This window comes from Macaca thibetana, chromosome 14 (assembly GCF_024542745.1).
Source record: "Macaca thibetana thibetana isolate TM-01 chromosome 14, ASM2454274v1, whole genome shotgun sequence".
Taxonomy (NCBI): Eukaryota; Metazoa; Chordata; class Mammalia; order Primates; family Cercopithecidae; genus Macaca; species Macaca thibetana.
This window is the reverse complement of record NC_065591.1, coordinates 110,368,102-110,502,286: the sequence shown is the minus strand read 5'-3', so window position 1 is coordinate 110,502,286 and position 134,185 is coordinate 110,368,102. Positions and strand designations below refer to the sequence as shown.

The 134,185-nt window shown below is 50.6% G+C and overlaps 3 protein-coding genes and 1 long non-coding RNA gene across 33 annotated transcripts in view; 1 reads left to right on the top strand and 3 right to left on the bottom strand.

Moving 5' to 3' along the window:
• Positions 1-44,407: 44,407 nt before the first annotated feature.
• Positions 44,408-69,954, bottom strand: LOC126936078 (uncharacterized). Its single transcript, XR_007719378.1, has 3 exons — positions 69,429-69,954; positions 54,063-54,191; positions 44,408-48,472 (listed from the first exon to the last, which is right to left on the bottom strand). It is a non-coding gene; the product is annotated as an uncharacterized LOC126936078 (long non-coding RNA).
• On the top strand, positions 50,976-86,169 carry TREH (trehalase). Of its 3 annotated transcripts, none has more exons than XM_050758407.1 (15): positions 50,976-51,149; positions 67,124-67,224; positions 67,367-67,511; positions 67,595-67,682; positions 68,560-68,660; positions 68,821-68,913; positions 69,042-69,158; positions 69,270-69,392; positions 69,638-69,687; positions 69,820-70,014; positions 70,603-70,820; positions 71,084-71,195; positions 71,549-71,661; positions 71,900-71,953; positions 85,898-86,017. In XM_050758407.1, the coding sequence occupies exons 1-15, from the start codon at positions 51,061-51,063 to the stop codon at positions 85,931-85,933; spliced, it is 1,635 nt and encodes a 544-aa protein (XP_050614364.1). In that variant the 5' UTR covers positions 50,976-51,060; the 3' UTR covers positions 85,934-86,017. The 3 variants fall into 3 exon arrangements, with proteins under 3 accessions (XP_050614364.1, XP_050614362.1, XP_050614363.1); XM_050758405.1 differs by lacking the exon at positions 85,898-86,017 and adding an exon at positions 72,195-72,404; XM_050758406.1 differs by lacking the exons at positions 71,549-71,661; positions 71,900-71,953 and having other exon boundaries at positions 85,898-86,169.
• Positions 72,622-126,248, bottom strand: PHLDB1 (pleckstrin homology like domain family B member 1). 26 transcript variants are annotated; one of them, XM_050758366.1, is made up of 28 exons: positions 126,132-126,248; positions 119,961-120,116; positions 119,504-119,584; positions 118,718-118,841; positions 117,221-117,391; positions 109,084-109,209; positions 104,860-106,205; positions 101,409-101,681; positions 100,834-100,974; positions 100,591-100,728; positions 97,830-97,958; positions 97,332-97,487; positions 93,254-93,364; positions 93,002-93,091; positions 92,258-92,401; positions 90,494-90,664; positions 89,885-90,025; positions 88,351-88,491; positions 88,104-88,206; positions 87,585-87,629; positions 86,626-86,920; positions 86,451-86,541; positions 84,138-84,284; positions 82,056-82,172; positions 81,702-81,804; positions 74,972-75,057; positions 74,770-74,802; positions 72,622-73,963 (listed from the first exon to the last, which is right to left on the bottom strand). In XM_050758366.1, exons 3-28 carry the CDS (start codon positions 119,561-119,563, stop codon positions 73,823-73,825), a joined length of 4,623 nt encoding a protein of 1,540 aa, XP_050614323.1. In that variant the 5' UTR covers positions 119,564-119,584; positions 119,961-120,116; positions 126,132-126,248; the 3' UTR covers positions 72,622-73,822. The 26 variants fall into 26 exon arrangements, with proteins under 26 accessions (XP_050614323.1, XP_050614322.1, XP_050614316.1 ...); XM_050758365.1 differs by lacking the exon at positions 119,961-120,116; XM_050758359.1 differs by lacking the exons at positions 119,961-120,116; positions 126,132-126,248 and adding an exon at positions 123,134-123,240.
• A 4,420-nt stretch (positions 126,249-130,668) lies between these two features.
• Positions 130,669-134,185, bottom strand: part of ARCN1 (archain 1) — a 34,884-nt gene continuing 31,367 nt past the window's right edge. For all 3 annotated transcript variants that reach the window (XM_050758410.1, XM_050758412.1, XM_050758411.1), the window contains one exon: positions 130,669-132,975. In XM_050758410.1, the coding sequence (XP_050614367.1) occupies positions 132,886-132,975 (90 nt within the window). In that variant the 3' untranslated portion in view covers positions 130,669-132,885. The remainder of the gene's footprint in view (positions 132,976-134,185) is intronic.

Below are 134,185 nucleotides of genomic sequence, written 5' to 3'. Positions count from 1 at the left end.
ATGTGCGAACAGAATAGCCCAAAAATATACCTACACAAATCTAATTGATTTTTGACAGTGCAAGGCCATTCAATGAAGAAAAGATAGTCTTCAATAAGTGATACTGAATATGTTGCAAAAACAAAAATCTTTCATCCATTCCTTGTGCCTTCTATAAAAATTAACTCAAAATGGATCATACTGCCAGGCACGGTGGCTCACGCCTGTAATCCCAATACTTTGGGAGGCCAAGGCGAGCAGATCACTTGAGGCCAGGAGTTCAAGACCAACCTGCCGAACATTGCAAAACCCACCTCTACTGAAAATATAAAAATTAGCTGGGTGTGGTGGTGCGTGCCTGTAGTCCCAGGTACTTAGGAGGCTGAGGCACAAGAATCGCTTGAACCCGGGAGAGGGCGGTTGCAGCGAGCCAAGATTGCGCCACTACACTCCAGCCTGAGTGACAGAGCAAGACACTGTATCAAGAAAAAGAAATGGATCGTAGACCTAAAAGTAGAACATGAAACCAAAATTTCTAGAAGGAGAAGAATCTGTGACCTGGTTGGGTTTGGCAGAAAGCTGAACATGCTGTTATGGAGAAGATTGATGAGCAGTTGTTAAAACCTTCTTATCAATTACGTGAGCTGTGGAGGATATAGAAAAAGTAGTAACTTAGAATAATAGAAATTAGAATTTAATTCAAGTAAATTCAGAAGTTAAGGAGAAAGCTGGGCCCAGTGGCACACACCTGTAGTCCCAGCTACTCGGGACGTTAAGTCTGGGGGATCACTTGAGTCCCTGGAGTTCAAATCCAGTTTGGGCAACGTAGTGAGACCCTGTATGTGTCTGTCTCTCTCTCTCTCTCCTCTCTGTCTCTCCTCTCTCTCTCTCTCAAAAAAAAAAAAAAAAAAAAATTGTTAAGGAGACTTCAAAGATTTACAGATTGTACATTAGAAAAGTACATTGGCCAGTTGCAGTGGCTCACACCTGTAATCCCAACATTTTGGGAGGCCAAGGTGGGGTATTACTTGAGGTCAGGGGTTTGAGACCAGCCTGGCCAACATGGTGACACCCTGTCTCTACAAAAATGCAAAAATTGGCCGGATGCAGTGGCTCACACCTATAATCCCAGCACTTTGGAAGTCCAAGGCAGGCAGATCACGAGGTCAGGAGTTCGAGATGAGCCTGGCCAACATAGTGAAACCCCATCTCTACTAAAAATACAAAAATTAGCCGGGCATGGTGGCACATGCCTGTAGTCCCAGCTGCTCAGGAGGCTGAGGAAGGAGAATCACTTGAACCCAGGAGGCGGAGGTTGTGGTGAGCCGAGATGGCGCCACTGCACTCCAGCCTGGGCAACAGGATGAGACTGTCTCAAAAAAAAAAAATAATAATAATAAGCCGGGCATGGTGGTGGGCACCTGTAATCCCAGCTACTCGGGAGACTGAGGCAGAGAATTGCTTGAACCCGGGAGGCGGAGGTTACAGTGAGCCAAGATCACACCACTGCACTCCAGCCTAGGTGACAGAGCGAGACTCCATCTCAAAAAAAAAAAAGAAAAAAGAAAAAATTAGCCAGGTGTGGTGGCGTGCACCTGTAATTTCAGCTGTTCAGGAGGCTGAGGCAGGAGAATCATTTGAACCCAGGAGGCGGAGGTTGTATTGAGCCAAGATTGTGCCACTGCACTCCAGCCTGGGCAGAGTGAGACGCTGTCTCAAGAAAAAAAATCAGGTAACCTGTCTCCATATTCAGTTCTTTCAATGCACTACCCCGTCTATAAAGGAATGTGGGGGGACATGTCTTCAATCAGAGGAGCAAAGAGAACGGATATGAAAATCACTTAACAGGCCGGGCGCGGTTGCTCAAGCCTGTAATCCCAGCACTTTGGGAGGCCGAGATGGGCGGATCACGAGGTCAGGAGATCGAGACCATCCTGGCTAACATGGTGAAACCCCGTCTCTACTAAGAAATACAAAAAATAGCCGGGCGAGGTGGCAGCGCCTGTAGTCCCAGCTACTCGGGAGGCTGAGGCCGGAGAATGGCGTGAACCCGGGAGGCGGAGCTTGCAGTGAGCTGAGATCCGGCCACTGCACTCCAGCCTGGGCAACAGAGCGAGACTCCGTCTCAAAAAAAAAAAAAAAGAAAAAGAAAATCACTTAACAGTACTGTACAGTCTGGTCTAAGGTCAGACTTCTTTGTAGACTCTGTGGGAAAGTATTGATTCTTAGATCCCCGGTTGCCTTTCCATTATCTCATTAATCTAATTATGGAATAGAGAGTGTAGCAGGTGCCTACATCTTCAGGTCTGTTCTCCACAGATTGGCCTGCATGAACCACACTAACATTCCCTCTGGTCCCTGGCTTCCCTTTGGGTTTGCTCACCAGGGATCCCCCCCAGGAAATCAGTGAGAGGGAAGACAGTAAGGTCCTCTGATTCCCTAGTTAGAGTTTGTCTGCCTCTAATTCCCTCCCTGCAAGATTGTTTCTAGCTGCTTTGTCCCTCCACCTGAGGTCTCTTACTGAATCTGAATCTACGTGGCTCTGTCCTCATTTTCTGGTAACTGTTTCCTCCCTTTGTTAAGTTATGCTACATAAGTCCTCTTTAAATTATGCTATTACGAGTGCACCATCTGTTCCTTTTTGGGATCCAGACTGATAGAGTAATTGGTACCAGAAGTGGCCCTGGGAAACAGACTCTTAAAATTAGATTCTGGGATTGGGTTGGTCATACTTGAAGAGCTCAATCACCACCTTAAGGGAGGTGGTGGAGGAGAGGCTGGGAGTGGGACGTGAGTGACCCATGGCATGCCATGATGTCACAATTCAAATTTTTACTGGTAGTACCATGGGATGAAGTGAGGTAAAGGGCAAGGCATGGGCCGGGCGCGGTGGCTCAAGCCTGTAATCCCAGCACTTTGGGAGGCCGAAACGGGCGGATCACGAGGTCAGGAGATCGAGGCCATCCTGGCTAACACGGTGAAACCCCGTCTCTACTAAAAAATACAAAAAACTAGCCGGGCGAGGTAGCGGGCGCCTGTAGTCCCAGCTACTCGGGAGGCTGAGGCAGGAGAATGGCGTAAACCTGGGAGGCGGAGCTTGCAGTGAGCTGAGATCCAGCCACTGCACTCCAGCCTGGGCGACAGAGCGAGACTCCATCTCAAAAAAAAAAAAAAAAAAAAGGGCAAGGCATGAGGAAAGGAACCTGTGACAATTATAGCAACAATAGGCCCTCGAGTGCATACAGAAGAATAAGAGAAATAAAAATTAGGGACATGCCAGCTGGGTGTGGTGGCTCACGCCTGTAATCCCAACATTTTGGGAGGCCGAGGCAGGTGGATCACCTGAGGTCAGGAGTTCAAGAGCAACCTGGCCAACATGGTGAAACCCCTGTCTCTACTAAAAAGACAAAAATTAGCTGGGTGTGGTGATGGGTGCCTGTAATCCCAGCTACTCTGGAGGCTGAGGCAGGAGAATTGCCTGAACCCAGGAGATGGAGGTTACAGTAAGCCAAAATCGCACCATTGCACTCTAGCCTGGGCAACAAGAGCAAGACTCTGTCATAAAAAAATAATAAAATTTTTTTAAAAAGAACATGCAATTAACATTCAAAGAGAAAGAGAAGGCCTCCTTGGAAGTTTTGGTGAAAGGCCCTTATCTGTAGATATTTTTGGTGTTAGCTAATTGATTCCAGTGTCCCTAGAACTGAAATAGATGGCAGCCTTTGAAAGTTTTACTTGATTTGTATAAACAGAAAAGCTCTAGATCTGGTGAACAGAATTCTGACTTGAGCTAGTCTGTTGAACTCCCCTCAATAAGGCTTGAGCCAGTTCCTTGACACAGAGCTCCTTGAATAAAAGGGAATCTGAATCTGGGTCCCCCTTTTAGCCTTTCTTTTTTTAGACGGAGTCTTGCTCTGTCGCCAGGCTGGAGTGCAATGGTGCCATCTGGGCTCACTGCAATCTCCGCCTCCTGGGTTCAAGGGATTCTCCTGCTGGGCTCACAGCAATCTCCGCCTCCTGGGGCTCAAGGGATTTTCTTTTTTTTTTTTTTTTTTTTTTTTTTTTTTTTTTTTTTTTTTTTTGAGACGGGGTCTCGCTCTGTCGCCCGGGCTGGAGTGCAGTGGCCGGATCTCAGCTCACTGCAAGCTCCGCCTCCCGGGTTCCCGCCATTCTCCTGCCTCAGCCTAGCTGGGACTGGCGCCCGCCACCACATTTTTTAGGCGTGTTAGCGGATGCCACCTGACCTTGTGACCGCCCTGGCTCATTTTTTTTTTTGTATTTTCAGTAGAGACGGGGTTTCACCACTTTGGCCAGGATGGTCTCGAACTCCAGACCTCGTGATCCACCCTCCTCGGCCTCTCAAAGTGCTGGGATTACAGGCATGAGCCACCGCGCCCGGCCTTCTAGCCTTTCTCAAAAGGGCTTGTGACTATTTACCAGGGTGACAAGGGAAGAGGAAATAAATAGACGTTTGAGGACTACTGTAGACCCAAAATAATATGACTCAGAGTAAAGACTATGCTGGTCAAGTGATCCATGGAGTTTTGGCTTGGGTCCATCTCACGGTTGGCCTAGTGGGTCCCTGAACCCAGGTCCACACAGCATTGTGGGAATTGACAGCCTCAGCAACTAACAGAATCCCCAATTATTTCCCTGACCCATGAAATAAGGAATACTATGATAGAAAAGGTTAAATGGAAGACAGCAGAACTGCCTCTATCAAAATAGTAAACCAAAAACAATACCACGTTCCTGAAAAGACTGAAGCGCTTAGTACCATCAACAAAGATTTAGAAAGTGCCGGCTGGTGGTTCCTACCATTGCTCCATTCAACGCACATATTTTGTTTGTTCAGAAGATAAAGGGATCATCGAGAATGACAGTGGATTATTGTAAACTTAATCATGTGGTGACTTCAATGCAATCTGCTGTCCCAGATACTGTGTTTTGTTTGTCTTTTTACTGAAGCAAATCAACACCCCCTGCCACCTGGTATGTAGCTATCGATGTAGTGAACATGCTTTTTTTTTTTTTTTTTCCGGACCTGATAGTAAACACTGCCAAAAGCCATTGTCCTTCAGCTAGCAGGACCAGCAATACAACTTCGTTGTCCTATGTCGGGGCTCTATTATCCCTCTACGTAGTGTGCAGAGACCTTCATCACCTCTAAATTCTATGGGGTATCATGCTGATCCACAATATCATGGACGTGGTGAGCAGGACGTAGCATCTACCCTGGATACTTTAGTGAAACTCAAGCCTGCCAGAGGATAGAAAATAAATCCAACAAAAAATCATGGACCTGCCTCCTCAGTGAAATCTCTGGCGATCCAATGGGCTGGGTCATGTTGCAATAATTCCTTTCTAGGTAAAGGACAAATTGCTGAATTGGCCCCTCCTGCCACTCAGAAAGAGGCACAATGCTTAGTAGGCCCCTTTGGATTCTGGAGGCAATATGTACTTTATTTGGCTGTGGTACTTCAACCTATCTATTGAGAAATCTGAATTGCTGCCATTTTTAAGGGTGGCCCAGAACAAGAGAAGGCTCTGAAACAGGTCCAGGCTGCATTACAGGGGGCTCTGCCACTTGTGTCTTATGGTCTGGCCGAAGTGTCTATGGAGATAGAAATGCTTATATGGAGCCTTTGAAAGGCTTTTTTAGATGCATGGTAGCACAGACCTTTAGGAATTTAAAGAAAAGCTATGCCACCTTCTTTTTTTTTTTTTTTTGAGACGGAGTCTCGCTCTGTCGCCCAGGCTGGAGTGCAGTGGCCGGATCTCAGCTCACTGCAAGCTCCGCCTCCCGGGTTCACGCCATTCTCCCGCCTCAGCCTCCCAAGTAGCTGAGACTACAGGCGCCCGCCACCTCGCCCGGCTAGTTTTTTGTATTTTTTTTGTAGAGACGGGGTTTCACCGTGTTAGCCAGGATGGTCTCGATCTCCCGACCTCGTGATCCGCCCGTCTCGGCCTCCCAAAGTGCTGGGATTACAGGCTTGAGCCACCGCGCCCGGCCAAGAAAAGCTATGCCGGCCGGGCGCGGTGGCTCAAGCCTATAATCCCAGCACTTTGGGAGGCCGAGACGGGCAGATCACAAGGTCAGGAGATCGAGACTATCCTGGCTAACACGGTGAAACCCCGTCTCTACTAAAAATACAAAAAACTAGCCGGGCGTGGTGGCGGGCGCCTGTAGTCTCAGCTACTTGGGAGGCTGAGGCGGGAGAATGGCGTGAACCCGGGAGGCGGAGCTTGCAGTGAGCCGAGATCACGCCACTGCACTCCAGCCTGGGAGACACAGCGAGACTCCGTCTCAAAAAAAAAAAAAAAAAGAAAAGAAAAGCTATGCCACCTTCTACAGGTAACATTCTCCTTTTTTCCCCCCTTTTAAATATATAATTATTCTTTAACAGTGATGGGGGCTTGCTATGTTGCTCAGGTTGGTCTTGAACTCCTGGGCTCAAGCGATCCTCCCGTCTCAGCCTCCCAAAGTGCTGGGATTACAGGCATGGGCCACTGCACCCAGCCTTTTGAGAAGCAACTTCTGGTTGGCTATCAGGCCTTATTAGAGCCTGGACTCTTGACTGAGAGTTACCAAGTTACCATATAACTGGAGCTGCCCATCATGAACTGGATGTTGCTTGGCCCATCAGGTTATAGGGCAACTTTGGGTTCTGCTGATCCAGAGGTCTGAGCTCCTAAAGGAGGAATACCTTTGTCAGGGAACTCAACAGTGGTTCCATTACACTGAAAATTGAGACAGCCATGTGCCTATTTTGGGCTTTTGATGCTAATGAACCAACAAGCAAAGCACTGTTATGATGATTGATGCTGATTTGGAAGGTGAAATTGTGTCATGACCACATAAAGAAAATAAGGAAGAATATATCTGGAATGCAGTAGATCCCTCAGGGCTACCATAAATGTGATAAATGTTGATGGAAAATGACAACAACTAGGTAGGCTGTACTACTAACAGATCCTTCAGGAATGAAGTTTCGGATCTTATCACCAGGCAAGGAATCAGGACTAGCCAAGATATTTGCAGAAAGCAAAGGAAATGCAGAATGGGTGGTGGAAGAAGGCAGTTATAAATACCATTTATGGCCACATGACCACTTGCAGAAATGAGGATTATTATACTTATGAGTATTTCTTCCTTATTTTATTATAAATCTTGTAAGTGTATATGAACCAATTCTTTCCTTTACCTCCCCTCCAATTCTCCTACTATTTAAGATAAGATGTATTAGCAAAGTTTAACTGCGGCCAGGCACAGTGGCTCACACCTGAAATCCCAGCATTTTGGGAGGCCAAGGCGGGTGCATCACTTGAGGTCAGGAGTTCGAGACCAGCCTGGCCAACATGACAAAACCCCATCTCTACTAAAAATACAAAAATTAGGCAGGTGTAGTGGCGTGCACCTGCAGTCCCAGCTATTTGGGAGGCTGAGGCAAGAGAATTGCTTGAACCTGGAAGGTGGAGGTTGCAGTGAGCCAAGATTGCACCACTGCACTCCAGCCTGGGTGACAGAGTAAGACTCTGTCTCAAAAAAGAAAAAAAAAGAAAAAGAAAAAGGATTATCTTAAGCTGGAGGCAAATGGGAATGAAAAGGGGCAGGAAAAAAAAAAAGCCTTCCCCTGGAGCTTCCCTCTTCAACTTAAAGCAGAAACTTCTGGGAAATTCCCTCACCCATGGAAGTTTCATAATCATGAAGAAGAGGGAAAGTCGGTTGAGTTGGACCTGTATAAATAATCCTTATCTTCCATTAGTTTCCCCCATACATTTATCTTCCCATAGTTTTCTGCCCGTTCAAGCCTAAAGCCCTTTTTCTTTGTCTTAACTCTTATCTATAAATGTATTGTTCTTTGCTAAGATGTGATACAAGTCCAAGTTCTAACCATCCCTTTGGGTTGTTCACCACTGAGTTTTCTGCCTTGCGACGTGTGCTGCATGCATTGACAAACTGTTTTTCTCTTGTTAATCTGTTTTTGTCAGTCTAATTTGCTACGCCCTAGCCAATGAACCTAAGACAGGTAAAGGAAAAAGAAGATTTTGTCTCCCCTACGAAGTGAAGCAGCAGGCACCACAATCGGAAGCTCATCATCGTTAGTGGTGATGAGCGACAGATGTAGATGTGGCAGAAGGTTCTGGTTTCTCCTTGCTCTTTTCCCTGCTCCATGTCCTCATACTTGCTTTGTGTCCAGCTCTTGCCCCTTTTTGCAACACCAGACCTACTGCCAGACATTTGGCTGTGAATTCACAGAGACTGTAGATATAAGAGACAAGCTCTCATGGTCTTCTGCCCCAGTACCCTGTGTGATCCCAACACAGCAGCTGGATGTGTCCCACTTGCAGATTTCCCTGAAAGCATTAACTTGTGCACCCAAGCCACTGTTTCACGAGAGCCAGTTCGTGATTTTCCCTTGGCTTCCTAGCATCCTCATTGGGCCATGACTTCTCCAGGCTGTCTTCCATTAGTTATTTCATCTTGGCAGGAAGTGGAAGGCAGAAGTCTTTCTCTCCACTCCCCCCCACAACTGGATAATCTTTTTTTTTTTTTTTTTTTTTTTTTTTTTGAGAGACGGAGTCTTTCTCTGTCACCCAGGCTGGAGTGCAGTGGTGCAATCTTGGCTCACTGCAACTTCTACCTCCTGGGTTCAAGGGATTCTCCTGCCTCAGCTTCCCAAGTAGCCAGGACTACAGGCGTGTGCCACAATTCCCAGCTAATCTTTGTATTTTTTTAGTAGAGATGGGGTTTCACTATGTGTTGGCCAGGCTTGTCTCGAACTCCTGATTGTAGGTGATCCACCTGCCTCAGCCTCCTAAAGTGCTGGGACTAACTACAGACGTGAGCTACCTTGCCCAGCCTTTACGGGTATTTTGTTTTGTTTTGTTTTGTTTGAGACAGGGTTCTCGCTCTGTCACTCAGGCCAGAGTACAGTGGTAAGATCTCAACCCACTGCAACCTCCACCTCCCAGGTTCAAATGATTCTCTTGCCTCAGCCTCCCAAGTAGCTGGGACTACAGGTGCGCACCACCACGCCCGGCTAATTTCTCTGTATTTTTAGTAGAGATGAGGTTTCACCATGTTGGCCAGGCTGGTCTAGAACTCCTGACCTCAGGTGATCTGCCCACCTCAGCCTCCCAAAGTGCTGGGATTACAGGCATGAGCCACTGCAACCCGCCTCAACTCAATGCTTTTTTTTTTTTTTTTTTTTTTTTTTTTGAGATGGAGTCTCACTCTGTCACCAGGCGGGAGTGCAGTGGTTCTACCTTGGCTCACTGCAACCTCCACCTCCCAGGTTCAAGCAATTCTCCTGCCTCAGCCTCCCGAGTAGCTGGGATTACAGGTGTGCACCACCAGGCGGGAGTGCAGTGGTTCTACCTTGGCTCACTGCAACCTCCACCTCCCAGGTTCAAGCAATTCTCCTGCCTCAGCCTCCCAAGTAGCTGGGATTACAGGTGTGCACCACCACGCCCAGCTAATTTTTGCATTTTTAGTAGAGATGGAGTTTCACCATGTTGCCCAGGATGGTCTCGATCCTCACCGCACCCAGCCTAACTGAATGCTTTTAAGAGCACACATGTCACCTCTTCAACACTCTGCTGCTTAGAAATTTCTTCCACCAGATACCCTAAATCATCTCTCTCAAGTTCAAAGTTCCACAGATGTCTAGGGCAGGGACAGAATGCCATCAGTCTCTTTGCTAAAGGAAAGTAAGAGTCACCTTTATTCTACTTCCCAACAAGTTCCTCATCTCCATCTGAGACCATCTCAGCCTGGACTTCATTGTCCACATCACTATTAGCATTTTGGTCAAAGCCATTCAACAAGTCTCTAGGAAGTTCCAAACTTTCCCACATCTTCCTGCCTTCTTCTGACCCCTCCAAACTGTTCCAACCTCTGCCTGATACCCAGTTCCAAAGTTGCTTCCATATTTTTGGGTATCTTTATAGCAGCACCCACTCCCAGTACCAATTTATTGTATTAGTCTGTTCTCATGCTGCTTTGAAGAATTACCTGAGACTGGGTAATTTATAAAGAAAAGAGGTTTAATTGACTTACAGTTCCACATGGCTGGGGAGGCCTCAGGAAACCTACAATCATGGCAGAAGGCACCTCTTCACAGGGCAGCAGGAGAGAGAATAAGTGCCAAGTGAACGGGAAAGCCCCTTATAAAACTATCAGACCTCTTGAGAACTCACTCACTATTACGAGAACAGCATGAGGGAAACCAGCCCATGATTCAATTATCTCCACCTGGTCTCGGCCCTGACACGTGGGGATTATTACAATTCAAGCTGAGATTTGGATGGGAACACACAGCCAAACCATATCACCAATCAAGCAAGAAGAGCGCTAAGTGAAATATTCAATGTGTTCAGAGAGAAAAAGCACCAAACTAGAATTCTGTACCTTGTGCAATTACCCTTCAAAAGTAGACTTTTTCAGACAAAGAGAACTTGAGGGAATTTATTGCCAATAGACCTGACTTGAAAGAAGTGTTTTAAAAAGTTCTTTAGAGAGAAGGAAAATAATATAGGTCAAAAATTTGTATCTACATAAAGAAATGGGCTGGGCGTGCTGGTTCACGCTTGTAATCCCAGCACTTTGGGAGGCCGAGGTGGGCAGATCACTAGGTCAGAAGTTCAAGACCAGCCTGAGCAACATGGTAAAACCCCGTCTCTACTAAAAATACAAAAATTAGCTGGGTGTGGTGGTGTGCGCCTGTAATCCCAGCTACTCGGGAGGCTGAGGCAGGAGAATCGCTCAAAACCAGGAGGCAGAGTCTGCAGTGGGCCAAGACTGTGCCACTGTACTCCAGCCTAGGTGACAGAGCGAGACTCAGTCTCAAAAAAAAAAAAAAAAAAAAAAAGGAAGAGTATTGAAGAAGGAATAAGTGAAGGTAAATTTTATTTTATTTTTTAATTAATTAATTAATTTTTTTAGATGGAGTCACTCTGTCACCCAGGCTGGAGTGCAATGGTGCGATCTCGGCTCACTGCAACCTCCGCCTCCCGGGTTCAAGCGATTCTCCTGCCTCAGCCTCCTGAGTAGCTACCATTACAGGCATGCACCACCACACCTGGCTAATTTTGTATTTTCAGGTGATGTTATGCACACTAGAATTTGAGAACCAGTGGCCTACAATTGACACAGTCGAAATGCCAGATCCGGCTGGGCACAGTGGCTCACGCCTGTGATCCCATTACTTTGGGAGGCCGAATAGTGGCTCACGCCTGTGATCCCATTACTTTGGGAGGCCGAATCGGACAGATCTCCTGAGGCCAGGAGTTTGAGACCAGCCTGAGCAACATGGCGAAACCCCATCTCTACTAAAAATACAAAAATCAGGCCTGACACGGTGGCTCACGCCTGTAATCCCAACACTTTGGGAGGCAGAGGCGGGCGGATCATGAGGTCAGGAGATCGAGACCATCCTGGCTAACATAGGGAAACCCTGTCTCTACTAAAAATACAAAAAATTAGCTGAGCCTGGTGGCAGGCACCTGTAATCCCAGCTACTCAGGAGGCTGAGGCCGGAGAATCGCTTGAACCCAGGAGGTAGAGGTTGGAGTAAGGCAAGATTGAACCAGTGCACTCCAGCATGGGTGAAAGAGTAAGACTCCATCTTAAAATAATAATAATAAAATAACATAAAATAAAAAGAGATCAGCCTCGGGTGCTTCAGTCAAAACATTAAATTCCGGCCAGGCGCGGTGGCTCACACCTGTAATCCCAGCACTTTGGGAGGCTGAGGCAGGTGGATCACCTGAGGTCAGGAGTTCAAGACCAGCTGGCCAACACAGTGAAACCCTGTCTCTACTAAAAATACAAAAGTTAGCCAGGTGTGGTGGTGGGCGCCTGTAATCCCAGCTACTCGTGAGGCTGAGGCAGGAGAATCGCTTAAACCCAGGAGGCAGAGGTTGCAGTGAGCCCTGATCACACCATTGCACTCCAGCCTGGACGACAAGAGTGAAACTTTGTCTCAACAACAACAACAACAACAAAAACAAGCAAAAAACAAAACATTAAATTCTGAATCGCAGGCGACTGCACTCATGTTATTGAATTTGGCCCCATCAAGTCTTATATTCCATCACCTTTCATCTAACACACTGAGAATTCACTCCCACATGTTTCACTCCCAGATTAGCAAAACCTTCTACCTCTTTGGTGTATAAACCATACAAAAAAGAAAGAAAGAAAAAAAAAAAAAGGGGCCGGGCGCGGTGGCTCAAGCCTGTAATCCCAGCACTTTGGGAGGCCGAGGCGGGCGGATCACAAGGTCAGGAGATCGAGACCACAGTGAAACCCCGTCTCTACTAAAAATACAAAAAATTAGCCGGGCGCGGTGGCGGGCGCCTGTAGTCCCAGCTACTCAGGAGGCTGAGGCAGGAGAATGGCGTGAACCCAGGAGGCGGAGCTTGCAGTGAGCCGAGATCGCACCACTGCACTCCAGCCTGGGCAACAGCGTGAGACTCCGTCTCAAAAAAAAAAAAAAAAAGGGTCAGGCGTGGTGGCTCACGCCTGTAATCCCAGCACGTTGGGAGGCCAAGGTGGGTGGATCACTAGGTCAGGAGTTCGAGACCAGCCTGGCCAACATGCTGAAAACCCGTCTCTACTAAAAATACAAAAATTAGCCAGGCGTGGTGGTGTGTGCCTGGGCTACTCAGGAGGCTGAGGGAAGAGAATTGCTTGAACCCAGGAGGCGGAGGTTGCATTGAGTCGAGATCGCGTCACTGCACTCCAGCCTAGGCGACAGAGCAAGACTTCATCTCAAAATAAAAGGCCAGGCATGGTGGCTCACGCCTGTAATCCCAGCACTTTGGGAGGGCGAGGTGGGTGGATCATGAGGTCAAGAGATCGAGACCATACTGCCCAACATGGTGAAACCGTGTCTCTACTGAAAACACAAAAACTTAGCCAGGCGTGGTGGCAGGCACCTGTAGTCCCAGCTACTCGGGAGGCTGAGGCAAGAGAATCACTTGAAACCTGGGAGGTGGAGGGAGGTTTTGGTGAGCCGCGATTTTTTATTCAAAAAAAAAAAAAAAAAGAATTAACTGGGCATGGTGGTGCATGCCTGTAGTCCTAGCTACTCAGGAGGCTGAGGTGAGACAATTGCTTGAGCCTGGAAGTCAAGACTACAGTGAGCCATGATTGCGCCACTGCACTCCAGCCTGGGTGACAGAGCAAAAGCCTGGCTCAAAAAGAAATGCCAGATCTTCCCTGGTATAAGATTGTCAGGAAAGGATTCCTAAGGCCCCAGAAAATGGGTTTGGTGAGATGGCTTCATTATACTCTACCTGCTGTTACTGGAAAGGGGTCCCAATCCAGGCCCCAAGAGAAGGTCCTCTGATTTTGCACAAGAAAGAATTAAAGGTTTTCCGGGCGCAGTGGCTCGCACCTGCAATCCCAGCACTCTGGGAGGCCGAGGCAGGCGGATCACAAGGTCAGGAGTTCGAGACTAGCCTGGCCAATATGGTGAAACCCCGTCCCTACTAAAAATACAAAAAAATTAGCCGGGCGTGGTGGCACACGCTTGTAATCCCAGCTACTCAGGAGGCTGAGGCAGGAGAATTGCTTCAACCTGCGAGGCGGAGGTTGTGGTGAGCCAAGATCATGGCACTGCACTCCAGCCTGGGTGACACAGCGAGACTCCATCTCAAAAAAAAAAAAAAAAAAGAAAAGAATTCAAGGTGAATTCATAAAGTGAAAGCAAGTTTATTAAGAAAGTAAAGGAATAAATGAATAGCTACGCCACAGGCAGATCAGTGGCATGGGCTGCTCAGCTCTTTATACTTATTGTTACTTCTTCATTATATGCTAAACAAGGAGTCCATTATTCATGAGTTTTCTGGGAAAGGGGTGGGCAATTCCCAAAACTGAGGATTTTTCCCCTTTTAGACCATATAGGGTAACTTCCTGATGTTGCCATGGCGTTTGTAAACTGTCAAGGTGCTAGTGAGAGTGTCTTTTAGAACACTAATTATAATGCTAATGCATTATAATTAGCATATAATTAGCAGTGAGGACGACCAGAGGTCACGTTCATCACCTTCTTGGTTTGGGTGGGTTTTGGCCAGCTTCTTTTTTTTTTTTTTTTTTTGAGATGGAGTCTCGCTCTGTCGCCCAGACTGGAGTGCAGTGGCGCAATCTCGGCTCACTGCAAGCTCCGCCTCCCGGGTTCACGCCATTCTCCTGCCTCAGCCTCCGGAGTAGCTGGGACTACAGGCGCCCGCCACCACGCCCGGCTAATTTCTTTTTGTATTTTTAGTAGAGACGGGGTTTCACCGTGTTAGCCAGGATGGTCTCGATCTCCTGACCTCGTGATCCGCCCGCCTCAGCCTCCCAAAGTGCTGGGATTACAGGCTTGAGCCACCGCGCCCGGCCTTGGCCAGCTTCTTTACTGAAACCTGTTTCTGATGGCGAAGCTCCTGGCCTTTGCCACTCAGCATCTCCATGATTCCTGCTGAAATTAGAGAACCCAGTTCCGACATCCCTGTTGTCATCTCCAACGACTACCCTGGCTATCACAGATCTCTTTTAGGATGCTGGTGCTGGCCTCACCAGTGGCTTCTTAGTGCCTCAGGGAAGGGTTTTTCATTTTTATTTTTTTTAGCCCTCCAGAAAGTACAGGTGTCAGAGGCATTTGAACCAGAGTGACCCCATCTTGAATGGGTCTGGGTAAAATGAGGCTGAGACCTACTGGGCTGCATTCCCAGGAAGTTCAGGCATTCTAAATCACAGGATGGGATGGGAGGTGGGCACAAGATGCAGGTCACAAAGACCTTGCTGATAAAACAGGTTGCAGTAAAGAAGGATTACAGGCGTAAGCCACCATACCCAGCCCATCATTTTTCTTATACACATCTTGCAAATGTGTTTTTTGTTTGTTTGTTTTTTGTTCTTTTTTGTTTGTTTGTTTTTGTTTTTTTGCTTTGAGACGGAATCTTGCTCTGTTGCCTAGGCTGGAGTGCAGTGGTGCGATCTCGGCTCACTGCAACCTCTGCCTCCCATGTTCAAGCAATTCTCTTGCCTCAGCCTCCCAAGTAGCTGGGACTACAGGTGCACGTCACCACGCCCGAAATTCCCAGGAATGCAGCCCAGTAGGTCTCAGCCTCATTTTACCCAGAGTAAACAAGGTGAATGCAATGATCACAACAAGCACAGTGCTTCAGTTTTAAGTGTTTTGAACCACATGGATCTATGATTGAGGCAGTTGATCATGTTCTTGAACCAAACTGTGTTCTGCTCACCCACAGTAGCGGAGCCAAACAGTGGCATTGGGATAACAGTGAGAGAAAGTGAGGCATTTGTTGCAGGGCACCAAGCAAGGAGAATCCGGCAGCTCATGCTAAAGATCCAAACTCCTGGATGGCTTACAGGTAAGGGTTTTTGTTTGTTTCTTTGTTTGTTTTTGAGATAGAGTATTGCTCTTGTTGCCCAGGCTGGAGTGCAGTGGCATGGTCTCAGCTCCCTGCAACCTCTGCCTCCCGGGTTCAAGCAATTCTCCTGCCTCAGCCTCCCTAGTAGCTGAGATTATAGGTGTGTACCACCACGCCTGGCTAATTTTGTATGTTTAGTAGAGACGGGGTTTCTCCATGTTGGTCAGGCTGGTCTCGAACTCCCGACCTCAGGTGATCCACCCGCCTTGGCCTCCCAAACTGCTGGAATTACAGGCCTGAACCATCACGCACGGCCCAGACAAGGGTTTTCAAAGACAGAGAGGCAGAGGTTGCAGGCAAAGCCATAAACCAATGTATGACGGCTATACATTGGTGTTCATTGTGAGACCCCATCTCTACAAAAAAAAAAAAAATTAATTAGTAGGGTATGGTGGCTTGTGCCTGTGGTTCCAGCTACTTGGAAGCCTGAGGTAGGAAGATCACCTGAGCCTAGAAGGTCGAGCCTGCAGTGAGCTGAGATTGTGCCACTGTACTCCAGCCTGGGCTACAGAGCAAGACTCTGTCTCAAAAAAAAAAAAAAAAAGGAAAGTTAGCCCTGGCATGTGGGAATGACCTCCTCCAGGCCCCTCAGGAAGAAATGTAGAACGAAGAACTGTGGTCAGAGTTCAGCCCTTAGTTTCCCCTTATATGAGGCTTACAAGCCAGTGGGATCTGCTTGGTGGGTTTCTGTTTGGTCCGGGTTTCTAAAAAACAACTCAGAGACGTACGTTAAGATATTATCTTTAGTTTCTGTAGGGAACAAAACATTTCCTGACCATAATTTCCTTAGCTATTATTTTAAGTTACTATTACTTTTATAAAACCAAAGAAAATGGTCCAGGCGCAGTGGCTCATGCCTACAGTCCCAGCACTTTGGGAGGCCGAGGCGGGCAGATCACCTGAGGTTGGGAGTTCAAGACCAACCTGACAAATATGGAGAAACCCCGTCTCTATTAAAAACACAAAATTAGCCAGGTGTGGTGGCGCATGCCTGTAATCCCTGCTACTCGGGAGGCTGAGGCAGGAGAATAGTTTGAACCAGAGAGGCAGAGGTTGTGGTGAGCTGAGATCGTGCACTCCAGCCTGGGCAACAAGAACAAAACTCCGTCTCAAAAAAAAAAACAAAAAAACAAACAAACAAAGAAAATGACTGAGGCAATTCTCAATCAATTTAGAGGTTTATTTTGCCAAGGTTGAGGATGCACATGGGAAAAAAAGACACAAGCCACAGTAGAATCTGTGGCTCCTACTTTTTCCAGAAAGAACTTTGAGGGCTTTAGTATTTAAAGCGGAAAAAGCAGCCGGGCACTGTGACTCAGGCCTGTAATCCTAGCACCTTGGGAGGCCGAGGCAGGTGGATCACAAGGTCAGGAGTTTGAGACCAGCCTGACCAACATGGTGAAACTCCATCTCTATTAAAAATACGAAAATTAGCTGGGTGTGGTGGTGGGCACCTGTAATCCCAGCTACTCAGGAGGCTGAGGCAGGCGAATTGCTTGAACCTGGGAGGCGGAGGTTGCAGTAAGCTGAGATCACGCTATTGCATTCCAGCCTGGGCGACATAGCGAGACTCCATATCAAAAAATAAAAATAAAAAATAAAGGGGAAAAAGCAGGCAGGAGGGGAAAGGGAAAACTTGAAAAAAAAAGAGGGAGGATATGGTCACTTTCTTTTGCGGCTTTGATTAGGCTCACTGAATCCACATGTTGCGCAGGATAAAAAGGGGGTAGAAGGCGGGCCGTGGTGGCTCATGCCTGTAATACTAGCACTTTGGAAGGCCGAGGCAGAAGGATCACCTGAGGTCAGGAGTTTGAAACCAGCCTGGCCAACAAGGCGAAACCCCATCTATACTAAAAATACAAAAATTATCTGGGCGTGGTGACGAATGCCTGTAATCCCAGCTACTGGGGAGGCTAAGGCAGTAGAATTGCTTGAACCTGGGAGGCAGAGGTTGCAGTGAGCCAAGATCGTACCACTGCACCCCAGCCTGGGTGACAGAGCAAGACTCTGTCTCAAAAAAAAAAAAAAAAAAGGGTGGGTGGGTAGAAGGAACAGTCAATTCTGTATTCATCTCATGTGGTAAATTGGCGCTTTACATAAGACAAAATAAACAGAGTACAGGAAACAGTCAAGTATGCATTTACCTTGGAGTGGGTGGGGACGATGACTTCTAGTCTCCTCTTGTCCCTTACCCACCCTCATCCCCCGCCTGCAAAGACAAGCAGTTAATTTACGTTGTCAGGGTGAGGGAGGCCACCTGTGGCCTTCTAGCTGCAGCTATCAGTTTAGAAACAAGAAGAAAAGCACTTGTTCCCGCCCCCTCCCGTGACTCAGCTTCCAAACTTAACTTTTCCCTTTTGGCATAGTGAATTTGGGTGCCCAAGATTTTATTTTTCCTTTCACACTTTCTTGCTTATCAAGTTGCTCATTTACTTCTCAAGGTCAGCTAAGTGCCTGGAATTTCCCTTGAAGGAAGGAACTCAAGGCTTTTTTTTATTTCCATGCTGGGGTGGTCAGGGGAGTGGCCACAGGCCTCTAAGGAGAAATTCTGCTCTGTCTCAACCACAGGGTCTCTGCTAAGATAATGCAGCCTTCTAACATGCTGCTAGACATAGGCAGGATGAAACACTCCAGTCTGATGGAGCAAAACCTAAATCAAGCGTGTCCAACCCACAGCCCGCAGGGCGCATGTGGCCCGAGAAGGCCTTGAATGCGGCCCACCGCAAATTCTCAAACTTTCTTAACACATTATGAGATTTTTTTGAGATTTCTTTTTTTTTTTTTTTAGCTCATCAGCTATCATTAGTGTTTCACGTGTCCGTGTGAAGAGACCACCAAACAGGCTTTGTGTGAGCAACAAGGCTGTTTATTTCAGCTGGGTGCAGACGGGCTAAGTCCGAAAAGAGAGTCAGCAAAGGGTGGTGGATTATCATTAGTTCTTACAGATTTTGGGATAGGCGGTGGAGTTAAGAGCAATGTTTTGGGGGCAGGGGGTGGATCTCACAAAGTACATTCTCAAGGCTGGGGAGAATAAAGAACCTTCTTTAGGGTGGGGGAGATTACAAAATGCGTTGATCAGTTAGGATGGGGCAGAAACAAATCACAATGGTGGAAATGGCATCAGTTAAGGCTGTTTTCACTTCTGTGATTTTCAGTGCTTCAGGCCGTCTGGATGTGTCCCTGCAGGTCACTGGGGATATGACAGCTTAGCTTGGGCTCAGAGGCCTGGCAATGAGTGTTAGTGTATTTTATGTGTAGCCCAAGACAATTCTTCTTCCAATGCAGCCCAGGGAAGCCAAAAGATTGGGCAACTCTGAAAATCAAGTCACTGCAGTGGGTTTCACATCCTTTTACCCAGGCCTCGGAGCTAAACCAGTGCAGGGCCCAGGGCCTGTGGACTGAGATAGGCCAGGCCCTTAGGGAAGGACCCTGCAATGTGCCACAGGTAACCTGTGACTCTTCCCCACGCCCTCACCCTCCCGCCCCATGTGCACAGAGGGATCTGCAGCCATTCCCCAGGGTGACGGGGACAGTCACTGTGTGCAGGGGAAGATGCGGGTTTGGGGGCTGTAAATAAAAAATAAAATTCTGCCGGGTGCGGTGGCTCAAGCCTGTAATCCCAGCACTTTGGGAGGCCGAGACGGGCGGATCACAAGGTCAGGAGATCGAGACCATCCTGGCTAACACGGTGAAACCCCGTCTCTACTAAAAAATACAAAAAACTAGCCGGGCGTGGTGGCGGGCGCCTGTAGTCCCAGCTACTAGGGAGGCTGAGGCAGGAGAATGGCGTAAACCCGGGAGGCGGAGCTTGCAGTGAGCTGAGATCCGGCCACTGCACTCCAGGTTGGGCTGAGCAAGACTCCGTCTCAAAAATAAAATAAAATAAAATAAAATAATGAAAATAAAAATAAAATTCTAAGGCCCCCCCCAATCATCTGAATGGACCCCTCCTCCTGGTCAAGGGCATTCCAAAGTTAACCAGAAAAACTAGTTCAGGCTATGATAGAAAAGGAGGTTGGACATGCCTCATTATCCCTCCAGCATCAACATCAATATAGACCTTACCTCTGATAAGAAATATTTACAATCTATTCTCTCTGAAGCCTGCTACATGGAGGCTTCATTTACATGATAAAACCTTGGTCTCTACATCCACTATTCATAACCCAGACATTCCTTTTTACTGATAACTTTTTTTCTTTTTTTCTTCTTTTTTTCTTTTTTTTGAGACGGAGTTTTGCTCTTGTTGCCCAGGCTGGAGTGCAATGGCATGATCTTGACTCACCGCAACCTCCACCTCCCAGGTTCAAGCGATTCTCCTGCCTCAGCCCCCCGAGTAGCTGGGATTACAGGCATGCATCACCACGCCTGGCTAATATTGTATTTTTAGTAGAGACAGGATTTCTCCATGTTGGTCAGGCTGGTCTTGAACTCCTGACCTCAGGTGATCCGCCCACCTCGGCCTCCCAAAGTGCTGGGATTACAGGCGTGAGCTACTGCGCCTGGCAACTAATAACTCTTTCAACCAATTGCCAATCAGAAAAATTTTATATCTACCTATGACTTGGAAGCAGCTCTCCAAACCCCCAATTTTGAGTTGTCCCACCCTTCCAAATCAAACTAATGTAAATCCTGCATGTATTGATTGATGTATTATGTCTCCCTAAAATCTATAAAAGCAAGCTGTATTCTGACCACCCTGGGCACATGTCATCAGGACCTCCTGAGACTGTGCCATGGGCCCTGTTTAACCTTTGCAAAATAAACTCTTTTTTTGTTTTAGACGGAGTCTTGCTCTGTCACCAGGCTGAAGTGCAGTGGTGTGATCTCAGCTCATTGCAACCTCTGCCTCCTGGGTTCAAGCAATTCTCCTGCCTCAGCCTCCTGAGAAACTGGGACTACAGGCGCGTGCCACCACACCCAGTTAATTTTTGTATTTTTAGTAGAGACGGGGTCTCACCATGTTAGCCAGGATGGTCTCGATCTCTTGACCTCACGATCTGCCCACCTCAGCCTCCCAAAATACTGGGATTACAGGCATGAGCCACCACGCCCAGCAGCAAAATAAACTTTCAAAATCGACTGAGACGGATCTCAGATGCTTTTGAGTTCACAAGGCCCGGAGATTAATACAATTTGATATATAATTTTTAAATAAAATAACCCAAAATGACAAATAAACAGTTGTAAATAAAACAAATAATATTTATTTATTTTATCTTTTTTAGAGAGATGAGGTCTTGCTCTGTCACCCAGGCTAGAGTGCAGTGGTGCAGTCATAGCTCACTGCAGCCTCAACCTGCTGGGATCAAGTGGTCTTCCCACCTCAGCCTGCTGAGTAGCTGGGATTACCAGTGTGCAACACCACGTCTGGCCAGTTTTAAGTTTTTTGTAGAGACAGAGTCTCACTATGTTGCCCAGGCTTTTCTCAAATAACTCCTGGGCTCAAGTGATCCTCCTGCTTCAGCTTCCTAAGGTGTCAGAGGCATTTGAACTTTAGACTCCATTTGGGTTTTTTTGTGGCTGTTATTTTGTTTTTGAGACAGAGTCTCACTCTGTCGCCCAGGCTGGAGTCCAGTGGTGTGATCTCAGCTCACTGCAACCTCTGCCTCCTGGGTTCCAGCGATTCTCCTGCCTCAGCCTCCTGAGTAGCTGGGAATACAGGCATGCGCCACCACGCCCGGCTAATTTTTGTATTTTTTAGTAGAGACAGGGTTTCACCATATAGGCCAGGCTGGTCTCGAACTCCTTACCTCATGATCTGCCCATCTCAGACTCCCAAAGTGCTGGCATTACAGGCGTGAGCCACCGTGCCTGGCCTAGACTCCATTTTGAATAGGGGCTGGGTAAAATGAGGCTGAAACCTACTGGGCTTCGTTCTCAGGAGGTTCAGGCATTCTTTTTTTTTTTTTTTTTTTTGAGACAGTCTTGCCCTTGTTGCCCAGGCTGGAGTGCAGTGGCATGATCTCGGCTCACTGCAGCCTCCACCTCCCAGGTTCAAGTGATTCTCCTGCCTCAGCCTTCTGAGTAGCTGGGATTACAGGTGCTTGCCACCACACCTGGCTAATTTTTGTATTTTTAGTAGAGATGGAGTTTCATCATGTTGACCAGGCTGGTCTTGAACTCCTGACCTCGTGATCCACCTGCCTCAACCTCCCAGAGTACTGGGATTACAGGCATGAGCCACCGCATCCGGCCCCAGGCATTCTTAGTTACAGGATAAAATAGGAGGTCAGACAACATACAGACCACAAAGACCTTGCTAATAAAACAGTTGGCAGTAAAGAAGCCAGCCAAAACCCACCAAAACCAAGATGCCGATGGAACTGACCTTTGGTCATCCTCATGCTCATTATATGCTGATTATATTAGCATGCCAAAAGACACTCCCACCAGCGCCATGGCAGTTTACAAACGCCATAGCAATGTGAGGAATTTACCCTATATGGTTTAAAAAGAGGGAGGAACCCTCAGTTCCGGGAATTGCCCACCTCTTTCCCAGAAAACTCATGAATAATCCATTCCTTGTCTAGCATATAATCAAGAAGTAATAAGTTCATGCTGCTTGCTGCTCTGCCTATGGAATAGCCGTTTTTTATTCCTTTACTTTCTTAATAAACTTGCTCTCAATTTACTCTATGGATTTGCCTTGAATTCTTTCTTGCTCATGATCCAAGGACCCTCTCTTGGGGTCTGGATCAGGACCCCTTTTTGGTAACAGGATCACTTGAGCCTGGGAGTTGGAGGTTGCAGTGAGCCGAGATCACACCACTACATTCTAGCCTGCGAAACAGAGAGAGATCCTGTCTCAAAAAAAAAAAAAAAAAAAAGAAAAGAAAAGAAAGAAAGAAAAATTTCTGGGCTTAGTGGCTCACTTTGGGTGGCTGAGGCAGGAAGATTGCTCAGGAGTTGGAGACCAGCCTGAGCAACATTGTGAAACCCCGTCTCTATTGGCTGGGTGTGGTGGTGTACACCTGCTGGGGAGGCTGAGGTGGGAGGATCCCTTGAGCCAGGGAGGGCTAGGCTGCAGTGAGGTGTAATCGCACCATTGCACTCCAGCCTGGGTGACAGAGTGAGGCCTTGTTTCAAAAAAATTTTTTTTATTAAAAAAAATTGCTGTTGTTTTAAACTTACAGTTTAAAAAAGTTTCAGCTTGTAACACATTATTGGAAAAGTGCAATTTTAGGGTTGTTGTCAATGTTGGGGAAATCTTGATCAGGTTTTTTTCACATATGAGCTGTAAGATTTTTGTTTTGTTTTGTTTTAATTTTTAAATTTATTTATTTATTTAATTAGAGATGGAGTTTCGCTCTTATTGCCCAGGCTGGAGTGCAACGGTGCAATCTTGGCTCACAGCAACCTCTGCCTCCTGGGTTCAAGTGATTCTCCTGCCTCAGCCTCCCAAGTAGCTGGGATTACAGGCATACAGCACCACGCCTGGCTAATTGTGTATTTTTAGTAGAGACAAGGTTTCTCCATGCTGGTCAGGCTGGTCTGAAACTCCTGACCTCAGGCGATCCACCCGCCTTGACCTCCCAAAGTGCTGGGATTATGGGCATAAGCCACCATGCCCAGCTTTAAATGTATTTTTTTTTTTTTTTTTTTTTTTTTTTTTTTTTTTGAGACGGAGTCTCACGCTGTTGCCCAGGCTGGAGTGCAGTGGCGCGATCTCGGCTCACTGCAAGCTCCGCCTCCTGGGTTCACGCCATTCTCCTGCCTCAGCCTCCTGAGTAGCTAGGACTACAGGCGCCCGCCACCGCGCCCGGCTAATTTTTTTTTGGTATTTTTAGTAGAGACGGGGTTTCACTGTGGTCTCGATCTCCTGACCTTGTGATCCGCCCGCCTCGGCCTCCCAAAGTGCTGGGATTACAGGCTTGAGCCACCGCGCCCGGCCTAAATGTATTTTTTTAATATAGAGACAGGTTCTTGCCATGTTGCTCAAGCTGGCATTGAACCCTGGGCTCAAGTGATCCTCCTGTCTCAGCCTCCCAAAGTGCTGGGATTACAGGTGTGAACCCCATAATATTCGGAAGCATCTTCTATAGTTTAATTTATGGCTCCATACGTTTCAAAGCTTGATTCCTTTCCATTACCTGTACTTCCAGTGCCGGGGACTGTAAGCCAGGTTCACATTTGAAGACTACTTAAAACCTGCATTCATGCTGCAGTACTGGATGAGAGGCACAGTAGGTGGTAGAGTATTTTTGGAAGCCATTTCTATACCAGAATTGTTACCAATTACTTAACTACACACAGCAGTGACTGTGAACTTCTTTTTTTTTTTTTTTTTTTGAGACGGAGTCTTGCTCTGTAGCCCGGGCTGGAGTGCAGTGGCCGGATCTCAGCTCACTGCAAGCTCCGCCTCCTGGGTTTAGGCCATTCTCCTGCCTCAGCCTCCCGAGTAGCTGGGACTACAGGCGCCCGCCACCTCGTCCGGCTAGTTTTTTGTATTTTTAGTAGAGACGGGGTTTCACCGTGTTAGCCAGGATGGTCTCGATCTCCTGACCTCGTGATCCGCCCATCTCGGCCTCCCAAAGTGCTGGGATTACAGGCTTGAGCCACCGCGCCAATGACTGTGAACTTCATACAAGTATCTACATAAAAATATCTCGGCCGGGTGCAGTGGCTCAAGCCTGTAATCCTAGCACTTTGGGAGGCTGAGGTGGGCGAATTGCCTGAGGTCAGAGTTCGAGACAAGCCTAGGCAACATGGTGAAACCCCGTCTCTACTGAAATATGAAAAATGTACTACATGGGACACTGAGGCAGGAGAATTGCTTGAATCCAGGAGGCAGACGTTGCAGTGAGCCGAGATCGCACCATTGCACTCCAGCCTGGGCGATTCCATCTCCAAACAAAGAAACAAACAAACAAAACTCAATAAACCCAAACAGATGTATCTCCACCTCAGTTTTCCTTTAGATGGTCCCCCAAAACAACTACAACCATTCTAGTGCCTTAAGGGAAGATGAGAGAGAAGGTAATAGAGAGTGGAAAGAGGCAGGGATTGCCATTAATATACCTCAATCGGCCGGGCGTGGTGGCTCACGCCTGTAATCCCAGCACTTTGGGAGGCCGAGGTGGGCGGATCACAAGGTCAGGAGATCGAGACCATGGTGAAACCCCGTCTCTACTAAAAATAGAAAAAATTAGCCGGGCGCAGGGGCGGGCGCCTGTAGTCCCAGCTACTCGGGAGGCTGAGGCAGGAGAATGGCGTGAACCCGGGAGGCGGAGCTTGCAGTGAGCCGAGATTGCGCCACTGCACTCCAGCCTGGGCGACAGAGCGAGACTCTGTCTCAAAAAAAAAAAAAAAAAAAAAATATACCTCAATCTTGTGCAATTTATTTTGTGTAACATTATATTTAAATAAAGTCCAACTAACCCAGCATAGTAGTTCATGCCTATGATCCCAGCAACATGGGAGGCTGAAGCAGAAGGATCACTTGAGGCCAGGAGTTGGAGACCAGCCTGCCTGAGCAACATAGTGAGACTCTGTTGCTAAAAAAAAAGATTTCTTTTTAATTAGCAGGATATGGTGGTGTGCATCTGTACCCCCGGCTACTCAGGAGGCTGAGATGAAAGAATCACGTGAGCCCAGGAAGTCGAGGCCGCAGTGAACTACGATCATGCCACTGCATTCTAGCCTGGACAACTAGGTGAGACACCATCTCTAAAAAAAAAAAATTGAAAAATAAAGTCTGGTCAGACGCTGTGTCTCACACCTATAATCCCAGCACTTTGGGAGGCTGAGACAAGTGGATCACTTGAGGCCAGGAGTTTGAGGCCAACCTAGCCAACACAGGGAAACCCTGTCTCTGCCAAAAAATACCAAAAAATTAGCCCGGCATGGTAGTCCCAGCTACTCGGGAGGCTGAGGCAGAAGAATTGCTTGAAATGGGAGGTGGAGGTTGTAGTGAGCCAAGATCACACCACTGCACTCCAGCCTGGGCTACAGAGTGAGACCCTGTCTCAAAAATAAATAAAGTCAGGGGGCTGGGTCCGGTGGTTTACACCTGTAATCCCAGCACTTTGGGAGGCCAAGGTGGGCAGATCACCTGAGGTTAGGAGTCCAAGACCAGCCTGACCAACACGGAGAAACCCCATCTCTACTAAAAATACAAAATTAGCCAGGCATGGTGGTGCATGCCTCTAATCTCAGCTACTTGGGAGGCTGAGGCAGGAGAATCACTTGAACCCAGGAGGCAGAGGTTGTAGTGAGCCAAGATCACGCCACTGCATTCCAGCCTGGGCAACGAGAGCAAAACTCCATCTTGAAAAATAAAAAATAAAAAAGTCCAACTAAAAAAATTATAATGTTTGTGAATTTTATAAAAGCATATAACCATGTTAACACCAGGACCTTAGTAAATGAGCAGCCTTGAAGCTTAAGCATCATTAGCTTTATGGTAAATATGCTTCTGACCCTGGGGAAATAGAAATATTCATACCTTCCAGGAGTTATTCAATCTTGCTCTAAGCTTGACTGATCCTCAGAGACCTAAACTACCCACAAGGTTCCCAGTCAGAGCAGGGACATGTGGAGGTCAGGCAATGGATGGAGTTTTGGCTATAGGATGTCTACCACTGGGACTGGAGAGACATCTTGTACATTAAACCAGTGGCCAATATATATATGGTTCCGTCTTCCCCACAGGCGAGATGTGTGGGTCCAAGAAGAAAGGCCTGGAGAATAGAAGTATGCTTTTCACTATTATTCCTAATAACCCACTAAAAAAGTTTGCTTCATCGTAAGAGTTAAAGAAAGAGGGAAGAAACACGAACTGTGGCTCAACTTAATGACAGATTTTAGAGAAAATAAGCCTGAGAGGGGCTTCTGGCCAATTTTGGTAAGGAGCACTTTCTCTTACAGACTAAGAGTACATATTGGTTTTAGGAGAGGGGGCTTATTACAAGCTCGGAATGTTTCTGTGTCGGGGAGAAGTTTATGGCGGGGTTGGGATGTCTCTGGTTGGAGGGGAAGTTATCTCGGGGCTGGCATCTTTCCGGCTGGTGGGGAAGTTAACTCTGGGCTGGCATGTCTCTCGTCGGGGAGGGGTTTGGAATGTTCCTGGTCAGAGATGTTATTTGTGGTTTATGGTCATGCTGACCTTAACCATCAGGCTAATACCCTTTGGGTTTAGACAGTTTTTGATCAAGGGGAACTTGAGGATGACAGCGCTTGTCCAAGATGGTGATGCTCCGGCTCTGTCACCCATCATCCCACAACATTGACACTGGAGGTCCTGGGGCTTAGAAAAGAAATGCTGTTACAGGAAACAGTCATGTTTCTGATGAATCGGAAGTTGAAGCTACTCCCTGCTCATTTGGGGTTCTGCATGCCATAGACCAAGAAGCAAAGGAGGGGTTATGGTAGTGGGTAGAGGATGGATCCTGATCACAGGATGAAACTGGATTGCTGCTGTTGAAAAGGTGCGAGGAAGACAGTGTCTGAAATCAGAGACATCACTGGAGCACTCCTAGTCCAACAATCCTAGTCAATGGAAAACTGTGGTGACCCCCAAACACAATGCACCTGTCTTAGTCTATTTCCCATTGCTATAACAAAACACCTGTCTTAGTCTAACTGGGTAAATTATAAAGGAAAGAGGCTTATTTAGCCCATGGTTCTGGAGGCTGAGGAGTCCAAAATGGATGGTCACATTTGGTGAGGGCCTTGTGCTGCTTCAAGCATGGCAGAAAAGAGGAAGGAGAAGAGGGCACGAGGCCAGAGGCAGCCTTGCTTTGTAACAACTGGCGCCTGCAGTAATTAATCAAGTCCCACAAGAAGAACTCCCATACTCCTGCGCTAATGAAGCTGGATCCCTTACGATTCAAACACCCCTTAAATGTCCCACCACCTCTCAACATTACACTGGGGACCAAGCCTCAAGATGAGTTTCGGTGGGGACAAACAATGTTCAAACAATTGCAGCAGCCGAGGACTCAGAGCCTGCAGGAATGAAGATTTGGGTCACCTCACCAGGTAGAGGACCCTGTCCAAAAAGGTGCCAGCAGAGCTAAGGTGAGCACAGAATGGAAGTTATGATTAGCTGCTTAGGTTTGGGGGCCAGCTAAGGAGGTGGGGACTGTAGCAGCTACTTTTCATGAACTTGGGGCTTTTTTCTTTCCCATCTCAATTGATTCCCCATCTTAATCCATTTGGGCTGCTGTAACAGAATACTATAGACTGAGTGTAGTATAAATCACAGAGATTTATTTCCCACAGATCTGGAGGCTGGGAAGCCTCAGATCGAGGGGCCAGCGGATTTGGTGTCTGGTGAAGGCTTGCTTCGTGGCTTATAAACTTAATCCCACTCATGAGGGCCCCATCCTTGTGCCCTAATCACCTACCAAAGGTCCCATCTCACAACATCCCCTTGAGGGTCAGGATTTCAATGCAGGGATTGCAAGGAGACGTAAACATTCACTCTGTTGGGCCGGGCACAGTGGCTCACACTTGTAATCCCAATACTTTCAGAGGCCAAGGTGGGCAGATCACTTGAGATCAGGAGTTCAAGACTAGCCTGGCCAACATGGCAAAACACCGTCTCTGCTAAAAATACAAACATTAGCCAGGTGTGGTGGTGTGCACCTGTAATCACAGATACTTGGGAGGCTGAGGCAGGAGAGTCACTTGAGCTTGAGAGGCAGAGGTTGCAGTGAGCAGAGATCATGCCAATGCACTCCAGCCTAGGGGACAAAGCAAGACTCCATCTCAAAAAAAAAAAAAAAGAAAGAAAAGAAAAGAAAAAAAGAAAAAAAACTCACTCTGTTTCACTCCCTTTTACTCATTACCTTAACTGAGGAATACCGGCAATTTCAGCTGGGAGTATGACCGGTTGACATCAGTCCACAATGATATGGTAGTTACTATGACTTATAGATCCCCTGTGTTAGGCGAACAAGCTCTTCACCTGGAAAAAAGTCTAGAGTGGGTGCTGAGGGGCCAAAGGCCTGGGCTGGGCTATTTACCTTTTGTTTGCCCCTCTGTATGCACCCCCTCGCCGTCTCCACCCCGCCCTCTGAGGCTGACGTGTGTGGTCCACATCCACAAACTCCCGTGGGAGGTGGCCACAGGGAGAGAAGAGACGGAGGTCAGGGTGTTTATTTCCCTGGCTGGCTGTATCCCTCAAGGGACAATGACATCTTCTCTTCCTGGGGCCTCGCAGCTCAACTCTCTCCCTGTGGATGCCAGGAACTGTTCTCCCCTTTCTCCCTTCAAGCTTCGTGGGGGCACCACCTGGCTGCTGCTAAACTCTGGGTTACTGCACCATCCTTTGTGGTTCCCCGACACCCACACTTTGCAAATAAACTCTCCTCCAATGATCCTATTTTGAATGTGCCATCTGGTTCCTGGTGGGAGACCAACTAATACAGTGGGTTTAATGCCAAAATGACTCTGCTAACAGTTTCGTATTTGAACTGCAACTTGTGTCCTGGCATTTCCTCTTAAAATCAGAGCTGTTTTGAGGAGAGCCTGGGAGTGCCTGCCCGTAACACTGACAAAAGGCAAAAGGGCTAAGGAACACAATGTAATCACCTAACATGGTGCCTGGGGCAGATTCAACTGCTGGACTATTCCTTCCAACTCCCCATTTCCCTGTTACCCCGTTTAGGGCCCCAGGCTCCGTACTGCAAAGGAAGCTGCTGGAGGGAGTAGGCATCCTTTGTGTGCCTATAATGTAAGTTTGGGTTCTGAAGTAGGGAGGGGTTAGAGTAATTTTGGCAAAAAAAAAAAAAAAAAAAAAAAAAAGAGAGAGAGAGAGAGAGACAAGCTATGTTATTGAAGGCCTGCTCAATTCTTAAATGTTAATACACTTGCAAAAGGAAAGAAGAAAAGACATCTAATTTAGTAAGTTTGGAAACAAACAAAACCAGCCTCCAAGCAGGACAAACCCAGTCCACTGGCAAGCAGGCGCAGACTGACTACGAAGTTAATGAAGCTGAAGTCCCAGGCACTGCACTTGCCTGAGGCCCTTCAAACACTCTCATCCTAATTTTGTATTCATAATTTGATTCTTTTTCTTAAAGAGGCCCCGGCAAATTATTTAAGCTTCAGGCCTCACAAAACCAAGCTCCGCCCTCTGGCAAGTGATTATTTTGCCTCCTCTCCAAGACACAATGAGATTCTGTTTGGGAGACATCAGCGACCTTTTTGTCTGCCAACTTACCCATCAGAATTTACATGCATTCTGGATTAATACAAACAAAATAACGGCTGGGAGGAGATGTGTGCTGTGCTCCGTGACAGCAGCAAGGCTGCAGCCTTGGCCACAAGGAGAGCTCTCACTCTCTGGGCTTCCCCTGTAATGAGGACACGTGAATGGGTGGGACGATAGACAGGAAACACTTCCCCAGCTTCCACCGGGGCAGGGCATGCAACCACAGCAACCACAGGGCATTTGGCGATCATTTGACTTCCAAATCCAAATTAGAACATCACAACTGGCTGGGCATGGTGTCTCACGCCTGTAATCCCAGCACTTTGGGAGGCCAAGGCAGGTGGATCACCTGAGGTCAGAAGTTCGAGACAAGTCTGGCCAACATGGTGAAACCTCGTCTCTACTAAAAATACAAAAATTAGCCAGGCGTGGTGGCGGGCGCCTGTCCCAGCTACTCGGGAGGCTGAGGCAGGAGAATCGCTTGAACCTGGGAGGCAGAGGTTGCGGTGAGCCAAGATTGTGCCACTGCACTCCCAGCCTGGGTGACAGAGATTCCTTCTCAAAAACACTACCTCGAAACCCTGTGGCTTCACATCGTGGAGTGGGAGTTGTCCTCAGCTCCTCATGCCAGGGGTAAAGACTCTTAATTAGTCAAAAAAAAGGTGCCATCTGATTTGCATCAGAAGTCCAACATTTTGCGAATCCTTTGACCCTGTCGTTCCATGTCTAGGAGTCTGTTGTAAGGAAATAATACTACAGTGCATAAAGACGTGAGTACTCAGGCGTTTATTCTCCCCAGTACTGTTTGTAAGAAAAAAAGGAATAAACTGAAATATTTATGTTTATTCAGTGTTTAGTGATAAATAATTAATTAAATAAATGTTGGCACATCCACATAGTAGAATGTTGTGAGGCCATTAACATTAGAAGGTGGTAGAAAACATAATGATGGCTGCGCACAGTGGCTCGTGCCTGTAATCCCAGCACTTTGGGAGGCCTAGGTGGGCGGATCACCTGAGGTCAGGAGTTCAAGACCAGCCTAGCCAACGTGGCGAAACTCCATCTCTATTAAAAATACAAAAAGTAGGCCGGGCGCGGTGGCTCAAGCCTGTAATCCCAGCACTCTGGGAGGCCGAGGCGAGCGGATCACGAGGTCAGGAGATCGAGACCATCCTGGCTAACACGGTGAAACCCCGTCTCTACTAAAAAAAATACAAAAAACTAGCCGGGCGAGGTGGCGGGCGCCTGTAGTCCCAGCTATTCAGGAGGCTGAGGCAGGAGAATGGCGTAAACCCGGGAGGCGGAGCTTGCAGTGAGCTGAGATCCGGCCACTGCACTCCAGCCCGGGCGACAGAGCGAGACTCCGTCTCAAAAAAAAAAAAAAAAAAAAAAATACAAAAAGTAGCCAGGTGTGGTGGCACGTGCCTGTAGTCCCAGCTACTCAGGAGGCTGAGGTAGGAAAATCACTTGAACCTGGGAGGCAGAGGTTGCAGTGAGCCAAGGTCAGGCCACGACACTCCAGCCTGGCCAGCAGAGCGAGATCCATCTGAAAAAAAAAGAAAGAAAAGAAAAGATAATGACATGGAAAGATAAACATGGTATGAACAGACCTGGGGGTGGGCCCTGTGGTCTCACTCCCTGGTGTTCACACCCAGTGTAACTTCCTCCTCTGGAGTGCCGGTAGGACCTGCAACTTCCTTCCAGCTAATAGACTGAAAAAGGTGAGGGAGTTTTGCAGACTTAATTAAGGTCCTAAGTCAAGGGGGCATTTTCATGGGTGGGCCTGACTAAATCAGGTGGAAGTCTTTGAAAGAGTATCTGGGCCCTCTCAGAGGGTCCCTCAGAGACTCTCCGTCTATTGCTGGCTTTGAAGAAGGAAGCTTCTATGTGGTGATAGGGTCACTTGGCAAGGAACTACTGTAGTCTCTAGTTGCTAAGGACTATCCCTGGCTGACAGCCAACAAGAAAACAGGAACCACAGTTCTAGTCCTACAACCACGAGGGGAAGAATTCTGCCAACAGTCTGAGGAGCTTGCGGGCCAATGTTAAGCCTTAGATGAGACCAGTTGAGCCTCCGATGAGACCACAGCCCCAGCCGACACCTGGACAGCAGCCTGGTAAAGCTCTGAAGCAGAGAACCTAGGTGAGCTGGGCCCAAATTTCTGTCCTCAGAAAAAGATGTGTGTTGTTTTAAGTTCCTTATTTTGTGGGGGGAAAAAAAAGAAAGGCAGGTTATGAAATAATGTGCAGGCCAGGCACGGTGGCTCAAGCCTGTAATCCCAGCACTTTGGGAGGCCAAGGCGGGTGGATCGTGAGGTCAGGAGCTCAGGACCATCCTGGCTAACACGGTGAAACCCTGTCTCTACTAAAAATACAAAAAATTAGCCAGGCGTGGTGGTGGACGCCTGTAGTTCCAGCTATTCGGTAGGCTGAGGCAGGAGAATGGCATGAACCCAGGAGGCGGAGCTTGCAGTGAGCCGAGATCATGTCACTGCACTCCAGCCTGGGCTACGGAGCAAGACTCTGTCTTAAAAAAAAAAAGATAAAAGAAAGAGACACATGTTGAGACTTTTTCAGAATTAATTTCTGCTGCCTTGGCCTCCCAAAGGGCTGGGATTACAGGTGTGAGCCACCACGCCCGGCCAAGTGAACGTTCTTAATGTCCCTGAAATGTACACTTAAAAGTGGTTAAGGGCCGGGCGCGGTGGCTCAAGCCTGTAATCCCAGCACTTTGGGAGGCCGAGATGGGCGGATCGCGAGGTCAGGAGATCGAGACCATCCTGGCTAACACGGTGAAACCCCGTCTCTACTGAAAAATACGAAAAACTAGCCGGGCAAGGTGGCGGGCGCCTGTAGTCCCAGCTACTCGGGAGGCTGAGGCAGGAGAATGGCGTGAACCCGGGAGGCGGAGCTTGCAGTGAGCTGAGATCCAGTCACTGCACTCCAGCCTGGGCGGCAGAGCGAGACTCCGTCTCAAAAAAAAAAAAAAAAAAAAAAAAAAAAAAAGTGGTTAAGATAGAAAATTTTATGCCATGTATATTTTACCTCAACAAAAAACATGCCAAGCAACCCTAGCAGATCCACGCATGAACAGCAGAGGTATAAAAGCATGCAGGGGACTGATACACCATACATGACAGGAGAGCAGTCATGCCTGGGTGGGTGAGGAACCCAGGTAGGAAAGAGAACACAAAACACAGGATGCTTTTGGTGGATCTGTTTTGCTTCCGTTCTAAAAACAGAATCTAACACCCTTACATTTCTTACCGTTATATTCTAAACTTTTCTTTTTTTTCTTTACTTTTTCTTTTTTTTTTTGAGATGGAGTTTCGCTCTTGTTCCCCAGGCTGGAGTGCAATGGCGCAACCTCTGCTCACCGCAAGCTCCACCTCCTGGGTTCAAGCAATTCTCCTGCCTCAGCCTCCCGAGTAGCTGGGATTACAGGCATGCGCCACCATGCCCAGCTAATTTTGTATTTTTAGTAGAGACAGGGTTTCTCCATGTTGGTCAGGCTGGTCTTGAACTCCCGACCTCAGATAATCTGCCCGTGTTGGCCTCCCAAAGTGCTGGGATTACAGGCGTGAGCCATGGTGCCTGGCTCTTTTTTCTTTTCTTTCTTTTTTTTTTTTTTTTTTGAGACGGAGTTTCACTCTCATTGCCCAGGCTGGAGTGCAGTGGCACCATATCGGGTCACTGCAACCTCCACCTCCTGGATTCAAGTGATTCTCCTGCCTCAGCCTCCTGAGTAGCTGGGATTACAGGCGCCTGCCACTATGCCCAGCTAATTTTTTGTATTTTTAGTAGAGATGGGATTTCTCCATGTTGGGCAGGCTGGTCTCAAACTCCCGACCTTAGGTGATTTGCCCACCTCAGCCTCCCAAAGTGCTGGGATTACAGGCGTGAGCCACTGTACCTGGCCGGCTGACCCCCTCTTTATCCTGGGAACAAACTCCTCTGTTCCCTGGGTCCCTGCAGCCGCCTCAGCGTATTTGGCATCATCCTTGCCAAGTCTGGAGCAGGGGCTCGTGTGTGGTGTTGTCTCCCCTGGTAGTCTCCAAGTCAGAAGATCCTTCCTGACCCACCCTCTCCAGGCCGACCCACCACATCGTCATTGCAAGAATCCCAGCAGTGGAGGGTGGAGAAACTGCCTGGGGAATCTGAGCTATTAAACAAGCTGTCATCCACAGGGGCTGCAGCAGCGAAGGCTGCCTTTTCTGGGGAAACCTGGAAGGGTCTTTTTGAGTCTACAGTAGGTGCCCTGCTGGCCTTGCTGCACTTGCTGGAAGTTGTCTGCAGAGGTCTGGGTGTCTGGAATTCACTTCCAAGACTGTGAGGAAGGTGGTCGGCATTCCAGCACAGCGTCACCTGCCACAGCCTCCTCCTTCCCCAGCAGGTGACCCCTTCCCCCTTGAACCTGAGATGAAGGTGTTTGCTATGATCTCACCTCCATGTTATTGACAAGGTCTCCATTCCCCTGGCTGTGCTGAGCCTCTGTGGCCATGGGTGTCCTCTGAGCTCTCATGCAAATGGTGAAGCCAAGCCTGGACTGCACGTGGACCATGGTAAGGCCCCAGAGGACACAGTCCTATTTGCTGCTTTGAGGCTGATCTTTGCTTATTTGACCACCAGGGTTACCCTGAGGCTGCAAGTGTGGAAGTAATGTCCAGGTGGGTCCGTGCCACCCTCCCTCCAGCCACAGACTTGTGTTATGTGAGGCTCAGAGTGAGAAGGGTCCTGAAGGAGCAGCTTTGTGGTGATTGGCTGACAATACTCTCAACATGCCTCCTCTGAGCCTTCTGGAATATTTGCCAGCAACATGACTGAGGCCTACACAGTGCGGCGGAGGGCACGGTCCTCTGGACCCCTCAGCTGCTGAAATGGAGTCAACTGTGGTGTTTCTACCCATAAGCGAAACAGGTGCATGGCTGACTATCTGCGCGGCTAAAATACATCATTTCCAACTTTTTTTTTTTGAGATGGAGTTTCCCTCTTATTCCCCAGACTGGAGTGCAATGGCACAGTCTCAGCTCACTACAACCTCTGCCTCCCAGGTCCAAGCAATTCTCCTGCCTCAGCCTCCCAAATAGCTGGGATTACAAGCACGCACCACCACGCCCAGCTAATTTTGTATTTTTAGTAGAGACGGGGTTTCACCATGCTGGTCAGGCTGGTCTCGAAACTCCTGAGGTCAGGTGATCCACCCGCCTCGGCCTCCCAAACTGCTGGGATTACAGGTATTAGGCACCCCACCCGGCTTATCATTTCCAACTCTTACAATGGCTTTTGAAGAGAGCTGTTATTATCCCCACTTTGCCAAGGAAGAAACTGAGGCTCAGAGAAGTCATATGACTTGCCTGCATGCAAGCTAAATGTGGTTTCAGAACTCAAAGGCAGGTGGTCCCGGGGGGTGGGGGTGGGGGTGGGCAGGCCCGAGCTCTGTGCTAGGGCAGGTGCTCTTTTGGCCCCAAGTTCTTGCCGTTGCAGGCAGCACTGATTGAGGAAAGTGAGTGGGAGGTAATAGACCATAGTAGTTTCACAGCAGCAAATGACTGTCACGGTAAGGAAAAGCTTGTTCCTTGCCTGCTTATTTATTTATTTATTTAACTACCACTCACCACAACAGAAACTGGTTATCTGCAGGTGCACAGCTATTCTAAGAGAGTGAACGGGTGTGCAGCTTCCTATTAGAGCTCCGAGGATCAGTCAGAGCCCTCCCGGCCTGGCCCGCCCTGCCCTGCCCTGCCAGCTCTGCTACCCCAGGAGGCCACCTTACGTGCCGGCTGCTTCACTGCTGGCCTGACCCCAAGGCCAACCTACGGCCTTCCAGGGCCCTTTCCCTTCCTGTCCAAATGGGGCCAAACCAAGCAGGTGGTGCACTTTTTTTTTTTTTAAAAGACAGAGTCTCGCTCTGTTGCCTCAACCTCCCCAGTAGCTGAGACTACAGGCACCCACCACCACACCCGGCTAATTTTTGTATTTTTAGTAGAGATGGGGTTTCACCATGTTGGCCAAGCTGGTCTCAAACTCCTGACCTCAGATGATCCACCCACCTGGGCCTCCCAAAGTGCTGGGATTAAAGGTATGAGCCATCTAGCCCGGCTCTGATAGACTCTTTTTTAAAATTCTCAAAAATGTCTGGGCATGGTGGCTCACACCCGTAATCCCAGCACTTTGGGAGGCCGAGGTGGGTGAATCACCTGTGGTCAGGAGTTCAAGACCAGCCAGGCCAACATGGTGAAACCCCGTCTTTACTAAAAATACAGAAATTAGCTGGGTGTCATGGCACATGCCTATAGTCCCAGCTACTTGGGAGGCTGAGGCAGGAGAATCGCTTGAACCAGGGAGGCAGAGGTTGCAGTGAGCCAAGATCACGCCACTGCACTCTAGCCTGGGCAACAGGGGAAGACTCTGCTTCAAAAAACAACAAAAAAAATTAGCAAATGAATTTATTATCAGCTGTAGCACAACCCAGGAAGGGGCATACAACACATATGGCAGTTTAACAGATCACTGTGAAGCAGACACCTGGAAATCGAGTGGTGACAGGGCCTTGCCAACATCCCAGAAGCCAGAAGTGTGCAGTTCCACACCATCCCGGCCTCGCTGCCCACCACTGAGGATGTCAGGGAGCATTTGCCCCAGAGCTCAGGTGAGAGGTCTGGGGATCCAGAGCTGGTGTCTACAAGACAAGGCAGGTGTGAGAAGCTGTGGGTGCACATGCTCAGTGTCACCTGATATTTGGGTCCATATATATGGATATTAGTCCTTGGTTCCTTATGCATTAACCGACACCCTTCCTTCACCCTCTTCCTACAGTGAGGTCTACCTCTCACATCCGGAGGGAGGTTGAAGTTAGGCCAGGCAGAGGCGTGCTACAATATACCTTGTAAGGACATTAGAACCTGGATGGAAATGTAATGGGAATGAAGGAAAGTGTGTGACCGGAAGGTCCCTGGAGAAGAGAGCAGATGCTCAGAGGAAGGATCTGCTTGAGTTTCCCTTCAGCTGTGACAGAAATCTGAAAACCAGTGCCTTCAACAACTAAGAGGGTTGTTTTTTCATGTCACAGAAGTCTACGCCTGTTGTGACTAAAAGTTGCCATCGAGAACCCAGTCTCTTTCTGCCTTCCTGGGCTGCTGTCTGAAGCAGGTGGCTGTCGGCCGAGGTTTACTGCCTTGTGGATGCAAGGTGGTTGCTGCAGTGCCAGCCTTTCATCTGCATCAAGGCAGGAAGAGGGAGGGCAAAGGACTCAACGCAGAGCCGGTTGGGTTGAGTCTCTCCCTTTTTAGGAGCCTGCCTTGGATCCTCTTGCAGTGATGTCCACTTATGTCTCATTTGCCAGAACTCGGTCCCTGGCCACCCTGCACTGTAGGGGAGCCTGGAAAATCACCTTAAACAAAGCTGGTCACACCAATACCCTGAGAACAGACATTGAGAAGGAAACTAGTAGCTTTTCCTCAAAGAAATAATTTGCAGTGGGGACAATGAGACATCCCTCCCCCAAGCTGCTTTCTAAGGATGGTGGGCCCAGGAGGGTTCAGAGCCCTTGCTGCATGGGGTGAAACTTGGGGTCAGAGCTGAGTTGCTGAGGACTAAGAAGAGGCTGAGCTGCGTCTCCTGTGGTGCCCTTCCCAGCCCTTCACACAGCTTGCAGCTTCTCCTTGAAATCAAAGCTGAACCCATATTTTAAAGTGTTCTGTTTTTCCCACCAATGATGTATCTGCTTGTAAATATGTTAAGAAAGGCTGGGCAGACAAGCTAAGTGGTGAGATGTTGGTGGGGACTCAGGTGCACACAACCCTGAGGGCAGCCCAGAGCTGTGTCCTTATGGGCTAGGGCTTCACCGTATTGGTCAGGCTGGTCTTAAATTGCTGACCTCAGGTGATCCGCCTGCCTTGGCCTCCCAAAGTGCTGGGATTGCAGGCGTGAGCCAGTGCGCCTGGCCCTATCTTCCTTTTAGACTTGTAAGAGATCTCTACATATTACAGATATCAATATGTACCTAGTATAGCAACTGAAAGGGGCACCAAATGATTGTGTCAACATTCCAGGTTGAGGTTTCATTCAGGGGTGGGGTCCTGTGCTCTGCAGGAGGACGAAGTCCCAGCCCAAAAGCCCCTCTGGTGGAGGCCAGACTCCTCCTAACCACACACACATAGGAATCACTCTTAGATTTACAGTCAGAATTAGAGACGTTGAGACATTTTAAAAACAGGAGCGTGTGAGTTGAAATATAAATTTCCACCTTCCTTCAACAAATCAGGATCCCCCAGTCCCACAGCAGCTGCCCTGTGCAGCAACAGCCTCCCTTACACAGGAATACGCTTCCAGTTCAGCCCAGTTCCCATCACCCCAAGACTAGGTCCCCAACACTCACTTCCCCCTTGCACTGTTGGCTCTCTTATCCCCAACATATTTTGCACGTTCCTGTTCCTGGAATTTGAGTTTGCAACACTGATCTAGAGCAAAGCCTTCCATTTATATACAGGCAACGGGGAATGGTAGAGGTTCTTGCCCAAGGGCACACAGCCTATGATGGTACAGCCAGGCCTTTAGTGGGTCTCCTCGGACCTAGTCTCTCCTGGAGATGAACTAACACTGCAGATCCCAGGGACTGCAGAGCCTGGGGGAGAAAGGGGATGTAACTTGAGTTGGGGTCACTTGGTTGCATCTGAATTTGCTGGTATTGGGCTGTAGCAGTGGAACTCCTGGCCTGGCAGGGAGATGCCTAGTTGTCTCGGCATGGTGGCCCCCTCACCCCATGCCCTGTTCCCACGGGGAGAGAGGAAGCCACAGTGGTTGAGGTGAAAACCAGAGGTTGTGCAGCCCTGGCAGACAGAAGCAACCACGGGCAGCTGCAGCAGGCTGGTGCCTGGCCCACAGGCACCCTCCACACCCTTTCTGCAAACATTGCTGCCATGTGCAGAATTTCGGAAACGTGCAAAGCCTGAGAGTGGGTGCTCAGGAGCCCTCCCTGGTGTGTGCAGGCGGCCCTCGGCGACCCAACCCAAACCCCAACCATGGACATCAGGCAGCTGAGGGTTAAAAAAAAAAAAGTTATTGATGCACAGATGGCTGTGGTTTGAGTAGAGGAGTAGGAGGAGGGAAATGGAGCCTTCCTTGTCTTGCTCCAGGCTTTGGTTGAGACATAGGCCCTGCCCTGGGAGGAGGGGGCGGCAATGAGGCACACAGGCTGGTGGCCAGGCGGCAAAGCAGCAAGCCTGACCCTTGGTGGTCTGCCCGCTGCCCTACCTGTGTCCTCCCCACCGGCTCCTCCTCTCCTCTTGTTTCAGGGAGTTCTCTCCTCCTCTGTCTCCCCTCACTGCAGGCTCATGTCCTATTTACCCTGTGGGATCTCTCCTGTCCAGGGATGACCAAGAGATGGGTCTGGAATGTCAGGAGAGCCAGAATGCAAACAGAGACGAGTTCAGACCTGCCCCCACGATCAACCCACCACCGTCGGGCAAATCTCCCCTGCAACCATCGTGTGGTTCTCCGTAGAATGAGGGGCTTGGCCTAAATGAACTTGAGGCCCCTCATCCAGGCATAATAGGCCCCATAATAGGCACTGGACCTGCAGGCCTGATACTAGATGCGGCTGCCTGAGCCTGGCCTGAGGTCTAAGAGCCTTCTGGCCAGAGCCCACCTCCCTCCGTCTCCTCTTCTAAGCTGCCCCTTGAACTATGCAGACTTCTTCCCAGGATAGTTCTAGCAAACTTTCTGCTCCAGCTTCCTAGCCTGGGTGTGAGAGGCGGCCTAAGGGCGTGACCACAGCACCCAGGCTCAAGGGCTGACCCTAATACTCTCTTTGTGACCCAGGCCAGGTCAAGGCTCTTTCCTGACCCTGAGTTTCCATCACCAGGGACAGAGATGAGCGACCCTGTCCTGCCTCCTGGACTCAGGCAATATCCACCCTTCATTCCTCATGGATTTATGGAGCAGTGGCCACATCAGCCACTTTACCAGCTCCTGCAAGAACAATAATAATAGAAGCAAAACAGTAACAGAAGCACAGTTTGAAGTAGAGTGAAGTTAGGACCCGCTGCTGTGGGTGAGCAGAGGGTGTGTTAGAGAGGACGGGGAGGAAAGGTGTCTCTGAGGAGGTGATGTGTGAGCAGAATTGTGGCAGGAACCATCGCTGAGCTGACCTGGGAGAGGACAGTCCAGGCACGAAAAGGACCGTGCAGAGGCCCTGAGGCACTGTTCAGGGATTGGGAAGAAGGCCTGTGTGATTGGGGCAAAGTGGGAACAGGTCCAGGGAGAGCCCGGCTCCAAGCAAGAGGGTCTGGGCTTGGGCTCCAGTGGTAGGACTAGGGACAGGATAAAACCCCAAACCCTTTCCCCAGGTGAGGGGATGTGGATGAACAAAGTGGCTCAGGACGGGGCTGAGCAAGCAGTAGCACTGATTCCTCCTGAGACGGAGGCCTGGCTCAGGAGCTCAGGGAAAGAGAGAGCCCAGCAGGCAGTGAACATCTACCCGATGGTGCCAGAGGTAGTGCAGGCAGCCCAGGGGAGACAGGACAGCCTGGGGTTTCCTGGGGAGGCTGGGGAGCCTTCCTGGAGGAGGCCAGGCGTTAGAAGTAGATGCTGCCCTTCTGACCTCAGAAGTTCTTTCTAGAGGGCTCCCTCCGGTAGGGCCCAAAGGCAGCACTGCCCCAGGGAACGACTCCCAGGCCACGAAGTACAGAATCCTGCAGGCGCAGCGCTTGGCCGCCCTGAACGCAGTCCTGTGGGATGAGACCGGTGCCTGGTTTGACTACGACCTTGAGAACAAGAAGAACTGGGAGTTTTACCCATCCAACCTCACTCCACTCTGGGCCGGGTGTTTCTCTGACCCTGGCGTGGCGGACAAGGCTCTGAAATACCTGGAGGTGAGGGCACAGCAGGTGGTTCGGGTCCACTGCAGGCAGCACCGCCCCCTCCCGACCCTGAACAGGACCTGCAGGGAAGGCCGCTTCCTCCGGCTGTGCCCCTTGTCTCAGCCTGCGGGTCCCGCGGAGCCACCGGGGGGCAGCTGTGAGCCGAGAAGAGAAGGGCCAGGAAGGGGACATCTGGCTTCCCGCCGGGCCCAGCGTCCTGGCTTCCAGTCCAGCCCCACCCACAGTCACGGGAATGTCTGGAACCTTCTAGGGCAGCCGGATCCTGATCTACCAATATGCCCCAGAATTGAATCCGAACCAACTTTGATGTCTACTCGCAAAAGTCAGCCATGTATGAGAAAGTGAGCTGGCCTGAGCCCTCCCCGCACCCCAGGGCGTCCCCGTGGTGAGGCAGGAGGGTCAGGCTTGGCAGGGCCCAGGGCCAGCGCAGCTGGGATGGTGGCGGCGCCCAGTGGCCACTCCTGGGCACTGCAGGGGCTGCTGGGCAGGCAGAGCGACTTCTCCCCACAAGGATCCCATTGTTTGTTGTCCCTGTGGCTGGGGGTGGGGTGGGGTGGGGTAGGGCAGTGCCTGACCTACGGCCCGCCCTCTTATTCACAGTATGACATTAGCAATGGTGGACAGCCCGGTGGCAGAGGGGAGTATGAAGTTCAGGTGAGCAGGCCAGGGGCGGGCTGGCCATCGCCCTACAGGGAACTCCTGGGCTCTGCTGCCCACGACCCCCACCCCAGGCCTCAGTGTGCTCACCTGCATGTCGGCCCAGGGGACGAGCTGACTGGTGCTTCCTGTACCGCTAGGGTTAGGCAGGGCCAGTGCCCCTGGGGAGAGAGCCCACAGCCCCCACCAAGGGTCTGGGGCTTCCCCAGAAACCGGGCCCCACTGCCCCGCCTCTCCCAGGAGGGCTTTGGCTGGACGAATCGCGTGGTGCTGATGCTGCTGGAACGCTATGGTGACCGGCTGACCTCAGGGGCCCAGCTGGCTTTCCTGGAGCCCCACTGCCTGGTGGCCGCCCTTCTGCCCAGGCTCCTGTTCGGCCTCCTGCCGTGGTGACAGCCCTCCCCTCCTCACCTGGCCCCAGCTCCTGTCCCATTAAACCTCTGCGCCAGCTCCTGTCCCTTTAAATCTCTGCACCAGTTCCTGTCTTCCCCTGCCTCTTCATGCCCTCCTACCTCCCAGCCTGTCCTCTGATCAGAGTGAAGTGGGGGGCAGGTTCATGACCTGGAGGTCATGGGTTGGGGCCTAGCTCCCTTCTGGAACCTTGAATAGGGTGGAAATCCTGCTCCGGGGGGAAGACCTATCCCTCCTACCTCAAGTACCCCAGCGCCAAGTCCCACACCTCCGGCCTTCCACTCACTTCTGTATTCCAAAGGCTTTATTGTTCTGCTGAAATGCTTACAAATACTGAAAAACCCCAGCCTGGGCCCACGCAACCAAGGGCTCAATGCTAGGAAGGAGAGCAGGGGAGGTGGGGCCCAAATAAATACATATAATTTATTTCTGCCCCTGATATTATTCCTTCAAAAGAGTCTGAATTTGAATGGATTGTCTCTAGATCTATTTATCCCCCAGGGCATCGTTAAAACAATTGTAAAATCAGCTGGCAATTAGTGGCTTTTAACTGCTGGATGTGCTCAGGGAAAGAGAGGAAGGGAGCCCTGCCAAGACCACTGTCACCCCAGAGTGGCTGTAGTCATCCCGAAAGCTGTGTCTTCCCTGAGGAGCAACCTCATGGGCTTGACAGAGAGGGTGGGAAATAGACCGGGAACATAATTCAGCCAGTCGCTCCCCAAATACACAAATGAACAATAATAGCACGCTCTGGGTAGAGTGGGGTGAGGTAGCCAGTACCCAGCATTGCCACAATATGTTATCTAAAATGTTTGTTTTCCTACAAAAAGTTACGACACACACACACACAAACAGGAAAGTATGACACACACACACAGACACACACACACAAGCAGGCAAGAGAAATTGTCTTAGGAGTGACCATTAGGCTGGGCACGGTGGCTCACACCTGTAATCCCAGCACTTTGGGAGGCTGAAGTGGCTGGATCACCTGAGGTCAGGAGTTCGAGACCAGCCTGGCCAACATGGTGAAACCCTGTCTTCTACTAAAAATACAGAAATTAGGCGGGTGTGGTGGTGGGCGCCTGTAATCCCAGCTACTTGGGAGGCTAAGGCAGGAGAATCGCTTGAACCCAGGAGGCGGAGGTTGCAGTGACCTGAGATTACAACACTGCACTCCAGCCTGGGCAACAGAGCGATACGCCATCTCAAAAAAAAAAAAAAAAAAAAAAAAAAAAAAAAGTGACCACTATATACTAAAAAAAGAGTATCAATAAACAGATGGAAAATATTAAAAAGGGCCAGGGGGTGTAGTGGCTCACCCCTGTGGTCCCAACATTTGTTAGGCTGAGGCGAGAAAATCACTTGAGCCCAGGAGTTCAAAACCAACCAAGGCAACATGGTGAGAACCCATCTCTACAAAAATAAAAAAATTAGCCAGATGTGGTGGTGCACACCTATAGTCCCAGCTACTCAGGATCCTGAGGTGAGATTGCTTAAGCCCAGGAGGTGGAGGCTGCAGTGAGCCATGATTGTGCCACTGCATTCCAGCCTGGGCAACAGAGCAAGACCCTGTCTCAAAAATGGTAATAATAAAAAAATAAAAATTAAGAAAGGGCTGGGTGTGATGTCTCACACCTGCAATCCCAGTGCGTTGAGAGGCCAAGGCAAGAGGATCACTTGAGGACAGGATTTCAGGGCCAGCCTGGGCAACATGGTGAGCTGTGATTTTTAAAATTAGCCAGGCATTATGGCACATGCCTGTAGTCCCAGCTATTTGGGAGGACAAGGTGGAAGGATTGTTTGAGCCCAGAAGTTCAAGGTTACAACAGCTGTCATTGAGCTACTGCACTCCTGCATGGGTGACAGAGGAAAACTCTGTCTCTAGAAAATGAAATGAAAAGAAAATACAAAGAGAACCAGCCAGGCACGGTGGCTTGTGCCTATAATCTCAGCACTTTGGGAGGCCAAAGTGGGAGGATGACCTGAAGTCAGGAGTTCGAGACCAGTCTGACCAACATGGCGAAACCCTGTCTGTACTAAAAATACAAAAATTAGCCGGGCATGGTGGGGCATGCCTGTAATCCTAGCTACTGGGGAGGCTGAGGCAGGAGAATCGCTTGAATCCAGGAGGCAGAGGTTGCAGTGAGCCAAGACTGTGCCATTGCACTCCAGCCTGGGCGACAGACTGAGACTCAGTCTCAAAAACAAACAAACAAAAAGAACTAAATGGGGTTTCTTGTTTCTGGCCTAGGGTGTAAGGAGTGTGGCAATTGCCACTCCATCTTAACAACAAGTAAAAAGCTGAATAAACAACACCAACAACTCTTCCTAGATATGTCAGAGAATTAAGGTCACAGAGCTGCCCCCAAAACTGGAGACAGACAGGCAGATACAGAGAGTCACAACTTAACAGAGTAGACACCTCCACACTGGGTTTCTTTTACCCAATACTGGTTTGGTTTCAAGAAAAAACTAGAATTCATACTAAAAGGCAGAAAATACCATTTGAAGAGATAGAGCAAGTATCAGAACCAGACTCAACTATAGTGGGGATGTTGGATTTCCAGGCCGGAAATTTGAAACAACTATGATTAACATGCCAAGGGTGCTCACGGAAAAAGTAGACAACATACATGCAAGAGCAGATAAGTAATTTAAGCAGAGTGATGAAAATTCTAAGAAAAAACAAAGAGGAATTACAACGAGAAAAAAACACCAACGAAATGCCTTTGATCAGCTCTTTAGTAGACTGGACGCAGCTGAGGAAAGAATCCATGAACTTCAGGATATGTCAGTAGAAACTTCGAAAACTCAAAAGCAAAAAGAGACAAGACTGAAACAGACAGAAGAGAATATCCAAAACTGTGGGACCATGACAAAAGGCATCACATATGCATTAATGGGAATACAGAGGAAGAAAGAGGGAACCAAAGAGATATTTGAAACAATAATGATGGAGAATTTCCCCAAATTTATGTCAGACACCAAACCACAGACCCAGGAAGCTCAGAAAATACTAAGACAGATGCCCCCCAAAAAGAAGAAAAAATCAACACCTAGGCATATTATATTCAAATTGCAGAAATTCAAAGATAAAAAGTCTTGAAAGAGGCCAGAGGAGTAAAAAAAACCTTACCTATAGAGGACCAAGGATAAAAATGACATCAGACTTCTTAGAAACCATGCAAAGAAGAAGAGAACCTTGTGAGATATTTAAAGCATTGACAGAGAAAAAGATCCCACCAACCCATAATCCCCAGAATCTGTATCCTGCAAAACCATCCTTGAAAAGTGATGGAGAGGCCAGCACAGTGGCTTATGCTTGTAATTCCAGCACTTTGGGAGGCTGAGGCAGGCAGTTTGCTTTGAGCTCAGGAATTTGAGACCAGCCTAGGCAACATAGTGAAACCTCGTCTCTACAAAAAAATACAAACTTTAGTGGTGGCACACACCTGTGGTCCCAGCTACTTGGGGGGCTGAGGCTGGAGGATCACTGGAACCTGAGAGGCAGAGATTGCAGTGAGCCGAGATCGCACCACTGCACTCCAGCCTGGGTGACAGAGCAAGACTCTGTCTTAAAAAAAAAAAGAAAGAAAGAAAAGAAAAGAAAAATAAAAAAGAAAAAAAAAATGGAGAAACGAGAACTTTCACAAGCCAACAAAAATTGAGAGAATCTGTAGTCCTGAAGACGCAAGAAGTATCCAAAAAAAAAAAACTTCTTCAGAGAAAAGAAAGATGACATGTTAGAAACTTTGAACTACATAAACAAGGGAAGAGCTTTAGAGAAGGAATAAGTAAAGGTAAAATAAAAGCTTCTACTTTTCTTATCCTTAGTTAATCTAACAGATAATGGTTTGTTCAAAATAAAACAGGGCATTTATCCAAAATGCTTGATACCAGAAGTATTTTGGATTTCGGATTTTTTTAAAAAAATTTTTGAAATATTTGCAATATACTTACTGGTTCAAAATCCCAAATCTGATCATCCAAAATCTGAAATGCTTCAGTGAGCATTTCCTTTGATCATTATGTCTGTACTCAAAAAGTTTTGGATTTTGGAGCATTTCAGATCTTGGGCTATCAGATTTTGGGTGCTCAATCTGTAATAGCAACTGTGTATTCAATAATTATAGTTTATGGATAAGGGAACTGAATGACAGCAATGATAAAAGGGACAGGAGGAGGAAGTTAAGACTACTTTGTTGGCCGGGCGCGGTGGCTCAAGCCTGTAATCCCAGCACTTTGGGAGGCCGAGACAGGCGGATCACGAGGTCAGGAGATCGAGACCATCCTGGTGAACACGGTGAAACCCCGTCTCTACTAAAAAATACAAAAAAACTAGTCGGGCGAGGTGGCGGGCGCCTGTAGTCCCAGCTACTCGGGAGGCTGAGGCAGGAGAATGGCGTAAACCCGGGAGGCGGAGCTTGCAGTGAGCTGAGATCTGGCCACTGCACTCCAGCCTGGGCGACAGAGCCAGACTCCATCTCAAAAAAAAAAAAAAAAAAAAAAAAAAAAAAGACTACTTTGTTGTCATAAGGTACTCGCACTACCGTGAAACAGTGTTATTTGAGTAGACTTGGTTAGTTGTAAATGTATACTAAAGAAAGAACTGCTGGAGGCCGGGTGTGGTGGCTCACACCTGTAATCCCAGCGCTTTGGGAGGCCAAGGTGGGTGGATCACGACGTCAGGAGTTTGAGAACAGCCTGGCTAATATGGTGAAACCCCATCTCTACTAAAAATACAAAAATGAGCTGGGTGTGGTGGCATGCGCCTGTAGTCCCAGCTACTCAGGGGGCTGAGGCAGGAGAATCACTTGAACCCAGGAGGCAGAGGTTGCAGTGAGCTGGAATCATGCCACTGCACTCCTGGTGTGACAGAGTGAGATTTCGTCTCAAAACAAAACAAAACAAAAAACACTACTGGCTAGGCATGGTGGCTCACACCTGTAATCCCAGTGCTTTGGGAGGCTTAGGCGGGAAGATTAATTGAGCCCAGGAGTTTGAGACCAGCCTGGGCAACACAGTGAGGAGTTCCCCCAGAACAAAGCCAGTTTGCATATTGGGCAGAAGATGTGAATCACTATAAACATTGCTGAAAAGAAGACATACAAATGGCAAACAGGTATATGAAAAGGTGGGCTACATAACCGATCATCAGAGACATGCAGATCAAAACTACAATGAGATATTATCTCATTCCAGTTAAAATGGCTTTTATCCAAAAGACAGGCAATAACAAATACTGGTGAGGATGTGGAGAAAAGGAACCCTCATATACTGTTGGTGAGAATGTAAATTAGTACAATCACTGTAGAGTTGTGTGTTTTTTTAAAAAGAACATTGGCTGGGCACGTTGGCTCATGCCTGTAATCCTAGCACTTTGGGAGGACAAGGTGGGTGGATTGCCTGAGCTCAGGAGTTCAAGACCACCCTGGGTAACATGGTGAAACCCCGTCTCTACTAAAATATGAAAAATTAGCCTGGTGTGATGGCAGGCACGTGTAAGCCCAGCTACTCAGGAGGCAAAGGTTGCAGTGAGCTGAGTGACCAAAAAGTTGGTCCTATGAAAAGATCATTAAAATTGACAGAGAAGACACACAAAAAATCAGAATGAGTGCAGAGGCATTACTATTGACCTTACAAAATTGGAAATAGAATACTATAAACAAGTATATACCAACAAATTAGATAACCTAGATGAAACAGAAAAATTCCTAGAAACAGAAATTATACAAACTGATGCAAGAAGTAGAAAGTCTCAATAGGCGTAACAAGTAAAGAGATGGCAATAAAAAACCTTGCAATAAAAAAAGATGTTTAGGCCAGGCGCAGTGACTCCCGCCTGTAATCCTAGCACTTTAGGAAGACCAAGGCAGGTGGATCACCTGAGGCCAGGAGTTCAAGACTAGCCTGGCCAACATGGTGAAACCCCGTCTCTACTAAAAATACAAAAAGTAACTGGGTGTGGTGGTGGGCACCTATAATCCCAGCTACTTAGGAGGCTGAGGCAGGAGAATCGCTTGAACCTGGGAGGCAGAGGTTGCAGTGAGCTGGAATCATGCCACTGCACCCCAGCCTGGGCAACAGAGTGAGGCTCCATCTCAAAAAAAAAAAAAAAAGTTTAATTTTATGTGTCAACATGGCTAGGCAAAGGTATCCAGAGAGTTGAGCAAGCATTATTCTAGATGTTTCTGTGAAGATATGTTTTAGATGAAAATAACATTTAAATCTGTAGACTCTGAGTAAAGCAGACTACCCTCCCTAACGTGGATGGGCGTTATCCAATCAGTTGAAGACTAATTTGAAAAAGACTGACCTCCCCAGAAGAAGAGGGAATTCTCCCAGAATGCTGCCTTCGGACTTGAACTGCAGCTTCTTCCCTGTTTCTCCAGCCTGCCGGCCTACCCTAGAGATTTTGGACTTGCCAGCTACCTCTCAAACTCTCTCTCTCTGCTCCCATCCCCCACATATATATTGTTTCTGCCTAATATGGTCCAGGACCAGATGGCTTCATTGGTACATTCTACCAAACATTTAAAGAAGAATTAACATTAATCTTTCTCAAACACTTCTACAAATAGAAGAGGGGTATACTTCCTAACTCATGCTATGAGGCTAACATTACCCTGATATCAAAGCCAGATAAAGACAACACAAGAGGGCTGGGCATGGTGGCTCACACTTGGGGAGGAACACTTGGCGAGGCCAAGGCGGGAGGATCAGTTGAGGCCAGGAGTTCAAGACCAGCCTGGGCGACGCAGTCAGATGTGGTCTCTAAGAAAACATTTAAAAGTTACGCAGGCGCGGTGGCGTGCACCTGTAGTCCTGGCCATGCAGAAGGTTGAGGCCAGATGATCACTTGAGCCCCAGGAGGTCGAGGTTGCGGTGAGCTGTGTTCATGCCACTGTCTTCCAGCCTGGGTGATGGAGCAAGACTGTGTGTCCAAAAAAAAAGAAAAAATCACAAGAAAAGAAAATTACAGTCAATTATCCTATATACATATTGATGCAAAATTCCTCAAAAAAATACTCTCAAACCAAAACCAACAGTTTATTAAAAGGATTAGACATCATGACCAAGTGAGATTTATCCAAAGAATCCAAGGGTGGTGGTTGCACAGCGTTGTGAATGTAATAAAAGGAAATTGAATTGTACACTTAAAAATTGTTGGCTGGGTGCGGTGGTTCACGCCTGTAATCCCAGCACTTTGGGAGGCCAAGGCAGGCGGATCACGAGGTCAGGAGCTTGAGACCATCCTGGCTAACATGGTGAAACCCTGTCTTTACTAAAAATACAAAAAAAAAAAAAAAGCTGGGCATGGTGGCGGGCGCCTGTAGTCAGATGCCCGGGAGGCTGAGGCAGAAGAATGGCGTGAACCCGGGAGGCGGAGCTTGCAGTGAGCAGAGCTTGCACCACTGCACTCCAGCCTGGGTGACAGAGCGAGACTCCATCTCAGGAAAAAAAAAAAAAAAATTGTTGACCAGGCATGGTGGCTCACATCTATAATCCCAATACATTGGGAGGATGAGGCAGGAGGATTGCTCTGGCTCAGGAGTTCCAGACTAGCCTGGACAACATAGGGAGACCCAATTTCTACAAAAAAAAAAAGTATTTTTAATTAAAAAATTAGTTGGGTGTGGTGACATGTGCCTGTGGTCCCAGCTACTCAGGAGGCTGAGGTGGGAGAATCCCTTGAACCTGAGAGATCAAGGCTGCAGTGAGCTGTGATGGAACCACTGCACTCCAGCCTGGGCGACAGAGCGAGACCCTGTCTCAAAAAACAAAACAAACAAAAAACCAATGCCAGCTGCCCACATTACTGGGTGGAGCTATCTGAACCTTTACTAGTTCAGAGCGGTGCCTGATTCATGAGTCATTTCTTTGCTTGAATAAATGGTTAAATTTAATTTGTCTAAGGTTTTTCTTTTTAACAGTGGCAAACACTGTTCAGGTGCCACAACTGACATCCTTAACAGCAAACCTAAGTCCTTCAGGAGAGGTCACACCAATCACTAAACTCCATGTGCCTTGCCCACCCCCTGTCCCCTGTCCCTTCAGCTCACCTTCCATATGTTGAGGGGATGAGCCTCTAAAGCAACAGAATCTGCTTTTTTTTTTTTTTTTTTTTGACAGAGTCTTTCTCTGTCACCCAGGCTGGAGTGCAGTGGCACAATCTTAGCTCACTACAACCTCCGCCTCCTGGGTTCAAGCGATTCTCCCGCCTCAGCCTCCTGAGGAGCTGGGATTACAGGTGCCCGCCAACAAGCCCAGCTAATTTTTGTACTTTTGTATTTTTGTAGAGACGGGATTTCACCATGTTGACCTCAGGTGATCTGCCCACCTCAGCCTCCCAAAGTGCTGGGATTACAGGCGTGAGCCACTGCTCCCTCCCGGTGAGAATCTGCTTCTTAAGCTCGCAAACTTCTCTGCTAGCTCCACTTTGGGGAATTACAAGGAATTACATTCCTTGGCTTGGCAAAGACATTTCCAGACTGGTGCCAACATGTTCCTGCAGCCTATCTCAAAACCCTTCCCTGCATGAGCACCAAGTTCTCTGCAGCTAGGCTGAGGGGTTTGCTGTTCTCTTTGTATGCTCTGCGTACATTGTAGTGGTCTCCAGCCCATTCCCTTGGCAAACTCCTATGTGATCATCAAGACTCATTAGGACAGGCGTGGTAGCTCAGGCCTGTAATCCCAGCACTTTGGGAGGACAAGGCGAGTGGATCATGAGGTCAAGAGATTGAGACAATGCTGGCCAACACGGTGAAACCCTGTCTCTACTAAAAATACAAAAATTAAATGGACGTGATGGCATGAGCCTGTAGTCCCAGCTATTTGGGAGGCTGAGGCAGGAGAATCGCTCGAACCCGGCAGGCAGAGGTGGCAGTGAGCCGAGATCATGCCACTGTACTCCAGCCTGACGACAGAGTGAAACTCAGTCTCAAAAAAAAAAAAAAAAAAAAAAAAAAAGACTCATTACAAAGTCACACTATGGTGGGTCTCCCTTAGTTCTCCCCAGACAGAATGGCTCTACTGTCCTGTGCTGCTGCCATATCTCTTGTAGACAACAGTGAGAGTCCTTGAATTTCATACCACACCAGGGACAGGATCTTGAGCCATTCCATTTGAAATGTTACGGGAAATGGTAACTCTCTGAAGTGGGTGGTCTTGGGGCCACCCAAGGAACTTGCATCCAGGTTACAGGTGTGTGGCTTCGACTGTGTCTCTGGCCTTCGGGTGCCCATTCCCCACGGCCATCCCCATACTCTGAGGGAAGGGCCTGAGCCATTGGCAGCAGCTGAGACAGTTAAATAGAAGAAGCAAAGTAGAAGCAGGGGAGGTGACCACTGTGCCCTGAGAGCAGGAGGGGCGAGCAGGCTGCACACAGACCAAGCACACGTCCCTCAGGTGGCCACGCCTCGAAGGCTGGACTTCGGCCGACTTGGACAGGCAGGCGAGTCAGGCTGTGCCCAGCAAGCCGAGGGTGCCTGGGCTTGCTCATTCATCACAGTCACAGCCACCATGCCAGGGAGGACCTGGAAGCTGTGCCTGCTACTGCTGCTGGGGCTGGGACTGGGGTCCCTGGAGGCCCTACCCCCACCCTGTGAGAGGTAGGGTGTGGGGAAGGCAGCGGGAGAGGATGGCAATAAGAGGGAGGCTGGGATGAGATCTCAAGCTCTGGGGTCAGTACTTCAGAAGGAAAAGAAGAGATTATAAAGGAAGGAAAGAGTAGGGAAGAGAAGAAAATCAGGATTCCTGTGTAGCAGGCTCTCTGCTGGGCACTGCACCTGCAGTCCTTTTTTTTGTTTTTGTTTGTTTGGGTTTTTTGTTAGAGTCTTGCTCTGTCGTCCAGGTGAAGTACAGTGGCACCATTCCACTCACTGCAGCCTAGACCTCCCAGGTTTGAGATTCTTTTTTTTTTTTTTTTTTTTTTGTTGAGACAGAGTCTCGCTCTGTCGCCCAGGCTGGAGTGCAGTGGCCGGATCTCAGCTCACTGCAAGCTCCGCCTCCCGGGTTTACGCCATTCTCCTGCCTCAGCCTCCCAAGTAGCTGGGACTACAGGCACCCGCCACCTCGCCCGGCTAGTTTTTGTATTTTTTTTTTAGTAGAGACGGGGTTTCACTGTGTTAGCCAGGATGGTCTCGATCTCCTGACCTCGTGATCCGCCCGTCTCGGCCTCCCAAAGTGCTGGGATTACAGGCTTAAGCCACCGCGCCCGGCCAGGTTTGAGATTCTTGTGCCTCAGCCTCCTGAGTAGCTGGGATCACAGGCATGCACCACCACGTCCGGCCTGTCATTGACTTTTACCAAAATTTTCCACCTTTGGAAGGGAATTAGTCTTGGTGACTGTGCTGGGAATACAAGCGTGAGCCACTGCCCCCTGCCAGGACCTGCAGTCCTGATACCAGATGCAGCTGCCAGAGCCTGGCCTGAGGTCTAACACCCTGTTGGCCTGACCCACCCTCCCTCCCTCTCCTCCTGCAAGCTGCCCCTTGGACTGTGCAGGCCTCTTCCCAGGATTGTTCTAGCAAACTTTCTGCTCCAGCTTCCTAGCCTGGGTGTGAGAGGCGGCCTAAGGGCCTGACCACAGCACCCGGGCTTAAGCCCTGACCCTAATACTCTCCTTGTGACCCAGGGCAGGTCAAAGCTCTTTCCTAACCCTGAGTTTCCATCACCAGGGACAGAGATGAGTGACCCTGTCCTGCCTCCTGGACTCAGGCAAAGTCTACCCTTCATTACTCATGGATTTATGGAGCTGTGGCCACATCAACCACTTTACCAGCTCCTGCAAGAACAATAATAATAGAAGCAAAACAGCTGGGCATGCTGACTCACGCCTGTAATCCCAGCACTTTGGGAGGCTGAGGTAGCGGGGGGATCATCTGAGGTCAGGAGTTCGAGACCAGCCTGACCAACATGGTGAAACCCCATCTCTACTAAAAATACAAAATTAGTCAGGCGTGGTGGCACACACCTGTAATCCCAGCTACTCAGGAGGCTGAGGCAGGAGAATCACTTGAACTTGGAAAGTGGAGGTTGCAGTGAGCCAAGATCGTGCCATTATACTCCAGTCTGGGCAACGAGAGTGAAACGCTGTCTCTAACAATAATAATAATAATAATAAGGCCGGGCGCGGTGGCTCACGCCTGTAATCCCAGCACTTTGGGATGCCGAGGCGGGCGGATCACAAGGTCAGGAGATCGAGACCACGGTGAAACCCCGTCTCTACTAAAAATACAAAAAATTAGCCGGGCGCGGTGGCGGGCGCCTGTAGTCCCAGCTACTCAGGAGGCTGAGGCAGGAGAATGGCGTAAACCCAGGAGGCGGAGCTTGCAGTGAGCCGAGATCGCGCCACTGCACTCCAGCCTGGGCGACAGAGCGAGACTCCGTCTCAAAAAAAAAAAAAAAAAAAAAAAAAAAAAATAATAATAATAATAAAAGCAAAACAGTAACAGAAGCACAGTTTGAAGTAGAGCGAAGTTAGGACCCGCTGGTGCGGGTGAGCGGAGGGTGTGTTAGAGAGGACGGGGAGGAAAGGTGTCTCTGAGGAGGTGATGTGTGAGCAGAACTGTGGTAAGAACCATCGTTGAGCTGACCTGGGAGAAGACAGTCTAGGCGTGGAAAGGGCCGTGCAGAGGCCCTGAGGTGCTGTTCAGGGATTGGGAAGAAGGCCTGTGTGATTGGGGCAGAGTGGGAACAGGTCTGGGGAGAGCGGGGCTCCAGGCAACAAAGTTTGGGCTTGGGCTCCAGTGGTAGGACTACAGTCAGAGACAAGGGATTCAACAGGGGGTGCGTGTTAAGGGCGAGTTGACGGTGCTTGCCCATGACAATTGTGGAGTATAAAGGGGAAAAGTGTACCTGGGAGAGTTAATAGGTTTTGTCCTGTGCGATTGTAATGACGACTTCAGAGAGACTGGGTGGTCCAGTGTTTTGTCAAGCATTAGGCTGTTTGCCAAACGTAGGGGAAGATGACTTTATTGGTGTTCCCTAAGACCAACCTCAGGCCGGTGATTCACTAATACTTCCAAACGGTTATACCATGATTATGGTTTCGTTCTTTTTTCTTTTTTTGAGATGGACTCTCGCTCTGTCTCCAGGTTGGAGTGCAGTGGCGCAATCTCGGCTCACTGCAATCTCCACCTTCTGGGTTCAAGCAATTCTCCTGCCTCAGCCTCCCCAGTCGCTGGGATTACAGGTGCCTGCCACCAGGCCTGGCTAATTTTTGTATTTTTAGTAGAGACAGGGGTGTTGCCATGTTGGCGTGATCTGCCTGCCTCAGCCTCCCAAAGTGCTGGGATTACAGGAGTGAGCCACCGTGCCCGGCCTTGATTATGGTTTCTTACAGTGAAAGGATACATGTTAAAAGCCATCGGAGGTGAAATATTCTAGGGCCGAGTCCAGGAGAAAATAAGCTCAATCTTCCAGTTTTTCCTCTCCCAATGGATTTATATGGACAGTACTTGATTTTTCCAGCAATAACATGGGACAGCACGCATGAAGTATTGCCAACCACAAAATCTCACCTGAGTCTTGGTGTCCAGTGTTTTTATTGGAGGTCAGTGATGAAAGCATGGACTACTTGTGTGGCTGACCTCAGTTACTCACTCTCCAGGTCTTCAGAGGTCAAACTGATACTGGGTGGCCAAAGGCCCCTGCCAGAAATCACATTATTAGTATCATATATCTGGCATGGCCCAAGGTCCCAGAAAAACAAAGACTTATCAGGCAGCATATTTCAGTAATTTAAATCTTATCTCTCAGGGCTGGTCACAGGCCAGAACTTTCTCTGAAACGTGCAGGGTTTGAACACAGCAGACCTGCTGAGTCAATCCTTTCATGCACAAGCCACTTCTTGCATAATGAAGAATTTGTTTCGTCTTTGTCTTGGGTTCCTCCAAGGTCACTTCTAAGCTCTTGGAATCTCCCAAGTGATAGGAATATCTGTTATTCCTAGTGGTCCCTGATTACTGTTTTTTGTTTTTGTTTTGTTTTGTTTTGAGATGGAATCTAGCTCTGTTGCCCAGGCTGAAGTGCAGTGGCAAGATGTTGGCTCACTGCAATCTCTGCCCTCAGGGTTCAAGCGATTCTCCTGCCTCAGCCTCCCAAGTAGCTGGGACTATAGGCATTCACCACTATGCCTGGCTAATTTTTGTATTTTTAGTAGAGACTGGGTTTCACCATGTTGACCAGGCTGGTCTTAAACTCCTGACCTCAAGCAATCCACCCACCTCAGCCTCCCAAAGTGCTGGGATTACAGGCATGAGCCACTGCACCTGGCCTGATTTTTTGCCTGTCTCAACAAACAAAAAAATAAAACAAATAAATACCAAGTCCTGGTTGGTGAACACATTGATGAGCCAGGAGGGGAAACGTCCTGGTTCCATGGGGAAAGGACACAGAAGCTGTTCATTCAGGGCCCCCCTAGACCTTGCCCCATGTGTCTCTTCATTTGGCTGATCCTGGCTTATATTCTTGTAATAAAACTACAGCCCTAGGCCGGGCGCGGTGGCTCAAGCCTGTAATCCCAGCACTTTGGGAGGCCGAGATGGGTGGATCACGAGGTCAGGAGATCGAGACCATCCTGGCTAACACGGTGAAACCCCGTCTCTACTAAAAAATACAAAAAAAAACTAGCCGGGCGAGGTGGCGGGCACCTGTAGTCCCAGCTACTCGGGAGGCTGAGGCAGGAGAATGGCGGGAACCCGGAAGGCGGAGCTGCAGTGAGCTGAGATCTGGCCACTGCACTCCAGCTTGGGCGACAGAGCGAGACTCCGTCTCAAAAAAAATAATAAAAAAAAAATAAAAATAAATAAATAAAACTACAGCCCTAAGCATAACCGTAAGCTTTTCTGAGTCCTGTGAGTTCTACCAAATTATCAAATCTGAAAGGGTTATGGGAACCCCTACATTTGTAGCCTTTTGGTAAGAAGTGCAGGTGGCCTGGGGACCCCTGAACTTGTGGCTGGTGTCAGACGTGAGGCCGTCTCACTCAGGACTGTGCCCTTAACCTGAGTGTGGATTCCACACTAACTCCCGATGGTTAGCACCAGGATTAAATTGCAGTATTGCAGTTGGTGTCAGAAAATGTGGATTTACTAGAATGACCCTGACTCACTGAAACATGTGGGTTGGGAAAAGAAAAGATGAAAGGGCAGGGGATGAGAAATCTTTCATTCTTGAGTGGCTACATGGTCACTCATGGTGTGAAGAGCAGTCATGCTGCAATCAGTTACTGGAGGTAAAAGTTACCAATGGAACTTAGAGATGATTGATCTCTAACTTTTGGGGAGTTGGCCCATGTGCATAGGAAAATGTATACCACTAAGAAGAAAAGCAAATATACAATCCCTATAGATTTTTATCTGTAATAGTCAAACTGAAAGTAAAAGATGGGCCATGCTTAGATTCTGGTTGGTGGAATTACAACCTCCAGTCCTGCACTGTGGTACCAAAAGCACCTGCTGAAGCCCTGATGGGCACTGCAATGAGATTGAGAGAATATAAAAATGTGGCCAGGTGCAGTGGCTCACACCTATAATCCCAGCACTTTCGGAGGCAGAGGTGGGCAGATCATCTGAGATCAGGAGTTCAAGACCAGCCTGACCAACATGGAGAAATCCTGTCTCTACTAAAAATACAAAATTAGCCGGGCATGGTGGTGTGCACCTGTAATCCCAGCTACTCGGGAGGCTGAGGCAGGAGAATCACTTGAACCCAGGAGGAGGAGGTTGCAGTGAGCTGAGATCGCACCATTACACTCCAGCTTGGGCAACAAGAGCGAAACTCCATTTCAAAACCAAACCAAAACAAAACAAAAAACTGGTATGCGCTTGAACAGGTTTTATGTGGAGTGTTGCATCTCTTCTACCTGAATGTATTACAGGGATGGATATTGTATCTGACCAGGAAACATTTCGACTACCTAGTATTGTAAAACAGAAGGCATGGACATCCACTCATCAAGCAATATTGATTAGACATTCCAAATGGGAACCAATAAGATTGCCCAGCTCCACAGAGATTGTTAGCCTTCTCTGGAGCATAGACTGGACTTTATAGCAAAGGTCTTAGAGCACCTCCTGGCACGAGTGCTGGGACTTTGGACTAGAGAATTTCCGTGTGAGAGGTAATTATTGGCTCGCTATCAGACATTATTTGAAATTGCCCCTATGACTGAAGGATGTAAGATAATCTTGAAACCTGAAATACCTATAATATCTTAGGTGATGTTGGAGAAATGCTCTCAGAGAGTGGGCAGGGCCCAGAAGAGTTCCATAATGAAGTGGAAATGACTGGATCAGGAATAAGCTCATGGGGGAATGCAGAGTTATTCAGTGTATTCAAGAGCAGAGAGATTCTCTTCCCCTAGGACTGACTTTGGACCCACTCATTAGATTCTATTGCCAATTGGACAGTGCCCTATTGACAGCTCTCAATTGACCAACAAAGAGCTATTTGGCTTATGGATGGCAGTCCCAAGGTGAATGAACAGCCTACTGTTTGGAAGGTTGTCACTCTGATCAAAGAAGGCAAGAACAAATCAGCTCTGTGGGCTGAATTGCAGACTGTTTAGGTTTTTACTAACTCTTGGACAGTGGCCAATGGCCTGGCCATATGGTCAGGCAGAAGGACAATGGGAACCTTGTCTATATGGAAATCACAACAGGAATTTTAGGAGTGCATTAAAGGAGGTTATGTTGATGTCCATCAAAGAACCCCTTTCCAGGATCAAAAGGGAACTGGGGCAACAAGCAGGCATCCCTGTGTGCTCGCTTGAGGTGGCCACCTGTGTTCATGAAATAAATGGACATTGCAGGGCAGCAGCCATGCAGAGAAGGGCTGAATTTAGACTTAGTCCTCTTGTTCCCGCCGAGGCACAAAATGCCAGTAAGTACTTTTCTGTTTGCCAAAAAGAGAAAGACTGCACACGGCTGTGGGAAGATGACCTTGGAGGGAAGGCCCTGCACATACCTGGCAAGATGGACTGATTCTGGTAGGCCTGGAGGGCTACAAATGGGTCCTGACAAGAGTAGACACTGATTCTGGACTGGAGTTTGCATGGCCAGTGGTAGATGCAAATGCTCAAAATACTGACACTGTAAAAGGGTCAGAACAAAAGATTCTCCACCAATTTGAACCATTGAGTTATATTTCTTCAGATCAAGAAACACTTTCATCTTCAGAGGAGTGGTTCCATAGAGAATTGGGATGGGCAGTTGAAGCATGTGCTATCTAAAACAGCAGGGAATAAGGGTATGAAAGGCTGGCTTACGTGCCTTCACAAGTATGTGCTCACACTCAGCATAAGGGGGCTCCAGGGTTTGTCCCTATTAGATTCTTCTGCTTTTCTGGAAGTTAAAGGGAAGAGGGACTGGGGGACGATGACTAGCAATTCTTCCCATGTGGTATGACTATACCGTTTTCTTTCTTCCCCACATTAACTAAACTTTCTTTTTCCAGATGATTCAGTGGTTCCAGTAAATCCCAGTGGTCCCAGGACTGCAGATACATAGGATAAGAGTAGTTTACACACCACAGTTCTAGTGTTATGATATTCTGTGTTTTTTCTGTGTGCTTACTATTACCAGTGAGTTTTGTATCTTCAGGTGATTTCTTTTTTTTTTGAGATGGAATCTCACTCTGTCACCCAGGCTGGAGTGCAGTGGTGCGATCTCAGCTTACTGCAACATCTATTTCCTGGGTTCAAGCAATTCTCATGCCTCAGTCTCCCAAGTAGCTGGGATTACAGGCATGCGCCACCATGCCCAGCTAATTTTTTGTATTTTTAGTAGAGATGGGGTTTCACCATGTTGGCCACGCTGGTCTCAAACACCTGACCTCAAGTGACCTGCCTGCCTCAGCCTCCCAAAGTGCTGGGATTACAGGCCTGAGCCACTGAACCCAGCGATCATTAACTTTTTTTTTTTTTTTTTTTTTTCCTGAGACAGTGTCTCACTCTGTTGCCCAGGCTGGAGTGCAGTGGTGAGATCTCAGCTCACTGCAACCTCCACCTCCCTGGTTCAAGCGATTCTCCCACTTCAGCCTCCTGAGTACCTGGGACTACAGGTGTGTGCCACCACACCTGGCTAATTTTTTTGTATTTTGTGGTAGAGACAGGATTTCACCATGTTGGTCAGGCTGGTCTCAGACTCCTCAAGTGATCTTTCTACGTCGGCCTCCCAAAGTGCTGGGATTACAGGCATGAGCCATTGTGCCCTGCCCAGGTGATTTCTTACTGCGTGTTAACATCCTATTCTTTCTGACCAAAGTACACTCTTTAGCATTTCTTGTAGGACAGGTCTGGTATTGATGAAATCCTTCAGCTTTTGCTTGTCTGGGAAAGTCTTTATTTCTCCTTCATGGTTGAAGGACATTTTCACCAGATATACTATTCAAGGGTAAAAGTTTTTTTTTTTTTCCTTCAGCACTTTAAATATGTCATGACATTCTCTCCTGGATTGTAAGCTTTCCACTGAGAAGTCTGCTGCCAGACATATTGGAGCTCCATTGTATATTATTTGTTTCGTTTCTCTTGCTGCTTTTAGTATCCTTACTTTGTCCTTGACCTTTAGTTTGATTATTAAATGCCCTGAGGTAGCCTTTGGGTTAAATCTGCTTGGTGTTCTATAACCTTCTTGTTCTTGGATATTGATATCTTTCTCTAGGTTTGGGAAGTTCTCTGTTATTACCCCTTTGAATAAATTTTCTGTCCCTATCTCTTTCTCTACCTCCTCTTTAAGTCCAATAACTCTTAGATTTGCCATTTTGAGGCATTTTGATTGTATTTTCTAGATCCTGTAGGCGTGCTTCTTTGTTTATTCTTTTTTCTCTTGTCTCCTCTGATAGTGTATTTTCAAATAGCCTGTCTTCAAGCTCACTAATTCTTTCTTCTGCTTGATAAATTCTGCTATTAAAGGACTCTGATGCATTCTTCAGTATGCCAATTGCATTTTTCAGCTCTAGGGTTTCTGCTTGATTCTTTTCAATTATTTTAATCTCTTTGTTACATTTATCTGCTAGAATTTTGAATTAGGACTGCAGATACAAATGCAAGAGGCAGGAATTACTCCTAAGCAAGAAAGTATAACTATATCCTTCAACTTTTATGTGAGAATTCCTAAGGGTCTGATGGGGCAGGTTGTGCCTTCACCTTATCTAGCAAAAATGGGGCTAACAATAAATACAAATATATTGCCTACTGCTCAAGATAGCTTACTAGTTCTGTACCTATGTAAGCCTGCCCTGTATGAATGAATGGGAGTGGACTGAAGGAGAAGCATTTACAAGACAAGTGTTTCTACCTACAATCTGGATAAACACAGTGGCCTAACCCAATGTTCTTTCCAAAGGTGGAAAAGTTTGGGTATAAATGGAGAACAAGAGGTGTAGTAGCTGGGAATAAATGAGTAAATCCATGCATTAATAAGAAATGCAATGAGGGAAGTCCACTATTACATTAATGCTTAGAAAGAAGATCAGAGAAAAAGATGCTATCGCCTCTTCATTCAACTATACTTGACGCCTGAAAGGGTAAAGCCATATTTTGCCAAGACCACTCCTGCTCTGGCAACTGACAAGATCAAAGGGGAGCCTGCCAGCCTGAGTGGACTTATCCTGGGAGACATTTTGTCATATGATCTGGTGATGAACAGGACTAATTATTAATGACAATGGGACTCTAGTAATGTGTGAACATCTTTTGACTCTTAATTTTCAGGTTACATCTACCATAGTGCAATATGATAAAGCACTGGCGTTGTTGGCAAGATTATAATACTAATATTGAGGGTCACATGTATTGGGAAATTGAGCTAAAAGCTTCCCATCTCTACTTCCACACTAGCGCCTCTAAATTTTCAATATATTCATGTTGATACTATCTCTTTGTCGTTACAAAAATGCTATTCCAAATGCAGTTGCTCAGGAAAGTATGACTGTTTTGCTACAAGGGATCTATGGGTAAAGGCTAGGGACTGGACTGTTGTATAACAGAGTTTGTCCGTTCTTTGACCCAAGTTGCTGGGAAGTAACTTCTAAGCTCTTGCAATTTCCCAAATGATAGGTGTGCCTTCAGTATTCATGATGAGGCTCTAGATGGATTATACTAATTAGCTGACTCAGGATGAGGACTGGACATGCCAGAAAGACCAACCTGTGTGTTTGGAGAGGTGGGGCTTTGATCCAAGTGATATCAGCCTGACCTCCCAATCTCTGAGTAGGGGAGTGGAACTGGAAATTTTTTTTTTTTTTAATAAAAAAACCTTACATTTATTTAATATTTAAGACACTTGAAGCCCCTCACTTAATCTTTTGTTTTGTTTTGTTCTTTTTTTTAATTTTTAAATTTTGGAGGTACATAGTAGGTGAATATATTTATTAATTACATGAGATATTTTGATACAGGCATGCAATGGGTAATAATCACATCAGGGTACATGAGGTGTCCACCACCTCAAGCATTTATCCTTTGTGTTACAAACAATCTGATTATACTCTTTTAGTTATTTTTAAATGTACAATTAAATTATTTTTGGCTACAGTCACCTGTCATGCTAGCAAATACTAGATCTTATTCATTATTTCTGTTTCTGTGTACCATTAACCATCCCCACCTCCCCCCGATGCCTGCCACTATACCACTACCCTTTCCAGCCTCTCCTAATTGTCATTCTACTCTCTATCTCCATGAGTTCAATTATTTTAATTTTAAGCTCCCACAAATAAGTGAGAACATATGAAGTTTGTCTTTCTGCCCCTGGCTTATTTCACTTAATATAATGACCTCCAGTTCCATCTATGTTCTTGCAAATGGCAGGATCTCATTCTTTTATATGGCTGAATAGTACTCCATTGTGGATATATACCACATTTTCTTTATCCATTCATCAGTCGATGGACACTTAGGTTGCTTCCAAATCTTGGCTATTGTCAATAGTGCTTCAATATATTGATTCTTTTCTTTCGGTCATATATCTAGCAATGGGATTGCTGGATCATATGGTAGCTCTATTTTTAGTTTTTTGAGGAACCTTCAAACTGTTCTCCATAGTGGTTGTACTAATTTACATTCCCACCAACAGTGTATGAGAATTTCCTTTTCTCCACATCCTCACCAGCATTTGTTATTGCCTGGCTTTTGGATAAAAGCCATTTTAATAAGGATGAAATGCTATCTCATTGTAGTTTTGATTTGCATTTCTCTGATGATCAATTATATTGAGCACCTTTTCATATGCTTGTTTGCCATTTGTATGTCTTTTTTTTAAATTTATTTTCTTAAGGAAATGTATGTCTGCTTTTCAGTAATGTCTATTCAGGTCTTTTGCCCATTTTAAATTGGATTATTAGCTTTTTTAATAGAGTTGTATGAGTTCCTTATTTATTTATTTATTTATTTTTATTTTTTATTTTTTCCGAGATGGAGTCTTGCTGTGTCACCCAGGCTGGAGCGCAGTGGTGCAACCTCTGCCTCCTGGGTTCAAGCAATTCTCCTACCTCAGCCTCTCGAGTAGCTGGGATTAGAGGCATGCACCACCACACCTGGCTAAGTTTTGTATTTTTAGTAGAGACGGGGTTTCACCATGTTGGTCAGGCTGGTCTCGAACTCCTGACCTCAAGTGATTGGCCTGCCTTGGCCTCCCAAAGTGCTGGAATTACAGGCATGAGCCACTGCACCCAGCCCATATGAACATTTTAACAATATTGATTCTTCCAATCCATAAACAATGAACATGGAAAATCTTTCTTTCTTTTCTTTTTTTGAGACATAGTCTTGCTCTGTTGCCGCCCAGGCTGGAGTACAGCAGCACAATCACAGCTCACTGCAACCTCTGCCTCCTGGGCTTAAGCGATCCTGCCACCTTAGCCTCCCAAGCAACTGGGACTACGAGTGCATGCCACCACACCCAGCTAATATTTTTGTTTTTTTGTAGAGACAGGGTTTTGCCACCACGCCCGGCCAAGGTTTACCAGTGTTTTGTTGAGGATTTTTGCATCAATATTCATTAGTGATACTGGCCTGTAGTTTTATTTTATTTTTTTTTTATGTGTCTTCATCTGGTTTTGGGACCAGCGTAATACTGGCTTTGCAGAATGAGTTTGGAAGTATTCCCTCCTCCTCTAATACATCTTTTTCTCTAAATGCTTCTCCTTGTTAAAAGTAAATTTGTAGGCCAGGTGCCGTGGCTCATGCCTATAATCCCAACACTTTGGGAGGCCGAGGCAGCTGGATCGTCTGAGGTCAGAAGGTTCAAGACCAGCCTGACCAATATGGTGAAACCCTGTCTCTACTAAAATACAAAAATTAGCCGGGTGTGGTGGCACATGCCTGTAATCCTAGCAACTTGGGAGGCTGAGGCATGAGAATTGCTTGAACAAGGGAGGTAGAGGTTGCAGTGAGCCGAGATGGTGCCACTGCACTCCAGCCTGAGCGACAAAGTGAGACTCGGTCTCAAAAAAAAAAAAGTAAATGTGTTAGGGATAAAAGACTTTAAGGTGAAAAAATAGGATTAATAAATTCAGCATGTTCCATGATGGGGGAACCTATCTCCCTTAGAGTTTTTTCTATCTCATGGACAATATTTGTTCCACCATGTATGCTGTTGCCATTTTGCATTAAAGGCCTGAGTGCCTTTAGGATACATGTTTTGTACCCAGAATTTGTGAGTTCCCCATACTAGGGTTAGATGAGTGGTCATCACACCTGGGTGTAATTAGTTTGAGTATGCCATAAAGCCTCCCATAGCCTTCCTTGTCTCAGCATGGGGCTGTTCCCCAGGAGAATTTGGACATATCATGGGATGCCTACTGCTTTACTACTATAAGAAACCCATTTGGGCTGGGCATCCTGGCCCATGCCTGTAATCTCAACACTTTGGGATGCCAAGCCAGGAGGATCACTTGAAGCCAGGAGTTCAAGACCAGCCTGGGCAACATATTAAGACCCGGTCTCTACAAAAAAACATAGAAAAAATTAGGTGGATACGCTGGCATATGCCTGTAGTCCTAGCTACTCAGGAGGCTGACATGGGAGGATCACTTGGGCCTGGGAGATTGAGGTTGCAATGAGCTGTGATTGCACCACTACATTCCAGCCTGGGTGACAGAGTGAGCCCTCATCTAAAAAAATAAAAACTAGGCCAGGTTCAGTGGCTCACACCTGTAATCCCAGCACTTTGGGAGGCTGAGACGGGTGGATCACCTGAAGCCGGGAGTTTGAGACCAGCCTGACCAAATAGAGAAATCCCATCTCTACTAAAAATACAAAATTAGCCGGGCGTGGCGGCGCATGCCTGTAATCCCAGCTACTGCTACTCGGGAGGCTGAGACAGGAGAATCACTTGAACCCGGGAGGCAGAGGTTGCAGTGAGCTGAGATCGCGCCATTGCACTCCAGCCTGGGCAACAAGAGCAAAACTCCGTCTCAAAAAAAATAAAAAAATAAAAAATAAAATAAAATTTTTTTCTATTCTGTTTAACAGCTTTTCATCCACAAAAACAAGGGTGATCTGCATTTGTGCATGGAGCTCATTGGAATAGGCTGGCCATGCTGCTGCTATATTTCGTTCGTTTTAACCGGAGACCTTTCTAAGCATTCAGTGATCAAGGTTTACAGTTACACAGTGATTACTCTGCCAGGAGTTGTAAACCACATAATCCAAAGGCCCCAAAAAGAGTAGTTCCTGGAAATTCCTTCCCAAATGGTATCCTTCGTAGTAGATGTAACCTGAAAATTAAGAGTCAAAAATCTCTGGCACATTGCTAGAGTTACATTCTGTTGTCAGCAACTGGAGCAGCTCATCCTCATATCATATGACCAAGTCTCAGAGCAGTGCCACTCAGGTTTGCAGGCTGCCATTTGACCTTGTCAGGGCCCAAAAGCAGGAGTCGTCTTGGCAAATGCATGGCTTCCCCCTTTCAGGCATCTGGTATAATCATGCTAAGACACAATCTTACTCTCTTGTTTTGAGTCTCTCCAGGCACCTACATGATATTGCATTCCCCTCATTGCATAACCCATTTACTCATTCCTTTACCCTCAGCTACTGCGTCTCTTCCTCACCATCTGTCATTGATTTTTTTTGGTTTGTTTTTGTTTTGAGGTAGAGTCTTACTCTATTGCCCAGGCTGGAGTGCAGTGATGCAATATTGGCCCACTGCAACCTCCACCTCCCGGGTTCAAGCAACTCTCCTGCCTCAGACTCCCAAGTAGCTAGAATTACAGGCATCACCATGCCCAGCTAATTTTTGTATTTTTAGTGGAGACGGGGGTGTTGCCATGTTGGCCAGGATGGTCTCGATCTCCTGACCTCCTGATCCACCTGCCTCGGACTTCCAAAGTGCTAGGACTACAGGCATGAGCCACCACACCCAGCCTATCATTGATTTTTACCAAGTTTTTCCACTTCTGGAAGGGACATTAGGCTTGGCCACTGTGCTGATCCACATTGCCAGCACTAACAGTACTGTTGCAGGTGCCTTGCCCTCAGTCCGCTGCCAGTCATGTAAGGAAGAGTTACAAAGGTGCGGAACTAGTGGGCTATCTTGACCACTAGGCAACATGGCTGCATTCACTAAGAAGCCAAATTTAGCCAGATACTGTGAAGGCACAACACATCCCATCAGACCCTTAGTAAATCTGGCATAAAGGTTTAAAGGTAGAGTTGCAGTTTTTTCCTTGAGAATCGTCCCTTCTTCTGACACCCACATTTGCAGTTCCAGTCCTGGGGCCACTGTATTGGGCAGGAAAATGTAGTTGAGATGATTTGGGAACAAATCATATAGTTATACCAACAACTCCGCCCTCCCTTTTCCCAGATCCCCCAGAAAAATTAGGGGAATCAATCTAATGGAGACCTCCTTTGCTCCTCTCAAGTTGAATGTGAGCACACACTTTTTTTTTTTTTTTTTTTTTTTTTTTTTTTAAAAGACAGAGTCTTGCTCTTGTTGGCCAGGCTGGAGTGCAGTGGTGTGATCTTGGCTCATTGCAACCTCCACCTTCCAGGTTCAAGTGACTCTCCTGCCTCAGCCTCCCAAGTAGCTGGGATCACAGGCGCCTGCCACCACACCTGGCTATTTTTTGTATTTTTGGTAGAGATGGGGTTTCACCATATTGCCCAGGCTGGTCTTGAACTCCTGACCTCAACTGATCCACCGGCCTTGGCCTCCCAAAGTGCTGGGATTACAGGTGTGAGCCACCGTGCCCAGCCAGAGCACACATTTTTGAAGGTATGTAAGCCACCCCTTCATGCTTTTATCTCTCTCCCCCCACTATAGACAGCAAACGTTTCAACTATCTGTTCTAATTTTCTATCAAAGCGCTACTCTGAGGATGGTATGCAACACCATATGTCCATTTGCTGTGGTATTGCTTGCCCCGTTGCTGAACGCTAGATGCTGTCAATTGTGTTCTTTGATCTGAAGAAATATAACTTGGTGGTCCACACTGGTACAGCATCTTCTGTTCTAATATAGCATCTTGTAGTATTTTGCACATTTGCATCTACAACCTGATATGCAAAGCTACTTTAATGTGCCCTTTACATTTCCATAGGGTTATGCCCCAGGTGGGCAACACTTTAGTAGTTCAGTTTTTCACTGCCCATCTGCCAGGCCATTGGCCACGGCCCATGAGTCAGTAAAAACCCAAACACAGGGGCTTTTATCATTTGATTCTTCTACCACTGCAAGGAAAACAGCACGCAATTCAATCCACTGAGATGATTTGTTCTTACCTTCTTCAAAGATTTTCCATCCTCAGTCAGAGTGCAAAGGCCTTCCAAACAAGGTCTTTCTACCTATAAACCAAGCAGCTTTTGTCATTCAACCAAGAGCTGTTCAAAGGGCCCCTATGTGGCACTAGGATCCATCAGCTCCTCGGTGCTTCCAGAGTTGACCCTAGGGGGAAAGAGGCTTCCTGCTCCTGAATACCATGAGCACCTCCTTGCATTCCCTGAGCAGCACGCTCCTGAATAAACCGTTTCCATTTTATTCAGAAACTCTTCTGGGCACTGCCTTCATTACGGAGTGTTCCTGTGACATCACCCAAGACATTATGGCTATTTCAGGTTTCAGGATTATTTTGTATCCTGCCGTCATGGAAGCAGTTTCTGGAAACACTCAAGAGCCAGCTAGTAATTATCTCTCAAATGACCTACACATACACTGCGCCTGGAAATGTTCTGGCCCAATCTCAGCGATCACCACTGAGTGCACCTCCCAGGTTTCTGCCATAAGCCCTTCCGATTGAGTCTACACAGGGCCATTGTACAGAGAATTGGCCACACCAGTATGATTAAAGTGCTAACCTCCCTTTGTCTACCAGCTATTCTACATCATCTCAAATTAGCCACCAGTGTGGGCTCAGGCAGTCAGACAGGCACTTTATTGCCCGAAGACCCTACTTGTTCCCTCAGCCCTGTATGTCACTCCAACCCACAAACTCCTAACACACACACACACACACAGAGCCCTTGTCCAGTCCCAGGGAACATGCCTTGACCAGTCTGCCACAGACTCTAGCCTTCTCTTCTGTCCCAATGGGGTGCTGGTGGTGACCTGACCTGCTCCTATCCCTGTCTCTGCAGCGAGATTTACTGCCACGGGGAGCTCTTACACCAAGTTCAAATGGCCAAGCTCTACCAGGATGACAAGCAGTTTGTGGACATGCCACTGTCTATAGCTCCAGGTGAAGCACCTAGGGCTGAACCTCCTCTCCAAAGAACCTTCTCTCCAAAGAAGGCAGGGGGCAAGAACAAGCAGAGAGGCCCCTGTGATCAGGGAGTGGCTTGTGACACCCTGCTGACCCCTCCCTGCTGCCTGCTCTCCAGAACAAGTCCTGCAGACCTTCACTGAGCTGTCCAGGGACCACAATCACAGCATCCCCAGGGAGCAGCTGCAGGCGTTTGTCCAGGAACACTTCCAGGCCAAGGGGCAGGAGCTGCAGCCCTGGACCCCTGCAGACTGGAAAGACAGGTATGACTCTGGACGGGGAACAAGAGAGGGTCCCTTCCAACCGAGCTGCCTCCCTGAACCCTGGGGGGCCTGTGTTCTTCCAGCCCCCAGTTCCTGCAGAAGATTTCAGATGCCAAACTACGTGTCTGGGCAGGGCAGCTGCACCAGCTCTGGAAGAAGCTGGGGAAGAAGGTATCAGCGTCCTGGGCCTGCCCAAGGCCTGGCCAAGGGAACTGGAGAGAGGAATGTGCCTGGGGCCCACAGTGTCTCCGGAGCACAGATCGGGCTTCTTTTTCTGAGAAACCAGTTCCTGACCCCTGGGTCCCCAAATAGAAGCCCTCTAGAAAGAACTTTTGAGATCAGAAGCGCAGCATCTACTTCTAATGCCTCGCATCCTCCAGGAAGGCTCCCCAGCCTCCCCAGGAAACCCCAGCCTGCCCTGCCACCTCTAGGCTGCCCAGTACTGGGTAGATGTTCACTGCCTGCTGGGCTGTCTCCTTCCCTGAGCTCCTTCTCAGGAGGCCTCCGTCTCAGGAAGAGTCAGTGCTACTGCTGCTTGAGGCCAGGCCCTGTGCTCAGCCCTGTCCTGAGCTACTTTGCTCATCTATATCCCCTCACCTGGGGAAAGGGTTTGGGGTTTTACCCCTACCTGGCTCAGAGAATGGGGGTGATGGGCCAATCTTCTGAGCCTGGTTGGGTCGTGGCAGCAAGGATGGGGAGTAGAGGGGAAATGGGGGGCTGGCACCCCCTTACCCACCCAGCCCACCCTGGGTCTTTGTAATGGCCGCTGCTTGGTGGATACCTGCCCGGTGCCTGGCTGAGTGGTTGGGTCTTCTACCTGGCACCAAGTTGAGCCAGGACTCCCAAGGCCAGAAGGTGACAGATGAGGACCCCAGGGCTCCCAGCGGCCAGGCCTTTATCACATGGCTGAGCAGCAGTGGAGCCAGAGCTGAACCCAACTGCCTGGCTCCAAAGCCTGTGACTCCCAGGGCCTCAGATTCCCCAGCTGCCTGCGGCCTCTGCTTCCATGGGGATTCTAGGCTCCCCTTGCCCTCTCTCCTGATTCCAGATGAAGCCAGAGGTTCTCAGCCACCCTGAACGGTTCTCTCTCATCTACTCAGAACACCCCTTCATTGTGCCTGGCGGTCGCTTTGTGGAGTTCTACTACTGGTGAGCGCCCAGGCCTGAGAGACCAGGGGGCCTGCAGGACTGGCAGTGGTGCAGAAACCCAGGGCCAGCAAGGTGTCTTGAGCAGGGCAGAGTGCCCCACTGGCTGGTGTGCAGGGCAGAGGGAGACAGCAGGGTGGTGCCTAAGCTGCCCCTTCCCCAGGGACTCCTACTGGGTCATGGAGGGTCTGCTCCTCTCGGAGATGGCTGAGACGGTGAAGGGCATGCTGCAGAACTTCTTGGACCTGGTGAAAACGTGAGAGGGGGCCAGGCACTTCCAGCCTAGGTGGGGAGGATTGGCAGGTGTGCCATAGGCCTGGAGCTGGATTGCCTTGGTGCCAGTTGCTGGGGAGAAGGCATCTCAGCAGGCCTTCCTCTTGGCAGCTATGGGCATGTCCCCAATGGCGGGCGCGTGTACTACCTGCAGCGGAGCCAGCCCCCACTCTTGACCCTCATGATGGATTGCTACCTGACTCACACCAACGACACCACCTTCCTACAGTGGGTACCACCCTTCTTGTGCTGCTCTGCAGACCCACCCCCCACCTCAGACCTCTCAGGGCTGGGGATGGGCAGCGCGCCTGGGCTGAGGTGTTGTCTGCTTCACTCCAGGGAGAACATTGAGACGCTAGCCTTGGAATTGGACTTTTGGACCAAGAACAGGACTGTCTCTGTGAGCTTAGAGGGAAAGAACTACCTCCTGAATCGCTATTATGTCCCTTACGGGGGACCCAGGTGAGGAACTGCACAGCCCACCCCTCAATCTCTTACCTGTTCACTCTGGTTAGAGCATCACAATGTCCCGGGCAGGAGGAGGAGTGACTTAGCCTGACCTCTCAGATGGTGACACCGAGAGCCCTCTGCAATCCTGGGCTGTGGGGGCCCAAGGGCAGTTGGATCAAGATGGCTCAGCCTCCTCTTGACCACAGAGGGGCTTAGTAGCTACTAGTGCCGGGCTGCCCACCTCTCCTCTTTGCCAGGCCTGAGTCCTACAGCAAAGACACAGAGTTGGCTGACACCTTGCCGGAAGGTGAGCAGCAGCAGGGTGAGGGAGGGCTGGGGGCAGGGTGGCTGAGCACCTCTGTGTCAGGCTCTGGTCTCCTGTCATTGGCTGCCTATCCTGCAGGCGGGACTGGCTGGGTTCCCTGCTGTGTCCTCACAGGAGACCGGGAGGCTCTGTGGGCTGAGCTCAAGGCTGGGGCCGAGTCTGGCTGGGACTTCTCTTCACGCTGGCTCATCGGAGGCCCAAACCCCAACTCGCTTAGTGGCATCCGAACCAGCAAACTGGTGCCTGTTGACCTGAATGCCTTCCTATGCCAAGCAGAGGAGCTGATGAGCAAATTCTATTCCAGGCTGGGTGAGCACCCCAGGAGGGAAGGGTAAGCAGGGAGTCTGGTTTCCTGCCTCAGACTTGGCAATAGAACTGGAAGTAGGACCCTGGGGTGACAGGCCTTCAGCAACCCAGCCTGTTGAGCCCCGCCCTAGTGGACGCCTGCACTCACATTTGTGTACCAGACAAGAGGACAAACGGAGCCCACCCTAATCCCCTCTTCCTCCCTTTCTTACTGTGAGGGTCTCTAGGGTCTGTGAGGGGAACCCTAGTCCACACATCCAAAATCCATCCACTCCCTCTCCTCAGACAGCTGTTCTTGACCCCCTGAGAGCTAGGGGAATCCACTCAGCCAATACCCTTGGGAGGATAGACCCTGGGACAGATCAGCTCCAGTGGTTCCCTGGGAGCAGTGTGGGGCCATATGCTCAGGAAATTCCAGGACCTAGAGACCAGAAGTGTGGTCGGTTCCAGGTCGGCACATCCCCTTGGTCATCAGGGTGTCTTAGCCCTTGCAGAGAAACACAAAGGGTGGAGGCCAAAGTAGAGCCACGAAGGGCTTGGGGCCCGCAGGCAGGGCGCTGGCTACTGGGTCTAAAGGCAGCACTACCCCAGGCAACGACTCCCAGGCCACAAAGTACAGAACCCTGCGGGCGCAGCGCTTGGCCGCCCTGAATGCAGTCCTGTGGGATGAGGAGACCGGTGCCTGGTTCGACTACGACCTTGAGAACAAGAAGAAGAACCAAGAGTTTTACCCATCCAACCTCACTCCACTCTGGGCTGGGTGTTTCTCTGACCCTGGCGTGGCGGACAAGGCTCTGAAATACCTGGAGGTGAGGACACAGCAGGTGGCTCGGGTCCACTGCAGGCAGCACCGCCCCCTCCCGACCCTGAGCAGGACCTGCAGGGGAGGCCGCTTCCTCCGGCTGTGCCTCTTGTCCCAGCCTGCGGGTCCTGCGGAGCTACCGGGGGGCAGCTGTGAGCCAAGAAGAAAAGAGTCAAGAAGGGGACATCTGGCTTCCTGTGGGGCCCAGTATCTGTCCTGGCTCCCAGTCCAGCCCCACTCACAGTCATGGGAATGTCTGGGACCTTCTAGGACAGCCGGATCCTGACTTACCAGTATGGAATCCCGACCTCTCTCCAGAAGACAGGCCAGCAGTGGGATTCCCCCAATGCCTGGGCCCCCCTGCAGGACCTGGTCATCAGAGGTAAGGAGGCAGGGCTGGCACAGCCAAGGGCCCTCCCCAGGGTGTAGAGGTGGGCCTCCCTGGTGCTGGGGAGGTGTTAACAAAAGATGCAGGCCCTGTGTCCTTTCTCTCACTCCTCTGCTCTCCTGGCCTCCACTCGGCAAACATTTATGTCCACCCGACCTGTCCAGTGCAATCAGTCCTGTTTGCCCTTCAAACCATCGCCCTCGATTAAGGGCAGTTTGGCCCGTGGTCTCAGAAAGGAAGTCTTAGGACCCAGGCCTCTTTCCCTCCTTGGGGAGAGTAGGGTGCAGGCTCTGCTCTGTCTGGGATGGGAAACCTGGAGGTTGAGTCCTGCCTCCGATGGGGTCTAGGCCTGGCCAAGGCACCTTTACCTCGGGCCCAGGAAGTGGCTTTCCAGCTGGCTCAGAATTGGATCCGAACCAACTTTGATGTCTACTCGCAAAAGTCAGCCATGTATGAGAAGGTGAGCTGGCCTGAGCCCTCCCGCCACCCCCAGGGCGTCCCAGTGTTGAGGTGGGTCAGGCTTGGCAGCAGGGCCCAGGGCCAGCACAGCTGGGATGGTGGCGGCACCCAGTGGCCGCTCCTGGGCACTGCAGGGGCTGCTGGGCAGGCAGAGCAGCTTCTCCCCAAGGGCTCCGGTTGTTTGTTGTTCCTGGAGCTGGGGGCAGTGCCTGACCTACACCCCACCCGCTTGTCCCCAGTATGACATCAGCAACGGTGGACAGCCTGGTGGGGGAGGAGAGTATGAAGTTCAGGTGAGCAGGCCAGGGGTGGGCTGGCCAATGCCCTACAGGGAACTCCTGGGCTCTGCTGCCCACGACCCCCACCCCAGGCCTGTGTGCTCACCTGCATGTCGGCCCAGGGGACGAGCTGACTGGTGCTTCCTGTACTGCTGGGGTTAGGCAGGGCCAGTGCCCCTGGGGAGAGAGCCCACAGCCCCCACCAAGGGTCTGGGGCTTCCCCAGAAACCGGGCCCCACTGCCCTGCCTCTCCCAGGAGGGCTTTGGCTGGACGAATGGCGTGGTCCTGATGCTGCTGGACCGCTATGGTGACCGGCTGACCTCAGGGTCCCAGCTGGCTTTCCTGGAGCCCCACTGCCTGGCGGCCACCCTTCTGCCCAGCCTCCTGTTCAGCCTCCTGTCACGGTGACAGCCCTCCCCTCTTCACCTGGCCCCAGCTCCTGTCCCATTAAATCTCTGCACCAGTTCCCATCTTCCCCTGCCTCTTCATGCCCTCCTACCTCCCAGCCTGTCCTCAGAGTGAAGTGAGGGGCAGGTTCATGACCTGGAGGTCATGGGTTAGGGCCTAGCTCCCTCCTGGAACCTTGAACAGGGTGGAAATCCTGCTCTAGGGGGAAGACCTATCCCTCCTACCCCAAGTGCCCCAGCGCCAAGTCCCACACCTCCAGCCTTCCACTCACTTCCGTAGTCCAAAGGCTTTATTGTTCTGCTGAAATGCTTACAAATACTGAAAACCCCCAGCCTGGGCCCACGCAACCAAGGGCTTAATGCTGGGAAGGAGAGAAGGGGAGGTGGGCTTTGTGTTAAGGCGTGAAGGGCGAGGCCGGACAGCTGGAGGCCTGGTCCTCCACTCTCCATTTCCATCGCCCTTCGGAGGCTGAAGGAAGGGCAGTGGCACCACAGGGCCCTTCCCCTCTGCTGCATCATCTCCTGCTCAGGCTTTCCCTCTAGGAGCATCGGAGGAATCCTCTTTCCCTGTCGGAAACTCGACCCTGTACAGAACTCAACTATAACCTTTCTAGCTTCCCCTCCCAACCGCATTGCTCCTCCTCTGTTCCCTAGATCCCCCGGCTTCATCCCTTCTGGCTCTAAGCAAGGCACCAGTGGAAGGGAGAGGGCTGGACTGGGGGGCTGGTAGGCTGTGCATAAGGGCTGAAGACACAGGCATGGGGCAGGGAACAGGTGTTCAGTCCCTTTCCCCCAGCATGAGATGCCCAGGGGCCTGGGCTGGAGAGATGATGGCACGTACCCTCAGATGGCCCATAGCTGAAGCAGTGGGCTGGGCCACAGAGCTGCAGCAATTAGTATGTAACCATGGCAATGAAGCAGTCGCTATGGTAACCATGGTGATGGGTCTGCAACTAGGGGATGGAGCTGGGACCTCAAGGATGACACTTGAGATCTCTGGCCCTTGAGCAAGGTGATACAAAGGATATGGGAAAGGAGAACAATGGGGCAGAGTGGGGTTTGAGAAGTGGGAAGTGGGCTGCCTGAGCTATTACCCCACTCTGGATGTGGTTCTGCTCAGCCCCCAAAGCCCCTGGCAAAGGGGTCTGAGGCAGGAGGGGATCTTTGGCAGCTTATGGTACCATAATTTGTCTTTTAGAAAAGAGAAAACAGGCTGGGGAGAGCAGGTGTCAGGTCGGAGCTGAGGCCCTCTCTGTAACAGCTCCTCAGCCCTGGCTGGGCCCGGGGCAGGACCCTAAAGGGTTACTGCAAGTTCTGGGCTCCCAGGAGGCAGCAAAGCCACCTCCACTTTTCTTCTTCTGGCTGGTTCTTCAGGAGGCCAGAGCCCAGAAACTCACAGGACCAAGCTCTTTACAGAATATTAAAGTCTTCTTACACAAAAGCCTCAGTTGTGCTCTGCCAGGAGGCCCACAGCAGTTAGTTCATGAACTGAGTGTAGCCCTCAGCCCCTGTGACGATGACATCCATCCAGATGCGCATGGCCTCTGCAGATGGGGCCACCATGTAGTACAGCCGGTCATGGGTCTTCACGCAGAATGTGAGGGCTGGGTTTGGGCTCTGCCAAGGGAAGAGAGGAAGGTCTAAGATGGGGCTCACCCATGCCCAGGAATAGTCTCACCTGCCTCCCTATCTGCCCTTTCCCCTCCCAGCCCCCAGAAAGCCCTGGAGCTTAGGACTGAGTCCTAAATAGGCCCAGAGCCTAGTCCCCACCAGTCCATGTGAGCCCCAGGCTGAAATGTTCCCTTCTCACACCACAGCAGTCCTGGGCTCTCTAAACTCCCTGGACCCTGACAGAGCTATACCCTGACAAGGGGGGCTCTGGTCCTTGACACCCCAAGTTCAAAAGTGAGTATCAAGAGGATCAGACACAAAGGGCTATTCCAGTGAGGACCAGAGTTTCCTCTCAGCAAAACACGGGCAGACAGAAAAAGCTATAAGTAGGGTACTAGGCCCCGGGACCCCAGAGGAGCAGAGACCAGGACTGGGGTGGGCATCAGAGGGTTGGTGGCAGGGAGGCTGACTTGCATTAGGGAAGCAGGCCCCAGCCTCAGATATCTCCTGTGTATCAATTTCTCCCTATCAAATCTAGTCTCTGAGGGTCCCCTCCACCCCTTCCAGCCATCCCTTCTGTATCAGCCCCCCATGGGGAGGTATCCTGCTGTCATTTCCAGGAGAGGAGGGAGGCAGCAAGGAGAGGGAGGCACCCAAGCCCAGAGGAGCTTCTTGCTCTTTGCAACCTGCTTTCTGCTCCTCTCTTGGGCCTGGGGGAAGTGAGGGGGGATGAAGGGGAGAGTCAAGGGTCAGGGATGAGTGAGGTACAGGAGGTGTTAATGTGCTGGTTACAGCTAAGTGGGGAGGGGTACCTCAGTCACCATAGTGAAGCGGAAAAACCTCTTCTGGGAAGGGGAGAGGGAGAAAGGAAGAGAAAGTTGACAAAGAGAACAAGGACTGGGTTGGAGCCTCTGTAGAGAGCAGGCTGGAGGCCTTTGCTCCCAGAGCCCCACCAGGCCACCCCTTCCCCATGGCTGTCCCTCTGGCCCCCCTCTGGTGCCCTCCACCCCTGACCTTGGCTGCACTGCGCAGGTGGTCGTAGTACACTTCCTCAATGGCCTGGAAATAGATGACTCCCTTCAGCTTCGTCTCATGCTTGTCTGCAAAGCAAGTAAGGGTGGGCTATGGAGCCAGTCACACTTCAGGTCTAGCTCCATTTATGTGGAGTTCCACGGCCTGAGCTTCCAAATCTGGGAAATGGGGTGAAGATCCCAGTCTCCCAAGACCCCCAAACAGAACCCAATACAGAATCCTAAAGATATGGATAATGCTCAGCCTCATTCATAATCACAGAGAAATACAAATCAGAGCTTCACTGAGAGACCACTTCTCGCCTAACCCAATGATGAAAACATACAATAAATATACAGCACGCTTTTGGCAAGTCTATGGTGAAGGAGGTAGTCTAACGACAGGTGGGAGTATAAATTGGTAAAACCCTTATGAACGATTTGGCCATGTCTATCAAAATTAGAAAGGCATTTATCTTTTGATCCAATGCTTACATTTAGGAGAATTTCTCTTTCACATATACAAAGTAACATATACAAGATTATTAAGTATAGTATTGCCTATAGTCACAGAAGATTGGAAACAAGCAAAATATCAATCAAGTGGAGACTGGTTAATAAGTTAGTGTGTGCCACATCACGGAAGACTAAATATAGCTGTTAAGTAAAATGATATAGGCCAGGTATGGTGGCTAACGCCTGTAATCCTAGCATTTTGGAAGGCTGAGGAGGGTGGATCACCTGAGGTCAGGAGTTCGAGACCAGCCTGGCCAACATGGTGAAACCCCCGTCTCTACTCAAAATGCAAAAATAAGCCAAGTGTGGTGGTGCATGCCTATAATCCCAGCTATTCGGGAGGCTGAGGCAGGAGAATCACTTGAACCCGGGAGGCGTAGGTTGCAGTGAACCGAGATCACACCACTGCACTCCAGCCTGGGCAAAAAGAGCAAAACTCTGTCTCAAAAAAAAAAAGAAAGAAAGAAAGAAAGAAATATCTGATACAGATACAGACTCAGAAATAAGCCTATAGTATATACCCAGATATAATATCTAGATATAGATAAATTTGATATAGAATGATCTCTAAGACACATTAGGAGGTGAAAAAGGAATGTACTGTATGCCACCTTTTGTGCAAGAAAAAGTATTTGTTTATATTCTCCTACAGAAACTCTACAAGGGGCCGGGTGCGGTGGCTCAAGCCTATAATCCCAGCACTTTGGGAGGCCGAGGTGGGCGGATCACGAGGTCAGGAGATCGAGACACTGGCTAACACGGTGAAACCCAGTCTCTACTAAAAATACAAGACAATTAGCTGGGCGAGGTGGCGGGCGCCTGTAGTCCCAGCTACTCAGGAGGCTGAGGCAGGAGAATGGCATCAACCCGGGGGGGCGGAGCTTGCAGTGAGCCGAGATCGCACCACTGCACTCCAGCCTAGGGCACAGAGCAAGACTCTGTCTCAAAAAAAAAAAAAAAAAAAAAAAAAAAGAACCTCTACAAGGATACACAAGAGATTAATGAAAGTAGTTACCTGTACTGGGTAGGGCATAATTCTCAATTTAAACCTTTTTATATATTTTTTATTTTTGAACTATATGAATACTTTTACCTTTTTTTTTTTTTTTTTTTTGAGACGGAGTCTCGCTCTGTCACCCAGGCTGGAGCGCAGTGGCCGGATCTCAGCTCACTGCAAGCTCCGCCTCCCGAGTTGACGCCATTCTCCTGCCTCAGCCTCCCGAGTAGCTGGGACTACAGGCGCCCGCCTCCTCGCCCGGCTAGTTTTTTGTATTTTTTAGTAGAGACGGGGTTTCACTGTGTAGGCCAGGATGGTCTCGATCTCCTGAGCTCGTGATCCGCCCGTCTCGGCCTCCCAAATGCTGGGATTACAGGCTTGAGCCACCGCACCCGGCCTTTTTTTTTTTTTTTTTTTTTTGAGACGGAGTTTCACTCTGTTGCCCAGACTGGAGTGCAGTGGCATGATCTCGGCTCACCGTAACCTCCGCCTTCCAGGTTCAAGCAGTTCTCTGACTCAGCCTCCTGAGTACCTGGGATTACAGGCGCCCGCCACCATGCCTGGCTAATTTTTTTGTATTTTTAGTAGAGACGGGGTTTCACCATCTTGGCCAGGCTGGTCTTGAACTCCTGACCTCGTGATCCACCCGCCTCCCAAAGTGCTGGGATTACAGGCGTGAGCCACCGCGCCCGGCTACCTATTTTTTTTAAAAAAAGAAAGGAAGTAGCCGGGCGCGGTGGCTCAGGCCTGTAATCCCAGCACTTTGGGAGGCCGAGGCAGGTGGATCACCTGAGGTCGGGAGTTTGAGACAAGCCTGACCAACATGGAGAAACCCCATCTCTACTAAAAATACAAAATTAGCCAGGCATGGTGGCGCATGCCTGTAATCCCAGCTACTCGGAAGGCTGAGGCAGGAGAATCACTTGAACCTGGGAGGCGGAGGTTGTGGTGAGCCGAGATCGCGCCACTGCACTACAGCCTGGGCAACAAGAACAAAACTCCGTCTCAAAATAATAAAATAATAAATAAATAAATAAATAAATAAATAAAATAAAATAAAAAGAAAGGAAGCACACTCCCTTGATGTGTACAGAGCATTTAGCATATACATATAGCATATAGCCTCTGGAATTCAGAGGTGGCAGGAAAGGGGCCAACTACCTGAGCAGAGGTGACCATTCAGTGAGAAGGGGCAGGATTCCTGTCAAGGGAAAGCACAGGGCCTGGGCCACCTTGTCTGTGGCACTGCTCAGATGCTACAGCTGATATCCTTAACAGTGAGCCTAGGCCGGGCGCGGTGGCTCAAGCCTGTAATCCCAGCACTTTGGGAGGCCGAGACGGGCGGATCACGAGGTCAGGAAATCGAGACCATCCTGGCTAACACGGTGAAACCCCGTCTCTACTAAAAAATAGAAAAAACTAGCCGGGCGTGGTGGCGGCGCCTGTAGTCCCAGCTACTCGGGAGGCTGAGGCAGGAGAATGGCGTGAACCCGGGAGGCGGAGCTTGCAGTGAGCTGAGATCCGGCCACTGCACTCCAGCCTGGGCCACAGAGCGAGACTCCGTCTCAAAAAAAAAAAAAAAAAACAGTGAGCCTGAGTCCTACAGGAGAGGTCACGCCAATCACTAAACTCAATGGTGCCGGCTGGAAGTAAGCTCCTCCCCGAGTGCTCCTCCTCTCCCCAACCTCCGTGGCTTGGTAAAGGCAACTTACAGACTGGTGCCAACATGTCCCTCCAGCCTTGTATCACAACCTTCCCCTGCATGAGTCCCAAGTCCTATCTGAGCTTCTCACTGTTCCCTTAGTAATACACTTTGTATGCTGGAACTGTCTCCTCCAGCCCATTTCCTTGGCAAACTCCTAAACAATCTTCAAGACCCATCGCAAAATGTCACCATGACAGTGCACAGTTGTGCTCTCCTGTGTTCCCACAGCACAGATGCCCCTCTGTATAGAACTGATGCTGCATCGGAATCCTCCTTTATCCATTCATGGTCTACCTCCCCCAACACAAACAACTATGTGCCTGGCACACAGTAGGTACTCAATGCTGAATGAATGAATCCTAGACACCGGGATTCAGAGAGAAGTCAGAGACCCTTCTCTTAGGAAACTACAATCTCACAGGGAGGAAAATACAGACACTCAGCTATGTAAATAGCTAGTAAAGGCATGGCTAGGAACTCCATGAGACCACCTACGCATCACAGGTTTTCATGAGTATTAAATGAAAGAACACATTTAAGGTATTCAGCACAGTGTGTGGCACATAACATGACACTGTTATTGTATCATTACACTCCTGGATTGATGTCACATGGAAAAACAGATGCTGGATAATGCAGGGGTTCAGAGGAGGATGGGAATCACTCCTAGTAAGGTGGGGTCAGGAAAGGCTTCCTAGAGATAATATGTAATCTGGACTCCATGCAATGAGGGGGTTTCTATCGAGTTGGCAGGAAGAGGGTCCAAGCGGAACAGGCACGGCACCCAGGGCCCTTATCCAGGCCCATTTCTGACATTTCCTCCTTGGAAAAGGACCAGCCCTGCCTGGCTCTGGGCCTGCTCAGCCCTCCAGCCCCTGTTCTCTTTCATCCCTTCCTTCACAGGAAATAGTAACACACTCCTGCCTCCGCTTCCTTACCACCCACCTATCCTCAATCTTGTGCAATCTGGCTCCTGGCCCCATGCACAGCAGAAAGCCTTCTCTTGACAAGCTCCCATCCCTGAGTCTAACAGCCTTTGGGCCACATCTTTCTTGGCCTTTCTGCAGCATCCATCATCGCTGGTGACACCTCCTGCTTGTGAATGTCTGCTCCTTTGGCTGGCTTCCTTCCCTGTTTCTGCTCCCATTTCTATTCCTGCCATCTGAACTTGGTCTCCTTTTGTTTCACAGACGCTAACTAAGGCCACATATGCCAAGCACCAGCCCAGCACCTGGCATGTGGTTAGTGCTGGCTTCCTGTCTCCTGCCCCTTCTCCCTCTGCTGGTCTCTCCTCTTTCTCCTTCCCCACACAGGTAGGCCTGCCCCAGGGTTCGGCCCTCTCCCTCCCCTCTTCTCTGCTCTGAAGTCTGACTGCCCAGGTTCAGACTTATCTGTGTCTCTTAGGAGCTGTGGGACCTTGGGCAATTTACTTAACCTCTCTGAGCATCATTTTCCTCATCTGTAAAATGGCATAAAAATAGTGTTTCCCTATAGGATTATTTCAAAGATTAATGAGATGATGCATTCAGAGTGCTTAGCATAGCACCTGGCTCATTCAAGTGCTTGATAAAGGTTATCTGTTATTACTATTATTCCACCTGATTCAACTATTACTCCACCTCTAATCCTGACCATCCTCCTAAACCTAGATGTCCCAGAGGCACCTCAATCTCAACATGCCTCAAATGGAACTCTTTTCCCCAGGCCTGTTTCTTCCTCTCCAAAGTCCCTAGTCCCTCTACCTTCCTGGCGCAGAGAGAAACATGGGACACCTGTGCTTCTGTCTCTCCTGCCTCCTCAAAACACCCAGGACCCAGGCTGGTCAGGGAAGGCTTCTTAGAGGAGCCAGCAGGTGATCAGGGACCAGGTTAGGGGGGAAATGGGCACTCCAGACCTGAGCATCTCTGGCACCAAACTCTGCAGCCCTTTCCCCTCTTCTGAGCTCCTAGCAGGATTGCTCTTCCCAGCTCTGTGGCTGGGTGAGGCTGTGTGACTGGCAGACAGCCCCACCTATGAATTGTGGACAAAAATGATGTGTGTCACTTCCCAGCTGAGACATTTAATACCAAGGCCAGGCTCACTTAAGCCTCTCTTTCCCTCTGCCACTGTGGCCAGAAATGTTCCCAAAAGGCATGCTGAAGTAAAGACAACACTGATGCAGGGCAGAGCCCCCACCAACTCACGATGTGCAGTCCACATGTATCGGGCATAAGGAAACCTAGTACTTGTAAGCCACTAGGATTTTCCTTTTTAATATTTCTTTTTTTTTTTTTTTTTTTGAGATGGCGTCTTGCTCTATCGCCAGGCTAAAGTGCAGTGGCATGATCTCAGCTCACTGCAACCTCTACCTCCCGGGTTTAAGTGATTCTCCTGCCTCAGCCTCCTGAGTAGCTGGGACTACAGGCATGTGCCACCATGCTCAGCTAATTTTTGTATTTTTAGTAGAGACGGGGTTTCACCATGTTGGCCAGGATGGTCTCGATCTCTTGAGCATGTGATCTGCCCACTTCGGCCTCTCAAAAGTGCTGGGATTACAGGCATAAGCCACCATGCCCGGCCTTTTAATTAATTTTTTTGAGACAGAGTCTCACTCTGTTGTCCAGGCTGGAGTGCAGTGGTGCAATCTCGGCTCACTGCAACCTCTGTCTCTTGGGTTCAAGCAATTCTCGTGCTCAGCCTCCTGAGTAGCTGGGACTACAGGCACATGCCACCATGCCCAGCTAATTTTTGTACTTTTAGTAGAGACAAGGTTTCACCATGTTGCCCAGGCTGGTCTCAATCTCCTAGCTTCAAGCTCTTTGCCCGCCTTGGTCTCCCAAAATGCTGGGATCACAGGTGTGAGCCACTGCACCTGTACAGCCACTGGGATTTTATGACTTCTTGTTACTGCGGCATACCTTACCTTCTCATGACTAGGGTATAACACAGCATCCCACGCTCCAAGTGGGAAAAGTACAAAGGGAGTTCCAGGGATGGGAAACTAGGCTAGAGGCTCGAACGGAGAGAGCTGACGGAGCAAGAGGGTCTAGTCGGCCTGTTCCTGGGCTATCTTGAGCGCTCCTTGGCACTGTTCAACTGCTTGTCTTGGAGTCTTTGATGGAATCTGTCCAAGGGGGAGTTCCCAGCCCAACTCCGACCATAAGACCCCATGCTCCTGCAGAGCCTGGATGTCTCCTATCAGCATACCCATTGTGCATTGTTATAATTCTTGTCTGCTTCCCTGACTATAAGCTCCATGAGAGAGCTGTGGCCATCTTACTTATCACCAGAGCCTAGAACAGTGCCTGGAACTTATTAGATGCTTAGTAACATTGCTGAATGAAGGAATGAATGAATGAACACTAAATGGAGGTGAACCAGGTACATTGTGTACATTTCAGGGAAGGAGGGCAAGGCCCAGTCCAAGCCTCTGGTCCCCTACTTGGAAGCTTGGTCTCCTTCTAGAAGGCCAGCCATCCTGGGTAACAGAGCCCAGGGGTCCTGGCTGGCCCCCGGGACGGCCTTGTTGGAACTCACCCACATAATAGGAAAGGGTGCGCTTGAGCCGGTCGAAGACAAACCAGCGCTTCTTCCATGATTTAATCTTGCCGCCCATCTTGACTAAGTAGCCACGGCAGACCTGGTGGGAAGCAGGAGTAAGGAAGGACCCAAATGTGCAGCCCTTAAGCCTTAAGTGTGTGCCATCGCCTGTGCCTGTATTCATGGGGGACTGTCCCCAACATCTCTTCAGGCCAGCACACCAGGTCCTGGGACAGAGATCTGGTTAGATAAGGGTAGAGACTGACGCCACTATTCCAACGACCCAGGAGGTGCCTCTCACCATGGGGTCCTCCCTCTCCCCAGAACCCCAGGGCCACACACGCCTTGTACCTTGCTGCTGAGCACCACGTGCAGGCAGGTATCAACACCATGGCCTGATGACTCAATATGTGTCTTCAGGTCAAAGTCCTCCTTCCGGATTGGCAGGTAGCGGGTCAGGGGTCGTGCCTGGGAGCAAGAGGGAGGGTCAGGAGAGTCTCCTCTCTTCCCTCATTATTTCCCTGTCCAGGCCCCTTGGCTTCACTTCTAAACCCCAACAGCCTGACATCACCCATCCCCAGCCCATGGTGGTCACTCTGGCTCCATAGGGCTTATGGCAAAAGTGGGGACCTACCATGCCTACGTTGACTCTATCTAGGGCCAGGCAAACTGCGAAGTCACTCTGTGCCTCAGTTTTCCCACCTATGACCAAGACACAGCATCTTTGTCTTGCCCTGTCCCTCCTTTCCCTCCTGAGCCAAACAGAATAAAGCAAGAGGCCAGATAAGAACATGCTCTGGGAAGAAAAGCCCAATAAGAAATCTAGTCTCTGACTTCCCATGGGACCTTGTTTGGGTCACATCCCTTCTCTGGGCCTCAGTTTCCTTCCATGTAAAACACGGGCTTTGAACTAGGTAATTACTAAGGTTTACTCTACCTCTGATACTAACTAGAATTTTCAGTCAGCTGGAATATTTTTCTACTCTTCCTTTCCTAGAAGAACATTAAAATGGCCAGGAAACATCACACATTATTTAAAGAAAAAACAAAACACACAACCCCATAGATAGCTGATTCTACCCATCTCCCACACCAGACACCAGTGGCCACTGCTGCAATGCCTGAGCCCCAGGACGGGCTAGAAGACAGACTCCCAGAGCAGTCACTGACTGAAGCAGGAAAGGGAAACCAGGCATTTTACAAATATTCCAACCACAGGGGTAAAATTCACAGAGCTTCATTTTTTTTGTTGTTGTTTGTTTTTTTTTCCTGAGACAGAATTTCACTCCGTCATCCAGGCTGGAGTGCAGTGGCACGATCTCAGCTCACTGCAACCTTCATCTCCTGGATTCAAGCAATTCTCATGCCTCAGCCATCAGAGTAAGCTGGGATTACAGGTGTGTGATACCATGTCCAGCTAATTTTTGTATTTTTTGTAGTGATGGGGTTTCGCCATGTTGGCCAGGCTGGTCTCTGAACTCCTGGCCTCAAGTGATCTGTGTACCTTGGCCTCCCAAAGTGCTGGGATTACAGGTGTGAGCCACTGTGCCCAGCCCCTTCTCATTATTTCCCAAACCCAATCCAGTTGACCTATCCCTTAGAATTTATTTTGTTGCATTGTAGGAAATGAGGGAGCTGTGATCACTGCTTGGGAAAGATTCCACAGGACTCCCAACCTGGGGAAGCCTACAGAGACCTAATCAGAAGGGACAGCCTATCTAAGTCCTACAGATTCTCATGGGGGGTTGTAGGAGTCAGGATTTGGGACCAGAGACATGGGCAGATTTCCCAGCCCAAACCAATTTCTCCTTCTGCTTTCAATTGTTCTGCTCAAGTCTCCTGTTTAAGGAGAAAGGGTAGGGCTGGCTTTTGGGCAAGGAGAGATTTCTGTCCCGAAGAGAAACTAGTACAGTTCTGTCTTGGAGACGTAAAACAAAAGTCAGAGTGAGGTCATCCACTGATGATGGGGACTGGAGATGAAAGGTCCTGTAGGGTGTGGGGCAGCACACCCTGAAGTTCCACATGCAGGAAGGGCAGCAGGGGAAGCAGAAGGGAAGGTGCAATGCAGGCTCATGAAGCAGATCTGAAGCCCTGGAGAGGCCAAGGGGAGCCACTCTGATTCTTGACTACCAGCTCCCATCTCTGGGACACCTATCCAGACCCTCTTCTCTGATCCTGGATGTCTGCAAGGTGGCCTGTCACATCCTTACAACCCACTACCCCAGCACACACACACACATTTGAACAGTCCTGGTAGGTCTATGTTTAGGGGTCAATGAGTCCCAGGTAGAATTCTGCTTGTGTTAAGCCAACAGCAATCTTTTCTGGAGTAGAACAGGTCTTACAGCCCAACACAGAAACCCTGGGGTCTCCCCACTTCTCTACAGCCCTCACCGTCAAGCCAACCACCACTGTGCTCCACCGCCCATTCACCTGGGAAAATTGTTTCTCCCGCATCTTGACCTCCTTCTCCACCAGCTGCTGCCTCCGGGCACTCTCACTCTGTAGCCTCCGTTCTACCTGCTCACGCCTCCGCCGCTCCTCCTCCAGGGCCTGCCGCCGCAGCTCCATCTCCCGCTCCTGCCCCCAAAGCCAAGGGGTCAGCACCTATGGCCATCCTCTTTCCCCCACTGGCCCTCGTCACACCTGGGCAGGGCTGCAGGAGGCATCCACCTCAGGGTAGTCTGGCATGAGGAGGCATCATCTTCAAAGCCCACCCTCTCCAAGAGCCCTGGCTGGTTAAAGAGAAATGCTTTAAGCATGACTGTCCTGACTTCAAACCCTGGCCCTGCTACCACTATGGGCTCTGTGATCCTGATAAAATCATTTAAACTTTGTTTGTTTTTTTTGTTGTTGGAGACTGAGTCTCACTCTGTTGCCCAGGCTGGAGTGCAATGGCATGATCTCGGCTCACTGCAACCTCCGCCTCCCAGGTTCAAGTGATTCTCCTGCCTCAGCCTCCCAAGTAGCTGGGATTACAGGCACCTGCCACCACGCCTGGCTAACTTTTTTGTATTTTTAGTAGACAGAGTTTCACCAGGTTGGCCAGGCTAGTCTCGAACTCCTGACCTCAGGTGATCCGCCTGCCTTGGCCTCCCAAAATGCTGGAATTACAGGTGTGAGCCACCGCACCCAGACATTTAAACTTTTTAAGCCTCAATTGCCTCATTTGTGAAATGAAGTTAAGACTACTCATTCAGCCGGGCGCGGTGGCTCACGCCTGTAATCCCAGCACTTTGGGAGGCCGAGGTGGGAGGATCACGAGGTTAGGAGATTGAGACCATTCTGGCTAACACGGTGAAACCCCGTCTCTACTAAAAATGCAAAAAATTAGCCGGGCGTGGCGGCGGGCGCCTGTAGTCCCAGCTACTTGGGAGGCTGAGGCAGGAGAATGGCGTGAATCCGGGAGGCGGAGCTTGCAGTGAGCCGAGATCGCGCCACTGCACTCCAGCCTGGGCACTGAGCGAGACTCTGTCTCAAAAAAAAAAAAACAAAAAAAAAGAAAAAAGAATACCCATTCCTGGAATTATAGTGAAAATGAAATTAGATCATGTATATAAATGCTCATTACTGATTCCAGTAGGAAAGCACTCGAAAAATAAATGGGGCTCTGACAATTGTATCTGAATTCTCGGAACATGGGTTATCTAGATAACTTTTTTTGACAGCTAATATATAGTCCTTTCCCAATCACTAACTGAAGGCCTTTTGAAACTCCAAATTAGAAACATCTGCTATCGAACTTCAAACTTTATGGGCACAAAGTGACTACAGACTAAGGTCAGAACTGAACTTATAAAAGCCACTATAAAAGGATTTTAGAAGTCATTAAAACAAATAATTAAATACAGAGCATGTCAGTGATGCTTTATATGTCTTAATTACTAATAAAGACCTCCTATACCATTAACTCCCATTTACTATTTCTTCCCAGCTCAAAACTCAGCAGAATCTCCTTTCCCCACATTTGCCAGGAGATGCTTACACATTTGCCATACTTAGACATAAATAAGATAGGAGGCATTCTTTTCTGGCTGGTCCTCCATTCAAACTGTCCGTATCTGTTTTTTATTAAATCCCTCAAACTGCTGACCTTACTCTCTGTGTCCCACTCTCATCTCAAACATGCACAGTGCCTCGAATGGTGGACACAGAACAGCTTCTGCAGATCCTTTATTTATTCTCCTTCCTAGGCACACATTTCATCAGCCTGCCTATGCCCAGGATAAACCACAGGTCCCTCTTTGCTGAATCCCAGCTCCATGCCCATGTGAAGGAGCTGTCAGCCCTCTCTGCTCCCAAGGCTCCCAGCCAACACCTCTACTCTGACTTGGACATCTGCCTCCTCCTCTGGTCTATACTTCACCCACAGTTCCTGCCTTTCCTAACCAGTCCCAAGAGGAATGGCCTGCCATGCAGGTAGACAGGAATCAAAATTCCTGTAGTTGCCAAAAAGTCTACAGAAGTAAACATGCAAAAACTGGAAGTTTCCATACAAGAAATTATTGGTGGGAGAATGGTTACTGTGCTGCCTTCTCTGTTCCTAAGAGCCATGAAGTTGTAATCTCACCAAGGTTCCCTAAACCTGTTTGAGGAATACAACCTTTTAAAACATTTTCTACCCCAAGGGAACGTGGCAAGGCTAATATGGGTGGAAGGGCTTGAGGTGGAGCACAGGCCCTTGACAGGCAGCAGGCAGCTCTGTGCCCCATCACCTTCTGCCTCCCTGATCCAGGTCAGACTCACCCTCGACTCCATGAGCCGGTTCTTCTCTGCGTGAGCCTCTTTCAGCATCTTCTCCATCTCCTCGATCTTCCCCATGTCCAGACCACTCGCACTGGGGAGAGAAGGGGAAGAGGAGGTGCATCAAGGAGCTGAGGCGGTGGCTGAAGGAGGCTGTGGGCCCAGGCATGGGGGGTACCTGGACATGTTGTCAGGGGAGCAGGCCGAGTTGCCCCCAGTGGAGATGCTGGTCTCCATGCTGTCAGAGCTCTCCAGACTCAGCGTATCGTAGGCGTGCTCACCCTCCTCCCCACGCTCCCGCCCCACAGGCAGGTGGTGTAGGATAGAGTGGTGCATGAGAGTGGGGAAGCCCGAGGGGCCCGCTGGGAAGGGGGCTGCCCCGTGCAGGGCATCCCACTGGCACTGTGCCTCAGCTGCCGCTTTCTGCTTCAGCTCAGCCAGTCGCCGCCGTTGCTCTTCAATCACCTGTTGTCCTGCAGGAGAGACAGATGGGAGTCACAGTGGGCTCCCCACCCAGCTAAGGAGCAGGCCAGTGGCAGCACCACACACAGAAGGAGGGGCAAGCAGGGAGAGGTTAACACAGAGCAGCCCCCTCTCCCCGCAGCTTCCCTAAGGCCCCTGCAGCTCCAGGCCTGGCTGCTCTGCCAATGCTTCAGTCGCCTGCACAACCGGCCACAGATGCAGAGTCTGGCTTCAGTGCTCTTTCGCATCCTGAGTCCACATAGGACACCAAACCTACCCAAATAGTGCCCAGGCAGCATGACAGCCAGCTGGCTCCAGCTCACAACCAAGGCCTAAGTAGGTCTAGGCAGGATGCATGCACCCACCCTGCCTGCTGGAGAAGGGAGAAAGAAGAGATGGCGGAAACCCCATGAGCACCCAGAATGCCAATGCAGACCCCCCTGCGATGCAGAAGCAAAAACAACAAACACGGGAAAGAAGGCAGGGGAGACACGGTAGAGCACAGCTGAGGGCAGAAGAGAGGTCAGCTGGAGGGGTGAGGCCAGCAGACACCCCAACCCAGCTCAGCCTGGGACCCTGCCTGCAGGCAGTGGGGACCTGGGCAGGACACATCATGCTGATGCCAGGGCAGGGGCTGCCTGGCCAAAGCAATGCCCTCTGTGACCAACGTTCTACCTGCTGGGTCGTCGGTTGGGAGGGGCTCGGCGGGAAGCGACTCGACTGGCGTGGGGGACCCCGGGCAGAGGGTACGGCAGAGACACAGAGTGGTAAGAGGAGAGAGAGGCACAGACATGGGCTTTCAAAACAACCAAATTGCACACAAGCAACAAGGACTCCTGGGTCCCCAGAGCCAATGTCTCAGGCAACCATTTCTAGAAGTAATCAAATCCATCCCCTGCCTCCAGAGAGGGCAATGTCTAACCCGACTCAGGTCAACAAGCAGTTCCCTTATTGGCTAGGCTCTCTAGGAAAGATGTCACAGTCCCCTAGGCCCTTAGTCTTCAGCCCTGAAGGCTTTAGATAAATATCCAGGAAGCTCTTCTTTAGGTACCCACTCCTCTAAATCCTTTCTGCTCTGGCCTAGATCCCAATGAAAGGAAAAACATCCTGTGAAAGGTATGAACATAGAGGAAGCATGGCAACTATCCAGGGTCCCCTCAGAAGAGCAGGTGGGCTGGCGGGGCAGTCACTCACCCTTCTGTTGCAGAGCTAGTTGGCGCTTGGTCTCGATGTCCTGCAGCGTGGCTGCCAGGTTTCGAGGAAGGCTGCCCGTGCCATTCTGGGTGAGTAGAGTGCTCTGCAGAGGAATGGAGAGTTTGGACCTGGGCTCAGAAGGCCCTCACCCCCATTCCCAAGGCTTTTATGGGTGGTCTTGGCCTCTCCCCAGCATGGCAGTCTCCATCCCTTGCCACATGTGCAGCCCCACCCACTGTCCTCAGACCTTTGGGGAGGGGCTACGCCCCAGGGTAGCCAAGCTGAGCTGGGAGGAGGAGGAGGAAGAGCCAGAGGAGGAGGGGAGGGGGCCGCTGCGGGTCCGGGGAAGGGGGCTAGTGGCCTCGCCATCCATCTTGGAGCGGTAAACCTGGAAAGAAAAGATAGTGCCCAGTGACTTCTGGCTCCCCCATTGGCCACCTCCCCCATGTCACCTAGTCTGGCTGTGATCTGACGTATCACTCTGGCACTAGGCCTCAGGCCTTCTGGTTCTGACAACAAGCCTCCTGAGCCAGCCCAATGGCCAGATGCTATTGGCAGCTGCCAATTCTCCTTTCCATGCTGTTCCTCCCTGGGCCAATCCCTAGCCCAACCCTGGGTCTAAGAAAAGACCTGTAAACAGACCCATGCAAGGATTTAATGTCAGTCAGGCAGGGTTGTGCAGGAGACCAACTAGAAACTGGGTTCCCTCTGGTCCTAGCTCAGTCACACACCTCCCTACTCTGGGCCTTGGCTTCCTTCTCTGCAAAAGAAGGGGGTAGGACTAGACTAAATAATGGCCAAGCTCCCCTACAGCACTAGCATGTGGTAAATATGGCCCTTAGCGTCACAAACCCTGACTTGGCATAAGCTCTGCTACTTCTTAGCTGTGTGGCCTTGGAAAGATTACTTATCTTCTCCATGCTCCAGTGTTTCACCTATAAAATGAGTTAACTTCATCTACCTCAAAGGCCTATGGTGATGATTAAGAGAATCAAAACATGTTAAAGTCTCTAACCAGCTGGGTACACAGTAGAAGTCTTATATGATCAAACTCTTCCCCAAGGAAACATGAAATTTTAGCTGAGGTCACAGTCTTACAGATACAGTGCCTTCACTCAACGGATGATCTTAAATGGTCAATGTCAGGCACTGCAGCAGGTCAGTGGAGGAAACCTAAGGAGAAGACTAGCCCAGCTCCCTTTCCCACCCCATGGTCAGTTGCTTGCTGCAGGTTCAGGTAGGCCCACGCCCTCCATGGCAACTCTGAGGAGGCTTGGGCTCTCACTTCAGAGTCTTTGCCCCTTGTTTTCTGCTTCCAAGTGTCACTGCTGGAGAAACCAGGAGAACAAGCAGAGAAACCAGGAGAACAGCAGTTCTCCCAGGACACACTAATTCCAGTTGCCACAGGCCCAAGAGCCTGTCAGGCCACCAGACTGGGTGAGAAGCTCTGGGTGTTGGGAGCTGCCAAGCATAGGCCAGACCCACAGCCTAGCTCAGCACAGGGCACTGAACAGATCCCAACCTGACCACAGCTCCAGAATCCCCTTCCACCAGACACTCAATCAGACAGTTTTAGGCTATGGAGGCTGGCCCTCTGGTTGCCCAAATGCTAGGATAGCTGCCCAAGGAGTGACCTTCTCAGGGCCCAGAGGTGCCCTCATTGCCCTGACTGGGCTGACACCTCCACTCAAGGTGGTACTGTGTGGCTGATGGATTGGCAGGAGGAATCAGAGTGGACAGGTGCAAAGGCTGGGGAGGATGGGCAGTGAAGGAGGGGTTACCTGCAGCTGACGGGAAGCTTTGGCGGGCAGAGGCGGGGGAGAAGAGTGAGGGGAGGCTGCAGTGGGGCCAGTCCCCAGCCCGGCCATCAGCTCCTGGTACCACTGCTCTAAGTCTACAGCAGGGAGCAGCAGCTTCTCCATCTGGAGGTGGGAATGGGGAGGGGAAAAGGGGACAGGAGGGGAAGGATGGAGAGGAAAGGCCAGGAAATAAAGGGAAAGGAAAAGGCAGGAGAAGGGAGAAAGAAGAAAGAAGAGGAAGAAGGAGGGGAAAGGTTAAAGGAAGGCCATATCAGGGAAATGGACAGGAAGGTGAAGGAAGAAGGGGAGGAAGGAAGGGAGAAAGGAGAGCATCAAGAAAAAGAAGAGAAAAACAGTGAGACAACAGTTGCCCTGAATGTACTAAGGGCAAAGAGAAACAGTCAGGGTACAACTTCCAGACCACAGACATGTGCTACACCAGCCATGAAACCAGCCACCAGACAGAGCCTGCAGGCACTGGGCACTCCCCTTGGGCTGGCCAAGAGCCAGGAGGCCAGGTGAGCAGGAGCAAAACACACACGGAGCACACCAGTCGTGGGTGGGGGTAGCAAGAACTCACAGACCACCAACCTTGGGTGAAGGCGTGATGGAAGCAAACGAGGAGGAGGGCAGCATGGGAGGAAGGCAGGTGGTGGGAACCAGGTCCCGGGAGGCGGAGGCCCAGGGAGAAAGGCCTGGCACAGGGGCTGGGGGCATGGGCGAGGTGTCCCGCATCACCTTTAGCTGCTCAAGCATCACGTACTTGGGGCAAGGCCAGATGCAGGAGGGAATATAAGAGGTTAATGGAGCTAGAATACATAAGATGGCCCTACCCACAGGGGAAGAGAGGGAAAGGACAGGAAGTACAGAGCCTGCAGCCTAGGAAAACCAGTCCTCTCAACTCGATGCCCTCATCCTAGAGCAGAAGGCCTGCCCCTTCCCAGGCCATAGGAGCTGAAGAAAGCTCCCAAGGCCCCAGGGAAGAAAAGAAACCACTCCCAACCTCCCCTTATACAGGCTGCCCTTCTCCCTCTCTGTCGAACACAGATCCTTCTGTCCCCCCAGCTCTACCCAGGCCCAAGGGGGAATCTAGGCCATCCATAAAGAGGTCCTTGGGCATTGGTGGGCACCCTCAGTGGCTGGTACCTCACTGTCAGGCAGGGACTGGGCGAGCACACTGGGGGGGGTGGCAGAAGCATAGGGGTCCAAGCGGGAACACAGCTGGAAAACTTCTGCCAGGGTCACATATTCCTGGGGTGCCCAGTGGAAGGGGTAGAGGTGGGCAAAGAAAGGGGTTAACAGGGTTCAACAAGGTGCCCAACACCCCAAACTCCATGCCAGGCCACAGGGCCATCACTCCAGGTCAATACAAACTCCAAGGCAGGGGTAGGGTGCCTGCTATGCCCATAGATGGCTGCAAGGAGTGACAGAGACCAGAAAAGGGCAGCAGAACCAACAGTCTGAAGGCTCCTCCTGCCCCTCCACTCTTAGAGCCACCTTGGCATCCAGTCCTGCCCCAAGCAGACCCTGAAGGCCCATACCTGAATTCGCCCTGGGCTGGGGACAGGCAAAGAAGCCCACAGAAGGCCTTTTAAGAGTACACTGAGGATCAGAACCCAGCTCCCAGAGAACCCCCATCCCCAACAACCTGGCAGTCCCCAGTGGAGCACACACATGCAGCATTGGGCACCAGTCACACCATTCCCCAGGGTCCCCTCACACCCCATCAGCCCGGGCAGGAGCTAGAAACAGGTGGGGAAAGGTAGAGACATCACCACGGCCTGAGCAAGATGGGCTGTGAGAAAGAGGCCTTAGCAAGGAACAGCTAAAAGCCTAGCAGAAAAATGGGCCTACTGCCCAAGGTGAGTCCTTGGAAAGATGCCAACACATTCAACTGTGGGTTGGCAGAACAGGGACTGTCGTATTCATCACCTGTCCTTAGAAACTGAGCTTATCTGGGTGCTGGGAGCATGGTAGACTTCCACAATGCATGCTGAATCAAAGCGCAGGATCATAAGCCTGCCCTACCCAAGGCCCACCCAGGCCTAGCTCTAGAACCAGGTTGTCCTCTGGGGTCATGGAAAAGAAAAATGAGCCAGAGGGTCCAGCATGTTGTGAGAACTGATGAATGGCAAGCAGAATATAGGCAAATTAATATGCAATTCAATGGGCTGCCCAGGCACTCTATGGAATGGCGGCATGGCACACTCACACACACTCTCCCAAACTCTGGCCAGCCAAGAAACTATCACCACATGCCCTTCAGCTAAGCCCTGGGAGGAGCTGTAGGCAGGGGCTCAGCGGGCAGGCAGGCAGGCAGTGGGCAAAGCAGAGCACACAGTTAGCTGTGATTACCTCTTGTGCTTTGGGGCAGAGAAGAGTGGAAGCAGGTGGGGTTAAAGAGACAGAGGAGGCCCCAGCCTGAGAAGACCCTGGGAAAAGGCCCAGAGCCTTAGTCCCCAGCCCCATCTCTGAGGACTCGGAGATGAGCAGCTCAGCCTACAGAAAGGGGACACGGTGAGGGGCTGCATCCCTCACACTTGGCCCAGTTCCCCACCCCAGGCCTAAATTGTTTGTGTAGTGAGGCAGGGAGGGAGGGAACGAAGTTGGTAAACCAGATATGTTCTATTTGGAACTCACACACCAGACATACAGACTTGGGAAGAACCACTTAAGGGGCCTCAATATCCTCTTCTGAGACAAACGCCTAACTCAGGACTGAAGCCCAGGAGCCCCAGGATCAGCACTCCTATATCCACATGCTCCCCTTCAAGGTGAGTCCATCCAGCCCAGCCCCTACTAAGCCTCTGAGCTGTCTACGCACCCAACCCAGGCCCCTGAGTCCCCCCACATATATTCAGCCACCAAAAACAGGGAAATCAGTGGGCTCCTGGGAACTCCAAAGGCAACTAAACAGAGGCAGCTGGTGGCCATGGAAGATCAAATCCCAGAGCTTGGGGCCATCCCTCCTCAAATCTCTCCCATTCAGGGAGATGCCCCCATACAACCTCAGCCACTTGGGTGAAAGTGCTGTGTGTTACTCAGAGCCTCCCAGGACACCCCCTGGGCCTGAAGCTGGGGCTAACCCAATCATGATACCTCTTTGAGGGTCGATGTAGTCTTCGGGAAAGGCCTGCCCCCCGTGAGTGAGTGGTATCTCCTTTCCAGCACAGTCAGTTTCTCCTTCTCCTGCAAGCCCAGAATGGCAGAGAGTCAAAGAGGAGTGGGAGCCAGGAGATTGTGTGACAGGAGCCCTGTGCTCCACCCCAGCACGTTTGCACCCCAGCCCTTCTGCACTCCCCTCCCATTTACCCTACTCAAAATCCCCCAGCCCAACCCGAGGGACCCTACCTTTTGCAGCAGCTGTAAGGAGGCATTCTTGTCCCGGGCCAGGCGTTCTGACTCTTGCACGGCCTGAGCCCGGATCTGCCCAGCCTGACTGTCCAGGACGGCCAGGCGCTCCTAAAGGAGATGGGGTGGTTGATCAGGCCCTGGGCAGACAGGGCTGAGCTCAAGGTGAGAACTAGCTGGCTCTCCTGCCCAGAGACTCAAGGCTCAGGTGAAGGGGATCAACCAGCTCTTCTGCTTGGCCTCAACTCACCCTAAGAAAACACAGGCTGCCATGTGGGCTCCTTCCCTCAGGCCTTCCTCCCTCCCTAGACCAACGATCCCTGTGCCATTAGGCACACCACTCAGATCCTCTAACCTCCCTTCCCTTACCCCACAACCAATGGGTCCCAAAGCCCAGAGACACTCCATCTGCCTCATTCTCTCTGTCCCAACCCCACTTGCCACCACTCAAATCCAGGCCCTCTGCTTCCCTGGTCTGGACCTTCTCACCAGCCTCTGCTTCCACTCTCTCAACTTCCTGATTCACTCCACACTGTCACAAATGTCTTCCTAAGATGACTTTGAGGTTTGTTTGCTTATCTGAATTTTCTAATCTTTCTAAAAAGAAAAATTACTTTCTAAAAAGGAATATTACTTGAATATTACTTGAATAATTTTTTAAAAATCCACAAATAAGATCAGATCATGCCTCTCCTCAAAATCTTTCAGTGGCTCCTCATTACACACAGAAAAAAGCACAGACTCCTTACCAGGCATTCGGGGCTCCCAAACCCTTTGCAGCTCCCCTCCCTCCTACCGCCTCCATGTCCTCTCAGCTCAGCCACACTGTACACTCAGCTGTGTAGCTGTAAACTCTCAGGCCTTTCTTTTTTTTTTTTTTTGAGACGGAGTCTTGCTCTGTCGCCCAGGCTGGAGTGCAGTGGCCGGATCTCAGCTCACTGCAAGCTCCACCTCCCGGGTTCACGCCATTCTCCTGCCTCAGCCTCCCGAGTAGCTGGGACTACAGGCGTCCGCCACATCGCCCGGCTAGTTTTTTTTTGTTATTTTTTAGTAGAGACGGGGTTTCACCATGTTAGCCAGGATGGTCTCGATCTCCTGACCTCGTGATCCGCCCGTCTCGGCCTCCCAAAGTGCTGGGATTACAGGCTTGAGCCACCGCGCCCGGCCACTCTCAGGCCTTTCTTATGTCACTTCCTTAGGCCAGAAGAGCTGTCCCAATCTTCTCTACCTATCAAGAGCTTACTTATCATCTAAGATTAGACCAAATGCTACCTCCTCTCCAAAGCCTCCCTTGATTGCCACTCAATTTCTTTGCTCCTTCCTCTGTGCTCACATTCTTCTGTATCACCATCTGCCTCTATTATTGTTATTTGTGAATATATCTGTTACCACTACCACCACCCTGCCCCAAACATAAGATCCACATGGTCTTTTCTGTCTTTATACCCTCAATAGGGCTTTTAGAACAGTACCTGGCTCAACAATCATGTGCTAAAAGGAAATGAAAAGATAATAAGGGGGAAGGACGAGGGATAGGAAAAATGGGCTGGGTTAATCCCAGGAGGGCTTCCTGAAGAAGGCAGCCTTAAACCACTACCCTTAGGTGCAAATCATGGGAAAGGAAGAGTTAAAGAAGGATGATGTCCTAAATCTGGGGTCAGTCCAAAAGAAGACCAAAGTAGGCTGGCCGGGTGTTGTGGCTCACGCCTGTAATCTTAGCACTTTGGGAAGCTGAGGAGGCTGGATCACCTGAGGTTAGGAGTTTGAGATCAGCCTGGCCAACATGGTGAAATCCCATCGCTACCAAAAATACAAAAATTAGCCAGGTGTGGTTGGGGGCACCTGTAATCCTGGCTACTTGAGAGGCTGAGGCAGGAGAATTGCTTGAACCCGGGAGGTGGAGGTTGCAGTAAGCTGAGATACCATTGCACTCTGGCCTGGGTGACAACAGCGAGACTCTGTCTCAAAATCAACAACAACAACAAAGTAGGCTAGGCAGTAATCCTCACTGCAAGAGCCGCCATCTACTAAGAACCCATTAGGAGCCAGGAACTCTGCTAAATGTTTTGCATTTGTTATGTCATTTAATAAGCTCCCTTATGAGGCAGCTGCATTTATATCCATTTTATAGGTGAGAACACCAACATATTTAGAAGCTAAGATCTCTTAGCCAGCTAAGTGGTAGAGCAAGGACTAGAATCATCTATTGAACTCCCAGGCCAGTACTCTGAGCCACTCTGAATCAGAGTGGAAAGGGCAGGGGAGCACAGGGCACCAGGGTAGACAGAGCCTAGGTGGGACACTAGGGTCTGAGAATGAAAGCTGGATAAGGTTCCTAAGGAGGAGCATGGGGAAGAATGTGATACCCCAGGTCCCAGGGGTTTAGCTCCGGTTTCCCAGGAGCCAGCGTGGGTGTGGGAAGAGGAATCCACTACTGCCAAGCCCTCCCAACCTCCCTGGAGCTTATACTCACCAGAATCCCAAAGGGATGAGATTAGCTGATCTATAGCTCCCTACCTCCAGGAAGAAGGAGGAAGAGGCTAGAGAAGTGCCCACCCCTAGCCTCAGTGCAGTACGGTAGAAGGAACATGGGATTTGGGCCAACAGGCCTGGGTTCCAATTCTGACTCTGAAGCTTATATTATGGGAGGCTTTGGGCAAAATGTGTAGCTTCTCTTACTCCTAGTTTCCTTGTCTATAAAATGGGGATAATAGCACTTGTCTTGTGATACCATCCTAAGGACAGCATGAGGTAATCCAAGGAAGGCTCCCAGCAAGGTGCCTGACACACACTCATGTGCTTAGGTGTGTCAATTTTCTTCCTTCCATTCATCAGTCAGTGCATTTGTAAGACAGCAGCTCAGGGAGAGAAGCATGGGATCTGGACTCAAGGAAAGTCCAGCAGCTCCCCACTTACCACCAACCCCAGGCTAGCCAGCAAATCTTCTAAGTCGCCAATTTTAGACACCCCTCCCCAATCTCACCATGCTCACTTCCTCCATACTAACTCCAGTCAGGCATAATGTACATGCATGTGTGCATGTGCCTGGCCACAAGCTTCAGCCATAAGGGTGGAAGCTGCTTGAGCCATCCTCTCCAGTCCCTCTCTCACCTCTTCCCAACCCTTACTAACACATACCTCCTCCCAGCTTTACTCCCCACCCTCACACACAGGCACCTGCGCCACCATCCTGCGGTCTGGCTGAGATCAGGAGCAGACAATCACAGTATCTAGCTAGCGTGTCAGAGCCAACCAGGCCACAATACGCAATAACCCTTGTTTTACAGCTCGGCCAAGGCAGGACGGAGCCATGGCTGGAACCCAAATGAATGCCCTTTCTTTTTTTTTTTTTTTTGAGACGGAGTCTCGGAGTCTCGCTCTGTCGCCCGGGCTGGAGTGCAGTGGCTGGATCTCAGCTCACTGCAAGCTCCGCCTCCCGGGTTTACGCCATTCTCCTGCCTCAGCCTCCCGAGTAGCTGGGACTACAGGCGCCCGCCAACTCACCCGGCTAGTTTTTTGTATTTTTTTTTTTTTTTAGTAGGGACGGGGTTTCACCATGTTAGCCAGGATGGTCTCGATCTCCCGACCTCGTGATCCACCAGTCTTGGCCTCCCAAAGTGCTGGGATTACAGGCTTGAGCCACCGCGCCCGGCCATGAATGCCCTTTCTAGGGCCCCTAGCTGGCTCTAATATCCAGATCTCAAATCTTTCTGTGTGTTCCAGCACTTCCACCAGACAAGAGCTCTGCACGCACGGGGCAAACCTCCTCCTCCTCCATCTTTCACCTTCCTGACAGGCCAGTGCCAAGCTCTGAATGGGAGCAGAATCCACTTTCCACTGGAAGACCGAGGGGAGTCAGAGCTTAATAATAATAGCTATTCTTCACCGAGTGCTTACTACAATCACATCTTATTCTGTCTTTACATCTTAATTCTCATAACAACCTGTTATAATTCTCATTTTACAGACAAGGAAACCCAGGCACAACAGGCGAAGTTAACTTTTGTTAAGTCATTGGTATTCAAACCCAGGTCACAGGCCTCCAACAGCACGCAGCAGGGAACGGGGTGGGGCACACCTTCCTCTTGGTGATGCTGCGGAGCAGCTCAGCCTTGCTCCGGAGCAGCCCCTGACCGGCCAGCTCACGCTCCTCCTCCACGCGGCTCTCCCGCTCCAACTGCTGGAACTCCAAGTCCTCAAAGACCTTTGTCTCAGTCTCCAGGGCCTCTGCCTCCTTCAACGACAGTGACAAAGGGGGTTGGGTGGTGCTTGCAATGCCACTCTGCACCTGGAAGGCCAGGCCACAGGGACATGCGTTGTATGGGGCTGGACCCGGGGAAATTGGGTAGGAAACCTGCCTTCACCCAGCTCCCGCTGTACTTGGCCTTGCCCTTTCGCGGGCATCATGGCCTGGAGCGCTGACCCCCCAACCTTCCCGGTTCCCTCCAAGCCACAGCACCGACCCTGGTGTCCGGCAGGTACTGCAGGGGCCAGGTGGTCCCGTCCCACCGCTCTCCTCTCTTCCTTCTGGGGCGTGGCCCGCGGGGGCCGGGGGAGGGGGGGCGGTGGAACTGACCCTTCTCAGCTGCTCCTGTAACTGTTCCCGCACTGACTCGGGGCAGTTATCGAGCTGCGTCTGGAGCTCGGCGTAGAGCGCCTGGCGGGCCTCCAGGTGCCTCCGTCCCGCGGCCAGCTCCGCCCTCTCCTGGTCGGCGGGAGGGCGAGGGAGAGGGCGGGGCACAGGGGAGAAACAGAACACACACTCCTCAACTCCGGCCCGGCAGCGGCGGGAGGGGAGCGCGGGAGGGAGGCCAGGGCGGGACAGAATGGGGGTCGGCAATGGGGGTTGAGAGAAGAAAAAAGGCTGGAATCAAAGAGGAGAATAACCAGGTGAGGAGAAGAAAAGAGTAGAAAGGGAAAGTGAGGAGGGAAAGAGGTGAAGAGGCAGAGGGCCCGAGGCCAGGAGCTGAAGGGTAACACAGCAGTCAGAGGTGCAGGGGGTGGGGTAACACAGGCAGAGGTGTGGGGGCAGGGCACAGATTTTGGTCTCCTGGGGTCCCTTAAACTGAAATTGTTGGGTAGGTCCTGAGAAAAGGCCCTCTGTTTTCTCTCCAAACCAGTCAAGGCTGGTTCCGCATCACAGAATCGGAGCCTCCAGTTCTCATCCCTCCCCTTCTACCACAGCCCAGAGACCAAAATTTAACCCAGGGTAAAAAGTGATGGTGAAGGTTAAATCCAGGGTTGGGCGTGAATCAGGAGCTGAGGATGTTAAAGCAGTGTGGCAGAGTGGACCCCAGCCCAACACCCTTGGCCTCCCTCCCCTCCTGTCCAGGGTCAGGGTGGGGTGTTGGCCCTGCAGGCTGAACTTCAGGGATAAGGGCTGCAATTAGTTTGGGCTGTTGTCATGGTAGTAAGACTCCCAGGAGTGGGTACAGAGGGGGTGGACTGTTCTGTCTGGGGTGAGATGACACCTCTGAGGGCGGGAAGGGGGATGAGGGGAGGGTTTGGTGAGTCACCCCTCAAAGGACAGGCAGAGGAGAAACTGTGATTACTGATTCCAAAGTCAGAGTGGAGCCATGGGCTGGGGGCAGGGGAGGGAAGCCGAGTGAACCCTCCACACCACTGCCATCACTACCACCATCACCACCACCACCGTCACTACCACAGCCTCAAATAACTTCTTTCTTCCCCACAGAGAAAGTGAAATCCAGGCCTCCAAAACACTCCAGGTCAGCGGGAAATGAGATTAGGCAGGTTCCTTCTGAAATGCTGAGCTTTATCCCTGGGAGTGAGGCCCTGTGCTGAACCCAGTCACTCCCACCCCTCTACCCAACTCATCTACCCATCCCCAGAGAGGAGGACCTGATCAGGCCAGTTGCTGAGGTTTAGGTGCTTCCTCAGCCTTGGACTCAGGCTGTAAAATACCCTGTGTTATAGGTGGCTCGGGGTGAGGGGAAGAGTAGGGGCTACCCATTACCAACCTCTGATGGGTATCTGAATTTAGGAAGCCCCAGGGGAAAGCTAGGAAGGGTAGCCACTGTGTTGGCAGAGAAGTCCTGTTCAAGCCCTCCAAGACCATGCCCACAACTGGGCCTCCTTGCTCCTTGGCTCCAGAAGGCAGGCAAGGGAATAGGTGGAAGACAGCCTGGTCTGCTGTACAGGAAGCTGCCAGGAAGCTTCCTTGAGTTATCTTATGCTGTCCTCAGACAGTAGCCTAAGACAGCAGCCTAGGCATTTCCAATGGGAAGAACTTCAGTCTGAGCAGCGCCACAGCCAAGCATTTCCCCCACCCTTATACCCCTCCTGCCAATGCCCCCTTGAGTAAAGTTGAGCTACCAGTCCTCCTGCCAATTCCTTTCATATCAAAACTCTGGGGTCCCACACCAAGAAAAGAAGGAGGCAGCATTAGAGGGGAGAGGCCAGGGGCACGGAGGCACCCATTGAGTTAGTGCAAAAGCGGGCATGGCTCAGCCCTACCTGGGTGGCACTGGCAGTTAGGGGCATGCAGAAAGCCCAGGTCAGTGATTAGAAGGGGCGTTAGTGTAGGCCTAGTTGGCAAGCATGAAGTTAATTTGGCACAGAATTTGGGAGTGTGGTTTTGGGGGCCAGAGCCAAAGCTCCAAAAAAAAACAAAAAAAAACCAACGGGTCAAAGAATTTTTAAGATCCTCAAAATTGAGGGCAAGAGGAAGAAACTCAAAAAATCCAGAAGGAAAATTAAATTATTGGAAAAATACTGTCAGATCCAGAAATAGATGACCCCTCTCCACTTCAGAGCTTTTGGCACGGTGTTGGCCATCCGGGAGTGGCCCCTGCAGGCTGGCACGAAATCTGAAAGGGGCAGGGGCAGGAGCTAGGGTCACCTGGGACAGGAGGCTGCAGATCCTAAAGGCTCAAGGGAAGCAGAGGCCCGAGGGTCATCTCCCAAAGATCACAATGTAAGCACTTGTGGCATGCTTGGAGGGAGATGTTCTCCAGATGGTGGGACCCAAACTTGAATCACTCCCCAGTGTCAGTCCCTCGGGCTGTGCTCACTGCCCAAGAAGGGGCTTTGGCACTTCCTAGAAGGGCCTTAAAGGGCCTAGGATGGCAGGCACCCAGAGGTAGCACACAGACCCAAACAGAGGAGACCCCAGACACCAGCCCAGCCCCTGGCAGTGCCCTCCAAGCTGGTACCTTCCACAGAGGAGGACAAGTCACCCTGTCCCTGGAAGGCCACAGAGACCACTTGTACTGCAGAATGGATGATGAGGTGAGGGGTGCAGGGCCCCAGAGAAGACGTTTCTCCTCTCCCAGGCCACTGGTACCCAGCACTAAGCTGGGCCAGGTGTGGGTTACCTTGTCCCTCTCCTTCTGGATGCCTGTCTCCAAGGCCACCAGCTTCTCCTGCAGTTGATCCACTGCCTTCTGCTCCTTCTGCAGCAGTGCCCGCTCTGCCTCCCTCTCTCCCTGCAGCAGTGCTCGCTCCATTTCGGCCTGGGGGCAGACACCAGGGTCCCCATCAAAGCAGATGACTGTGGCCCCTCTCTGGGGCCTTCAGTTGGCCTAGGGAAGAGTCTAGCTAGGGCCTTCATGGCTCACCTCTCGGGCTGACTCCTGCAGCTGCTGCTCTAGCTCCTTCACACGGACCTTGAGCTGTTCCACGTGCCCCAGCACCTGAGCCCGCTCCTCTTCCAGGGCTAGCACCTCTCCCTGGAGCTTGGTGCTAGGTGTGTCTTCGTGCTGGAGGGGAGGGAAGCTATCAACTGAGGAAGCCTAGAGCTTTTTGGAGTCAGACCAAGAAAATGGATCACCTGTTCCTCCACGCACTTGCTGAGGAATAGTTGGACTGAGACAGGAGGCTAATTCCCTGCCCCCCCCACCCCTACCTTTGAGGGAGCAATAAGGGCTCTGCTGAAGATAATAAAGATTTACCACTGAGTGCCAGGCCTGGGTGGAGCCCCATGGAAAGGCAGGTCATAAAGCATATTTATAGCTTGGGAAGCTCATCAACACCTCCCTTCTCTTCCTTGTCTCATTTCTGCACCTCTGCTCTCGAATCTCTTCCCAAACTTGATCCTTCTCCTCACTGGACCTTGGCATTCAATACACTAGCCTCTTCTGCCCCCAGCAGGTCCAACCTCAGCCTCTTTGTCTTGCCTACCCCTCCATCTCACCTCCTGCTGGGTGCTCTCAGTGCTGCTGCACTCCTCCTTGAGATTTTCCTCATCTGAGCGCTCCATACTCTCCCACAGGCGTTGGGTGGCAATTCCAGGCTCCTCGATGCTCCGCCCAGAGGCCCCTGCAAGGCCTCGTGAGGGCCTCCGGCCTGCCAGTGCCAATGCTACAGTGGCCTCCCCAATGCTGGGGAGCTCCCCGGCCTCAGATCCCCCATCAGCCCGGCTGTATTCGGCACACAGGTTCAGGATGGTCTCCAGGCGCTGGCGTTCCTGGGGAGGATGGACAGAGCAGGACATGAAGGGGAGGAAGCTGAGCCCTGGTGGGGATAGCGCCAGGTTCAGTATCCTGTCAGGAGGGAGAGCAAGGTTACTGGTGGCTAGGTCATCAGTGTCAAGTCAGGAGATGCCTGACTCCAAGACCTGGGGGAGGCAGAGGGAAATAGGGTGCCCCAGAAGTGGGCAGGAAGAACCAGGCTGTTGTGCCACCTGTCCACATTGGCACAACAGCCTGGTTCTTCCTGCCCACTTCTGGGGCAGCCCCTTCCGTCTTCCTGTTCCTTTCTTTTTTCTTTTTTTTTTTTTTTTTTGAGACGGAGTCTCGCTGTGTCGCCCAGGCTGGAGTGCAGTGGCCGGATCTCAGCTCACTGCAAGCTCTGCCTCCCGGGTTTTTACGCCATTCTCCTGCCTCAGCCTCCCGAGTAGCAGGGACTACAGGCGCCCGCCACCTCGCCCGGCTAGTTTTTTGTATTTTTTAGTAGAGACGGGGTTTCACCGTGTTAGCCAGGATGGTCTCGAACTCCTGACCTCGTGATCCGCCCGTCTCGGCCTCCCAAAGTGCTGGGATTACAGGCTTGAGCCACCGCGCCCGGCCTCCTTTCTTTTTTCAATCTACCCCAGGACAGGGCTTCCTCATGGACACAAAGGAACACACCAAACACATACGGAAACATATTGTTAAGTAGACTCAGACCACAATGAGACACAGATAAACTCGGGTGCTCGTCCTAACGCAGGTACACACAGAACTACAGACATGAGGACACACACTGACACACCAGCATTGATGCACAGGCACACAAGGACACAATATGTGCCCTGGACTTGCATTAATAAGCAGGTACAAAGACACCAGCCCTGACATGCACAAATGCACACTGATGCACACTCACAGATAAACACAGTCTAGCATACAGACAGGTGGGCACGTATGCAGACAGACAGGGCTGGAAAACAGACCCACAAGCCCACAGGGACCAGACACCCAACCACCCAACCATGGAGAAGAGGTAAACCAAGGACATGGCCCTCTGTCCCCACCTCAGCTCTAAGTTACCTTCAGGCAGCCCTTGGCTGTTTATCAGCAGGATGGGCTGCTACCAGTCCTTGAATGCCCAGGCCCATGAGTGAGTACTCCCATGGCCCTACCACTTCATCCACCCCTCTCCACATACACACCCACCCAGATACAGTCACCTCTCAGGGGCCTAGGAAGTAAAGGAGGGATGATACAATCGCATTCCTGGTCTTTGTCGCCTTCTCCTGCAGGCCTATCTATAGGCCTGAAGCCTGGCTTGTGAGGCTCCCATGGCTCTCTAGGGTCCCTAGATCTCCTCAAGTGTCTCTCACCACTTACATTTTGGCCATGAACCCAAACCGCAGGAAGTGGAGAGAAGGCTGGAGAGGCGTTCTCATACACTTACCCAGCTTCCCTCCTGTTGCTTGCCCAGTTCCATGGCAAAAAAAAAAAAAAAAAAAAAAAGGAACAGAGCCTCGGCACCTGGGAGGCTGGGCCAGTGCCTCCGCCCCTGCCCCAGGACTCAGATAAGCAGCCTGGTTGCAGTGGGAGGGGCAGGGCGGGCAGCCTCCAAGACTTAAAGTGGCAGGTGAGGCAGGTCAGGACTAGTGGTAAGATGTGTGCTTATGTGTGGGAATAGGGTTGGGGAGACTGATGGAGTAGTTGGGGCAGACTGTGCCTGCCACTCTGCCTGTGCCAGGCTTACTGCCCCCTCTCCAGGATGAGACCCCAGCTTAGAATGGCCATGCATTCCCATCTAGACCAATGCAAAAACAGTGAAGAGAAGATGCAGCAGGCCGGGCGCGGTGGCTCAAGCCTGTAATCCCAGCACTTTGGGAGGCCGAGACGGGCGGATCACGAGGTCAGGAGATTGAGACCATCCTGGCTAACACGGTGAAACCCCATCTCTACTAAAAAAATACAAAAAGACTAGCCAGGCGTGGTGGCGGGCGCCTGTAGTCCCAGCTACTCAGGAGGCTGAGGCAGGAGAATGGCGTAAACCCGGGAGGCGGAGCTTGCAGTGAGCTGAGATCTGGCCACTGCACTCCAGCCTGGGTGACAGAGCGAGACTCCGTCTCAAAAAAAAAAAAAAAAAAAAAAAAAGAGAAGATGCAGCAAAGGAAAAGACGGAATCTGCCTCATCTCACCCCCATCCAACACAAACACACAATCCTATACCCTCATCCAAAACTGTCCCAACCTCTTCCAAAAGCATCTCCAGATGCTTCAGTTCTGGTTCTCATCAGTTCTGATTCTCCTCCTCAAACCAGTCCCAGGGTTCCTGCTCACCTCCCAAAGAACCCTGTTCTGCTTGCAAGGACAGAGGGCAGAATCCATTCTTCTGTACATGGGCTCGACTGTGTACACACCAGCCAGAGCCCCTTAAGCTCCCTGAGTTATCTGGGGAATCCTGGCCCCGACCCAGCTCAGATGCCATCTCCAGGACAGCTGCCTAGAGCCACACCCGGCCCCTGCACACACCCACACGCATGCACACGGACGCACACAGTCACAATTACAGAGGCTGGCTAACGGTCAGGCCAGGGTTGCCTATCCTGCTCTGTCCTTCTTCCCTGCCACCCACACTCCTAGATGATACTGCCTGGGCCAGGGTGAGCAGCTCCCACCCACTTGTAGACGCCAAAGAGAAGCAAAAAAGGACAAGGTACTTTTCTAAAAAAAAGTCTTAGAGTCAGGAGACTTGGGTTCCAATTCCAGCTCTGCCAGAACTTGCTGTGTGACCTTGGACAAAGCCATTCCCCTCTCTGAGCTTCAGCCTACTCAACCTACTTCAACTTGCTTCTCAAACTGGGAGGTTCAAGGTCTTACCATACCTGTGGTATGTTTTCCTAGAGCTTCACTGTGCTTGAGTAAACAATGTGAAATTTAATTTATACATTAAAACAAATGCTATGTTGAATAAATGCAAAATTAGCACGAATTTAAAATAAAGCCTTAGAAATTTCAAAAGAATTTCTTCTTCAGGGCACCAGAACCATAAGATATTGATCACTAAAGTGTATCCTGGAGGTGGGGAACCTTGAGAAGCCCAAGCCCTGTTTGAGGGCCCCTCCCGCTCTGCCAGCTGGCCTGCTCGAGCCCTGGCAGAGACTCTGCCATGGACAGTGGCAAGCCTCCCTGGCACCTGCTCACCAGCCTCTCCATCTCCTGTTCCCGGAGCCGCTCTTGGCGCTGTCGCCGGTGGTACTCCAGGAGGTCGTCCTCATTGTCACTGATCTCTGTGATGCTATTTTTCCGCTCCCTTGTGACAGGCACCCGCAAGTCCCCACTGGAGAGCTTCCTCTGGACACAGGGACTTTGGCAGGGTGAAGCCCCAGTAAGAGAGCCCAGACTGTAGGCTGGGCTCAGCCTGCCACTGAAGCTGCCCTTGTGGGGTGCCAGAGACTCACCCAGTGTGGGTGAGGGGCTCCGTGTCCTACGGCCTCGTGCCCCCAGCGTCAGGGAGAAGTCCTCTGGTGAAGCCCCATGGGCTGCCCAGCGCCGGGGCCGAGGACTCTCTGCCACTTCCCTGCTTAGCTTGGGATCTGGGGTGGTCCGGGTGGGCAGTGGGGAGAGGGCTCGCCGGGACAGAGATGGACTTAAGGGGGGTAGTTCTCGCATACTGTCCAGGCCCCGCCGGCCCAGGCGGGGACTCTCAGGAGGCTGCAGGGTACGGGTGGCTAACCCATCTGAAAATGTTCGGCCCACCAGTTGGCGTGAGGGACTAGTTGTTAGCACCCGCTCACTGCCTGGAGGCTCACGGAAAGGGCTGGGAGGGCGGTCCTGGAGTGTGCCAATCTTGTTTCGGGGAGCAGGGACTGGAGGCTGGAACTTAGGGCTGCCAGGAATGTTGGTGGGTTGACTGAGAGCACCAGAAGCTGGGTATTCACTCAGGCTGATGGCCACCACAGGCAGCTGCCCACCCAGCCGGGGGCTCTCAGTGGCTCTCCGGGCCTCCGCCAACACAGTAGCTGCAGGGCTGTCTGTTAGCAGACCCCGGAGGCCAGGGCTGGGAGGCCTCTCATGGCCCCCTTTCCTGCTCAGCCGAGGACTCTCAGAGCGAGCACCACTTGGGCGGGACTGTGGGGGCTGCAGGGCCAGATGGTAGCTGGAGGAACGGGCAGGTACCAGCGGGGGCACAGAAGGTCCTGGCTCTTGCCCACTGGGTGAGTGACTGGCACAGCTTCCACTGCTGGCTGGTGAGGAGAGTGGAGAGAAGGCTGGAGAGGTGTTCTCATAGCTGGATCCCACAGACATGGCACCAGGGCTGGTTGGGGGAGACAGCAGGTAGCGCCCACCATTAGCCATCGGCGACAGTGGAGAGGTTGTGGCAGGCTTCTTGCCAGCAGCTCCAGGCTCCTCTAGCACCAGTGAGTCCATGATCTCTTGCAGGTCCTTCTCAATAGAGCTCACCAGGGAACTGTGGCTGGCACAGGCCGAGGGTCCCCGTGTTGCAGGCTGTGGGGTGTGGTTCCCATTTACCAGACTTTCTGATTCTGCTGGAGGGAAATGCAAAGGTCTTTGACTTTGGGGAGCTGCATATGCATAAGAGCCAGGGCACTAGCCTACTTCCTCCTAGCACAGTGAGACTAACAGAGCTCTGGAGAAGAAGCCAGGAGATCTGGTTCTGGTACCACCTAGCTCTGCCACTGACCTGCTATGCAACCTTAGCCAAGTCACTTGTCCTCAGTTTCTCCTTCTGTAAAGGAAGGGAATTGGCAGGGCCTTCCTGCCTGTGACTTAAAACAGTTAACAGTGATAGGCACTCGGCCGGGCGCGGTGGCTCACGCCTATAATCCCAGCACTTTGGGAGGCTGAGACGGGCGGATCACGAGGTCAGGAGATCGAGACCATCCTGGCTAACACGGTGAAACCCCGTCTCTACTAAAAAAAAATACAAAAAACTAGCCGGGCGTGGTGGCGGCGCCTGTAGTCCCATCTACTCGGGAGGCTGAGGCAGGAGAATGGCGGGAACCCGGGAGGCGGAGCTTGCAGTGAGCTGAGATCCGGCCACCGCACTCCAGCCTGGGCGGCAGAGCAAGACTCCGTCTCAAAAAAAAAAAAAAAAAAAAAAAAAAAAGTGATAGGCACTCTAAGCCTATTGTTGTCAATTCACCCCAAGACTAGACTCCTCCAATCTATATCCTATATCCCTCCTCAAGAAGGGCAGGTAAGCCAGGCACAGTGGCTCACACCTGTAATCCCAACATTTGGGGAGGCCGAGGTGGGCAGATCACTTGAGGACAGGAGTTCAAGACCAGCCTGGCCAACATGGTGAAACCCCACCTCTACTAAAAATACAAAAAATTAGCTGGGTATGGTAGCACACGTCTGTAATTCCAACTACTCAGGAGGCTGAGGTACGAGAATCACTTGAACCCAGGAGGTTGCATTGAGCTGAGATCACTCCTGCCTCCTGGGTGACACAGCAAACTGTCTCAAAAAAAAAAAAAAAAAAGAAGAGGCCAGGCATGGTGGCTCACACCTGTAATCCCAGCACTTTGTGAGGCTGAAGTGGATGTATCACCTGAGGTCAGGAGTTCGAGACCAGCCTTGCCAATATGGTGAAACCCCATCTCTACTAAAAATAAAAAATTAGCCAGGTGTGGTGAAACGCACCTGTAGTCCCAGCTACTTGGGAGGCTGAGGCAGGAGAATCACTTGAACCCAGGAGGTGGAGGTTGCAGTGAGCCGAGATCGCATCACTGCACTCTAGCCTGGGCGACAGAGTGAGGCTCCATCTCAAAACAAAAAAAAAGAAAAGGCTGGGTGCGGTGGCTCAAGCCTGTAATCCCAGCACTTTGGGAGGCCGAGACGGGCGGATCACGAGGTCAGGAGATCGAGACCATCCTGGCTAACACAGTGAAACGCCGTCTCTACTAAAACATACAAAAAACTAGCTGGGCGAGGTGGCGGGCGCCTGTAGTCCCAGCTATGCGGGAGGCTGAGGCAGGAGAATGGCGTGAACCTGGGAGGCAGAGCGTGCAGTGAGCTGAGATCCGGCCACTGCACTCTAGCCTGGGTGACAAAGCGAGACTCCGTCTCAAAAAAAAAAAAAAAAAGAAAAGAAAAAAGGGCATTATAAAAAGAAGATGGGCACCTGCTGCAGAGCTGGCCAGAAGTTCCAGGGGCTCCTAGTCTAATAGTACGTCAGGGCCTCCCACCATAGGAACCAGAGGCCCAGGATTAAAAAAAAAAAAAAAAAAAAAAAGAAAAAGCCTCCAGGGCTGGGCGAAGGGTGTGTCTTCATCCAATCAGAGGTAGGGGAGGGAGCTGGTGCTAATGGCTGGTTCCTGGAAGCCAGGCTGCCAGCAAGGAGGTGAAGCTCAGTGCCTCCAATTATCCCATTAAGCCATGCCAGCAAGAGCCTACTTTTGCCATGCCTCAGCCCTAGTCAACCATACAGGAGTCCCTGGAACCACTGCCCCAAACAGCTAAGGGAGTGACATGACAAGGCTGGGGTGAGGGCAGGGTAAAATTAACTAGGGAGTAGACTGGGAAACCAGGCTTCTGAGCCCCCAGAGGACTGGAAAAGATTGAGGGTGGGGAGAAGAGAAGAGAAAGACTTTGCAAGACTGAGTCTGGGTCCAAAATTATGGGGACTGTGTGGGATATAGTCAGAGGGGTTGCCATGGATACTGGTAATCCCAGTGACCACTCACCTTTCTTCAGGTCCCCAGGCTATCCACTTAGGCTGCTGCTACCACCCCCCTAGGTGTACCTGACATCCATGTCCATCTGTCACCTGTCACCCCATAGCCATCTAAATGCCAGCGCAAAGTCTGAGATGGTAGACCCAATAATAGCCTCCTGGTCTGCACCCCATCCCCTATGCAGCTGGGCTGAGGGGGCCTGTGTTGGTTCCCCAGAACAATCACCAATTCTTTTCTGGGGATCAATAATTCACACACAAAATACAGCTGCTCCACTGAGTCATCAGCGGGCAAGGCATAGAGTGAGGGTTGGGCGAGGCCCAAGGACATGATCCCCACCACAGCTTACAGGGAGTTCAACCTAATGCTTCCTTCTGCCCCTCAGGACACCCTAGAGGGTGAGGCTCCCTGTGGTGACACAAGTGGGCCAGAGTTCCAGACACTGAGTGGCAACCTCCAGGGCAGTGGGGTACAAGCTGGCAGAGCCCGCCATCCCTTAAGACACATAATTTCCCAGTTTTACCTAAGCAGCACTGCCTTGGTTAGCTCTCGGTGGTCCCACTGCCTGGCATTCTCCACCAGCCCATGGCCGGTGGCAGTGAGCCCAGACCTTAGGTATTGTCTTGCCCTAACACTCCAAGTGTGGCTGAAATGAGCAAGGAGGACTGCTGAAGGAACACCACCAACCCAGCCCCCTGTGCCCCCCCCCCACTCTGGTACCTACCAGGAACAGGGCTGTAGGGGGGCCCAGGGGCTCGGCCCCCTGCTGGAATCATGCTTTTCATCCACTTGGCTTCAGCCGGGTGGTTAAAGCGAAGGAAGGTGGACTGACCCAGGCACAACATGCAGCCTGCAGAGAAAGCAAACACTTGAATACCGGGTGTGGTGGCTCACACCTGTAATCCCAACACTTTCAGAGGCAGAGGCAAGTGGATCACCTGAGGTCAGGAGTTCGAGACCAGCCTGGCCAATGTGGTGAAATCCCATCTCTACTAAAGATACAAAAAATACAAAAATTAGCCAGGTGTGGTGGTGGGTGCCTGTGGTCTCAGCTACTCAGGAGGCTGAGGCCAGAGAATTGCTTGAACCCAGGAGGCAAAGGCTGCAGTGAGCTGAGATCACGCCACTGCACTCCAGCCTGGGTGACAGAGCAAAACTCCGTCACACACAGACACACACACACACACAAAAATGTTCAGCGAACACCGACACCCCTGTCCCCCAACCCCAACCTGTATGCATGATCCATCTATCTGCCCCTTGGGGAGAAGGGTAGAAGAGTCAGTCTGAGAGGCAGCAACTTCCAGGGTCACACAAAAAAGCTCTGAGATAGGGAACAAGGGGAGAAACCATAGATCAGTCCGATGACCTGGGGGGGTCCTGAATTTGCTCCCACTCTTTATTGTTTTGTGACCTTAGGAGAGCTGTGTGCTGCAAGTCTAGGGAGCGATCACCACCTTTCTTTCTGACTAAGCACCTTCTGCATGCTCCCTGGTCTCCCCTGGCATCAGGCCAAGACTAGGCCACTGGGCCCGGCCTCAGCCAAGCACATTCCCGGGCAGTAGACACAAGCCCAGTCCTGCCCAGGAAGTGTGAGCACCTGGAGGGGGAGGGCATGTGGGAGCTGGAAAATGTAGCCAGGGGCACCAGGAGTGTGCACAGTGGCAGGTGTGCCCACAGGCATCTAAGTGTAGCTGGCAGAACTCCACCTCCCAGCCACACCAGGTGCTGGCGGGCTCCCGCAGAAGATACTATATTGGGAGAAGCCAGAGCCCTGTTGCTCTCTACCACCAATCCTTCCAATTTGTCCACACCCCTGGCCCCCGGTCTCAGCCTTGTGTCTACCCAATCTGGTGCCACTTGGCACCCCAAGCTTCACGTCAGTCTAAGACTGGCAGAGGAGTCTACATTCCTGGACGCTGAGACAGTTCAGCTCAGGCAGGCCACAAGGGCAAGGGGCATCCCAGGCCACGTGGGTACCTTGGCAGGTCCCTAACTAAGAAGCTCAGGAGCCTGTTCCTGGGATCCTGGGCATTGCTTGGGTTGGGGGTTTAGTAGGCTGAGAAGCCCATGGCAGATAACCATAGTGGATAAAGCCACTCACTATCCTGGCATACACAAAGGCCCTCCCAGGTAGCCAGACACCAACAATTCTAAAGGATAGAGAGGGAGCCTTCCCTGCCAAGTCACCAGTCAGAGAAGAGGATCCCACAGTATTCATAACTGGAATAAATGATAGCCAACCACACTGTCCACATAATTACAACCACAGCTGTTTCAGAAAGAGCCCTGTCAAGCCCCTCCCCCTCCTTTTAGCCATTTAACAAGCTTATTAGTGATGAGTTCACAGGGTCTAGACAGACCCACTCAATCCAGGGTCATGGGTGGTGGGGATCAAGAGCCTGACCACACAATCCAGGCCGGGAAGGAGGTGGGGAGTCTGAGTGGATTCCAGTCCAGCAGTGCCAGGCCCACCCAAGTAGGATGTAGGCATCTAGGGATCCTTCGGTTGGGCCCCTATAGCTGTGTGTTTTCTGCCCCCTCCTCAGCCCTTCACTCTCCCCCACATAAGGGGGTGTGGCCATGCTGCCTCTGGGCTATAAATAGTGATGCCAGGCACCAGAGCTGGATCCGTATTAATAGAGCAGGCAGGAGGGCAGCAGGACTGAGAGCAACCCAGCTCCTGCCCAAATTAACTTTCTATTTGCATGCAGAAGCTTCAGGCATTGCCCCAGTGCTGGCCCCTACAGCCCCTAGGGGTCTGGCCGGCCTGTTTCTGGGAAGAAGCCTCCTCTCTGCCCACTCCCACCCCACACCCCCAAAGGCCAGCCCTTTCAGGGAGCCCAGGAACCCCTGCCCATCCTGCCAAAGTCATGGTCAGTGTCCCCCATGCCCAGAGGGGATCAGGGTCCAGCTGTGTGCAGGTGGGTGGAGGAGCTGCACATCTGGAGGGGAAAAACTAGGCGAAGGAGAGGGTGAATCCTATCTGTGAGAGATGCAGAGGAGAAACACCAACACAAACAGGCTCACACTCATACACACTCATAGTAACACAACAGACTCATGGGCGTACATGCTCACACACTCTCAGAGCTACTGTCACTGCCCCCCTGGTCACACAAATAGAGTGGACTGGCCAAAGGGAGACCGAGTGAAGGGAATATGGGAGGAAGGGCCTTGGTCCTTCCTATCAGAGACCCTCCTTGGCCATAAGGTAGACTCCCCTCATTCTGACCAGGACCCTTTAACCTCATCTGAGGGAAGTGAGTCCTAAGGAGGGGACTGCCGGAGCGCTGGGGAAGATAAGGTCTACCGACTGAGAAGTGCCCCCAAGCCCAGAATCCCCATTTAGAAATGTTCAGGGAACACACACAATCGAGTCTCTCCGCCTCAAGCTCCCAAAGAAGGTCAGAGGACCCCATGCCCCTCCTCCCGCCCACCCTCCTCAAGACGCCCCTCCCAGCCTGAGCTTCTCCAAGCTTGGCGGCTTGGGGGCTGTGGCTGGCCCGGGGCTGAGGACTCACCGCCGAAACCGGACCTCCGGACCGCTCGTCCCCGCTAGCTCGGGTCCTCCAGGTCCCGGGCCCGCCCGGGGCCTTTGAGGGGGCGGGCCGACCTCCGGAGCCGCCGGCTCCAGGATCGGAGCGAGCAGCGAGGCAGCGAGCAGCCGCCAATGCCCGGGGAGGGGCGGGCCGGCCACCAGCGGCGGGGGAAGGGAGCCAGGGAGGGAGGGACAAAGGAGAGGAGGAGGGGAAGAGGAAGTGATGGAGGAGACGAGTGGAGAGCTGGATGGAGAGGGCGGGGCGGGAGGATGCAGAAAGGCAGCCGGCTTGGGATCCTGGACCCGTGGCAGGAAAAAAGTGGGCGGGAAGGAAAGGTTCAAGGGAGGTGACTGAGTGAAGGAAAGGTGAGAGGTAAGTACAGAGGCCAGAGAGTGAAGAGCCAGGGGCCAGGAGTGAGGCCAAGCAAAGGACAGGGTCTCATTCCCAGCCCCCTGTGGTAAGAGGTCAGTGGTAGCCAGGCTGGCCGGCTCTAACTGGCTGTAGTACCTTGGGCCAGTCACACCCTCTGGCCTTGGCTTCCTTATCTACAGAAAGTCAGCTCTGACATTCCATGTCCACATCTGAGGGAGAGAAGGAGAGGAAAAGAGCAGGGGCTCTACAGGTCCAGCTAGGTCACTAGGTCCTGCTCTGGCCCTTAGGCTGTCACTGTAACAAGGTCACCCTAGGAGTTCAGGCCAAAGCAGTGCTCTGTACAATGCAAGCACTCAGCCCACCTCCTGTCTCCACCCTAAACACCTCCTCTTCCGGCCCCACTCCCCGTAGCCCAACCCATGACCCAGAGTGGACCAAGGCACTGCCCTTTCCAGCCAGCCAACTTCCTGGGCCCTTGGAAGCCAGCCCGCACCCCAGCCACAGCCTCCAGTTGTGCTAGACCCAGCAAAGAGCCCTCCGACCCCAATAAGGTACCCATCCTACTTGGGAAACAGATATCTGGAGCCCCCAAAGTCAGGCTGAGATTCTGAGTCAGGCAGGTGTTTTGTTTTGTTTTGTTCTGTTTTTTTGAGACGGAGTTTTGTTCTTGTTGCCCAGGCTGGAGTGCAATGGCGCAATCTCGGCTCACGGCAACCTCCACCTCCCGGGTTCGAGCGATTTCTCCTGCCTCAGCCTCCCATAGCTGGGACTACAGGCATGCGCCACCACACCTAGCAAATTTTGTATTTTTAGTAGAGATGGGGTTTCTCCATGTTGGTCAGGCTGGTCTCGAACTCCCGATCTCAGGTGATCCGCCCGCCTCAGCCTCCCAAAGTGTTGGGATTACAGGCATGAGCCACCGCACCCAGCCCAGGCAGGTATTAATACCTACTATCCAGCCAGGTCCCCCAGTTCCTCTTGTTCCAGGGACCTGGCCCCTGCACACCAGAGCCTTACGGGACACAATGTTGTATGCTCTCAGCAGGCAGCTCACACAGCCTGACACAGTGTCCCTCAGATACACACCAACACTTGCTCAGTCACGCTGACACTACATCTCTGCATGCTCTGAGTCACACAGACACCCTCATTAAACACACTGTCTCTCACACACCTTTATTCTCATGCACACATCCCCCAGACAACTCCTTTTAGTTACACACTCACCCAGGCATAGCTTTCCTTTCACTCAGTCCCTGGAGAAACTCTGAAATAAAATCAACCTCTTAGATGAATAATCAGGCAAGTTTTCCATTCTTGCTGAACAGCCCACTAGCTCACTCACCCATGCTGCCAACTATGTGCATACACATGCACACGCTCACATGTGCACACGTATCTTATTCCCTTCTGAGGAAAAAGGAAGAACCATATAGGGTCAAATGCAAAATGAAGGGAGGCTTAAAAAAAAATCTCCTCAGGAAGAGTGATTCATCGGTCTGGAAACTGTGATGGCCAGCTGGATAGACCTAGGCAGACACAGAGGATGCCCGCCAATGAGAAATAGGGCAGGAGGCAGACACAAAGAAGTGGGAAGCTGGGAGCCTTCGCTCTGCCCTCCTTCCTTTGAGCTTTATTAGTCAAGATTGTTATCAGTCTCATAACAGAAAAAGGTTGAAGGCTTCACTCCCAATTTACAGATGGAATAACTGGGTGGGAAAAAAAGAGGTTCAATATCCTGGATCCCAGAGAGAGGCAGCTGGATAACCCAGAGATCCGGCTCCCCAGCCACACTCCTCTGCCAGCCCCCACATAAGCCCCTACCCACCAATGAGAGACTTAGGGAATGAAGGAGACTGGAGACCAGTGCTCGGAGGAAATGCTAGGAGTAGATGAGGACCTACTGTCTAGACAGCCTGGGCCCTGAGCTGGTGGCTTTCTGGGTCCTCCCCTGCTTGGTTCCCTCCCAGATCTTTCATGTGGTCTGGCGCTGTGGTCTCAGGGTGGGGCAGCCTAGACCCAGATTGAGATTCCTCCTCATTCCCTTGGTCCTATTCCGAGCTCCACCCCTTGCTCTGTAGAGAAGAGGGCAATGTGGGATGTGCCAAGATGCCTGGGTACAGGGGGTGGAATCAGGACCTTCCTGGCTCCCTCACTTCATGCTCCTATGTTCACAGCTCTGTGCTAAAGGTTGGCATCTGTTTTCTGCCCGCCTCCCCCTTTCCCTGGCCCAAGCATATTCCTGCTGGAAGAGCCTGTCACTGCCATCTCTGCTTGTCATGAAGTGTGTCTCTCCAAGTTGCCTATGGCTGGGCACAGTGCCCAGAATGATGCATCTAAGGCCAAAGTAGGCTCCTTGTTATTCCCAGGGTAGCCCTTGTTTTTCAAAGAGGAGGGTCGCCTCTACAAGGCCAGATTAGGGGAACAAGGAAGGGAAAATGATCCTCTTGTATATATGCCAACAGATAGGCATATGACCAGTGAGGTCTCATATACACATAGGAGTACATACACAGACATTTTGGTACCATCAGTCCTGAGTTCACCCCTACCGCCCACTTGAACACACTGATCCATAAATACAAAGAAAGACACAAACACAGAGATTCGTAAGCCCAGAGTCACAAACACATCCGGAGCTACATAAACACACTCCAGTTACACAGACACACAGAGATAGCACATGCACCCCCGAACCACCCAGTTTCCAGGGAAACACACTCCCAAGAATGTCCGGAGTGGGGCCAGGCAGGGCTGGGCTTGGTGCCTTGCTCCAGAGATGAGACAAGGAAACCCTCAGCTCCTGGAGCCCAGGGGAGGGGGAGGACTGGGGAGAAGAACACCCATTCCTTTGTGCCTCTGCCTACCCCTCCATAGGCTGCCAAGCTTTGGAGACAGGCAAGCCCAGACAAGAAGGCTATGGGGGATGGGGAGAGAAAATGGGAAGGGGTTTAGGGTCAGAAGAGAGTGGGAGGGTACATACTTGGCTGGGTAGGCTTCTGGCTGGAGAAGAGTCGGGAGGGGTCACTGGGGCCACAGGAAATGCCTCAGAATTCCATCTTGGCCCCAGGCTCTCCCTCTTCTCAGGGAGCTAAATGATGCACCGGAAAGAATGAACAACACAAGCATACCCTGCTCGCAACATGCAGGGGAACAACGTTCTTACCGATGAATGTGATGGGTTTGGGGCGGGGGTAGTAAGTTCTGAGCCTTCTTTGAATTTTGTCCTGCCTCTCCTTGCTGCTCTACTGTCTCATCTCCATGCTCCCAAATCTTAGAGAAGATGCTGTCTCTGAGACTGAACAGGACTGTTAGGAACCTGCTGCCATCGTAGCCAAGCTCCAATTTTGGGGGATTCCTTCTCTCATCCAAAGTCAGAGACCGTGAAGTCCTGGAGAAGGCAAGGGCCTGCATGCTGCTACTGGTGGACCTGCCTCCCTGAAGTCAATTTTTGCATGCCCTGCCCCCTACCCGAGGGCAGGAAGAAAAGACTGGGGTTAAAAAAAAAAAAAAAAAAAAAATTAGCCGGGTGTGGTGGCAGATGCCTAATCCCAGCTACTTGGGAGGCTGAGGCAGGAGAATCACTTGAGCCTAGGAGGTGGAGGTTGTAGTTAGCCGAGATCGTGCCACTGCACTCCAGCCTGGGCAACAGTGCGAGACTCCGTATCAAAAAAAAAAAACAAAAAAAGATCGGGGAAAGGTCAGGTCTCCTGAATCAGCTGTGAAGGAAGTGACATTGAAAGGCCTTAAGGAGGATGAAGAGGAGAGAAGGAGACAGTGGAGTGAGTAGGATGGCCACTTCCAAGGGGCTTCTAGGCAGTAAGAGCCCCCAGAAAACAATGCTAGGCCATCAGAACCTGCTCAGAGCCAGGCTTAGCCCAAAGTTCCTGTCCTCCTGTTAGCCTTTAACCTCACCTCTATCCTCCACCCAAATCTGTTTTTCTCATTCTCCTAATCTGACAACTCACTGTATGAACTGATGCCCAGAACCCTGTTTCCAGGGTGAGCATACCTGGTCTGTCGAAGTGCCACCTGGGCCAACCGCTTACCTGCCTGCTAACCATAGTAATCAGGGGCCTAGATTTTATTTATTTATTTATTTATTTATTTATTGAGACGGAGTCTTGCTCTGTTGCCCAGGCTGGGGTGCAGTGGCGCCATCTCATCTCACTACAACCTCTACCTCCCAGGTTCAAGCGATTCTCCTATCTCAGCTTCCTGAGTAGCTAGGACTATAGGTGCGCACCACCACACGTGTCTAATTTTTGTATTTTGGGTAGAGACAGGGTTTCACCATGTTGGCCAGGCTGATCTTGAACTCCTGTCCTCAAGTGATCCACCCGCCTTGGCCTCCCAAATTGCTGGGATTACAGGCGTGAGCCACCATGCCCAGCCAGGGGCCTAGTTTTTAGAGCCTCCTCACACAACAGAATGGCCTATTGCTTTGGGTTATATTCGTGACCGAAAAGCTACTGTCAGCAGTCTCATAACAGGAGCAGGCATGTCCTCAGATTTCACCCTTGCCCCATCCCCATCAGGAAGTATTGTCCTCCTCTTCAGCTTCTCAAAACAACTTCCTCTTGGCATCATGGAACAATGCCATTGATACCCTCTCACTGCTGCTCCAATTGCTCTTCCCCAACAACCACTAACAATCCCATCATGCCCCAGGCCCTCTGATGGCGGGAATCAGAACCTCTTCTCTCCCTATAGTATGTGGAGGCAGGTTGGGGGTAACCAGAGAAGAAAAGCAGGTTGAAAACATGTCTGGATGCTGAGACGGTTTAGTATGTTGTTTAGGCACATCCAGATGCACCTGAGTACTCCATTCCCAGTATGGGCACTCAGGCAGTTGCCATGGCAACCACTACAGCCAGTCTCCCCTGTGCCTAACACATACAAGCCTTTAAACAGAGGCCCCCTCCATCTGGAGGTATCCAGCCTTACCCTGAGTGAGCCGGGTAGGCTGCCGGACAGGGAGACCATCAATAGTGCAGGCATTGCCACAGGGGTAGAGGGTGAGGGTGCCCCGCAGGTTCTCGATGTAGCAGTGCTCTGGAGCCAGGCCTGGGCCCTGTAGTGAGATGTCTCTGGCTGCAGAGCCAATCACCGTCCTCCCTGGAGACAAGAGGCAAACTGAATCAGAAGGGTTGTCCAGGCTGAGGAGGCAGTGACAGGGCAAGGAGGGCCACAGTGGAAACATATTCCACCTCCTACTCCAGGGAGAATCTCTGCCCACCATTGGCCACCCCTACTGGGCCCCTGAGCCTGGTCTATACAGTAAGTGATAGAAGCTCTTCTCAGAGAAAACTCTGCCTGAGAATGGGAGGCCCAGAGATGGGAAGACCCAGACTCCACAGATGGAGAAGGAAGATTGCTTTTCTGCAGATCCTCCCTTATTCCCCCAACTGCCTCTCCCTGTTGTCCTTTTTTCTTTTTCCCCTTCAGCCTACTCCTCCTTTCTTCTAAATCTCCCTTTCTCTCCTTCTTCTCTCCCCCACTTCTGCTACCTGCTGCACTTCATCTCCCTCGCTAACCTCTCTGTTCAGTGCAACCTCTCTTCAGTGCAGGCTCTCCCCTAACTGCAGCAAGAACAGCCCCTCCCACTGACAGAGCCCCTGGGACTGGTATTTGGAGAATGTGGAGAATGTAGTATCACCCAGGCAACAAGTGCAGCCAGGAGAGGAGAGAGGGCGGGCAGAAGCTGAAAGGTGAAGGGGGCCGTGCCAGGGCCTTATCTTGGGAGATCTTGCCCCCAACTCCCATCTCTCCATTCTCTACCTACGGTATAGCCTCCTGTGCAAGCCAATGCCCTGGAGTGGGGCCCTTTTTCTTCTTGGCCACATTGGTTGCTAAGAGCAATGTGTTCTCCTGTTTCTCTCAGTGCTCTCTTCATGGTTTCTTTTCTTCTTCTTTTTTTTCTTTTTTTTTTGTGATGGAGTCTTGCTCTGTTGCCCAGGCTGGAGTGCAGTGGCACGATCTCGGCTCACTGCAACCTCCGTCTCCTGGCTTCAAGTGATTCTTCTGCCTCAGCCTGCTAAGTAGCTGGGACTACAGGCTCGTGCCACCACCAGCTAATTTTTGTATTTTTAGTAGAGACGGGATTTCACCATTTTAGCCAGGCTGGTCTAGAACTCCTGACCTCGTGATCTGCCCACCTCAGCCTCCCAAAGTGCTGGGATAACAGGCGTGAGCCACCACACCCGGCCTCTCCTCCTTGTTTCTAAGCTGATCTTTAAGCCCACTCATGGAACCAGATTATGTACCAAGGAAGGCAGGCAGTCTGGGGAGGCAGAGAGAAGGGAAGCAAGCTGGTGGGGTGGGGAGGCAAGCATTGCCAGCAGACAGTAGAAGGGCCCCAACACATGCAGGAGCTGGGCCTCCAGGGTAGGAATGCCTACAAGGATAGAGGGGTGATGAGTGAGATGCCCTGTTCACACTTACCTTCCTCCAGCGGCAGGAGGGTGATGGCTGTGCTGAGTCGCCCACTGCCCAGGCTCACCAGGTGGGGTTTGTCCGTTTGCACTTTCAGCCCTTTGCCTGTCTCGATCAGGTCCAAGGGTCCTTTCTGTAGGTAGTAGGGGTGGAGGACAAGCATCATTAGACTCAGCACCTTACCACCCTAAACCAGTCACACCAGTACTCTCTCCAGCCCTTGCCCCTCTCCAAAGGGCTCTGAGGGTGCTGAAAGGCTTAGCACAAAATCTTACACAGAGCATTATTCCACTACATTGTAATTAGATCTGAATCTAGGCCACTAACTCGTCCCACTGGATTTATCTCAAGTCTTGGCTTAACTGTCCCTTTTGTCTATTAAAACAGAAGCAAGGAGAAAGCGGTGGGGGGTGGGGGTGGCATTGGATAAGCAGCAGGGGTACTGTAGAGGAAGGCCAGTCAAGCTCCCTGCAGACTTGTCCATGGCTATCCACTTGGCCATTGCTTGCCCCTGCTAATCTCAAGTACAGGGAAGGTAGAGGCATGGATCAAGGAGAGTGATACAGCCTAGGGTCAATCTGTAAACTGCTTTCTGACTTTCGACGGGTACTTTCTGGGTGAACCAATTAACCTGATTCAGATAAAGACTGAGCTGTTAATAGGCTTGGGACCTGGGGAAGGGCAGAGAGGAACAGAATTGCTCCTTTCATCCTTGGGCTGGGACCACAAGGGGGTAGAAGAGCTGATCCCATCCCCACCATATCTCTCTTGCCTCACAGCCCTGATCCCACTCACCTGCACCATGGTCTGGGTCTTGCATCCAGGGCCTATTTGGTTCCTGTTGAGAGTGTCCATGGTCCTAAGGCTCCAGAGCTCCTAGGGACACAGCAGAAAGCTGGTGAGTGGGGAGGCCAGGGCAGAAGAGGGAAAGAAGTAAGTTCCGTGGCAGAGTTCTCAGGGCAGAGGTAGCACCAGTCACCAACATTCCCCAAATGCTCATGCTGAAGGGAAGTAGAGGCAGCTAAAGAGCTTGGGTGGGAGTTGTCTGGGAGCAGTGCCAAGTCTCCAGCCAGCCACAGCATGGATACTACACCATACCAGTCCTGCCTCTTGCCATTGTAAGCACAAACAGTCCTATAGGGCTCAATCTATACCTCTGTGCTTTCTTGCCCTATGCTACTCAGAACCCAGATTTTGACAGCTGAAGACCCTTGGCCATTGTGGAGCCTTAAGCAGGGTGGGGAAAATCTACCTTAGTGGGAGAAGCAGCAAGGAGGCCCTCCAAGGACACTGGTAGCCAGAGGGCCCCCAGGTAGGTGGCAGGGCTAAAACAGGAGCTCCCTCCTGAAATCTTTCATTCTCCTCTTCACCGTTTGTCTCTTTTCCCAGGGCTTTAGTAGGATGTTTTCTTAAAGGAGACACAAAAGAAAAACTCAGCCATTCCTGCTATCTCCAGATGTCTCAACTCCTACACCTTTTCTTCCCCAGAAAGCAACCTCAACCCAACACAATCAGTTAAAAAAAATTTTTTTTAAATTAAAAACAAAAAACTTTAGTGATAACTAATACTGGGAATATTGGGCTCTTAACTCTTGGGTTCTTAATTGGCTAGGTGCTATAGGAAGCTTAGACCATTAGAACCAGGAGTAAGACAGATTCCAGAGCCAGAACTTGAATCCTCCCCACCACCACCCCACTGCCTCTCACCCACCACCCATCCCTCTCTCCCTGGCTCATGTTTTTGGTATCTGGGATGTGAGGACATTTGTGTACTAATGTGTGCCCCCATGCCCATCCCTTGGCCAACTAGCTAAGCTGAGAAACTTCCCACTTGCTGCTGAAATGTTACTGGGGAAAGCTAAGAGTGTGACTGAGGGGTAAGGAAGCAGACCCAGGGAAGCAGGGTTTCCCTCCACTCTCTCTTCAAGCCATCTACCAGGGGACTTGGAAAGGAAGTAGGGGCAGCAGCCAGCATTCCAAGGAGTGTCTGACCCTGGCAGTGGGTCCCGAGGACCTTAGCTATGGTGTTACTAAATTTACCCTCCCAGCTTCCACCCTTCCGGACCTGGACTGCATCATCTCCGTCACCATTTCCACCCAAGCTGGTGGAAGAGAGGCCGGAACCCAGGCTGGGGCCCACCCCAAGACTGCCAGGGAAGAGAGGAGGAAAACGCCATTAACCTATGCAAAGCCCCAAGCTGGTCTGGCACCTTCCCAGAATTCCTTGCCATGGAGAAGAATTTCCAAGGACAAAGATTGCTGTACTGCTTCCTTAGACTCAGGGAAATCCCTCAGCATTTTCTGAGTGAGGAGGGGCAAGAGAGTGGGTTAGGAATGGGGAGTTTATGTAAAAGAGGGGTTAAGAAAAACAGAATAATAAATAATGGTGAAGGCCGGGCGCGGTGGCTCACGCCTGTAAAGCACTTTGGGAGGCCGAGGCGGGCGGGCGGATCACAAGGTCAGGAGATCGAGACCATGAAACCCCGTCTCTACTAAAAATACAAAAAATTAGCCGGGCGCGGTTGTGGGCGCCTGTAGTCCCAGCTACTCGGGAGGCTGAGGCAGGAGAATGGCGTGAACCCGGGAGGCGGAGCTTGCAGTGAGCCGAGATCGCGCCACTGCCTTTGGTAGAAAATATCCTTTGGTAGAAAGAACTTTAGACTGGGATATATAAAGCCTTAAATTCTACCCTGACTTTATTTATTTATTTATTAGTTATAAGATCCTAGACAAGTTATTTAACTTCCCTGATTGTCGAGTCATTCTTCTATAAAACTAGAGTAACGAAAAAAAAAAAAAAAAGACTGTCTGGATCAGTGCTTGCCTGGGGCTAGGGGTGGAATGAGAAGTGACTGTAAAAGGGCACAAGTTTGGTGGGGGTGGGACGGGGGGAATGTTTTCAAATTAAATTGTGATGATGATTGCATGGCTCTGTAAATATACTAAAAGTCTTTGAATTGCATACTTAAATTGGGTGGATGTTATAGTATATAAATTATACCTCAATAAAGCTGTCAGTTTTTTAAAAAGGACTGTCTGAACATTCAGGTATTACATTAAATGGCATTCTATGAAAGCAAAGCACAATAAAAATGCCGTTTATTATTATTATTATTAGATGGACTTTCACTCTTGTTGCCCAGGCTGGAGTGCAGTGGCGCTATCTCGGCTCACCACAACCTCCACCTCCCGGGTTCAAGAGATTCTCCTGCCTCAGCCTCCGAGTAGCTGGGATTACAGGCGCACGTCACCACGCCCAGCTAATTTTGTATTTTTAGTAGAGACGGGGTTTCTTCATGTTGGTCAGGCTGGTCTCGAACTCCCGACCTCAGGTGATCCGCCCGCCTCGGCCTTCCAAAGTGCTGGGATTACAGACGTAAGCCACCGCAGCTGGCCCCGTTTATTGTTATGAGCTGTGTAACCTGGAGCAAGGCACTTCACCTGTCTGGGCCTTAGTTTAATTCATCTGTCAGATTGGAGTATTTGTCATTATCGCCATGTGGGGCAGCTGTGGTGTGCTCATTTATTTACACCGAAGAATTTCAAGTGGAAATCAAGATTGTAAAGGAGTAAGTCCGAAGGAGAACCAGAGTGATTAGAGGAGAGAAGAGAAGAGAATAAGGAGGCGAAAGTAGAGAGAGAGATAAGGAGAGAGGTGTAGGGAGAAGATAAGAAAAGATGGAGAGATTGGGAGGTACGAGGCTGTGGCCTCAGCACAGTAACCTGATCCAAGAGAAGTGGAAAGAGACACCAGGCCAACCTGCCCTGCACTCAGGCGGTGCTTTCCCCAAAGGGCGATCGCCGCAGCCGAGAGCGGCCACCTGGGGGCGCCCTCATCTTGACCCCCGCCCTGGCCGGGGCGGCGGAGTGGCGCTGCGCTAGGGACGCCCTTCACCTGCGGCCCCGCTTCCCCCGGCCCGCGGCTCCCCAGCACCCCGGCTGTCATTACCCGCCCGCCCGGCCCCGCGGCCAAAAAAAGGCCCCTGCGGTGCGCGTCCGGCCCTGGGTGTCCTCGCGCACGCTGGGTACAGACGCCCCAGCGCCGCCCCGGGAGCCGAGTGGCGGAGGCCCAGGTGTCTGGATTTGACGAGCGACGGGCAAGGCCCTCTGTGCGCGAGGCCGCCCGGCACCTCGGCCTCCTCCCCCGCGGGAACGCGCCGACACCCCAGCCACGCGGGACACCAGTCCGAAGCCCTCTCCGCCGAGGGGAGCACCCAGAGTCAACTCTCGGGGGTCTCGGCCCGCGCCTGAAGGAGGCCGGGGAAGGACCGACCGGCTCCGGCACCAACGGGCACTGACACAGCTCCCGGGCTCCCACGGGGTCCTAGGACAAGGTCCAAAGCCAACCCCAGAGCACCAGACCCGGCCCTTCGCGAGGCCACTGCTCGGGCGCTCCCGGGAGCCCCGCGGGTCGTTCGGCCTCACCTGTGTCCCTGGGGGTCGGCCTCGGCCTCGGCCCGAGCGGTGCATGGCTGTGGCCAGAGACCCGCCAGGCCGAGCTGGGGTCCTCTCGGCCGCCGCCTTCGCCCTCCAGGCGCACATCCGCCTTCGAGAAAGGGCCGCCGGCAGAGGAAGGAGTCAGGAAGGGAAGGAAACTGAGGCGGGGAGCCCAGCGGGGCACGCCCGAGTGGGGAGGGGGACGAGAGAACTTAAGGATGAGAAAAACCTGGCAGAGATGGATGGGGGTGTGCAGAGGGACGGGGCGGGGAAGGGGAGCCACAGGGATGTGAAGGGGAAAATGAAAGGCCGACTAAGGGATGCGAAAAAACGCAAGTTGGGGAGGGGAAGACCGATGGCAGAGGATGCGGCGGGGAGACTGAGGAACACAGAGGTGGAGGGGTCGGGGGAGACAGGACAGGCGGGTCCTCAAGTGGAAGGGACAACAGACGGGAGGACTGGGGATGCGCGAGGAGGTATTGAGGGCAGCGGAGGGGAGACTGACGGGCGGGGAGATGGGGCGAAGGAGAGGGAGGCTGGGGCCGACCGGGACCCCAAAGGCGGGAGAGAGGAGAGATGGGCGGCCCGAGGAGAGGGGGAGCTGGGAGAGCGCGGATGGAGCCGGGGCTGTTGAGTGGGTGTCCGGTGGTGGAAAGGTGCCTCTCCGCGGTCCGCAGGGCCGAGGGAGGGAGGTTTCCGCAAGGGAGCGGCCCCTTGCACCCCTCGGCCTGCTCCTGCCCAGGCCGCCCGCGTGGGACAAGGCCGCAGTGTTGGGCGCCTGCCGTGGCCGCCCGCCCGCCCCTGACAAGAGGCCTTTCTTTGGCGGGTCAAGGAGAAGGAGCCGCTTGTTTGCGCGGCCGGGAAACGGGGCGGCCCCACAGACATCTCCCGTTCCCAGCCTGGCAGCTGCGGGAAGGGCGGCTGAATGTGTGTGAGGGGCCGCGTGTGTGAGCTGGGGCTGTGGTGTGAGCTGGGCTGTGTGTGTGACTGGGGCTGCATGTGTGAGGGGGCTGCATGTGTGAGCTGGGCTGCGTGTGTGAGGGGCTGTGTGTGTGATGGGCTGTGTGTGTGACTGGAGCTGCATGTGTGAGGGGGCTGCATGTGTGAGCTGGGCTGCGTGTGTGAGGGGCTGTGTGTGAGGGGCTGTGTGTGTGACTGGGGCTGCATGTGTGAGGGGGCTGCGTGTGTGAGGGGCTGCGTGTGTGAGTTGGGCTGTGTGTGACTTGGGCTGCGTGTGTGAGGGGGCTGCATGTGTGAGGGGGCTGCGTGTGTGAGGGGCTGCGTGTGTGAGGGGCTGCGTGTGTGAGGGGCTGTGTGTGTGATGGGCTGTGTGTGTGAGCTGGACTGTGTGTGTGATGGGCTGTGTGTGTGAGCTGGGGTGTATGTGTGGGCTGGGCTGCGTGTGTGAGCTGGGCTGTGTATTGAGCTGAGCTGTGTGTGTGATGGGCTGTGTGTGTGAGCTGGGCTGTGTGTGTGAGCTGGGCTGTGTGTGAAAGCTGGGCTGTGTGTGTGACGGGCTGCTTGTGTGAGCTGCACTGTGTGTGTGTGACGAGGTGCTTGTGTGAGATGGGCTGTGTGTGTGTGACGGGCTGTTTGTGTGAGCTGGGCTGTGTGACTGGGGCTGGGTGTGTGAGCTGGGCTGTGTGTGTAACTGGGGCTGTGTGTGTAAGCTGGGCTTCGTGTGTGAGCTGGGTTGTGTGTGTGACTGGGGTGCGTGTGTGAGCTGGGCTGTGTGACTGAGGTGCATGTGTGAGCTGGGGTGCATGTGTGAGCTGGGGTGCATGTGTGAGCTGGGGTGCATGTGTGAGCTGGGGTGCGTGTAAGCGGGGTTGCGGGTGTGAGGGGCTGCATGAGGGCGGGGCGGTTTCCTGTGAGGCGCAGCACATGGAGTGTGTGGGCAGGCCTCGGCGTGTGGGCGGGTCCGGGTGTGTCAGGGTGGCGTGACGCAGGGACGTAGGTATGCGAAGTGTCGCGGAGGCTTGCGTGTGTGCCGGGTGGGAGCTCGGCTTGGTGGGGCGCCTGCGTTTGCGTGTGGCGGCTGTGGGGTGAACCCGCCGTCCAATGAGTCAGCCTCCAGAGGCTCCAGGACCGCTGAGCTAACGGCCCAGAATGCAGCCCCGCCCCGGAGCCGTGGGTCCCCGGCCGGGCTGTGCGGTCGCCGGGCCAAGTCCCCACTCGAGCCTGCCTCGGCGGAAGCGCCCGCGGGCGACTCGGCCACCCTGCGCCGGCGCCCCCACCCAGCCGCCCGCCCGCACTTTCCTATCCCGGGGGAGCCCAGATGACTTGGGTCAGCCTCCGCTCGGCGGAACTCTAGAGATTCTAGTCCGGACGGCGCGGCGTGGCAAGGCGCCCCAGGCTGCCTCCCCGGCCCCCGAGGACGTGGGGCCTTGGGGAGTGCCTGGGAGGCCCCAGGCGGGCTTCCCATCTCCTGGACACCCTCAGGCATCCCTCCTAGACGCCCAAGACTCTGAGCCGGACTCCGAATCCCTTCCTGGTCCATCAAGGCGGCCGGCCTGGGGACAGGGGGAAGACGTCACAAGAGATACCCCCACTCCCCAAGGTCCTACTGTGGGCGGACAGGGGGAGGTGTGGGGCGCTGGAGGACGAAAACCCGCGCGCGCGCTCGCCACCCAACACCCCGCGAGTGTCCGCCCGGCCGCCTAGGTGCCGGCGGGAGAGAGTCTGGATGGGGCCAGGATCAGCGTTTCTCCAAGCGGGGGGAGAGCGCCACGGCCCCCTCTGGCGGTGGCGTTGGCAGCGGCCGAGGAAGGCAAAAGTAAGCGGCTCACAGGAAAACTCCCCACAACGCCCCTTTCGCCTCTACGCACTCACCTGGGGTGCCCTCACTCCCCCACGGGTTTCTGCCGAGCTCCCTAGCCTAGAGCTGATCTCAGGGCTCTCGCCAGGCCCCAGGGACTTCCCCTTATCCAGTCCTAGCACCGCAGTAAATGGGACCCGCAAGTGTAGTGGGAGGGGGCACTCTTACCTAGAGGTGGGGGGGACAGGGAGACACTGGTCCCTTAGCCCGGCTCGGCTCGGTCGCGGTGGCCTCAGGCTTAGGAAGACACTGTTGCCTTTCCCCGGGAGCCCGCTGAGTAGGAGGAGAGCGAGCCTGTCCCGCCCCGCTCCCGCCAGTCCCCGCCCCCGTCCCCCATCCCGTCCGCCTGGCCAGCCAAAGAAGACGCCCTTGTGGGGCTGGAGCCCAAGGTCCCCCCACCCACCCTTTCCCACAGCAGCACCTCCCCCAGCCTGCACAGCGCCCGCTTTGTTCATCTTTGCAGCTGGGCTCTCCTCCACCACCACCACCACCACCACCACCACCACCCACCACCACCGCCACCACGGCCACCACCAAGACCACACACCCCCCTCTCCTCCCACCCTGCCCTCCCGACTCTCCTAGACCACCCTCCACTCCTAGGCTTTAACGCGCTTCTGAGAGGGTGTTTTTGACAATCCGTTTCCCCGCCCCCAAACTCTCCCCTCTTTCTTTTTGCCTTTGATGCTGGAAACCTCCACAGGCTCCTAGTGAACCTCCTAAATCGAAGCCCCTACAACATGCTCTCAATATCTCCAGAACATCTACTGAGGGTACGCAGGTCTTCTCCCTGTCACCCCCTCCCCTCGCCCCATTCGCCCCATTCTAAGCTCCACCATGAAGAGCTGTAAATGGGATTGATAACCACGCACATCAGGCTTCACAGACTTTCTTAAGGATAGGCACAAGAAGACACGTTAAAGTACCATGCAAACTCCAAAGCACAGGAAAGCGGAATGGAATTATCATCTTGCACCCATGGAGCTCCACACCCATCCACTCCGACAGACCTGCTGGTTACAGATTGGGATATGGAGGCAGGCTGTAGACTTACAGTTGAGCACACCAACCTGTAGTAGGAGTGGGAGTTAATAAGGAAGAGAAGGAAGCACTAAACACTTAAAAGCGACCCCCAAATTGAGCTAGGTTGAAGTCATTTTCCATCTCAACCTCCACCCCGAAATCCAATGCTGACAGTGGATCCTAACCTTGCAAAGCCAGCTCTTGGCCCAGGAGACTGGCTGGGGAAACCCTAGGGAGCTGAACTCAGCTAGACTTCTGGACTTCTTTGACCTGCACTAGAGGGACCCTGGAGACTCTTCTCCACTGAAGGAAGGAGCAGAAAGCCTGTAAGTCTGGTCTAAATTCCAGCTGGGGTGGATAGCAAAAAATAATTTTTCCTCTTTGAGATGGACAAGTGCTGTTCTGATTCAATGAGTTTAGTTAGTGCTGTCTCTCCCTAACCCAGGAACAGCAGGAGGCTGAACTACAGGAATCTCTGGTCACTCATTGACAGGGCTGGCCTTAGCAGGGGGCCCCCCACGGCTGGAGACTGAAGCTGACCGGGGCCAAGCAGCAGACAAGGAGGGGGAGGGGAGAGGCCTCCCTTTGCTGCCACCTGCTATAGCTAATGGAGGTGGAACACTCAAGCTCCAGAATATGCTGTGCGTACCAGGAAGTCCTAGGATGTGAGGAGCGAGACTCTTAATTTTTCCTTTCTTCATATTGTTTGAAGTCATGAAAGTAATTGTGGTGAACCTTCATGAGGCAGATCACAAAGGTAATAGCCCATTTGGGTATGTAAAAAAACGAAGAAAGAAAAAACCCAAACTGTTGTATCCCATGTGCCAAGACGCAGCACTGAGGGGAGGGGTCCAGATTGCGGTACCTCAGAGGCTTTTCACTTCATTCTGTTTCACCACCCCCAGCTCCTCTTTACTGTACTGGGCAGGAGGAGTTTCAGGGAATAATCAAGCCTGCCATGGAGGCAGCAGATGCTGAGGCAGAGGGTCGAAACAGCACCCAACTTCTCTCACTGTCCTCCCAACACAGGGACCAGCTGACCCCATGATAAAGGCGCTGTGCAATGTGTCCTCTCTCCTGCTGTGTCAGGCCTCTATGTTCCCACAGTTAGAGCACTCAGGGGACTAAAGACCTACCGCCCCCACTCTTCATCCCCGCCCCGCTCCACATCTGGAGCCCATCAAAAAACTCAGTGCTCTCTCATAGTTACGCAAGAGGTCGAGCAGCTGGGAGCTCAGGAAAGGAGGAGGAGGAGAGGGAAATAAAGCAGAAAACAGCTTTCCAGGCTTGCTTCAGACTTTCCGAAGTGGAAGCAGGGGGAGAGGGCAAAGCCTGGGTGTGGAAGGAAGGGTGGATTTTTCTAAGGCCCTCTGCATTGGCTATGAATGTCAGGAGTGGATTTCCATACTCCTGCTTTTGCCTTGGCACATTCCCCACTTTGTCCCACCTCTCAAATTGTACTCCCTCTAGCCCCAGAGAGGTGATTATTGCTCATACAGCATGCAATCCTTGTAGATACACACCCTCTTCCAGAAAGCTATCCCTTTCTGGCCTCTGGATCCTGAAGTCACCATCATTGGTGTAGGCATGGTGGTAGCAATGACCCTGCAACAACCTGGGGAAAAGCTCAAAGCTGTCTTTTCAGCTTGTCTTAGAAATTGCAGTCTGCTTCTACCCAAAGCTAACACGCATTCAAGCTGAGTGGGAAATTTGGGGAGGACAGAAAACTGGTCTTGTGTACCTCCAAGGCTAAGGGCTTTCCTAATGAGCTGAAAAGAACAAGCATTCATTTGGGCAAAAGAATGGGAAACAAGACCTATTTTGATTTCTCTCATTGTCTTGAATTTCTAATACTTCTTTCAAACAGCCCCTGTCCTGGTTTGGTAATCAATCTGATCACAGAGTACACCTAGGGCAGCTTTCCAGAACTGGTTTAGACCCTAAATAACCACTTAGCCCCTTCCCTAAGAACAGCAGGTCAAATAACTTTGGTGGGGGGTGGGAGAAGTGGCCCAAGCTTCTGAAAACTCTAATAGCTTGACTTGTGATTGTGAGGGAAAACAGCCTGGTTTGGAAAGATAGTCTAATTTTCCTAAAGGCCTACCTCCGTATCAATCACCAACTCCCCAGGATAAGACGTTAAGACGTTTGTAGTGTTGCTGTCTGCCCTTGGGTAACAGCAATGCACAGCAACAAACCTACTTGTGGATCTTCTAAGACGAGGGAATTTGGGGTGAGGGGGTTGTAGTAAGACAGATGTGCATAGCAAAAGAAAATCATTTGTGAGATTTTGCTTGTGATTTCTCTAAAGCCTACAAGACAGAAGCCATATTCGCTACTCTCATATAGATCCATGTTTAGTACTAGCTGTAGTTAACACTTGTCTAACTTGAAAAAAAAAAAAAAAAGGCTTTGCAAGCAAGGATAGTCATTGCTTCTAGTTAGACTTTAATCTTCTTGAGGATGACTTTTTCCATTTTTCTCCTGTCTCCTTCCAATAAGCCCTGCCAGATGTGAAGTTTAATAAAAAGCTATTCTATAGCAACCCTGTAAATCTCAGACCCTACCTACAGTGTGAACAACTTTAAAACTGTTCACAATTTAAAAATTAATTGGAGGGCAAAGTTTCCCATCAGAGATGCATGGGTTGACAAATTTGAAGCTACAGTGAGTAAAGGAATGACAGACCTTAATCGTTTCATTGGAGTAAGGCTACAGTCTCACTCAGACAGCTAAGCCACACTTGAGCAACATTAGACCAGATACTTTTTCACCAAGGAAAAATCAGAATCTTAGCTTTCAACGTTAAATTAAAAATTTCTCATCCCAGATACTTATTAATAAGTGAGAATAATTTGCCTTCCAATGTTTTGACACTCAATAGTTTTTCCAAGTTAAATTTTAAAAAAGCATAAGAAAGTAAGCTCTGGCCAGGTGCGGTGGCTCACGCCTGTAATCCCAGCACTTTGGGAGGCCGAGGCGGGGAGATCACAAGGTCAGGAGTTCAAGACCAGCCTGGCCAACATGGTGAAACCCTGTCTCTATTAAAATACAAAAAAAATTAGCCGGGCATGATGGCAGTTGCCTGTAATCCCAGCTACTTGGGAGGCTGACGCAGGAGAATCGCTTGAAGCTGGGCGATGGTGGTGGTTGCAGTGAGCCGAGATCGCGCCACTGCACTCCAGACTGGGCAGCTGAGCGAGACTGTCTCAAAAAAAACAAAAAAAAAAAACCCCAAAAACAAACAAAAAAAAACAAAAAAAAAGTAAGTGGCTTTACCCAAGGGAATTATCAACAGTTCCCAAAAATTGTTCCCATTATCCCTCATCCCTGGAACACTTCTCATCACGGTCTAATGGGGAAGAGAAGACTCCAGGATTAAAGATGAAGCCTGACTTTTCTGACTCTCCAACTGCCATCTGACAAAATTAAGACTCCAATCCCCCAAACGGCCAGAAGTAGCATCAGATTCAAAAGCTACACTGTCAGGAGTGCATGTATCAAATGTAGAAAAATACACAAGGAAGCACAATACATATAATATGGAAAAAAGGCAATGAATACTCTCAGAGATTATTTTCTCTTAAAAAAAACATGTCATTAATTTTTAATCTTAGGTCCCATTACAGCATCCTGAATCAACAAGCAGACACCAAAGTGAGTCAAGAATCCAATAAACATCTCATTTTATAATGCTCTTTATTTGATTAAAGAATTTGCCTTCTTTGTATACACTGGAATGTTATATTCCCTATGTATTTTACAGGGTTACAAAATGTCTCTCATTTTAAATATTACCCCAAAAGTAATCTCAGAAAAAAAAGGTTTTTTGAAATTAAACTTGACTTTTAAAAAATCATATGGACAAACAACTTTCAAACAACTGGATTAGTAGGATTTCTTGCCTACTTAACTACATGACAGACTTCTTGTCCCAGGCCCCTTTCTCAGAAAAACCTCATGTGGAAACTAAGCTAGAGATAAGAATTCTTCCCTGATGCAGTTAGGGGAAAGGGAAAGGCTAGAAACTTCTTTGGCAAGCAATTCCATACACAGCCATTTATGTGCGAGTGCTCTGCTTCAAGTACAGTACACTCTTTGCAGGGAAGGCCAGATGTTGTTCAGAGTGGGAGTGGTACTTGTCAACCAGCTAAAAGCACAGAAGTCCATCTAGTCATCTGCCTCTTCCCACTGCCAGTGCCTGCAGCCTTGTAGCAACTTTTCACCACCCTATGGACTGGAATACTGAGTTAAAAGCCAAGGCTGAGCTGGCTGACACTGTAGTCTCCATTGAAAACAAAATGGATGAGATGGAACCGAGAAACCACCAGTACATGATGATACTCAAAAGGTTTAGAGGGAAGAGAAGGATGGATTTCAGAGACGGGGACAGATAGACTGGTGGAAAATGTTGGGCTGACTGGAAGGAAATGGGGTATACATGAGTAATCTGTACATACCAAAACAATCAGTTGCCTCCTAAAATGCAAAAAATCGAATGGTGAAATGAAGCCTCCTTGACAGTTTAGGGCCAACAGGATTGGCACAAAGACTCCCTGAACCCACAGCCTTCAAAATCATAACCCTGTTTCTGTTCGAAAGGAGAGGACTGATGACGGAGAGTGCAGTCTAGAAGTGGGAGGTGGTGAAATTGAGGAATGTGAATGGATTACAAAGACTGAGGCTATTACGTTTTAGCTTAAGTACCCAAAATGTGGAGAACTGGAAATTTGGGTAGCAATAGCAGCAGACATGATTACATGTGGATGTGAAATCCCTAACTGGACAGACATAACCATTCTTTTAGACATCTTGAAGAGGGACTGTGCCATTTGAAAGGTACATCTCAGCTATCTTTAATATTGACACAAGTGGGATTCACGGTACTGTTCTAAACTGGAAGGACAGGCCCTGAAAGGAAAACAACTTGGCAAAGAGATGAAGGAATGAATGGATATGGGAAAAGGACAGAAGACATCCTTATCTTTTAACTTCTAGACCCCACACCCCTCAAACAGTTCACCTGAATAGTCCAAAAATCAAGAATGGGTTAGATATACTTGTTGCAGGAGTGCCAAATAAATACAATGCCTGTAAACAGATGATCCCAGTGCCTGACTGAATGTATAGAAAGAAAAACCTAAAGGTAAAGGGTATGAAAGATTAAAATCTTCTACAGAGAAAACTTTTTAAAAACAAAGTATGAAATATAACTATATTTAGGGATTATATATTTAGGGATTAAAATAAAGGAGCAGCCAGGTGCAGTGGCTCATGCCTGTAATCCCAGCACTTTGGGAGGCCGAGTTGGGTGGACTTCCTGAGCTCAGGAGTTCACGACCAGCCTGGGCAACATGGTGAAACCCCATCTTTACTAAAATACAAAAAATTAGCCAGGGGTGGTGGTGTGCACCTATAGTCCCAGCTACTCGGGAGGCTGAGGCAGGAGACCTGCTTGAACCCAGGAGTCAGAGGCTGCAGTGAGCCAAGATCATGCCATTTCATTCCAGCCTGGGTGACAGAGCAAGACTCCATCTCAAAAAAAAAACCCCAAAAATAATAATAAAATAAAAATAAAGGAGCAACTTAGGTAAAGGAAGAGGAGGTATTTAACTGGGGGCATTCTCTGGAGAGTTCGCTTTCCTGCTGGCCAATAAAATCTGCCAAAGAAAATTAGCAGCCTTTCCCTTTATGTTTGTGCCATTTCTTTATCAAAGAATGTCTCCGTGACACTGAAACATGGGGGTGAGTCGAGGGTCCTTGCGCGCAGAGAATCGTGCATTGTATCAGAAAAAAGGGGTCTCCAATGGCTTGTAAATTTGGGAAAAACTCGTCAGCCATCGTTGGCGTCTTCTTTATTAATCTGAAAATTTTCCTTTTCAGCTCCCTCTTCTTGGTATTACAGGATTTCATACTTATCCACTAGGAAAGTGGTCTCTGTGGAAAACCTGACAGGGCTGTTTCCATCTACCTGGGTCACTTTGGTAACCTAGGAAAATAAACAAAGAGTAAGGTAAAGCAGGAGGTTTGAGTCTCCATGATGTTGACTACATTCTCACTACAGAACATATCAATTTCCCTAAAAGTGGTATTAAAAGTAACTGTAGGCCGGGCGCGGTGGCTCAAGCCTGTAATCCCAGCACTTTGGGAGGCCGAGACGGGCGGATCACAAGGTCAGGAGATCGAGACCATCCTGGCTAACCCGGTGAAACCCCGTCTCTACTAAAAAATACAAAAAACTAGCCAGGCGAGGTGGCGGGCGCCTGTAGTCCCAACTACTCGGGAGGCTGAGGCAGGAGAATGGCATAAACCCGGGAGGCGGAGCTTGCAGTGAGCTGAGATCTGGCCACTGCACTCCAGCCTGGGTGACAGAGCGAGACTCCGTCTCAAAAAAAAAAAAAAAAAAAAAAAAGTAACTGTAAAATACTAGAAAAACGTTCAATTCATAACCGAAAGTCACAGCATCACTCTTCCCCACCAACATGATTAAGCTGCTCTCCTTCTAGATAGAGAAAAGACAACTGTTGGGATGAGATGTACAGTAGTATTAAGTAAAAGCTCCAAAATGAGTGGCCATAGCCCAGCCCTGCCCTATATAACCTATGAAATTCATGGACATTCTATCAGGATGATATATTAACATTCTGACCCAAAACGCAATGTTCTAGCTCTTCACATTATTCATTTGTTCTGCTCTCAAAGTCCCGTGTTAAAAGTCCCTGTAAGCTGCTCTATCATACTTATTTTTTAGGCATGGCTGGGTCCTTCCAATGAGGTTTCTCCTTTTTAAATAAATAAATGTCCAGTTTAATTAATTACCTGTAGCAAAGGTACCTATAATGGCACCAACACAACACTTGAACCACTGATTCATACTTTCTAATGAGGTTTTGGGAGAGCAACTACACTGTCCTAATCTTTGAAGAGCCCCAACAGGAAAATTTACCCATTTCTATCTAATGTCTTGAGTTCAATACAGTAGCTTCCAACACTGATGGGGTTATGTCACTAACTAACTGGTTAGGGAGAGAGAACTGCTCTTTGGAATCATCCAAGGGAGGAAGCTGCAACTTTCTAAGCACTTACAGGGGAGATGGAGACCATACGGGAAGCTAAGGTAGGGGCAGAACAACAAGCAAGTCAAAAAGAGGGGAATATTAACAATATAAACTAGGTTCTAGTAACTCAAATTCAAAAAT

Excerpts from the sequence above, each read along its gene's own strand:
- TREH (XM_050758405.1), top strand. The coding sequence starts at position 51,061 with ATGCCAGGGAGGACCTGGAAGCTGTGCCTGCTACTGCTGCTGGGGCTG. Across the intron at positions 67,512-67,594 it reads CCTGCAGACTGGAAAGACAG|CCCCCAGTTCCTGCAGAAGA; the intron begins GTATGACTCTGG and ends GTGTTCTTCCAG. Across the intron at positions 71,196-71,548 it reads GCAGGACCTGGTCATCAGAG|GCCTGGCCAAGGCACCTTTA; the intron begins GTAAGGAGGCAG and ends GATGGGGTCTAG.
- PHLDB1 (XM_050758359.1), bottom strand. The coding sequence starts at position 123,178 with ATGCACCGCTCGGGCCGAGGCCGAGGCCGACCCCCAGGGACACAG. Across the intron at positions 90,665-92,257 it reads TCTGCCCCAAAGCACAAGAG|TACGTGATGCTTGAGCAGCT; the intron begins GTAATCACAGCT and ends CCTTGCCCCAAG. Across the intron at positions 87,630-88,103 it reads ACTAGCTCTGCAACAGAAGG|TCGAGTCGCTTCCCGCCGAG; the intron begins GTGAGTGACTGC and ends CCCCCACGCCAG.